At 42.8% G+C, this 144,179-nt stretch overlaps 2 protein-coding genes across 5 annotated transcripts in view; one reads left to right on the top strand and one right to left on the bottom strand.

Moving 5' to 3' along the window:
• LOC131444498 (peroxidasin) overlaps positions 1-28,255 on the top strand; it is a 46,688-nt gene extending 18,433 nt beyond the window's left edge. For both annotated transcript variants that reach the window (XM_058614858.1, XM_058614857.1), the window contains 19 exons: positions 203-274; positions 1,319-1,390; positions 2,396-2,565; positions 4,597-4,714; positions 4,832-5,001; positions 6,263-6,535; positions 7,033-7,308; positions 10,133-10,245; positions 10,585-10,741; positions 11,779-11,887; positions 15,249-15,406; positions 18,802-19,808; positions 19,881-20,377; positions 20,564-20,698; positions 21,039-21,247; positions 23,649-23,760; positions 23,840-23,975; positions 24,686-24,799; positions 25,609-28,255. In XM_058614858.1, the coding sequence (XP_058470841.1) occupies positions 203-274; positions 1,319-1,390; positions 2,396-2,565; positions 4,597-4,714; positions 4,832-5,001; positions 6,263-6,535; positions 7,033-7,308; positions 10,133-10,245; positions 10,585-10,741; positions 11,779-11,887; positions 15,249-15,406; positions 18,802-19,808; positions 19,881-20,377; positions 20,564-20,698; positions 21,039-21,247; positions 23,649-23,760; positions 23,840-23,975; positions 24,686-24,799; positions 25,609-25,752 (4,042 nt within the window). In that variant the 3' untranslated portion in view covers positions 25,753-28,255. The remainder of the gene's footprint in view (positions 1-202; positions 275-1,318; positions 1,391-2,395; positions 2,566-4,596; positions 4,715-4,831; positions 5,002-6,262; positions 6,536-7,032; positions 7,309-10,132; positions 10,246-10,584; positions 10,742-11,778; positions 11,888-15,248; positions 15,407-18,801; positions 19,809-19,880; positions 20,378-20,563; positions 20,699-21,038; positions 21,248-23,648; positions 23,761-23,839; positions 23,976-24,685; positions 24,800-25,608) is intronic.
• A 21,475-nt stretch (positions 28,256-49,730) lies between these two features.
• Positions 49,731-131,488, bottom strand: daam2 (dishevelled associated activator of morphogenesis 2). 3 transcript variants are annotated; one of them, XM_058614733.1, is made up of 26 exons: positions 131,195-131,487; positions 100,063-100,331; positions 92,984-93,073; positions 83,660-83,734; positions 79,771-79,865; positions 72,463-72,796; positions 71,251-71,361; positions 71,000-71,103; positions 70,375-70,441; positions 70,111-70,228; positions 69,864-70,002; positions 67,768-67,826; positions 67,410-67,594; positions 66,994-67,296; positions 66,783-66,890; positions 65,387-65,416; positions 63,459-63,565; positions 62,074-62,158; positions 61,660-61,766; positions 61,151-61,239; positions 59,260-59,428; positions 58,676-58,783; positions 58,120-58,180; positions 57,752-57,883; positions 53,824-53,994; positions 49,731-53,427 (listed from the first exon to the last, which is right to left on the bottom strand). In XM_058614733.1, the coding sequence occupies exons 2-26, from the start codon at positions 100,228-100,230 to the stop codon at positions 53,215-53,217; spliced, it is 3,228 nt and encodes a 1,075-aa protein (XP_058470716.1). In that variant the 5' UTR covers positions 100,231-100,331; positions 131,195-131,487; the 3' UTR covers positions 49,731-53,214. The 3 variants fall into 3 exon arrangements, with proteins under 3 accessions (XP_058470716.1, XP_058470717.1, XP_058470718.1); XM_058614734.1 differs by lacking the exon at positions 131,195-131,487 and adding an exon at positions 110,962-111,254; XM_058614735.1 differs by lacking the exon at positions 65,387-65,416 and having other exon boundaries at positions 131,195-131,488.
• Positions 131,489-144,179: the final 12,691 nt, after the last annotated feature.

The raw sequence follows: 144,179 nt of genomic DNA, 5'->3' as shown, positions 1-144,179 counted from the left end.
GAGATAATGGTTTGACAGTCACATTTCAAACGACTGCGTGTATCAGCGAAGATGAATGCTTTCTGTTTGCATTCATCTGCAGCTTTTTTCTGCACGTTGCAGTAGGTGGTTAGTGCTGTAGAGACAGACAGGTGAACAGGGATCAGTACATCAGTACAGACAGGGAGCCCTGAATCAGTGTCTACACTCTGTTCTTCCTCAGGTATCTGCACTTCAACAACATTGAGTCGCTGGAACCAGAATCATTCACCCATCTCCCAAAACTGGAACGACTGTGAGTGCATTTTCTCTCTTTTAAAATATAAATATTAGTGTGGATGGAAAGTTTGTCCATAAATACAAGAAACAGAATTTTGTGATATGGAAATTAAATTTCGGTAAAACAGCTGCTTGGAAAAAAACGACCATAATAATGTGGTATTAAGGAGATTATGATAGAGTAATAACATGTTATTTTCAAAGCAATACAGATGATAGATCATCATCATCATAAAAATGACATTATACATAATAATACATAATTTATTCTACCCTGTGTTCCACATATGTTCCATTATCAGTACAAAAAGATATTCTATAATAAGTACTATTGAAATAAGCTATTAGAAAATGATTACCATGTTGTTACTGTAATAAACAAACTGCATGTAAAACACTATTTTTGTTGCATGTGTAGATTATTAGTCCTGAAAACTGCAGGCGGATGTCATGTAGTCAGTGTTTGTGAAACGCTCCGTCAGGGTTAAAGGTCACGTTAAATTCCAATTTGTTTGCCCCGGTTATGGGTCAGCGTTCTCCCAGAGTATCCGTGCTCCACAGCCCCCATAGTTAGGCTGAGGAGATGGAAGCAAAGGACACCTGCAACCAGAGAGAGAGAGAGAGAGAGAGAGGGGGGGAAGGAATTCCCAGGTGCTCACTCAGTGTCTCCACGGTCACAGTCAAAGCTCATTTAATCTGTTCATCAGCTTCCTACAGGAAGAGATTGGAATAACAACAACTGCATCAAGAGTTGCACTGATGTATAAATAAAGAGTTAAGGAACTAAAGAAAGAGGAGCCTCAGGGGTCAAAAGGTTAAGCTCTGGGAAAATGATCATATTTCTTGTCCCATTCTGAAAAATAGAATAAAATATCAGTATTTGTTTATAGATGCCAGTCATTATTTTATTTATTTTTTTTCAAATAATTCTGTGCCTCAGAAGACATTTCTAGACTAACATGACCAGAGGCTGTGGGTGTTCTTTGAAAGCAGCTGTGAAGGTTTAGCTTGTGATGCATTTATGGACACTGATAAATCACAGTCTCTCTCTCTCTCTCAGGTTTTTGCACAACAACAGAATTACCCACCTCGTCCCGGGGACCTTCACTCATCTTCAGGCCATGAAGCGATTGTAAGTGGGAAAGCTGCAGAGGAACAGCTGTGTCCGAGTGCACGTCTGCTTTCCTTTTCTGACACCCAATATCAAGAGTGGGATTGTTTGTTGGTTAAATGCCGCGTAACCACGCTGCACTGTTCTCACGCTTCTTTGGCTACATGGTGGTTTCCTTCACTGAGATCGCCGTCCATTCCATGGTCTTGTCAAGTCAGAGTGCAGTGTGACGTTTGATTACATGGAACCTTTAACAAAAGTCTACATTTGGACTCATATGTGAGAATTTGAGGCCAACTTAAACTCTCTCCACCAAACATACAGTACATACACTGCTCCTAGAATAAGATTGAAGATTTCTTAATGTCCATTTATAATACTACCCACTACCTGTGGGGAGAAGGTGTTCAACATCCTCTCTGATTTGGCACGGAAGCTTCTGTAACAGGCCATGGGAAGAGTGATGGATGTTGGTCAAATGCAGAGGAAGAATTTCTCCGCAGGGATTAATAAAGTAATACCAGAAAGAATTAGAAAAGAATGATGATAACAGACTCTGCTCTTATTCTCTCGGAGCATGTAAAAAAACTCTTGTTTTTAAGACACTTTTGTCAACGAGAAATTGAGAAACAGCCTCACCAGATGAAAATCACTGCCAGCTGAATTTTCTGCGAGGCATGTCATGGTTAATGGACACATTGTGGTTGAAGCGAGCGCTGGATCCGTGACCAGAAGACAAGGCCAGGCAGACAGATAGTTTCCCACGACAGGAAGAGAGCGTCTTCCAAAACGGTCCCACTGAGCCCGACTGTTTGGACTGACCTCGCCATGACGGACCAGTTTTAGCTCATTTACTGCCAGAGCACATTTTCTTTTTTAACCCTGCTGCACACACACACACACACACACACAGAGTCCTGCCTTTACAGCTCACACACTGTGCCGTATGCTTCATGTATGCACTCCACGTCTGTTTCTCACTTCTCCGTGTATATTTGTCTGTGCATGTTGTGAATGTGTGTTCAGGCGACTGGATTCCAACGCGTTAAACTGTGACTGTGAGCTGCTGTGGTTGGCCGACCTGCTGAAGCAGTACGCCGAGTCGGGCAATGCCCAGGCCGCTGCAACGTGCGACTACCCGAGCCGCCTGCAGGGCAGATCTGTGGCGACGCTCACTGCAGAGGAGCTCAGCTGTGGTATGGAAAAACACACAGAAACTGTAAATGTACTGTAAAAATATCCATATATCATTATTTTGATATGAAACAAGATATCATCTTAGAGTTTGGATCGCGTTGTATCGTGATATGGTGTCTGTGATGTATTTTCCCAGTTTTACAGGCTGTTGCTGGACTGATATTGAGAGATTTAGTCAAATATTATGATATCCATGGTATTAAATTAAGAAAACCTTTACTGTTTCTTGCACAGGGGAATATCCTGAGATAAAGCCGCTCTATGGCTCAGTGAAAATGTGTTGCTGATGTGGAAGCTTGCATTGAATAGATACAGGTTGAAAAAACATTAGTAATATGTGAAAAAACTGGGCAAACATTATTTAATATATATATATGTGTATATATATATATATATATATGTATGTATGTATATATATATATATACACTTAACCCTGCACACAGCACACATTACAAAAGCACATTTACAGTCAATGAAATAGTCTTTTACAGCATTAGCTCTGCGTGGATAAAGAGACCATGCTGATAATCATTCAGTCATCTGAATGAGTCGGTCATCTTTTCCAGAGGGATGCAGCTGTTCACTCACCACAGTTTTACTGGCAGCAGCTCCGGTTTCCATTTCATTGCCATACGTTCTGGCATTTTAGTTCTACATATGCAATTTCCCCCGTTCTTACACACACACACACAGGTGTCTGAGGTCTGAAGGCACCAGCTGTTTCAGCCTTCACGCATCACCGGCGGTGTTTGGATAAAATGTCGGCCACGACCCTCTGGTTCCTCTGGTATTGTTGGTTCCTCTGGTATCTCTGGTTCCTCTGATATCTCTGGTTCCTCTGGTATCTCTGGTTCCTCTGATATCTCTGGTTCCTCTGGTATCTCTGGTTCCTCTGGTATCTCTGGTTCCTCTGGTTCCTCTGGTATCTCTGCTTCCGCTGGTTCCTCTGGTATCTCTGGTTCCTCTGGTGTGCTGGTTCCTCTGGTATCTCTGGTTCCTCTGGTATCTCTGGTTCCTCTGGTATCTCTGGTTCCTCTGGTTCCTCTGGTATCTCTGGTTCTTCTGGTATCAGACCACCAGCAGCAGCTCAGTGTATCTCTGAGACACTTGTGATGGCTGAACACATGAGATCTTATGAAAGATGAAAAGAATAATTACCACTTATTTTGGTATTAGATCATTTACCTTAATGGAAGAACATTTGGAAAAGGCCTCCTCCACCTTCTTCACCTTGGCTGTGAAAAGGAAGATGATTGAAGTGGTTTCAGATATTTCAGCCAACGTTTTGTGAGAAATCTTCTGTGTAAACTAGAATCCAGTGTCACTCATTCATATAAGATGATCACAGCTTTCTTGTAGGTTAAGAAACACGTGTTTCATGATTGTTAGGTGCTTCGGTTTCCGGTGCACATCTCTATTTATGTCTATACATGTCTTTCTCTCTAATGTGGTGAACGCTGTAGTCTGTTTGGAAGCCGACTGTAACTCTACCACATTCAAACCGCTACAGCTAATTTCACGGCCCCCGACGTGCCCATTCATGCTCCGTGCAACCCCCCCTCCTCTTCGTCCGTCTGCATAGCAAGGCAGCGAGGAAAGAATGTCTGCATTAAAAAAAATATGGTTGAAGCCACAATAAATCCCCCGCCGCCCCACACACACACACACACACACTGAACAGTTGAACAGCTGTCATAACAGCCATCCTCCATAAGACACGGAGACGGATTTCAGTGTTTTCGTCCACAGCACTAATATGCATGTATGTGTAATCCATGTTACGGAGCGCGCTCTCCTGTTAATTCCCGTTTAAAATCGCATGTGATATTCTGATAAAAATGCAGGCATATTTACATAATATCCACTAATATCAGATAACTCCACATTGCTCATTCCAAGTGACGTTATGTGCGTTTATGGGTTAAAATAAAAGAGAAAATGCTCAGGTTTACATGGGAACACTGCTTTTCATGCCAGCACAGTCATCGGTGTGTATAATTATCCATCTCCGTCTGATCTCCTTCTCCAGAGATACCCAGGATCACGTCGGAGCCCCAGGATGTGGACGTTACATCGGGGAACACGGTCTACTTCACCTGCAGGGCTGAAGGCAACCCTAAACCCCAGATCATCTGGCTCAGGAACAAGTACGACACAGTTTAAAGATTGATGGAACAGGCGCCAACAGTCACTTCTGACAGTGAGAGTTTCAGACAAACACTCCGTACTCCGTCTGATCAGTTGCTGTGTTTCTCTCCCGGCAGTAATGCTCTAAACATGCGCGACGACAGTCGTCTGAACCTGCTGGAGGACGGGACGTTGATGATCCAAGACACCAGAGAGACGGACGAGGGAGTGTACCAGTGCATGGCCAAAAACGTGGCCGGGGAGGTCAAGACTTCAGAGGTCACACTGAGATATTTCGGTGCCCCCTGTGAGTGGCTGCGTTTAACCTCTCCATTCATTTCAAGACATCATTACATGATAAAACAGCAGCAATATCAACTGAGATAAAACAACAATGTGAATTAAAAGAAATAACAACGTCCAGACAAATCATTCACATCAAAGACTGAAGTTGCAGACAGGAAGTGACGCTCGGCTCAGGGCCAATAATGTTTATGTTTGTCAGGAAGTCGGAAAGGAAAGAGCAGCAGTCGTGTTGTGTGAGACATTTGCACTTCCATGGGACTAAATCTTTACTTTCATAAGAACAAATGCCTGATTGGAATAAAAATGCTTGATGTAAACAGACGAAAATCAAATCATCTGGTCCGGTCTGTGTTCATGGAAACATTTGATCAGGACTTCCTGCTTTGAGTTAAAAGAATTCTGGATGATGAGGCAGTAAATGAAATGTCCTCCTGGAAACAAGAAACACAAGGATTGTTTAAAGAACAGCATCTAGGTCCATTTTTAAAGCAAAAATTCCTTTACAATAATTGGCAGAAGTGATGCTTTCTTATACTATTTCAGTCAAACAACTCATGTTTATGAGCATATTTATTCTGATTAAATGCTTGATGTATTGTTCCTCTAATCAATTGATGATTTACTCGTAAACACAGAGGTTACCCTCGAAGGTCAAAGGTCAAGAGGGTCAAATAACTGTCATGTCCCACTGAACTGGGAGCAAAGGCCGCTGGCTTTCATGTGAATCCTCCTCTGCCTCTGTCGCTCTTCCTCTCCTCCCTCTGTGCTCCGTGAACACAGCGCTCACACCTCCGTTAGTCATAGTGCAAATAGCTGCCGCCATGGGAGATTAGCACGGCTGTCTCTAGATGACCCAAGGGTCGTCGCTAAGGTGACGGACGGCCCCCGTGACGAGTTTTTATTTTCTCCGAGCAGATGTTGAGCATTTCCTGTCTCTGTGTGACTGTAAACGCCAGAACCCCTCGCTGTGTACACGTCTCCCTCGACTGTAATCACTGACCAAATATGGACAGGACTTGACCTCAGTTTGTGACACACAGAGGAAGTTGTTTTAACAGTAGCCAAAGTGGTGTTTGCATAATCATGTACAAAGACGATCTTCATGCATCAACTGACCTTTTCAAAAGCAAACAGCTGTCGATATTTATATTTATTGAGGGACATCACTAGTTACCTAATCCTGTGAAAGAAAAAGGTTTTCACCTCTGACCTAATCCATTTATCCCTCCTCCTCCTCCTCCTCCTCTTCTTCTTCTCTCCAGCACGGCCAAGTTTTGTGATCCAGCCCCTGAGCACGGAGGTGCTGGTGGGGGAAAGTGTTACTCTGGAGTGCAGCGCCACAGGTCAGCCACAGCCTCGGATCTCCTGGACCAAGGGCGACCGCACGCCTCTGCCCAGCGACGCTCGCATCAACATCACCCCCTCTGGAGGGCTTTATATCCAGCAGGTGGTCCAGGCTGATGCGGGACAGTATACCTGTTTTGCCTCCAATAATATTGATACCATACACGCAACAGCTTTTATCATTGTACAAGGTGGGCATCAGGAGTTAGACTGTCAGTGTATTTCCAGTGCTTTCTCTTCTCAGCTGATACAAACATTTAATTCCTTTAATTCCTAAAGTAACTGCTGGAGTTCAGGGTGTTTTTCCAGCATTAGAATTCACATTTGAAACTTTAAACTTTGTAAAAGAATGACACAAGACACAAGATCTAAACTCCGCTATAGTGAGAATGTTGTGTGGATCTGTTGTGACTTTTTGTGTACATGTAAACACAACTGCAGTTTTAATGAATGTACTTATACTAAATAACAAGGCAACTGGTTTAATGTGTTTTAATTGTCACTGTTGTGATTACCCTCAGATACCACAGTACAACTGCCCTCTTGCATTTGTCATTGTTCCAAACAGATGTTTGTGAACATGTGTGAACATTTTCTGCTGCTTTCTTTCTGTGTGATCAGCTTATTCCCCTCTGCTGTAAGTCATGCAGCCAGAGCTCACTTGTTTATTTGCTTCTTCCTCCCACAGCCGTCCCACAGTTTACAGTCACACCACAGGACCAGTCGGTTCTGGAGGGTCACACGGTGGACTTCCCCTGCGAGGCGAGTGGCCACCCACAGCCGGTGATCGCCTGGACGAGGGGGGGCAGCCCGCTGCCCCTGGACCGGCGTCACGTGGTCCTGTCGTCCGGGACTCTGCGCGTCACCCGGGTAGCGGCCCACGACGAGGGCCAGTACGAGTGTCAGGCGGTCAGCCCTGTGGGGACGGTGCAGACGGCTGTTCAGCTCAGCATCCAGCAGAGAGGTGAGCGTGTAAATATCTGCACACGCTCGTGCTGATCACTGTAAAGTCACATGACTGACAGTTTGCCCAATGAATTAAACATTAGTAACTTGTCATTGTAATTACACATTTCTGTTAATTTTATTAGTTTTTTAGGCCTTATTGTCTCTCAGTGAAGAGTGAAGAGCAGATTTCTGCACAACATACATTCGTCATTCACACACACACACACACACACACACACACTTCTCTGGTTGTGACTCTCCGTGCACTGGAGACAGCTGATCACGAGTCACATGTCAGTCAACCTGCATGTTGCATCCTTGTTGGCTCATTGACTCTGATGAGATTAACTCCTAAATGAAATTTGATGTGGAATGACGACACGTTTATGAGACGATATTATGAGACGATATTATGAGACGATACAGAGGGAGTTCTTTCCGCTGAAGTTTCTCCTGCAAAAGTATTTGGAGTTAAACACTCAGCCTCACAAACACGGCGTGTTTGTGGAGAGCAGGGGAGTGTTAGGTGGTAAAATGTTAATTGGAGGGGAGTGGTGCTGCTGTGCCCCTCGTTCACAGCTCATTTGTCTTTTACGTGTGCGAGTCGGCTATTAAACGGTTACAATGCACGTATACACTGACAGACATGCAGCTGTATGTGTGCAGGTCCGTGCACACGTGTGGATGCTTTACTGTCACTGTGTGTGTGTTATTGTCTGCCTACGATCGTGGGATATAATATTGGATAAGGAGTTAATTTGTGATGGTTAAGATAAAGGGTTTGGGAATGAATTATGTCAACAAGTGTCCTCACAACTATGGAAGGACAATGTGTGTGTGTGTGTGTGTGTGTGTGTGTGTGTGTGTGTGTGCACACAACTAAAATTACAGGCTTGGCTAAGTACAGGAAAGCATGGCAGTCTGTAATCCTGAAATGACACCATGTTTTTCCATGTAGTAATGGCTGTTAACATGACTCAAAGTACATGTTGCATCACGGCCCCACACGGTCGTGGGCTCGCACAGTACGACGGCCGCATGGAGGGCAGATGAAGACGTGAGAAGAGAGTGAAAGTGTGCGTTATCACAACAGGAAGTCATTTACACACATTTCTGCTCGACTGTAATTTGATCTGTTGATGTCGCCCGCGTTGACATACGTGACATACGTGACATACGTGACATGTGTGGTAGCACACGCTGTCTGCAGCTTTGATGCTGCGCTCGGGACGCCGCAGTGAACCCTGGGCTTTAGAAAGTTCAACTTTGATTTAAAGGCACTTCATTAGTGTGAGACTACTATGAAACTGCCTCCCGCTCCACTTCTACTACATCTGGTGGGAGTTTCCCAGGACCAGGTGGCTCACTGATGGCCGCTGCATGGGAAACGCACTGGAATTTAAACAGTGTGTGTGTGTGTGTGTGTGTGGTGTGGGGGGGGCGGGGGCAGGGGCAAACGTCTGCCCACTCCCACCAAATGCCTCAGCTGCATGCACACAAGGACATGCCGTGTGTGTTCATCCTAATGAAGACTCACACTTCACTGAGGATTCAAGACTAATGTAATCCTCGGATTATCTCCTCTGTCCACTAATCGCCCACTTTTAAACTGAAATTTCGATGTTTATGGCTGTGCCTGTCCCGTCTGCATGAACACGGCTGAACATCGCAACACAGCGCACTGCAACTTCATTTCAGATGAATTATTATTACACATCTTATTCTACGTCTTCATTTCTCACAGAGCTGCACAAATATCACACAAAATGTGTTTTTTTTTTAATTAGAGTGAGAATAATGATGTAAAAATGACCAAATAATCACAATGATTCAGCTCTAATGTGCAGCATACTGGGGACAGACAACAGAATCTGACACACCATCGTACCATCCAGTGTTTTGTCTCATGTCATAATGGAAAACTGGCATTAAATCACAGATACAAACGCTCTAGTCACCTCGGTGACCAACAGGAGCACAGCTGTGATGATGGGTTGTTGTTGTTTTTTGTCAAACTGGAAACAGGGGAAGTATTTTCTGCTTAAGAGAGTTTTTGTTTACATTCTTGTCCGGGGAAATCAGTCGCGAGCTCTTCCTTTTCCGCAGATTACAGATTACAAAGGGAATGGTCGCTGAGCAGTGTGTCGTCTGTTGTCTCTCGGCCACAACGTAGCAAGAATTTATGACTCCATATTAAACCTAGTGACCATAATAACAGACAATGATACAGAGTAGTGTGAACCCAGCGTCAGGGGCTGGGCTGAGGCCTTTTAGTTGTGATGGTTAAGGTTTGGGTGAAGGGCTGAGGAATGCATTATGTCAGTGAATGTCCCCCTGCAGGAATAATGAGACCAGCGTGTGTGTGTGTGTGTGTGTGTGTGTGATGCAGTCAGAGTATAGTGAGTGATTGCAGACTTTCTCGGTCTCTGAGCACAAATGAAAGACAGCTGTTTTTTTTCTCTGTGCATCACATCTGCGAGGACGAGTCGCTGCTTAAAAAAAAAAGAAAGAATCATCGTTGGAAAAGTGACATAAATGTTATATTTTGTTTTTCTCTGTGACGTGAAGTTTCAAACACAGTCGTCTCTCTTTGAACTCCACTGTGGCTCTAAGCTGTTTCCCTGTAATAGAGGGAAGAGGAATAGCCACTGCAGTGTAACACAAACACTGTGAGTGTGTGTGTACAAACTCTGAGTATGTGCAGGACCATGATAAGTCTTATAATGTTGCTGCTATGATAGATTGCAAACTTGATTTTTTACATGTACACCACTTGGCGCACTGGTGCGTGATCATTAACATGTGTGTGTGTTTGTGTGTGTATGTTTTAACTCATTCAGTAACGCCTGTTTTCACAAATGCTCCAAGGGACCTGACGGTTGAGTCTGGTCAGGACGTCCAGATCCCCTGCAGCGCTCAGGGCCAGCCGCAGCCTGTCCTCACCTGGAACAAGGTTAGATGCTCCAGCTCCCGTTTGCTCTATAAGGTCACGCGTCACCTCATCACTGCAGAGGTCACGGGGTCACACAAGTGTTGACATTTGGGAACGAGAACAGAGAAGAAGAATGAGGGCAGGGGTCAGGAAATGTGTGTGCGCGCTTACACGATTTCTGTTTTCTTTTACATATTGAAGCAAATAATGAGAATGACCTTTGGTGATTATTATTATGTCTAAGCTGTTCCAGTTGGTCTGACATTATACCTAATCACTGGTAATTTGACCCCCCCCCCCCCCCCCCCCCCCCCCCCATTATCCCATCACTTGTTTTTCCTCCGACCTTCTTTGTCCCAGGATGGAGTGCAGGTGACGGAAAGTGGCAAGTTCCACATCAGCTCTGACGGTTACCTGGAGGTGAAAGACGTGGGCACTGCCGATGGCGGGCGCTACGAGTGTGTCGCTCGCAACCCCATCGGCTACCAGGTGGCTAGCATGGTGCTCACTGTCACAGGTGAGAAAACTGACGTCACCTGCACAGAATATTCTCATCGAATATCATCGTCCATCTGCTCTCACGTTAAAAAAAACAGCTGTCATTTCATATCACGTGGTGTCATTTTTGTCACACATTAAATACATTTGTAAATACATTTGCCTGATGGAAATCGTGGTTAAGGGGAGGAGTCTTATCTCTAGATCAGTGTTTCTCGATGCTGGAGCCGCTGCCACGCATGTTTCTGATGTTTCGCTGCTCCAACACACCGGATTGAAACGTCCAGCCCGTCGCCAATCTCTGCTCTCATTAGAAGCAGGTGTGTTGGAGCGCGGAAACATCCAAAACACGGAGGACAACTGGGTCAGGACCTGGATTGAGAAACACGGCTTTTAACACAGATTATTAAAATACTCACTTTTGAAGCTCTCAACCAATATTAACACACATTTATTGTCAGTACAGTATACATATACATATACATATATATATATATATATATATATATATATATATATATATATATATATAGTCACATTACTGCACAATCAGAGTGAGAAGCCCGGTCCACGTGGGTCAGTAGTTGAGTCCCACTCGGCTGCAGCGCTCTCAGATTGCGATCAGCTCTTCCCTGTGTGAGTTTGCTGTTTCCTGCTGAGGTTCCTCAGGTCCGACTGCAGCCCTCTGCTGCTGAACCATCAGCTGTGTCAGTGTGCGTGATAGTTATTGGACTCTCTTACTCTTCACGTCACCGTTCCACTGTTTTCAGTGGCACACCGAGATGAAGGCGTGTGCCAGAAATGTGTTCACTCCGGCTCCGGGAGGGAAGCTGAATAAGGAACATTAGGCAGGTTCTATATAATCACCAGTGTTCTCGCGGATTCCGAACCTTGTGTGTGTAAACGTATCGAAAATATTGTTCAATTGGCATTTTATTTGAACTTGAATAAACAGAAGCACATCATTTAGAATTCTGTCAGTGATGTTCATGAAAAACATAAAAGGTGATGAAATTGGTTTATTTCTATTAACTCTCCGTCTGTCTGTGTGCACAGTTCCTGCAGTCAGCAGAGAGGGAGACACCTTCGTGAGCACATCCATAGAGCAGGCCATCCGCACCGTGGACAGCGCCATTGAGTCCACGAGGAGACGTCTCTTTGATGGGTAAGATGGGAGAACATCACACTTCAGTGGCAGCTGCTGAGATTTTCAGATCCTCGGTCATGAAAACAGTTTACTGGTGCATCACAACACAATCTGTAAAAATATGGATCACGACAAGAACAAATGTGTGAATAATTATAAAATTTCTGACTATTTTTACAGCCATTTCTGTGAGTTACAGGCTGTAACATCAAATACTATGAGTAGAGTATTATTTTGAATAGATAAACCAGACATTTTCATCTGAAAAATGAATCAAACTTTGATTCTGCGTGCATAGGTAATTTAATACATCTCAAGTAAAAGGTTGGGAATAAAAGAAGCGATTGGAAACAGCAAATGTTTGACATCTGGCTCGTCTTCAGTCTCTTTCACTCATAGCTTCTCCTGCAGTGGTGACTGAGTTTTCTTTCTCCATCTTCTCCTCTGTTCTCAGCCGCTCTTTCTCTCTCGTGCCTCAGTTTCATAAATCTTGTTTGGGGCAGAGAATATCGGTGTATATATGGATGTATTTAATGTTTTATAGCCTCAAAAACCGACCTCAACCGTCAGAAGTAGATCCCTGACCTGAATCCTAAGATAAATATCATGTCATTGTTAAATGTAAAGCCAAATCTTTCAAAGTATGACACAAAGACATAAAAACACGAATCTGGAAACGTTTTCTATACAAAAGTACATGCGGACACAAAATGAACAACAGTAGTTAACTGGAATCACCTCATGGTTATAAACCAGCTTTCTTCTTGAGTTAGTGTGTTAAGTCATATTTTTTATCCTGCTGGACGTTTCTGTGCAGTGCTGTCATAATTCGTGTCGAAATCAAAAATAAAGCCCAGATGCCCGAGTGTTGGTGACAGCCACAGCCCCCAAAGGCATTTAGTTCTCGGGTTCCATCTCAGAAACCCTCATGAGGGAATCCTTCCACATTTACTTGGACTCCAGAATGAACAGCTTAGATTTGGACGGCCAAAGGTCAGGGTTTAGTCTTTCGGGGCTTCCCCGAAGCATCAATTCCTCCTTAAAAACGTCTTAAAATTGTCAGAGGAAGCAAACACAGTTTACATATGACATATTTTTACATATTAATGTCAAATACCACTTACTATTAAGTGTATAATCAGTTTTCACTCAAATTAGGGGTTTTAAATCCAAATATAGAGGTTTGTGTTCACAAGTATGACATGAAACACAGTGGATTGTATCATTTATAGAAACAAGGTGTGTGTTCGGTTCTATTATGATGTAAAAACTCATCACCCGTGTTTATATTCACCCTCTACTGTATAAGCTTTGCACAAAAGGAACTGCAACACAATGAAGACGGTTATGTGCGCCCACTTGTTTCCACGCAGGAGGCTCATGACGGCCACCAGCTCTGTGGAGAAGTCACGTGAACCTCTGGGGACACATGACTTGTCTGTTGCCTCTTAAATGACCGTAAATAAGTTTACAACTGTACAAGTTCTGTGTTGGACATGTGTTTTCGCTGAGTCACTAAATGAAATGCATCTTTCATTAGCAACCGTAACTGAGCAGATGAAAAGGGGGCGGGGCGGGGGGAGGGGAGGGCGGACCAGCCTGCGAGCCCTCGACAACATTATGTCATCGCACCACGATTGCATCCAGATGCACATGCTCATGGCGATGGAATTAAAATACAAATAGCTGGTCTCACATTAACGTGGTGCATGACTCGCATGTTCCAAATGTGACTCAGAGCCTTCGGGGGGGCGGGGCGGGGCGGGGCAGGGCGGGGCAGGGCGGGGGAGAATTCAGAAGAGCTGCTGCTAATGTCGCTCTAAGTTCCAGAGATCGGAATCCTGCGACGAGAGCGTGGCCTCAGGGTGAAGCTCCAGCAGCCGCTGACTCACAGCTGCAGGCTGCAGTAACTGAGCCTGGTTATTATCAGCTCTTCATTATCATTCACCTCCTTTTATTGTTGTGTTAACTCAATCATTGTTTGGGATGATAAAGAAAAGTCCCTGTTTATCCACTGAAGTTTCCATTACACTCTGTCACTGGAATAGATGGACGTGGTTTCAATAGAACTCCCTAAGTGTTTCCATCCTGTCGAGTGATGTGGGTTTGAGTTTGTGTTGTTGTTGGCGCGCACACTCACACACTCGCTTCACAAACACACACACACACACACACACACACACACACACACACACACACACACAGTGGAAGCCTAAATGAAAATGAGGGGATTTCCATCTCGCTTTCACGACAGTGTCAGAATGAAAGGCAGACGTGTTGCTTGGCTGCAGGCGCCGGTGTCACTGACACACGTGTGACACAGAAACAAAGCTACTGTCACTCGTTCCTCTCGTCACAGATCACATGAGCTGCGTCGTTCCAATGTGGTTTGACGCTTTAAAATGTTTATAGTTGATTAATCTGTGGGTTATTGTCTCAGATAATCGGGTCATCATTTGGTCCTTAAACTCTGGATATGATGATGCTCTCAAATGTCTTCTTTTGTCCACAAATGATTCAGTTTGAATGATTTCTTTGTTAAAAGGAGTGAAGAAACCAGGAAATATTCACATTTAACAAGCTAAAAAATCATAAAAAAAAACACTAAAACTCAAACACACAATCACAATCATACCTATAATGAGTTTAATTATAGAATACATATTGTATCTATGTAATAATATCATTAATAACTTTGAAATTAAACAAAAGATGCAAATGAAACGAAAGAAGAGCAATGTGATAAAAGGGATAAAAAAGACGGCATCACATAAAGGCACGTCTATAAAAATGAGTTTTAAGAAGTGTATTATTATTATATATAATATATATATATATATATATATTTCATATACATGCCAGCGTTGTTGCTAACGTGCTCATTATGACATCATCTGAATGGGCCTACAAATGAAGTCTTTAGAACATCTGTGGATCTGTTGAATGCCCTTGTGGTAATTTACCTTTAATTCCACCTCTGTGTGAGTTTAAAAGGCTGTTTTGTTGTTTGTAAAAAGCTGAATCACTGGAGGTGGTGGATTGGAAACACGGACTCCACAGACTGCAGAGACTGTGGAGCAGTGATAGTCCAGTGTAATATGCGTGTGCATGCTCTGGGCTTCTCCTTCTTTGAACTCGCTGACCTGCTGCAGCAGCGGCAGAGACATTCTCTGGGAAGTGTCGGGGAAATCTCTGCCTGCTGTTGCTGCCGTGAAGAATGTGGTTTTCCTTTGTGTTTGTCTTTCTCTCCCACGTATACTGCGTGTATTATTTTTCCCTGTACACCATTTACATTGTCGCTTCTCCTTCATCACTCCCTCTCTCCCTCCTCTCCCTCCTCTCCCTCCTCTCTCTCTCTCTCTCTGCCTCATCCCTCCAGTCAGCCTCGTACCCCGGGGGAGTTGCTGGCTCTTTTCCGGTATCCTCGTGACCCCTACACGGTGGAGCAGGCGCGTGCAGGGGAGATCTTCGAGCAAACTCTCCTGCTCATCCAAAACCACGTCAACCAGGGTCTCACGGTGGACACCAACGGCACGGGTGAGGCTGATGACACTTTCTGTGCTCTCTCTGAAGTGTTTAACTTTTGGCATGATGCCTTTATTTGAGAGCTGACGGGAAACGTGAAGATGAGAGAGCTGAAATCAAACACAAACAGTGGAAGTTTAAATTACACAGTGTGGGATCTAATAATCAGGCTTTAATAAACACAAGCTGGCTCTTTTTTCCTTTTTTTTTTCCATGTCCTGTTGAAGTTTTGTCGATTAACTCCTGATCACCTGGGTGAAAATGTTCCCGTTTTGAATTCAGCACTTTGTATGAATCTGATGGATTGACTGAGAAATGATGCAGCGAAAACAGGCTCGGCCAAGCAATACTATCAGACGTGACTGAGGGAGTATTTGCAGAATTGAACTTTTTGTGGACATTCAAACGCTCATTTCTCACTTTACTAGCACATTTTTACTTTTACCTTCGTCTGATCTGGAAAACCAGAATATTATCATATTTAGAATTGAACACATGTAATAACTCATCATTATAGAAATAATATTTAATTCAGAATGAGGTCAATAGTCACATAATAATGTCGCGTGACCTCTCTGAAGGAAGGTGTTTTATAATGAAAGGCGTCTGATCGGATCTGAATGCTGCATAGATGCTTTGTGTCAGGGCGTGAGCGACCTCCACGGGCCCCTGGGAGTCGGCTCTCAAGTTTACTGCTGTTGCAGTGAAGGGGCGGAGCCTTTGGCACGCCGTCGCTGTTGTTGGTTCTGTATTCATAGCGATGGGAATCACCGCTGGTGATGATTTCATCGTGTTTACTGTGCAGTTTCCGACGTGCATGAAGTGATCAGTACATAGAAGTCTGCCGTCTGAAACACTTACACACACACACACATTTACCTCAGTAAAGGGATAGTTCAGCTATTCTGACCGGAGACTGAAGCAAAGCTAAAGTCCAGAGATAAGATCACGGCACACGGGAGCATTTGATCTGCTGTGATTTTGTTACTGTGTTACTTCAACAGTGAGACAGCAGTAGACAGGAGATTTAGTGGTGTATATACAAACGGTAACACTTTATATTAAGGAACACATTCACCATTAACTAGGTGCTTACTAACATGCATATAAGTAGCATAACAGCCCTTTATTAGTAGTTATTAAGCACATATTAACACCTTAATCAGGATAATTAAACAGGAAATTCATTTATTTTGTAATAGAGTAAGGTTTTAATATGTACTTAATAATGACTAATAAAGGGCTAGTATGCTACTTATATGCATGTTAGTAAGCACCTAGTTAATATAAAGTGTGACCATACAAACGTCATGTTTTTAGTCAGAAAAGAGCGATAAAGCATATTCTTAAGATATCCTAGTCTTTTGTTCACTGGCAACTATTAGTTTCTAGTTACTAGTGTCCATGTCTCACTCCAGTTCCTGGCACAGGTGGTGAGCCAGGAGTGTTCAGTACCTCATAAAACCTTATTTCCAAAAAAAACCCTGAACTTTCAGACAAAACCTGAGATTCACTTTCATGTGAACACACAAAACGATAAACAAAAGGTTCAAAATAAACTGAACGACTCCTATTCCTGAATCAATATTCAATTTATCATTTCCATAATAGCAGCTGACAGATTTAGCCTGGAAACTAAATCAGGATAATAGATTTCTGAGCTCTTTAATGATAAATCTGACGGGAGAATGTGTATTTGCATGGGCTTTAAGACAATGTCAATGATGCTGCTGCAAGAAACATGCAATAAATGTCCTCATATGCAAAAATAATAAGTAAATGTAGATGCTGTTCATTAAAAAAAAGACAAATATGGACCTTTACACTCTTTCACATCATTACAATTAACCGTTGATTTACAGTATATACAGTGAATTCTGTTTTGATAACATTGGTTTTTACAAAAGTCTTGCACATCATACCTCATGTTCATCCTCCCATTTCCTGAACAAAGTCTCATGCAGCCCATAATTTAATTCCCTACCCAATCTGTGAGTTACCGTGTTATTGGCTGCGTGAGCGCTCCATCTGTGTGCCATTTTCTCGTAAACATGGCCCATGGCGTGGAGACGTAATGACAGAGCAGTTGACGAGGAGCTCATAAACAGTTTTATTAGCCCTGTGTCGCAGCACACAACACTAACCTGCAATCACCGTCCAGCACGGGACAAATGTTAGATTTGCACAGATTTTCTCAATTACTCGTGAATGAGATCGGGAGAGCGTGAGTTAATTTGGGTGTTTTTACGCACGAGCATCTGTTTTTGTTTGCAGCCAAATATTTATGGAAAAAACTGGAGCTCCGTATAGTTCCACACGATGTGGTGCATGAACACTTGCTGTAATGGAGGCTTACATTTAACTGCACAGAGGTCGTGTATAGAGTCTGCAGCCGAGCTGCTTTGAGGTTTTTGGGTTTTTTGTCACCATCAAAGTAGATTATATACATTATAGATTGATGCAGGAAACAATAGAAGGAAGGAGTCGCATGTTGTCAAGTCAGGAAAGAAAAAGTGTAGGAGGATGAGAGAGCTCTGTGAAGTAGGAACAAAGAGACGCAGTGTTTTCTTTTCTTGTGCCAACAACAATATGTTCGTTGTTACTCTGGCCCCCAAAAACCAAGTTAACAAAGAGATTTCTGCTCGTCAGCAGGAACAGATCTGCTGTTTTTATTGTGTCCCCTCTTCATCGTGGACGGCAGTGCCACAGTTTCCCTCTAATCTCACACACACACACAGGTTTGCACAGCTATCCTCCCAGTGTCATCCTTTCATTTGGAAGGACTAAACAACATGTTATTCAAACAGCTAATGTCTAACCTTAACTTAACTTAGCCCTAAACTTAACCAGTCTCTCAGCTTAACTTCTGCCTCATTAGGAGGTCTTGGTTTCCATGGTGACCGCTGGTCCTGACAAGTTCAGTTTTTATGCCAGGTCCTTAAGAAGTAACAAATACAAGTACACACACAGGTCTTCCCCTATCCACAATTACTACTGGCCTAATCCTAATCCTAACCTTAAAACATATCTTCACCTAGTCATTTACATTGTGGGGACTTGATTTTTGTCCCCACAAGGAAGACAAGTCCCCGTAATGTGACTGTGTCCCCACAACATCAGTAATCCCCACACACGCACTGGGACTGCACGTATGAGAACGAGTCGGGGCAGGTTGTTAAATTCTGCCGCTCGTGTCTTCAGGACAGGAGGTTCTTTACAGTCAGAGTGAATGAATGCATCTGTAAATCATTTTGATATGTGAATGTTAGTCATGTCAACACAATATCACCACAATCTTACTGGTTACTACTAGAAATAGCTTCTTTATTTCAGATATTTATAAAAAATAAACTTGTTGACAAAGTTCTGCCTTTTAAACTCGTATCCTTTCCTTTGTCGTTCCACAGCGTTTCGCTACAATGACCTGGTGTCGCCCCGGTTCTTGGACGTGATTGCCAATCTGTCGGGCTGCACGGCTCACCGCCGGTTCAACAACTGCTCTGACATTTGCTTCCACCAGAAGTACCGCAGCCACGACGGAACGTGCAACAACCTTCAGCACCCCATGTGGGGCGCCTCCCTCACCGCCTTTGAGCGGCTGCTGAAGTCCGTCTACGATAACGGCTTCAATCTGCCGCGGGGCGCCAACGAGCAGCCGCACAACGGGTACAGGCTGCCGCTGCCGAGGCTCGTGTCCACCACGATGATCGGAACGGAGACCATCACTCCTGACGACCGCTACACTCACATGCTCATGCAGTGGGGCCAGTTCCTCGACCACGACTTGGACTCCACGGTGGCCGCACTCAGCCAGTCGCGGTTCTCCGACGGCCAGCTCTGTGCCCAGGTCTGCACCAACGATCCACCGTGTTTCCCAATCCAGTTCCCACCCAACGACCAAAGGCGGCTGCGGAGCGGCGCCCGCTGCATGTTCTTTGTCCGGTCCAGTCCCGTGTGTGGCAGCGGGATGACATCTCTACTCATGAACAGTGTTTATCCAAGAGAGCAAATCAACCAGCTCACGTCTTTCATCGATGCTTCGAACGTTTACGGCAATTCGCGACACGAATCGGAGGAAATCCGGGACTTGGCGAGCCAAAGAGGTTTGCTGCGGCAGGGAATCATACAGCGCACGGGCAAACCACTGCTGCCGTTCGCCTCTGGACCGCCAACGGAGTGCATGAGGGATGAGAACGAGAGCCCGATTCCATGTTTCCTCGCCGGAGACCACCGAGCAAACGAGCAGCTCGGTTTGACAGCGATGCACACGGTGTGGTTCAGGGAACACAACCGCATAGCCACAGAGCTACTGAGACTAAACCCACACTGGGACGGGGACACCATCTACCATGAGGCGAGGAAGATAGTCGGGGCCCAGATGCAGCACATCACCTACAGTCACTGGTTGCCAAAGGTAAACTCTGAAGTTCTTTTTGCTCGTTCTCTTGTTCTTGAGTTCTTTCTCTGACTTCTGTTGCTCTCCTAGATCCTGGGTGAGGCAGGGATGAAGATGATGGGGACATACACCAGCTACAACCCCAATATTAATGCCGGCATCCTTAACGCTTTCGCCACCGCTGCTTTCCGCTTCGGACACACCCTCATCAACCCGATACTCTATCGGCTGGATGAGGATTTCCAGCCCATTCCCCAAGGCCACATCTCGCTGCACCGCGCGTTCTTCTCCCCGTTCCGCATCGTGAACGAGGGCGGCATCGACCCGTTGCTCCGTGGGCTCTTTGGCGTCGCGGGGAAGATGCGCGTCACCACTCAGCTGCTGAACACGGAGCTGACGGAGAGGTTGTTCTCCATGGCTCACGCTGTGGCTCTGGACCTGGCTGCCATGAATATACAGAGAGGAAGAGATCACGGCATGCCGCCGTACAACGACTACAGGACCTACTGTAACCTGACCTCCGCCCAGACGTTTGAAGATCTGAGGAACGAGATTAAGAATCCCACCGTCAGGGAGAAATTACAGAGGTAATTAAATGCTCAGTCACAAAAATACTGTGATGACTTAATGAACATCTTATCTTTTATTTCTTATCTCTACAAAGTCTTCTCACAAATCTGACATTTTCCTTTGTTGACGAATAATTTGAACGTAGCAGTAACACCTCGGCTGCGCTGCAGTGTAATGTCCCTGACTTGTTTTGTGCGTGGCAGACTCTACGGCTCGCCGCTGAACGTGGATCTGTTCCCCGCCCTCATGGCTGAAGACCTGGTTCCCGGCAGTAGACTGGGGCCCACCCTCATGTGCCTGCTGGTGACCCAGTTCAAACGCCTGCGGGATGGTGACAGGTAGAGTAAGATCATAGTGTGATAAAGTTAGGACTCCTAACCCTCTCCACTTACCCCGCCCTTTTTCCAACAGTTTAGGGAAACTACGGTGGCCTTTGCGTACCAGAAAGGATGTAAACACCCTTTCTGCTGTTTCTCACTTTGTTAGCTCATATATTGGTTTATGTGGGGAGATCCTTTCTCTTTTTTCCATATGGCTGCAGAAACATGGCGGCACAAGGATGTAAAACAAGGATTGTGTCTAAAGTACATATAAAAGGCCTTAATCTAATGCTATCATGTTTTATTTCACAGTGATAAAACACTCCTACAAACAACATAAACCTGTTGTCTTGTTTAGATTCTGGTACGAAAACCCGGGTGTGTTCACTCCTGCCCAGCTGACCCAGCTGAAGCAGGCCTCCCTGACGCGGGTCCTGTGTGACAACGGGGACAACATCACGCGCATCCAGCAGGACGTCTTCAGGGTCGCCGAGCTTCCCCACGGCTACGGCAGCTGTGATGACGTCCCGCTGATTGACCTGCGCATGTGGCAGGACTGCTGTGAAGGTGAGAGGAGGGCGATGCTGTCGTCTTAGCTTCAGATTGCAAAGTCGTTTTAATTGTTTAGTACGGTTTGGTCATAAATGATTTAGTTCTTCTACCAGAGAGCGTTTGTTGCTTGGTTTTTGGATAATGAAACCTTACACTGGGGCAATAATCAGAACGGGACATTAAGTTTCTTTTCGCCTGATGTATGAACTGTTTCCTCGGTGTGTTGTCTTAAAGCCTATGTGGTCTTTTCTGTACGTACCATGCCATGTTTACAGGCGCACGTTTCATTGGATTAGTGTCCGAAATGAGCGTAAATGCCCCAAAGTCCACTGCAGCCCAGGAAGTTGCCCAGACGTCACACTGGTCCAGTGTCTGGGCTTCATGGTGAAATTAAAGCCGTACAGTATCCTCAGCCTCTGATAACATCTTCCTCAAGGCAGCGTGGCCTCATAGTCATCGCAGTTTAGAACAGGACAAGCTCACTCTGATGGATGTGTCACTCAGTGTAGACAAAGAACATCTTTAAAAGGTAACACAGCCTGAAGGCAGAAACAATGAAATGTCAGCAGTCGCCTCCTCTTCCTGAACACGCATGATATTCTGCTCCTGCTAATTGCAGAGGCAAAACATGGTATTTGGAGCTAAATCCTGGATTTTTAGAGCATTCCAGGCGTGGGAGCAGCTGACGAAGCGAAAAAGGAGCTGAATGAAGCGAGGCCCCCTCTGCTGTTATGTTTTATTGTGATTGTTTGCCTTGTATCGTTTACTCAGAGATATGATCAGCTGTGAACGGAGCAAACGGCTTTGATTACGCCGGATTATTTCAGATCAAAAGTGTGGAAACTGAGAGAACATTGACACAGTGGTGAACCTCATTGAGAAAGCTCCAGAATATGAAATATTTATTTTCTGCCCTGCTGTCTGTAGTTACGCATCGACACTGTGAGGTCATGTGCTGCTGCTGCTGCTGCTGCTGCTGCTGCTGCTGCTGCTGCTGCTGCTGCTGCTGCTGCTGACCGCGGTCAAACCGTTTGTGCTGAGTAAAATAATGACATGCACATATGTAAGATCTAAATAAATAAATCAGGATTTATTTTGTTCTTTTTATTTCCTGACGATGATGAAAATGTAGCGAAATCGTTGTCATTCATTGTGTTTTTTAGACAAAAGTATCAAGTTACAGATTAGGATTTGTGCAGCACTACATCTGGAAGATATGCAGTACAGTTGCTGAATATTGGGATTATGATAGGACGTGCAATTAAAAAATAAATATAAAAGTATACAGTATGTGTTTCTGCTTTGGTAACAAAAAATCGAAATCTAAATCTAACGAATATGTGATCGTAGGGATTTTGATTTCAATTATCTGTCAGTTCTTCAAATACTCGAGTCAGTGTCAGAGCTGCAGCCAAACCCAAGAGACACATGTGACATCATTCAGTCAGAGGGAAGAAAATAAACAACAACAAACCCCAGCTTCACAGTGAGCTAAGCTACAAGATGCATTCAAGAAACCTTGTAAATCACATTACTACTGCAAAAATAGTAGTTATGAGAATAATCATTGATTATATTCTGCAGTTTTGTATCTGTTTAATATAATTCCAATAGTCGCATTAACGGATGAAATATTTATGCTCACCCCTAGTTCATTTTCAATAAACTCTCCATTTCAGTTTTCTAAATGAAAATGTAATTTTACAGATAAAGATGCAGCTTTCTTAACCGCAGGGTCTGATCCACTCATCGTGCTCTGCTCTGTCGGTCCTTGAATTCACCTCACTGATGCTCAGTATGTCCCAGATGTCTCTCTGTGTGTGTGTGTGTGTCTGTGTCTCTGTGTGTGTGTCTGTGTCTCTGTGTCAGTCTGTGTGTGTGTCTCACTCTCTTTGATCCGGGCACAGCTGTGGCAGTATGAGAGTGAGTAATACGTTAGACTTCGGCATCTTTGAGCAGCTCTTTGAAGCCGAGGGAAAGCGACATCATCAGTGGTTTCCTGTCTCATGTATACACCACATTTCCTCAAATAACGTCTGAGGCATATATTTACCTCAGGCTCATATTAAAGGCAGACATTATTTGTAATTTTCTCTTTTTGATAAGTCGACCTGGTCATATTTTTTTTGGAAGCTTCCCTTTGAACCTCTTCTGTTTTCCCTGTGAAAGTCACTGCATGAGGCTGTTACTGTACTACAAAGCCCTCCAGCTGCTCCACAGACAGAAACCCTTTCTTTCTTAACTTGTATTGTCAAATATTACAAAATCATTTAAAAGAACAAATGTTGAAGTGTTTTTCCTCGATGCTGCTCGTGTTGTTTGTTGCTGTGATATAATATCTAATATAAGTGAATATAATATAGTCGATCAAACTAACTTATTATATCTTGTGATTGTGTGTTGTGTGATTCACCAGACTGCAGAACCAAGGGTCAGTTCAATGCCCTGTCTTACCACTTCAGAGGACGCAGGTCAGCTGACCAAAGCTACAAGGAGGAGAAACCTGCCGACGGCGTCCAGGAGAACAGGTACGGAGGATCTGTTAGTTTGGTCGTTTGTAAAAGAAACGTCACCTGATTTCATCCCCGCGTGCATTTGTCGTTGCAGCCCGGTGGAGAAAAGCCAACAGCCGAGTCTCGTAAACGTCACCCTGACCTCGAAAAAAAGCACTGAACCCTCAATCAACGAGTTCCAGGATTTTGTCTCCGACATGCAGAAGACCATCACGAGTTTGCGAAAGCAGGTGTGTGACAGTAACAAAGACTTGAATTCTTCTCCCCGTTAATCCGACGTGTCAGAGAATCTGAGTGTGAGTGACGGAACAGATAAAGATAAGTGACGGGAAAATTAGACCAACAATGTGAGCAAATGTCTGAAGCCGATGTTTTAATCACACATCGGTTTATATTTCTTTATTTAAGAAGCTTGAGGCGACGTCCTGTTGAGTCAATCAAGGAAGTGGATTTCATTCAACTTTTTTAACTTTATCAGAATAAAATGTGAGTTCTGTCTGCGGCAGTTTTCGCCTCATAAATCGAGCTCTTTTCTACTTTTACAGTCGAGCATCTTTCAGCCGCTCTCAGTAACTTTATCATGAGTCTAAACATGTCTTATTCCCCCAGGTCGCCTCCTGCACATGTTGCATGCATGAGCGCTCGGTCTGTTCAGGGGAAACTATGCTGCAGGCTGACACACATACATACAGTCATGTTTTCCATTATTGTGACAGCAGTACAGTTAATTCCTCTGGATGGGGCTCAGCAGCGTGTCCTCATTCTCTGGTCAACGGCACACTTTGAAATGTGGAGCGGCTGAAGTATAAAAACGTCTGTGTTTTTCAGAGATTGCTGGGATTAGGGATGAAGAGTCAGTTTTAACTCAGTGGGGAGGGAAAGGAAGCACAGGTGGTGATGTGGATTTCCTCGTGACGCTCGTGTGTTTGTGTCTCTTCAGATTAAAAGACTTGAAGCCCGTCTGAAGAAGACTGACTGCACTGATAGTGAGGGACGCGAGCGGACAGATGGAGAGAAGTGGAAAAAGGACTCCTGCACTCTATGTGAATGCAGGGTACGTTCAACACAGTGTCTCTATGTCTTATACCTCATTTTCCCACGTTTCTCACGACTCTGGTTTGTATCAGTTCAGATCATCATTCATCCACCATCTGTTAGCCGCGCCGCTCACATTAATGTTTGTAACAATCCTTATTTTTAAAACTTGTGCTCGATATCATCAATATCTTTCATTTCATCAGTCAGATTATCTAGATGATTTATTTGTTGGACTCATTTGTTTTTGCGGCACAAACCGTGATGTCATAATTCACACTCGGTAAATCAGCTGGGTTTAAAAATCACTGCTAATTTTCTTGTGAAAGCTGCTTTACAGACCAGGATTATATCTGCCTCAGTCTGTCTTCCTGCTCGTGTTTCACCTCCTCCAGCACCTCCTCCTGGCACCAGTCTGTGTGTGTGTGTGTGTGTGTGTGTGTGTGTGCGTGCACCGACCACTTGTCTGCCTTTTATTCTTTATCTCTGACACTGTTTTCCCGGTGCCAGCTGCTGACACAGGTTATAAAGTCTCCATCAGCGCGTTTGCACTGTAACACACTGTAAGAATGTGGGAAACAAACATCCACGAAACACGACGATATGAAACTTCATCGAAGCATTTTCACGCTCTGTAGGCAGTGATGAGGCAGATCACGGATCCATTTGGTGTCATATAGTGTTTAATGTATAATTCCAGTCAGATTTGACTAACTTTATTTGTTTCAGGGCTTTTTTCTTAATTCCTCATTTTCCTCGCAGCGATCGTGAATATTCCCTCCAGTTGAATTTAATATGGCGACTGACCTTTGACCTGCTTTCTTCCAGGACTCCCAGGTCACCTGCTTTGTGGAGTCTTGTCCACCGCCCGAGTGCCAGCGGCCCGTCAAGTTAAAAGGCGCCTGCTGCCCAGTTTGCCTCGAGCATGCAGATGTTGTCAAGTCACAGGAAGCAAACACCCACCGCAACTAACCCTCAGGACCCCGCCCCCCCCTCAACAAAGTCAAACATTCACACACAGACATCCAGAGAGAGGATGAGACTCTTAAAGGTGTGCCAATCTGCATCCACTAATAGCCTCGATAGACCCAATAGCCTCTGTTTTTGTTTCGTTTCACCACGTATCCTTTGTCTTTGATCAGTGGAGGGGGGGAATGTGTTTGGCGTTGTTCCCCCTGCAGGACCAGCAGCCTGAGGCTCAGATTGAAATCCTCTGGCACCAAACCAGCCGTCACTAAATGGATTTATTTCTGAACCAATTGGTGGATGGATGAATGGGTGGATTGTAGACAAGACAGACAAACCTCTCCTGCTTTGGAGTCCATCGTGGCTCCTGAAGTGTAACAAACAGCCGCTGCGTTTGCTTTTCCTGCAACAAAAGCCAGGGCCGTGTGCCGTCGACTCGCAGGGAAGGGAAGCAGATTACAGGCAGCAGCCATCACAGTGTATGATAAAGAAAAACTTCTCAGGTTAGAGATGCCGAAAACTGGTGCTATCACAACCCCACCTTTGTTGGATTATTGATTTAATCACTAAACACAAACCATGCAACGCGACCTATATATACTCAGTATATGCATTTTAATGATAAATCACAATTGAGAGGATTGTTTTATTCAAACTAAAAGACTTTTTTTTTTATTAATAGAGTTACTTCATCTTTTTATCCACGGTGCTTTATATCATGTTATAAATGTTTTATTTTCCTTCCCTTTTTTGTATAAAACTGCTTACATATGAAGATAATGTGAAGCCCTACAAAAATGTTTGTAATGCAAAAGATGTCTACTGATTCCTGCTCCTCTCTCCACGGACACCTTGTTAGTTGACATGCGTCTCGTCTCCGCCGGCCTGTCCTGAACTTGAGTGAGGTGGAGCCGCGCCGCGCCGCGCCGCGCTCCCCGCTGCAGGACACTCGCTCCAGCTCGTGCACTGTCGTGCTCCTCTCCAACTTTCATTTTGCTTTCAGAAAGCAGCGAAAAGAATATCCTCCTCCTCTTCTTCTTCTTCTTCTTCTTCTTCTTCTTCTTCTTCTTCTTTTTTTTTTATACCGATGTTAATGTTGTGAACTTTTGTCCCAGTATTTTTGCTCAGCCGTCTTAAGCCAAATGTATGACTTAATGACATTAATAGCACACGTCTATCCATGAAACGAAGTATGAATGTTGTAATGAGGTCAGGATTCAGCCTTTGTTACTGCAGACTCTACCACAGCAGTGTTCTCCTCCTCACCTGTGTATTCACAGACCTCACACACACACACACACACAACTGAAGGTTCTGCTCCGCCTTTGTGGACCTGCAGCTCTTTACACCCAGTTCACACAGGGACGCGCTTGCATGAGCGTCCGCTCTCGTCTCAGACCTATCTCGTCAGTTTTGACAGTGTTTGTGTGGAGGTCCTGGACGTCCTGAGGACATAGGCGAGCGGTGCTCGTCCTGCTCATATTTCTTCAGAGCAGGGTGACGTCGTTGAGCAGAGCACGAGTGGTGCGCGCAGGCCTCTCTAACTCTCTGAGCCTCATTCCGCTGTAATAGAAGCCATATGAGAGAGGAAGCGAGGGTAACGGTGGGGGAGGGGCACTGACGACTGGGATATCGTGTCAATCACAGCGACATGTTGCTGTTGTTATTAAAATTGATTCCTGGCAACTGGTCTTCCACGAGTACTGTACACGGACACATGCCGCTCACTGTACCCCCATGCACTGGCTCGCTTCATGTAACAAATCACTTCTTCTTTTTTGTCGATATCCTGTTTTGCTTCCCTCCAATTGTGTGGAAGCGGCCGCAGCTGCAGAGTTCCCCCTCCATTGTTTCCTCGGTGCGGTAACGTCCCGAGCAAACATCTGTCACTAAACAGAAGTCATGCTCTCCGGAATGTTCCGTTCAGGATTCCATATGGAGTGATGGAGCTGGCAGACGCGCCGCTAAATCAATATCATGTCGCGTGTTTGAATACTGGACAGGTTTGTGTGTTTACAGTCTCCGACCGTGTCTTCTCCAGCGAGGCCGCTCACGACGTGTGCTCTGTTTTTAATGTTTTACTGAATCGACTATTTTGATATCATTGGATAAACTCTGTGAATGAACGTGTGCGTGTGTCTCTTTCTGTTTCACTAACAGGATAAAATGCGTTTGGCTGCCGAAGCACTGTGAGCTCTCTTCATTACCAGCCGTGATATCCATATATCTGTTGTATTGGTTCATATTTGGTTTTTCATAGTGGTTCCTTCACGTTTCCTTTTTCCTACGGACTCCCAAGTGTCGATGGAATGCACTGCTCCACAAGACTGAACATGCTTTACCTACACTGTCCCTCAGCCAGTGGTCAATGTGGATATAGTCGTACCTGTCGTGACATTTGTATTGTATTGTACGTTTGCCAAAGAATGGTTTGCACTGTAATGTATGCCTCTCAACAGTAATAATAATAATAATAATAAATAAATAAATAAGCCACATTTGAATTACAGTCATACATGTCGGTGCCTGTTCATTTCCAGCTGCCTAACGGGGCAGAATTTCACTTCTTTTACCGTCAGCAGCTCATTATGGTCTGTCAGGGCTCAGGCATTTGGGAATTTCTGCTTTTGCTTTTCAGAAAACAACCTTTTTGTTCTTAACCGTCCACTGTGTTGCATTTAGGACCGAGTATACCGCTGTTAAGTATTCTATAGTCTGAGATTAAGACTTCAATATGGACCGTGCTTTAACAGCAGCTCGAAAGGGAAGTTTATTACGCCCGCATCAACCCAAAGAAAAGAAAACCAGCTGGTATATGTGAGCAGATGAGTCCTCTGTTTGTTACAATGTGCAGTCTCACCATTAGATGTCACTGAACGTTATTTCTTTGCACTTAGCAGAGAGGGTGTTAATACCTAAGCTTGTGTTTGATTTGAGCTTTTTAACATGACGTCGTTTGTTTTTTGGGTTGGGAACGACGTTTTCCACCAGCTAGTTTGGTTTGGATGATGCTCGTCACTGTATCCCCAACAGTGTTGCATGGATAAATACTGCTAATTTTGTTGATTTCCAGTTTTGAGTCAAAATGTGCTCTCATCCTTTGGAAGTAGTTCAGCAAATTCTTGCAGAGAATCACGACCGAGACAGTGACATTGAAAAGATAATGGTTCAAACATTCATGCACCCAGTGGGAGAATTAGAAACACATTTGGTGACCCTGTGATCTTTTTTTCATCATTAGGTTTAAATGACTCCTGTCTATCTGTCATGAAAAGTCACTGTTTGCAAAATAATAGTTTAGTTTTAGCAAAATTCTGCAAAGTTGGGCAACATTCATTCCTTCGTCATCTGCAGCTTTATCCTCCACAGCTACAGTGAGAGTTTACTCTGCAAACATGCAGAAAAGCATTTGTTTCCGACCTCGTCACAAACCCCACGCTCCTTGTTGCAAACACTGTTTTAAAAAATGCTTTGTCTTCAGGTGGATTTTGATGCGGCACGCTCTTCAGTTCATCCGTGTGCTTATAACGTTAAAATCAAGCCTTCAGTCTTGTTCTGCTTTATTGATTTTCTTCAAGGTTTCGCTCAGAGACGGCGTTCTCTCTGAAGGCGAAGAGGAGACAAACAAAAAGCAGCTGTGAAAGGTCTGGGGAGTGTGTTTGCAGTGTGAGTAATATCAGCCAGTGAATGCAGACAGTTATTCACATGTACTGTCTGCTGCGTCCCACGACCCACACGCTGAGATTTGTGCACTGGATCTCTTGTTTAGATCAACACTTAATGATAAATAAGATCTGCTCCACCTATAGCTGTCTTGATATCATTTCTACTTGTCTTGCGTCCATCATCGTCCCACCCTCGGTCTTCTGTGCTTCTCCCTGTAGAGTCATCTCTGGCAGCTCGGTCAGCGAGTGGATGGAGTCTCTGGAAACAAAACCAGGACCAGGAAATGAGGTTTCCAGTGGCTGCACAGATAAAAACAGCCTTCATCTCTTGGCCAGGCAGGAAAAGACATTATCACCCTGACAACAAGAGACCTACCTTCCTCTGAGTAAGAGAGGTCTATCCCTGGGAGATCCAGACATTAACGCACACACACACACTCATGCGTGCATTTCCTCAGGGTTGTTTCCATATCGGCTGCAGCGTTTCCTTTCCCTTTACCAATGGCCAAGGTTCCAGGCTGTTGTTTGAATTAACTCTCCTGTGTTGACTTTGGAACGAGAGATACATCTGATTCTGTAAGTGAGAAAGGAGATGAAGGCAGACAATAGAAAGTCAAAAATCAGCCCCCCAAATCTCCATCCACTGCTCTGTCCCGTAGACCTCCAGACGTAGTCTACGGGACAGAGGCTGAGAGTTTGGACAGGACAGGTTTTGGACAGGACACTGGCCTGCAGCTGCATAAGCATTACTATTTAGCAACCCTCTCACTTCCCACTCCTCACATACTGGAATTTCATTTAGTCACTTGGCTCTCCGCTCTGCACCTCTCACTCGCCAAGGCTGGGAATTCTTTCCTCTCTTTAATGGAACGTCATTCTCATTTCCAGAGTGTGGCGGATGAAAGAGAGAGAAGTCGTGTCCCGCTGAGGGAAAATGGCTTTCGCACCCTGGGACTCAAAGGACGACAGCGATGGCATGTCACCCCCAGTGGGTGGGAAATGTCAGGAGATGACTTCCTGCTCGTGTTTTTGGCTTCATTACAGTGCAGGTGTTTGCACAGGGACTTACAGAAGGTGTTCAACAGGTTGTAGAGGTGACTCTGCCTTAAGTCTCAAAGGATGTTGGCAAACAAACTCATTTTTGATCTAATTAATGTGGTTTTAAAGTTATTTTTGAAACAAAATCAGGTCAAATATGATTCATGTAGCGTTACAGTGCGTGCCAAATTGCCTCAAGATGGACCACATGATATTCTGAATGCTTTGCATGCACTGCTAAAGCCAAATACAGAGAAATACAGTTATCTGCATTGTATGTTATGTTAAAAAAACCTCAGTAAGTACCTAACAAGACTTAACAAAACCTCTTAAAGTTAAAGCCTTTATTAAGGTGTTAAAAGGATTTAATTGTATGTGTTTTGTACAGTTGTGGAGGTTGAATTTTGCTTATACTGTGCTTTATATTATATATTTTACTATTTTATTTATAGTTAAAAATGTAAAAAAAACCTGTGATTTAAACCCTTGAGAGTTCAGTGATATTGTTCTTGTATTAGAAACTGTAGCCTGAGGGAAAAGGTTTTTACTTTCATCATGAACAAAGTTGTGGACTATTGTATATTCTATGTATTTCAGTCACTCACACAAATAAAAGGTGTACTTTTATACCTGGACTGTATAACTCAACTACTTTAACTGCAATCTATCTCCTCGTATGTTTTCGTCATTTGCAAATGTAGGTAACAGGATGTGAGTGTGAACAGTCACGATGATCTGCTGGACGTGATTGCTTGTGTTGTTTTATTTTTTGATTTCCTCACCCCCTGATGTCATTCTCAGCCTTTGTTTTCACCAACTCCCAACGTTTAAGTTTCACTAATTAGATTTACGGCTGTAACCCAGCCCCAAATAAAGCTCTACATTGACCCCACTCCCCCGTGAGATGACTCTCTCCCCCGTATGAGTCCTTTTCCAGGGTCTGTTAGAATGTCTGAGAAACAGATAGAACAGGTCAACAGGTCGTTAATGTCATCTCACTCAAATATGATAAAGTGAAAATATGTGAGTTGTGTGAGCGTCAGCTGAGACCAACACGCAGATCCTGCAGAGACGTGTTAATAAAAAGCCGAGCTAATCTCTTAGGGAGGTCTGGCTCTGACGGACTGGACGTCTCTGACCGGCTGACTGATGAGTTTGCTGCTTGATTTGCTCGCATTCCTCCTCGGACACCAGCGGGGAACAGTCTGACCCAGTGTGATAATCCCCTCACCACCGAGACCCCTAATCACGTCTCCTCTAGACATGAGACATGCACATTTACACACTCCAACTGTGTGTCTACACCCATGTCTGTATCCTACTCAATGAAAGATAAGCTGGAAAATAAATGAACTAAATAACCAAAACCACTAAGAGAGACTTGGCTGCTTTGGTTTACACAGACAGATCGAGGTGGGGTTTTTCTTTTTAGGGGAAATTCCCCAAACGTGAGATACCTCTGAGGAAGATGAGTCAGCTGCAAACAACCACTGTCAACAGTTTAGGCAAAAGTAAACGTCTGTTGTGCTCCTTGTTCTGCAGGTATCTGTGACTACATTATATTATCATTATTAAAATGGTTACTATTGTCATTTTAACAGTTGGCTGCAGTGTGTAACGTTTGGTTTGTCTTTGTGAACGTTTGTTTTTCACACACATGAATACAAGTAGTCAAAGGAGCACGAGTGAGGGTGCGGTGGACACCGATGGGGTCTTGATGTAAGACAAATGTTGTCTAGATAACCGACACAGAGTCTCGTGAGGACAATCGTCGCATATGAAGCAACGAGAGTTCAAAGTCGGCAGCTTCCACGTGTGTTATGGTCGTATCATAAGCGTTCTGTGAGGTACGATGAGGTCAAGTTTCTCAGACTACAGGATACAGGTGTGGACTCCACTTTGGCTGTTTCCATAAGAGGCAATTTATACTGACGTAAACAAACTCGATAGAAGAAGACCTGAAAGTCAGAGACACAGCGAGAGTCGTGTGGAGCTCAACTGTACATCCACTCCTGCTCTCAATCTCATATCTCCACCTCCTTTCCGCTGGACTCAAAGATGGCTGCACATCTTTAAATCTGGTTCTGCCAAAGTTTTCTTCCTGTTAAAAAGAGTTGTTTTTTTCCTCTTCACTGAAGCCAACTCTTTGCTCATTGTGTGAATTGTGGACTCTCTCACTCTTTCTGTAACCGTGTAAGATCTTGGCCTATTTATGTAAAGTGCCTGAGTCCTGATACCAGCTTCAAACCAGAGGATTCACAGACAGTAACATCTGTGCCGGTCTAACAGTTGATTGTTGTGGTTATTTGGACAAATGAAATCCCAGATAGCAACAGATGATATTTCTAACACCAAACTCATAGAAACAGAAGCCGAACCTAAAACTGTGAACAGTCCTCAGTGGTGTGGCCCTCATGTCCTGACCTGTCCAGGCTGTAACCTGCCTCTCACCCAGTGTCAGCTGAATTTTCAAAGGAACAAACATCATCATCATCATCATCATCAGTGGAGAATGGGAAGCAACAAAGATTCCTGCTCTCAATCCAAACCAAATTCTACATTTTTCCGGCCTGAGGATAACGCATGTACAGTACAAACTGGTGACCCATTGATCTTGCCATTGGTGTCTCATTAAACACTCTTGTCACCATATATTTTACATCATATGGCTGATATTTCTCTCTATATTACTATAGATACTAGTATACATGACTGTTGTGCTTCCATGTCTACTTTGTATTTATTTTGATTATCTTCAAAATCTAATATTTGTATCATTATTATTATCATCATCATCATTATCAGTACTTAGTAGTAGTAGTAGTAGAATCACATAAAGCTGACAGCTGAAAGGAGCACAGTGAGTGACTGCCCTCTAGTGGTCTCACCAAGACATTGCAGAATAATACAGATTATATATAGTAACATTTCACCACACCACCACCACTGAAGGAGTACTCTCATTAATAAACACATTAGAACTGCACTGTATGATTCATTCTCACATAATGATAACTCCTCCTCCTAATCTTTATTGTACCATAAAACACTATATAAAGGTGACGTGGATAGGAAAGTAAAAATGAAGAAAGGACATTTTGAAATTTGTTTTGGTGCATATTGGATTTCATAGAATATCATGTTCAGAATGTTTTCCACTGTTGTTGGATGTATAGTTATAGTTGAATAGTTAGTTTAATTAAAAGTGTTAGTATGTGTTTTTACAGTATATATGTGTGTGTGCTTATAAGCCAGAGCCACTTACTGACCAATACTGTGGCCTATTTTAATATAGTTGTATATCTTTTTACATTTGGATGTATGTGATGTAACTCAGTTCTATGAAAGAACATTAGAGCAATTTGTAAAAATAAATATATACAAATCTCAGAATTCTGACTTCTCAAAAATTTACCAAAAAAAAGTCATAGTATAGAATGTCGTAAAAATGTGAAAAAGTGTGTGAGACTTTTTTGATGATTTTGGATGACATACTATACTATGACGTTTTTGACCGTTTTTGGACGATATACTATACTGTGACTTCTTTGACCGATTTTGGACGACATACTATACTATGACTTTTTGGACTGATTTTGGACGACATACTATACTATGACTTTTTTGACTGATTTTTGACGACATACTATACTATGACGTTTTTGACCGTTTTTGGACGATATACTATACTGTGACTTCTTTGACCGATTTTGGACGACATACTAACCTATGACTTTTTTGACTGATTTTTGACGACATACTATACTATGACTTTTTGGACTGATTTTGGACGACATACTATACTATGACTTTTTTTGACCGATTTTGGACGACATACTAACCTATGACTTTTTGGACTGATTTTGGACGACATACTATACTATGACTTTTTTGACTGATTTTTGACGACATACTATACTATGACGTTTTTGACCGTTTTTGGACGATATACTATACTGTGACTTCTTTGACCGATTTTGGACGACATACTAACCTATGACTTTTTTGACTGATTTTTGACGACATACTATACTATGACTTTTTGGACTGATTTTGGACGACATACTATACTATGACTTTTTTTGACCGATTTTGGACGACATACTATACTATGACTTTTTTGACTGTTTTTGGACGACATACTCTACTATGACTTTTTTGACCGTTTTTGGACGACATGCTATACTATGACTTTTTTGACTGATTTTTGACGACATACTATACTATGACGTTTTTGACCGTTTTTGGACGATATACTATACTGTGACTTCTTTGACCGATTTTGGACGACATACTAACCTATGACTTTTTTTTGACTGATTTTTGACGACATACTATACTATGACTTTTTGGACTGATTTTGGAAGACATACTATGCTATGACTTTTTGGACTGATTTTGGATGACATACTATACTATGACTTTTTTTGACCGATTTTGGACGACATACTATACTATGACTTTTTTGACTGTTTTTGGACGACATACTATGCTATGACTTTTTGGACTGATTTTGGACGACATACTATACTATGACTTTTTTTGACCGATTTTGGACGACATACTATACTATGACGTTTTTGACCAATTTTGAACGACATACTATACTATGACTTTTTTTGACCGATTTTGGACGACATACTATGCTATGACTTTTTGGACTGATTTTGGACGACATACTATACTATGACTTTTTTTGACCGATTTTGGACGACATACTATACTATGACGTTTTTGACCAATTTTGGACGACATACTATACTATGACTTTTTTTGACCGATTTTGGACGACATACTATACTATGACTTTTTTGACCAATTTTGGACGACATACTATACTATGACTTTTTTTGACCGATTTTGGACGACATACTATACTATGACGTTTTTGACCAATTTTGGACGACATACTATACTATGACTTTTTTTGACCGATTTTGGACGACATACTATACTATGACTTTTTTGACCAATTTTGGACGACATACTATACTATGACTTTTTTTGACCGATTTTGGACGACATACTATACTATGACTTTTTTGACTGAATTTTGATGACATACTATACCATGACTTTTTTTTGGTGATTTTGGACGACATACTATACTATGACTTATTTTGGTGATTTTGGACGATATACTATACTATGACTTTTTGACTGAATGTTGATGACATACTATACTATGACTGTTTTGACCAATTTTGGACGACATACTAACCTATGACTTTTTTGACTGATTTTTGACGACATACTATACTATGACTTTTTTGACTGATTTTGGACGACATACTATACTATGACTTTTTTGACTGTTTTTGGACGACATACTATACTATGACGTTTTTGACCGATTTTGGACGACATACTATACTATGACGTTTTTGACTGTTTTTGGACGACATACTATACTATGACTTTTTTTGACCGATTTTGGACGACATACTATACTATGACTTTTTTGACTGTTTTTGGACGACATACTCTACTATGACTTTTTTGACCGTTTTTGGACGACATGCTATACTATGACGTTTTTGACCGATTTTGGACGACATACTATATTATGACTTTTTTGACCGTTTTTGGACGACATACTATACTATGACTTTTTTGACTGATTTTTGACGACATACTATACTACGACTTTTTTGACTGATTTTGGACGACATACTAACCTATGACTTTTTTGACTGATTTTTGACGACATACTAACCTATGACTTTTTTGACTGATTTTTGACGACATACTATACTATGACTTTTTGGACTGATTTTGGACGACATACTATGCTATGACTTTTTGGACTGATTTTGGACGACATACTATACTATGACTTTTTTTGACCGATTTTGGACGACATACTATACTATGACTTTTTTGACTGTTTTTGGACGACATACTATACTATGACGTTTTTGACCGATTTTGGACGACATACTATACTATGACGTTTTTTACCAATTTTGGACGACATACTATACTATGACTTTTTTTGACCGATTTTGGACGACATACTAAACTATGACTTTTTTGACTGAATTTTGATGACATACTATACCATGACTTTTTTTTGGTGATTTTGGACGACATACTATACTATGACTTATTTTGGTGATTTTGGACGATATACTATACTATGACTTTTTTGACCGTTTTTGGACGACATACTACACTATGACTTTTTTGAGTGATTTTGGACAACATACTATACTATGACTTTTTTGACTGAATCTTGATGACATACTATACTATGACTTTTTTGACCAATTTTGGACGACATACTATACTATGACTTTTTGGACTGATTTTTGACGACCTACTATACTACGACTTTTTTGACTGATTTTGGACGACATACTAACCTATGACTTTTTTTGACTGATTTTTGACGACATACTATACTACGACTTTTTTGACTGATTTTTGACGACATACTATACTATGACTTTTTGGACTGATTTTGGACGACATACTAGCCTATGACTTTTTGGACTGATTTTGGACGACATACTATACTATGACTTTTTGGACTGATTTTGGACGACATACTAACCTATGACTTTTTGGACTGATTTTGGACGACATACTATACTATGACTTTTTTGACTGAATTTTGATGACATACTATACTATGACTTTTTTGACTGAATTTTGACGACATACTAACCTATGACTTTTTTAACTGATTTTGGATGACATACTCACCTATGACTTTTTTGACTGATTTTGGACGACATACTATACAATGACTTTTTTTGTTAATTTTGGACGACATACTATACTATGACTTTTTTGGTGATTTTGTACGACATACTATACTATGACGTTTTTGAACGATTTTGGATGACATACTATACTATGACTTTTTTGACTGATTTTGGACGACATACTATACTACAACTTTTTTGACTGATTTTGGACGACATACTATACTATGACTTTTTTGACTGATTTTTGATTACATACTAACCTATGACTTTTTTGACTGATTTTTGACGACATACTAACCTATGACTTTTTTTGTTGATTTTGGACGACATACTATACTATGACTTTTTTGGTGATTTTGTACGACATACTATACTATGACGTTTTTGACCGATTTTGGATGACATGCTATACTATGACTTTTTTGACCGTTTTTGGATGACATGCTATACTATGACTTTTTTGACCGTTTTTGGACGACATACTATACTATGACTTTTTGGACTGATTTTGGATGACATACTATACTATGACTTTTTTGACTGATTTTGGACGACATACTAACCTATGACTTTTTGGACTGATTTTGGACGACATACTATACTATGACTTTTTTTGACCGATTTTGGACGACATAATATACTATGACTTTTTTGAGTGATTTTGGACAACATACTATACTATGACTTTTTTGACTGAATTTTGATGACATACTATACTATGACTTTTTTGACCGATTTTGGACGACATACTATACTATGACTTTTTGGACTGATTTTTGACGACATACTATACTACGACTTTTTTGACTGATTTTGGACGACATACTAACCTATGACTTTTTTGACTGATTTTTGACGACATACTATACTATGACTTTTTGGACTGATTTTGGACTACATACTATACTATGACTTTTTTTGACCGATTTTGGACGACATACTATACTATGACTTTTTTTGGTGATTTTGGACGACATACTATACTATGACTTTTTTGTGTGATTTTGGACAACATACTATACTATGACGTTTTTGACCGATTTTGGACGACATGCTATACTATGACTTTTTTGACCGATTTTGGACGACATACTATACTATGACTTTTTTGACTGATTTTGGACGACATACTAACCTATGACTTTTTGGACTGATTTTGGACGACATACTATACTATGACTTTTTTGACTGAATTTTGATGACATACTAACCTATGACTTTTTTTAACTGATTTTGGATGACATACTAACCTATGACTTTTTGGACTGATTTTGGACGACATACTATACTATGACTTTTTTTGTTAATTTTGGACGACATACTATACTATGACTTTTTTGGTGATTTTGTACGACATACTATACTATGACGTTATTGACCGATTTTGGACGACATACTATACTATGACGTTTTTGACTGATTTTGGACGACATACTATACTATGACTTTTTTGACTGATTTTTGACAACATAATATACTATGACGTTTTTGACCGTTTTTGGACGATATACTATACTGTGACTTCTTTGACCGATTTTGGACGACATACTAACCTATGACTTTTTGGACTGATTTTTGACGACATACTATACTATGACTTTTTGGACTGATTTTGGACGACATACTATACTATGACTTTTTTTGACCGATTTTGGACGACATACTATACTATGACTTTTTTGACTGTTTTTGGACGACATACTCTACTATGACTTTTTTGACCGTTTTTGGACGACATGCTATATTATGACGTTTTTGACCGAGTTTGGACGACATACTATATTATGACTTTTTTGACCGTTTTTGGACGACATACTATACTATGACTTTTTTGACTGATTTTTGACGACATACTATACTACGACTTTTTTGACTGATTTTGGACGACATACTAACCTATGACTTTTTTGACTGATTTTTGACGACATACTAACCTATGACTTTTTGGACTGATTTTGGACAACATACTATACTATGACTTTTTTGACTGATTTTGGCCGATATACTAACCTATGACTTTTTGGACGACATACTATACTTGAAATCCAAAATCGGTCAAAAACGTCATAGTATAGAATGTCGTAAAAATGTGAAAAAGTGTGTGAGACTTTTTTGATGATTTTGGATGACATACTATACTATGACGTTTTTGACCGTTTTTGGACGACATACTAACCTATGACTTTTTGGACTGATTTTGGACGACATACTATACTATGACTTTTTTGACTGATTTTTGACGACATACTATACTATGACGTTTTTGACCGTTTTTGAACGATATACTATACTGTGACTTCTTTGACCGATTTTGGACGACATACTAACCTATGACTTTTTTGACTGATTTTTGACGACATACTATACTATGACTTTTTGGACTGATTTTGGACGACATACTATACTATGACTTTTTTTGACCGATTTTGGACGACATACTATACTATGACTTTTTTGACTGTTTTTGGACGACATACTCTACTATGACTTTTTTGACCGTTTTTGGACGACATGCTATACTCTGACTTTTTTGACTGATTTTTGACGACATACTATACTATGACGTTTTTGACCGTTTTTGGACAATATACTATACTGTGACTTCTTTGACCGATTTTGGACGACATACTAACCTATGACTTTTTTGACTGATTTTTGACGACATACTATACTATGACTTTTTGGACTGATTTTGGACGACATACTATGCTATGACTTTTTGGACTGATTTTGGACGACATACTATACTATGACTTTTTTTGACCGATTTTGGACGACATACTATACTATGACTTTTTGGACTGATTTTGGATGACATACTATACTATGACTTTTTTGACTGATTTTGGACGACATACTAACCTATGACTTTTTGGACTGATTTTGGACGACATACTATACTATGACTTTTTTTGACCGATTTTGGACGACATAATATACTATGACTTTTTTGAGTGATTTTGGACAACATACTATACTATGACTTTTTTGACTGAATTTTGATGACATACTATACTATGACTTTTTTGACCGATTTTGGACGACATACTATACTATGACTTTTTGGACTGATTTTTGACGACATACTATACTACGACTTTTTTGACTGATTTTGGACGACATACTAACCTATGACTTTTTTGACTGATTTTTGACGACATACTATACTATGACTTTTTGGACTGATTTTTGACGACAAACTATACTATGACTTTTTTGTGTGATTTTGGACAACATACTATACTATGACTTTTTTGAGTGATTTTGGACGACATACTATACTATGACTTTTTTGACTGATTTTGGACGACATACTAACCTATGACTTTTTGGACTGATTTTGGACGACATACTATACTATGACTTTTCTGACTGATTTTGGACGACATACTAGCCTATGACTTTTTGGACTGATTTTGGACTACATACTATACTATGACTTTTTTTGACCGATTTTGGACGACATACTATACTATGACTTTTTTGTGTGATTTTGGACAACATACTATACTATGACGTTTTTGACCGATTTTGGACGACATGCTATACTATGACTTTTTTGACCGATTTTGGACGACATACTATACCATGACTTTTTTGACTGATTTTGGACGACATACTAACCTATGACTTTTTGGACTGATTTTGGACGACATACTATACTATGACTTTTTTGACTGAATTTTGATGACATACTAACCTATGACTTTTTTTAACTGATTTTGGATGACATACTAACCTATGACCTTTTGGACTGATTTTGGACGACATACTATTCTATGACTTTTTTTGACCGATTTTGGACGACATACTATACTATGACTTTTTTGACTGTTTTTGGACGACATACTATACTATGACGTTTTTGACCGATTTTGGACGACATACTATACTATGACTTTTTTGACTGAATTTTGATGACATACTAACCTATGACTTTTTTTAACTGATTTTGGATGACATACTAACCTATGACTTTTTGGACTGATTTTGGACGACATACTATACTATGACTTTTTTTGACCGATTTTGGACGACATACTATACTATGACTTTTTTGACTGTTTTTGGACGACATACTTTACTATGACGTTTTTGACCGATTTTGGACGACATACTGTACTATGACGTTTTTGACTGATTTTGGACGACATACTATACTATGACTTTTTTGACTGATTTTTGACAACATACTATACTATGACGTTTTTGACCGTTTTTGGACGATATACTATACTGTGACTTCTTTGACCGATTTTGGACGACATACTAACCTATGACTTTTTGGACTGATTTTTGACGACATACTATACTATGACTTTTTGGACTGATTTTGGACGACATACTATACTATGACTTTTTTTGACCGATTTTGGACGACATACTATACTATGACTTTTTTGACTGTTTTTGGACGACATACTCTACTATGACTTTTTTGACCGTTTTTGGACGACATGCTATATTATGACGTTTTTGACCGAGTTTGGACGACATACTATATTATGACTTTTTTGACCGTTTTTGGACGACATACTATACTATGACTTTTTTGACTGATTTTTGACGACATACTATACTACGACTTTTTTGACTGATTTTGGACGACATACTATACTATGACTTTTTTGACTGATTTTTGACGACATACTAACCTATGACTTTTTGGACTGATTTTGGACAACATACTATACTATGACTTTTTTGACTGATTTTGGCCGATATACTAACCTATGACTTTTTGGACGACATACTATACTTGAAATCCAAAATCGGTCAAAAACGTCATAGTATAGCATGTCGTCCAAAATCGGTCAAAAAAGTCACAGTATAGCATGTCGTCCAAAATCGGTCAAAAAAGTCATAGTATAGCATGTCGTCCATAATCGGTCAAAAAAGTCATAGTATAGCATGTCGTCCAAAATCAGTCAAAAACGTCATAGTATAGCATGTCGTCCAAAATCGGTCAAAAACGTCATAGTATAGCATGTCGTCCAAAATCGGTCAAAAACGTCATAGTATAGCATGACGTCCAAAAAAGTCATAGTATAGCATGTCGTCCAAAATCGGTCAAAAACGTCATAGTATAGCATGTCGTTTAAAATCGGTCAAAAAAGTCATAGTATAGTATGTCGTCTAAAATCGGTCAAAAAAGTCATAGTATAGCATGTCGTCCAGAATCGGTCAAAAACGTCATAGTATAGCATGTCGTCCAAAATCGGTCAAAAACGTCATAGTATAGTATGTCGTCTAAAATCGGTCAAAAACTTCATAGTATAGTATGTCATCCAAAATCGGTCAAAAAAGTCATAGTATAGTATGTCGTCCAAAATCGGTCAAAAAAGTCATAGTATAGTATGTCGTCTAAAATCGGTCAAAAACGTCATAGTATAGCATGTCGTCCAAAATCGGTCAAAAACGTCATAGTATAGTATGTCGTCCAAAATCACTCCAAAAAGTCATAGTATAGTATGTCGTCAAAAATTGGTCAAAAACGTCATAGTATAGTATGTCGTCCAAAATTGGTCAAAAACGTCATAGTATAGTATGTCGTCCAAAATCACTCCAAAAAGTCATAGTATAGTATGTCGTCCAAAATTGGTCAAAAACGTCATAGTATAGTATGTCGTCCAAAATCACTCCAAAAAGTCATAGTATAGCATGTCGTCTAAAATCGGTCAAAAAAGTCATAGTATAGCATGTCGTCCAAAATCGATCAAAAAAGTCATAGTATAGTATGTCGTCTAAAATCGGTCAAAAAACCTCATAGTATAGTATGTCGTCTAAAATCGGTCAAAAAACCTCATAGTATAGTATGTCGTCCAAAATTGTTCAAAAACGTCATAGTATAGCATGTCGTCTAAAATCGGTCAAAAACGTCATTGTATAGCATGTCGTCCAAAATCGGTCAAAAAAGTCATAGTATAGCATGTCGTCCAAAATCGGTCAAAAACGTCATAGTATAGCATGTCGTCCAAAATCTGTCAAAAACGTCATAGTATAGTATGTCGTCCAAAATCGGTCAAAAAAAGTCATAGTATAGTATGTCGTCCAAAATCGGTCAAAAAAAGTCATAGTATAGTATGTCGTCAAAAATCAGTCAAAAAAGTCATAGGTTAGTATGTCGTCCAAAATCAGTCAAAAAAGTCGTAGTATAGCATGTCGTCCAAAATCGGTCAAAAACGTTATAGTATAGCATGTCGTCCAAAATCGGTCAAAAACGTCATAGTATAGCATGACGTCCAAAAAAGTCATAGTATAGCATGTCGTCCAAAATCGGTCAAAAACGTCATAGTATAGTATGTCGTCCAAAATCGGTCAAAAAAGTCATAGTATAGTATGTTGTCCAAAATTGGTCAAAAACGTCATAGTATAGCATGCCATCCAAAATCAGTCAAAAAAGTCATAGTATAGCATGTCCTCCAAAATCGGTCAAAAACGTCATAGTATAGCATGTCGTCCAAAATCGGTCAAAAACGTCATAGTATAGCATGTCGTCCAAAATCGGTCAAAAACGTTATAGTATAGCATGACATCCAAAAAAGTCATAGGATAGCATGTCGTCCAAAATCGGTCAAAAACGTCATAGTATAGCATGTCGTCCAAAATCGGTCAAAAACGTCATAGTATAGTATGTCGTCTAAAATCGGTCAAAAACGTCATAGTATAGTATGTCGTCCAAAATCGGTCAAAAACGTCATAGTATAGTATGTCGTCTAAAATCGGTCAAAAACGTCATAGTATAGCATGTCGTCTAAAATCGGTCAAAAACTTCATAGTATAGTATGTCGTCCAAAATCGGTCAAAAAAGTCATAGTATAGTATGTCGTCCAAAATTGGTCAAAAACGTCATAGTATAGCATGCCGTCCAAAATCAGTCAAAAAAGTCATAGTATAGCATGTCGTCCAAAATCGGTCAAAAAAGTCATAGTATAGTATGTCGTCCAAAATTGGTCAAAAACGTCATAGTATAGCATGTCGTCCAAAATTGGTCAAAAAAGTCATAGTATAGCCTGTCGTCCAGAATCGGTCAAAAACGTCATAGTATAGCATGTCGTCCAAAATCGGTCAAAAACGTCATAGTATAGCATGTCGTCCAAAATCGGTCAAAAACGTCATAGTATAGTATGTCGTCCAAAATCGGTCAAAAACGTCATAGTATAGCATGTCGTCTAAAATCGGTCAAAAACGTCATAGTATAGCATGTCGTCTAAAATCGGTCAAAAACGTCATAGTATAGTATGTCGTCTAAAATCGGTCAAAAACGTCATAGTATAGTCAGTCATCATCATCTACCGCTTTATCCTCCATCAGAGGGTCGCGGGGGGTGCTGTGCCAATCTCAGCTACATCGGGCGATAGGCGGGGTACACCCTGGACAGTTCGCCAGTCCATCGCAGGGCCACACTCATAGTATAGTATGTCGTCTAAAATCGGTCAAAAACGTCATAGTATAGCATGTCGTCCAAAATCGGTCAAAAACGTCATAGTATAGTATGTCGTCCAAAATCGGTCAGAAACGTCATAGTATAGTATGTCGTCTAAAATCGGTCAAAAACGTCATAGTATAGTATGTCGTCCAAAATCACTCCAAAAAGTCATAGTATAGTATGTCGTCAAAAATTGGTCAAAAACGTCATAGTATAGTATGTCGTCCAAAATTGGTCAAAAACGTCATAGTATAGTATGTCGTCCAAAATCACTCCAAAAAGTCATAGTATAGTATATCGTCCAAAATTGGTCAAAAACGTCATAGTATAGTATGTCGTCCAAAATCACTCCAAAAAGTCATAGTTTAGTATGTCGTCAAAAATTGGTCAAAAACGTCAAAGTATAGTATGTCGTCCAAAATCACTCCAAAAAGTCATAGTATAGCATGTCGTCTAAAATCGGTCAAAAAAGTCATAGTATAGCATGTCGTCCAAAATTGTTCAAAAACGTCATAGTATAGCATGTCGTCTAAAATCGGTCAAAAACGTCATAGTATAGCATGTCGTCCAAAATCGGTCAAAAACGTCATAGTATAGCATGTCGTCCAAAATCGGTCAAAAACGTCATAGTATAGCATGTCGTCCAAAATCGGTCAAAAACGTCATAGTATAGTATGTCGTCCAAAATCGGTCAAAAAAAGTCATAGTATAGTATGTCGTCCAAAATCGGTCAAAAAAAGTCATAGTATAGTATGTCGTCAAAAATCAGTCAAAAAAGTCATAGGTTAGTACGTCGTCCAAAATCAGTCAAAAAAGTCGTAGTATAGCATGTCGTCCAAAATCGGTCAAAAACGTCATAGTATAGTATGTCGTCCAAAATCGGTCAAAAAAGTCATAGTATAGTATGTTGTCCAAAATTGGTCAAAAACGTCATAGTATAGCATGCCGTCCAAAATCAGTCAAAAAAGTCATAGTATAGCATGTCGTCCAAAATCGGTCAAAAAAGTCATAGTATAGTATGTCGTCCAAAATTGGTCAAAAACGTCATAGTATAGCATGTCGTCCAAAATCGGTCAAAAACGTCATAGTATAGCATGACGTCCAAAAAAGTCATAGTATAGCATGTCGTCCAAAATCGGTCAAAAACGTCATAGTATAGCATGTCGTTTAAAATCGGTCAAAAAAGTCATAGTATAGTATGTCGTCTAAAATCGGTCAAAAAAGTCATAGTATAGCATGTCGTCTAAAATCGGTCAAAAACGTCATAGTATAGCATTTCGTCCAAAATCGGTCAAAAAAGTCATAGTATAGCATTTCGTCCAAAATCGGTCAAAAACGTCATAGTATAGTATGTCGTCCAAAATCGGTCAAAAACGTAATAGTATAGCATGTCGTCCAGAATCGGTCAAAAACGTCATAGTATAGCATGTCGTCCAAAATCGGTCAAAAACGTCATAGTATAGTATGTCGTCTAAAATCGGTCAAAAACGTCATAGTATAGTGTGTCGTCCAAAATCGGTCAAAAACGTCATAGTATAGTATGTCGTCTAAAATCGGTCAAAAACGTCATAGTATAGCATGTCGTCTAAAATCGGTCAAAAACTTCATAGTATAGTATGTCATCCAAAATCGGTCAAAAAAGTCATAGTATAGTATGTCGTCCAAAATCGGTCAAAAAAGTCATAGTATAGTATGTCGTCTAAAATCGGTCAAAAACGTCATAGTATAGCATGTCGTCCAAAATCGGTCAAAAACGTCATAGTATAGTATGTCGTCAAAAATTGGTCAAAAACGTCAAAGTATAGTATGTCGTCCAAAATCACTCCAAAAAGTCATAGTATAGCATGTCGTCTAAAATCGGTCAAAAAAGTCATAGTATAGCATGTCGTCCAAAATCGGTCAAAAAAGTCATAGTATAGTATGTCGTCTAAAATTGGTCAAAAAACCTCATAGTATAGTATGTCGTCCAAAATTGTTCAAAAACGTCATAGTATAGCATGTCGTCTAAAATCGGTCAAAAACGTCATAGTATAGCATGTCGTCCAAAATCGGTCAAAAAAGTCATAGTATAGCATGTCGTCCAAAATCGGTCAAAAACGTCATAGTATAGCATGTCGTCCAAAATCTGTCAAAAACGTCATAGTATAGTATGTCGTCCAAAATCAGTCAAAAAAGTCATAGGTTAGTATGTCGTCCAAAATCAGTCAAAAAAGTCGTAGTATAGCATGTCGTCCAAAATCGGTCAAAAACGTTATAGTATAGCATGTCGTCCAAAATCGGTCAAAAACGTCATAGTATAGCATGACGTCCAAAAAAGTCATAGTATAGCATGTCGTCCAAAATCGGTCAAAAACGTCATAGTATAGTATGTCGTCCAAAATCGGTCAAAAAAGTCATAGTATAGTATGTTGTCCAAAATTGGTCAAAAACGTCATAGTATAGCATGCCGTCCAAAATCAGTCAAAAAAGTCATAGTATAGCATGTCGTCCAAAATCGGTCAAAAAAGTCATAGTATAGTATGTCGTCCAAAATTGGTCAAAAACGTCATAGTATAGCATGTCGTCCAAAATCGGTCAAAAAAGTCATAGTATAGCATGCCATCCAAAATCGGTCAAAAAAGTCATAGAATAGCATGTCGTCCGAAATTGGTCAAAAACGTCATAGTATAGCATGTCGTCTAAAATCGGTCAAAAACGTCATAGTATAGCATGTCGTCCAAAATCGGTCAAAAAAGTCATAGTATAGCATGTCCTCCAAAATCGGTCAAAAACGTCATAGTATAGCATGTCGTCCAAAATCGGTCAAAAACGTCATAGTATAGCATGTCGTCCAAAATCGGTCAAAAACGTCATAGTATAGCATGACATCCAAAAAAGTCATAGGATAGCATGTCGTCCAAAATCGGTCAAAAACGTCATAGTATAGCATGTCGTCCAAAATCGGTCAAAAACGTCATAGTATAGTATGTCGTCTAAAATCGGTCAAAAACTTCATAGTATAGTATGTCGTCCAAAATCGGTCAAAAACGTCATAGTATAGTATGTCGTCTAAAATCGGTCAAAAACGTCATAGTATAGCATGTCGTCTAAAATCGGTCAAAAACTTCATAGTATAGTATGTCGTCCAAAATCGGTCAAAAAAGTCATAGTATAGTATGTCGTCCAAAATCGGTCAAAAAAGTCATAGTATAGTATGTCGTCCAAAATTGGTCAAAAACGTCATAGTATAGCATGCCGTCCAAAATCAGTCAAAAAAGTCATAGTATAGCATGTCGTCCAAAATCTGTCAAAAACGTCATAGTATAGTATGTCGTCCAAAATCAGTCAAAAAAGTCATAGGTTAGTATGTCGTCCAAAATCAGTCAAAAAAGTCGTAGTATAGCATGTCGTCCAAAATCGGTCAAAAACGTTATAGTATAGCATGTCGTCCAAAATCGGTCAAAAACGTCATAGTATAGCATGACGTCCAAAAAAGTCATAGTATAGCATGTCGTCCAAAATCGGTCAAAAACGTCATAGTATAGTATGTCGTCCAAAATCGGTCAAAAAAGTCATAGTATAGTATGTTGTCCAAAATTGGTCAAAAACGTCATAGTATAGCATGCCGTCCAAAATCAGTCAAAAAAGTCATAGTATAGCATGTCGTCCAAAATCGGTCAAAAAAGTCATAGTATAGTATGTCGTCCAAAATTGGTCAAAAACGTCATAGTATAGCATGTCGTCCAAAATCGGTCAAAAAAGTCATAGTATAGCATGCCATCCAAAATCGGTCAAAAAAGTCATAGAATAGCATGTCGTCCGAAATTGGTCAAAAACGTCATAGTATAGCATGTCGTCTAAAATCGGTCAAAAACGTCATAGTATAGCATGTCGTCCAAAATCGGTCAAAAAAGTCATAGTATAGCATGTCCTCCAAAATCGGTCAAAAACGTCATAGTATAGCATGTCGTCCAAAATCGGTCAAAAACGTCATAGTATAGCATGTCGTCCAAAATCGGTCAAAAACGTCATAGTATAGCATGACATCCAAAAAAGTCATAGGATAGCATGTCGTCCAAAATCGGTCAAAAACGTCATAGTATAGCATGTCGTCCAAAATCGGTCAAAAACGTCATAGTATAGTATGTCGTCTAAAATCGGTCAAAAACTTCATAGTATAGTATGTCGTCCAAAATCGGTCAAAAACGTCATAGTATAGTATGTCGTCTAAAATCGGTCAAAAACGTCATAGTATAGCATGTCGTCTAAAATCGGTCAAAAACTTCATAGTATAGTATGTCGTCCAAAATCGGTCAAAAAAGTCATAGTATAGTATGTCGTCCAAAATCGGTCAAAAAAGTCATAGTATAGTATGTCGTCCAAAATTGGTCAAAAACGTCATAGTATAGCATGCCGTCCAAAATCAGTCAAAAAAGTCATAGTATAGCATGTCGTCCAAAATCGGTCAAAAAAGTCATAGTATAGCATGTCGTCTAAAATCGGTCAAAAACATCATAGTATAGCATGTCGTCCAAAATTGGTCAAAAAAGTCATAGTATAGCATGTCGTCCGAAATCGGTCAAAAACGTCATAGTATAGCATGCCATCCAAAATCGGTCAAAAACATCATAGTATAGCATGTCGTCCAAAATCGGTCAAAAACGTCATAGTATAGCATGTCGTCCAAAATCGGTCAAAAACGTCATAGTATAGCATGTCGTCCAAAATCGGTCAAAAACGTCATAGTATAGTATGTCGTCCAAAATCGGTCAAAAACGTCATAGTATAGTATGTCGTCTAAAATCGGTCAAAAACGTCATAGTATAGTATGTCGTCTAAAATCGGTCAAAAACGTCATAGTATAGCATGTCGTCCAAAATCGGTCAGAAACGTCATAGTATAGTATGACTATTATATATATATATATATATATATATATATATATATAAAACTTTAACTAATCATAGAATGAATTAACTTAATTGAAATTGTCAGTTAAGTTTATAAATTAAATATTAATATATTAATCTAGTTTTCAGAGTACATGCACATGTACTTGTACACTGTAAATCACTCTCTCCTCCTGTAGCAGCACAATAACTGTATGACTGAAACAGGGTTCGTGTCGCGGTCACGAAGAACAGAATCAACGCTCACTTGTCAGGGACAACACTTTATTGTTACCCTACAAAAGACACAGGGTGAGAATAAAAATACAAAAAAACAAATGGAAAAAAACCAAACAAGATTCTCATCCTTATACAAGTCTCAAAATTATCCATCATACGAGGACCACAGTTGAATTATTCATATATTTAATATAACATTTCGTTGTAATGCTTTGTGTACATACAAAATATAGCAAACTAAATAAGGCAAATAAATAGAGGTACAATATACAGAAAAATGGAACATTCCTCAACGTTTTAATATTTCTTTTTTTTTTTTAAATCATATCTCAAACATCAAGAATGATGTACAAAAATCCTTTTTTTTTCCAACTGTACATCTTTCTGAGGAGGATATTTCTTTTCTTTTTTTCCAAACATAAAAATACTGACTCCTCGCCGCTACACGACCTCTAACACTGGGTGCAACGTTATCTCAGGCAGGGACAGATCAGGTGTGATTGATACTGCAAGCAAAAAAGGGTTCAAGTCAACACATTTACAATCACACGTTGTCAGGCATGCACCATCAATGCCAAGTGTCAGCTGACAGGAAATGTGCTGACGGAGACAAACTACCCCCCCTTTATCCCTCTGTAAACACAAACGACAGGTGAGGTTTTCATGCTTGTGTCACCTCTTTGTACATAATTCCTTCTCCTGCAGATTACTCGTGGTCTTTCCCGCTCTTGTGTTGCACCCTCGCTGTTTTCTGAGGCACCTAAAGCCCTCGATGCGGCGCCGTGAATGGAAATGTCCTATAATAAAAGTGCATTGAACAAGCTACTCAATTTCATTCCTCTGGTTTCCATCTTTACAATCCGAAAAAAAAAAATAAAAATCAGCCAATCAATGGCCAAAAATAAACATGTAACACAAACATGAAATAATACTGACAATGATGCGAGGACCCCTGCGTACATGGTCTGCACTACGATACAGGTTAGACTGCTGAAGTCTGCTATAGTAAATGTGATTAACTGGGACGAGACAGAAGCACAGGTTAGAAAACTCAAGAGCTCAAATATACATGAGGGGCAGGAGAAGGAGAAGAAGAAGAAGAAGAAGAAGAAGAAGAAGAAGAAGAGGAAGAAGAAACCGTATGATAAGGACCTCTTTTTTTAAATTCTCTTAAAGTGTCGCAAAGTTTCAGTCTTTTTTTGGTTCATCTCTGAAGTGTGGGGACATGTGAACTAAAGATCCTGGGTCGTCTTTACAATCACGTCAGCTTCTCATGATAACATGCAGTCACACTGAGGAACACTAGAGGGCGTTATTTCGGCTGGAACACAGTGATACAACATACGGCCACAAGATGGCGCCACAGAGTCTAAATCCAAGTGTAAGCCTCAGTCCATGTTCATGTTTTGGAAACACAAAAACAGTCTCAGGCAGATCAATACAAATACATAAGGACTAGATTAGATTAAGTGCAGCGGGAGAGATTTTGGCGAGGAGAACAAACCACCACATGAATCCTCTGTGTCCAAAGTTAAGAATAAACAGTTATTTTACTTTAAATAAACTAAAGCAGCCACTGATGTGCTGACTAATCAAATTTGAATGCAAAAACACAAAGGTTTTGAACATGACACCTCTCTTTCTATCGACACGGTTTGTTGTGATTAGATTACGTCTCACAGATTAAGTCCACGTTTCTTGCACTCTGGACCCGAAGCGCAGTAAACACGAGGACGGAGCGGACTGAGACGGTTACAGAAGAACCAAAAAAAAACCAAGATAATCAGAGCGTTTTCATACGAGCTCAGTGTGTGGTTTGCCCTCGGACTGCTCTCTGGGTTCATCTGTGGAGCATGTTTTCACTTTCAGCTTTCAGAACCCATCGGATTATCATACTTTTAATAACTCAAAACATGAGAGAAGCTGCGCGTAAAGATGGACGTGAGGATACTTTTCATAAGCTGTTGTTTCCGGTCATCGTCTAACACTAAATGTTGCTTCTTCTAAGTGCTTTCGTTGCAGTAACAGACTCAGTACATGTAACTATGGCGACTGACGTACAAACACAGATGATGTAAGGATGAATTTTGGTGAGCGAGCGATCAAACACTGGTTAATTTGTGCCTGACGGTTCAGTCAAGACAGCACATGTTTTTAGCACCAGGTAAATCTAGTCATTAAAAACACAGTCAGAGAAAATCCTGATTTAAGAAGAGTACACACACACACACACACACACACATTCACGTGAAAATCATCTGTGCAGGCAGAGAGAGAGAGAGTTGGTTCCCGTCAGATTAAATTAATTGATGACATTCCTTCATTGTCTTTGTTATAGATTAGGAGTTTAAATACAAAGAGGACACGTGCTGGACGTGTGGGAGAAAAGCTACAGTGCAAACACATACAGGTGTGAAAAGGACCAGCAATTATCTCTTTTTTTTCTTTCTTTTTTTTTTTTTTTTACATAAAGCGCAAAATGTATAGAAATTCACTTCAACAGCAAATGTGAACTCTCAACACCAACACATATGCACCGTGTACAAAAACCCCCAAAACGCCTTGAAAAACAATAAAAAAAAACCTCTACATCTTTGCAATTAGCTCGTCTGCATCTAAATATAAATATATATCCAGGTCTAATTGCAGTATGTTGTTTGTATTAATACATTTACATTTGTTTTCTCGTCACTTTGGCACGGTTTGATGCCAGAGCACAAATCACTGAGGTGTCGGCGAGACGTCACCCGTGTGGCACAGTCTCCGTCTGTCTGTCCTCTGGAGTTGCAGCTCAGGACGTACAGGACGTACATCCAGCCTGGGAATGCTGTGTGCTGAGGAGACCGGGGGGAAGGAACCTTCACACCCCTGCCACTGCTGCCGCCGCCGCCACCATGTGTCCGTCCCCCAACGCTCTCTGGGATTTGACAACGTCCTTCTCTGAAAGTCCATGATTATCCGCTCTGTGGCTGAAGGCGTCTTTTGTGAGGGACACCTGATTGTGGAAGTTATGGCTTACTTCCCCTCCCTTTTCCACCTTCTCTGTCCGTCTCACTTATATCAGCCTCCGTCGTACCTTTCCCGATTCTTTCTCTTGGTCTGGTGTCTATGTACAGTGTGACTGGCCGATCCAAAAACCAGGCAGCAACAGAGACGGGACTGTTGCGTTCTGAGGAACACGAAAGGGTTTTTGAAGAATAACAGAGCGGTGAGGGTCAGAGGGCGTATGGTGACGAGACATGGGATAATGTGTCACAGTGGTTTGTTGCTCCGTTCCATGGATCTCTCTCGTTCCTCCGTCGCCTCAGGAGATCGCACAAACGTCCACGACTAACAGGTTGGAAAAAGAGGAGAGCGTTGCATCCTTGTCCGTTCACATCTGTTCCAGCCACTTTTACATCAGCGTCAGAAAAACGTCACTGTTCAAGGACCTGGACTAAAAGGTGCTAAGAAATCAATCTACGCCACGGCAGAATTTAGATGTTACATGTTCATGTCTCCTTGTGTTCCTCAGCCTAGTAGTTGACCTTGGTGACCGCTCGCTCGCGGCCACCGCCCTCCACCAGCTGGTTCACCGAGCGCTTGCGGTTACGTTTGAACTTGTTCAGGTCCTTGTCGAAGACCTCGCCGGAACGCAGCGCCGAGACCAGGTCGTCAAACTCGCCGCCGACTTCCTCCGCTGCCCCGGTCTTCTTGGCCCGTCTTTCCCGCTCCCTCTGTTCTTTGAGCTGGAAAACGTCAACAGTTTGGTTTGGTTAGTGTCAGTGGACATTTGCCAAGATACAAAGATATTTGTATACAGTATATATGTATATATATATATATATATATATATATATATATATATATATATATATGTATATATATATATATATATATATATTTCCAGATGCTGATTTTCTTTTTTAATTTTCTTTTGTCCTCAGCTTTCACAGCACAAACTTTAGGTTAAGAAATGAACCCTGGTTCTGAGAAAAATATACATCAACATAACATGGATAACAAAAGTGGATGCACAGCTCCCCCTGCTGGACACTGCAGTAACTACGATGCTTTCTATGCTGAGTTTCAGACAGCCACACACTGTGTTTCTCCCACTCAGCATAAACACATGCATATTTTACCATGGCCTCCATCCGCGCCCGCCGCTCCTCCTCATCCTTGCGCCGCTGCATGTTCTCCAGGTCTTGCCGCGCTTCACAGAATGACTGTAAAAAGGTGTCGAAGATCCCAAAGAACTCGTCGGGCTGCATCCTCCCTTCATCCTCCCCAAAGTGCTTCAGACATTTGCCAAACTGTTAAAAAAAAGAAAGAAAAGGTTTCATTATTGTATTTTAATAGGATTTTTCCAAAAATATGACGCATATAAACGTGTGTATGATTGTGATTAGCACACGTGAGCGTACATGTGCACCTTTAATTCATACGCTTGATGTTCCTCCCAAAAAAAAGAGTGGAAACACAAACTTGCACACACACACACACGGAGGGAGAACGGCAGCATCATTTGACCGCCTTATGTTCACCCTGTTCTCTCCAAGCTGTTCAGCGCGCTGTGCCAGGACGATGCCTGCAGTCAAACCTCCTACACAGCAAAGCAACACACACTCAGTGTATTTAAAGTTAAAGAACAACAGAACAACATCAGAAAACCGTGGACACTCGTTCTCCTGCAGGACACACGGTGGCTGCACGGTTCTGCCAAATGTACAGAGCACGGACACAGTGTTTGTTAATTAAGATGAGTCTCAGTACCATTTTACCATGTTATTATGTTACTATTTTACCTTTATGTTTGTTTTTAAATGTGCTCTAGAAATAAAGTTGACTGGACTTGATAATAACGGTCTTCCTGTTTAATGCTTGGCAGTAGAAGTACCACCTGCAGAGGAGCAGGTGTAAATATTTGGTGTAAAATCTAAATATTCACGCTGAGCAGGTGTCACCGTGCGACTATACGACTGTACAACAGCCGTGCAGCACGAGAGCAGCAGCAGCAGCGTCTGCTGTGCTTCACTCTTCACTCTGCTCTATTCTCAGCGACACAAAACTTATCAAATGTTCTCGTTCACATGAGACGACGATACTGTACGTGGTCCTAGTGTTGTGATATAAAGGAGTTGGGGCTCGATCTTTTTCTGAGGACTCGAAAACCATCCTGTCATTATGGGCTGGTCCCCATAGCAACCCCCGCCATCCTCCCTCTCTCGCCTGTAATTATGTGTCTGGTCAAATCGGTTTCCTCTCGTCCCCTCGGGTCTGTGCTAAAGGAGTGAAAACACACACATGCACACACACATGCACACAAACATGCACACACACACACAAACTGAAAAAAGGGGAGCAAGAGGTCACACGGATTTAGCTCATTTTCACACAGACTCACACAAACATACTTTTCATAAATCTACAAATGTATTTCAGTGTTAAGGGAGTTAAATGATATCTAATTAACTCATTATCTAATTAACTCATTAACTCATTATCTAATTAACTCATTAACTCATTATCTAATTAACATCTGTGTAGAAACAGCATTTGTTTTCAGCACAAAGGACGGGCGTGGTTTTCTCATGATCCGTCATCATCAAACACGGTGAGGTCCAAATAAAATAAGCTAATAAGTTTGTCTTTCATTTGTCTGCAACCTTCACCTGTGAGGCTGGAAGTTTAATGACAAAGAGACGCTGTATAAAAGCTGGTGCTTTCATTGCACACAACACAAAACAACTCCTGTCAATGTCAATTAAAATATCAGATACTTAATGAATTTTCCAGTGGAACTCGCGACACGAGGAGCGGATGTGAGCGCGACACTGAACCTCACTAACTGGACGTGTTTAACTACAGACACTCAAATGTTGCCATGTAAAATTATCATCACGGTGATCACTGACTTTATATCAACAAGTGGATAAAGTCAAATCTGACAGGAAGTGACACTTTATTGAACAACCACCAGGGGGTGATAGTGAATAAACATTCTCCTGAGGAGTTAAAGGTCTCAGGTCTTCTTCATTAGAACATCATGTATTTTATAAATCACACGAGTGATTGATGATCAGTCAACAGCAGCTTCCAGGTCTTAAAGTTTCCCATGTTAAAGATTTAACATCTAAATCCTATATTGTTATCATTTTCTTTACATTTCTTAATGTTGGGACTGCCTTTATAAGCAAATCTGTGATTAATAACTGTATCAATAACTTGGAGGATGATATATACATATGAAGAAGCTGTGGTGGATGAACTAACTCCCAGGTTGATTCCTGTGTGCTCTGAGAAACAGATTTATATTAGACATGAGTGATGCGTTTGATTCTTTCATGCTTAATCTACCACTGGCACTCATGATTCCCTCTTTTATCTCCACCACTCGCTCTGAACAGCACATGTGGGACGGTGAAGCACTCCCTGCTCTGTTTTCTGCTGCAGCTGTGTTGCTCTTGGACAAAGAAAAAATAATCTGGTATTCTCTGTGCGACAGTGTTGATGAGATGTTTGTGTGGACGTGTTGTGAAGTATAAATCCAACAAATCTCTCCATGGATCAAAAAAAAAAATTTAAAATCCCCCTCTCACCTCTAGGAAACCTCTGTCCCAATGACCCACATGACCGTGGACAACTGTAATCCTCTGTAATGTACGGAGTAGTGTGTGTGTGGAGGGGGTGCGTGTGTCTTTTACAAACACACACACGGATTGGTTGCCATGGAGCTTGACGAGCCTCGGTGGACCGCCTGCTCTGTGCAGTCATCCTTCTCTCCCTCCTGAAGATGTGAGTGCACGCCCACACTTCCATATTTGTATTCCACTGGAAACCTAACAGAGCGTCAAAGAGCCTCGACAAGCTCAGAGTTTATGCGTCAGACTCCCCACTTAACACACACACACACACGCACACACACACACACACACACACACAGAGACACACACAGACACGGTGTGTGTGTTCAGAGTCTGGGCCGGCGAACACAAGTTCTTTTGTTTTACAGCAGTAACCAGTGGCCTGCTCCTCCCGTGACGTCCTAACTGACCTGTTTTCCCTCCAATTTCTTGACCGACCTCCTCCTTAAACAAACAATTAAGTAAAGAGGAGACTCTACATGGAACCCAGTGGCCCTTCCTCCTGTCGTTCTCTCCCACAGTCTTATTTTGGTTGCAGCAGCAGCAGCGTTAGAGGATAACTGTGACAATGCTTCTATAGCTGCACCACTGGCCCTGTAAACTGAATAACACGTTCACATGCATCTTTTCAACACTCTGGGATTCCCACATTCCCGCTGCTGATGTCTTAAGCGTATATTCTCCCAAACATACATCAGAAGACGAGCCAGCGGGGGTTCAAGAGGCCGTTTGTCCCAGCTGCTCACAGAGGGAGAGCGCCGATTCAAGAGAGTGACTTTAAAGAAGAGGAAACACAAAGAGAATACAGTAATGTGAGGGGGGAAAATCCAAGAGTCATCTTTCAATGCCGCGTTTCCCCAGCGCTGCTGAACTCATCACAGCAGACGAAGAGGGATCGCACAGAGTTTCACAGCTTCTCCCTTCGGTTCTTCGTCAGTGTCTGACGTGTCTGCAGGTTTGGGAACCCGATCCCATTTCTTACTCTTACCCCGACCACTTCTCCAACCTCCTTGGCCCTTCCCACTTGGAACTAACAAGCGGTAGTGACTAAAGTTCCACCCCACCGAAATGGGACACCCCTTCAAAAATGCAGCACATCATCACCTAAGCAGACACGACATGTTTTTGCCAGATATTCCACATGTAAAAACTCCCTGTCAGCAGTTGTTCTACTGCTATAATGGACTACGAGTATTATTAAGCATTAAAGAGCAGCGATGTTGGAAAACATCTCCATGCTTGGGGATTACTGTTGGACCACTTTATGGTATGTACAAGAGACTCTCTGTTGGGGTTGGCATAGCTACACAACATGATGACCAATGTTTGCTTTAGGACAGTAACGCTAGTTTCCTTGGAGACGGTTAATAACCTCCATCCTACCCCGAGAACGGGGACACTACGCGGAGGTGAAGCTGGTGACTACCTTGTCCTTGGCTTCACTCAGCTGGTCCTCCAGTTCAGAGAAGCTGAAGCCAGCCACGGTGATGAAGTCGCTGATCACGGCCACAAACTTGTCCCCGCGTTCCCTCGTCCTGCTCTGCTGGTAGTGCAGCTCCTGGCGATGAAGGCAAAGGAGAAAGAGAAGCACAGCGTCAACATGTGCCGCTGGTGTTTCTGTGAAGTGCGACGTGCGTATGTTCTGCTTGTGTGTGGCAGCGATGACGATGTAACCTAAGAGCAGCATTTAAGACACCTCACCCCGCCGTCCCGCTCTGCCCAACTCCAACACATGATTACAGACCGGAGAAGAACCAAAGGGCGGAAACATGACACAAACACACAACAACTCACCGCCTCCAGAGCCTTCAGTCCACTCCTGATATTGTTCACCTCTTTCTCCAACTCAGCCAAACTAAGAGAACGACAGAGGAAATGTTTGTTATTTTACTTTCTAACATTTTAGGATATTTCTATGTCCACATTTTCATTTTAAATAATGTCAATCTGTGTTTGAGAAGAACATCAGTAAGTTTACACAGTCTCTGTGTACAGTGTTAAGGTTTCTGGCTAATATACAGCACAATTATATTATTATACATGTTTTGTTTTCCCAAGGGAATTGTGCTTGTAACTGGGGGGCTGCCGGTTCAAATCCCTGCTAAGTCAAGGGCTCCCCATTACTCATTGTTAATTGGACCTCCTGAGTTGGCCCCACATCCAGAGTAATCCTAGTGCCGGTACCAAGGGTTGCGTCAAAAAGGGCATTTGGCGTAAAAACCTCTCCTAGAACCTCTGTTTGGATCATTCGCTGTGGCGACCCCTAGTGGGGGGGAAGCCAAAAAGGGGGAAAAAAAGGAGAGAGTAGATCCACACTCTTCCTCCCTCCAGTGACAGACTGTGCACTCACTTGACTTTGGCAGCCTCTGGGACGCTGTAGAGATCCTCCAGGATGTGCAGCGTGTCCGGGTAGTTCTTCTCAAAGATCATGATCAGATAGTGCAACATGGTGATGTTCCTGTCGGGTCAAAGGTTAAACGCGTCAATCAACACAGACTCAGAGAGACGTTACCTCAGTTTAACAAGGTTTGGAATTATTATTTATGTCTCTACATATCTAAGCTGTGTTTTCCTTTTAACAACACGTTGACCACAGAGCACTGGTGGCTAATGAAGGTATTGCAAGTGGGCCTTAAAATTACAGTATATTATTTGTTCTGTGGAAACATTTATGCTTTATTTTAAAAACTTGTGAAGGATAAAGTGGTAGACAATGAATGAGTGAATATAGGGCAGTATGATAATTATTCAGTGTCATTAGGGACAACAATGTTGTGAGTTCTGTGTTATTACTTTGCATTAATGTTGGGTGCTACACAACCTTTGGGGAGCTCTGTGGTTTATGTTTTCAGAACATATGAATGAGTTACAAATTAATTTAGAATCAGAATATTTTATTGATCCCCAAGGGGAAATTCTTGGTACATGGCCCACCTGTCTATGCTGGACTTGGTGTCGGCGATCTTGTTGAGGCTGGAGATCTTGAAGCCGAAGGCATTTCCTCTCTGGCCCTTGTTCATGAAGTTGCCAAAGGCCAGCACCACCTCCAGGATCTGAGTGAGCCGCTTGCTCCGCACCACCTCCCTGGATGCGCTCAGGAGAGCTGAGGAAGAATTGAAGAAAACAAGAGAGAGAGAGAGGGGAAGCAGTTGGAAAAATCATATAGGTTGGTGATGGATACCGAAACCTTTAACTTATAGGAAGAACAATCTGGTCTTTTTCCACCGACTGCCACGGTCTCAGCCCTAATGGAGACACATGCAACTAAAGAACCATCTGTCTGGGGCCCAAAGGTTCTGATCCTGTCTTTCATATTTTAGCACTCCTTCGATGATTGATCAATATTCCCCACAAAAATAGCGCAGCTCAGTGGGGAAACCTATCAAGTTCTTCCATCCCTCCATAAAACAGCAGCGGGAGGGAAATATTCCAAACATAATCCCAAGCTGTCCTTTCCCCCCCCCCTCCCCCGGGAACACACTGGTCTGGCAGAGTGCAGGTGCTTCCCGCTCTCTGCAGAGCAGAGGAAAGCTCAGTGTGAATGTGAAAATCATTAACAGAATGTGTATTGTTATTGTTACAGTGCGTTGTGCTGTAATAAAGCATGGGAACTATTCTCCTGGCTCTGCTGACCCTGTTCTGTTGGACGCAGTCAGGCTTGGCTGCACACCGCACCGTCTTTTCAACATGTTGGGTGGTCCAGGGAAACACACTTTCTTCCAGACATTATGACAACGTAAGACGAATTATAAAAGGAGACGAGAACTCGACAACATTACGGCATTGACGAACAGCGCAGTCGGTCTGGGAACGCTTAAATCTCACAACAAATATTCCGGAGACTTCAATCTAAACTCGCGCTCACTGGATTACGTTGGCACAAGAATGATGATGTGTTTAGTAAAGCCCGGAGAGACATTAATCCCACTGGAGACGTGACTTTCAAGTAGCTGTGGCTGAAACAGCCACTTTGTCAGTACAGGACATGTACACATGTGTCACTGGGAGCCTTTTCCCTGGTGCTTTGAAGTCGGCTACAGTGTTTATGAGCGAGGCTCTCCCCTCGCAACATGGGCCAGCTTTCCAAAACAGCCTCCCTGGTAACCTGGACGCTGGTTTGCAGGGGAAAAAATGAAGCGGGCCAAATATACAGTTGGCGAGCTGCTTTCAAGCATCCACACTCCACACATGCACACTGAGCATACAGACGGGACTTCACAGGGCTTCGGGAAATGCACTGGTCAAAGTGTTCGAAAGGTGACGACACTTTTAGTGTAAGAACCTGGAGTTTGTTTGTTGGTGTGTCGTTCTGTAACTGTGTGTATAATAATACAGTAAAGTGGTATGACCCCCAAAAAGTCTGTTTGTCATAACACAGGAGAGTATTGATCAGAGAATCTAAAGCTGCTTTCAGACACGCACTGAAGTCCAAATTCTCAGGGGAATGACTGTAAGTACACATGTACAGTACAGTACAGTACAGTACAGTGCAGTATAACCTTTCCAAATTCAATTTAAAAGAATTGGTCACAAATGAGCGGCGTCATCTTGTGAAAATGTGGAAAAAAGCACATTTGCTGAGGTGTATCATCGATTATTCATGCACGTGAATATTTCCAGCATCAGGTCAGTCAGTACATTTACGTGACGTTGTTTCATATAGAGTCGTTCCCAGAGGAAGTCAAATCCAGTGCAGTGTGTTTGTGGACTGGAGATCAAATGTATGCAGAAAGACACAAAATGACCCTTGACATTTATTCATGGTCGTGAAAAAAGAAAAAGTTGAATTCATTGTCAGTTTGGAGTTTTCTGTGTGTGTCCATACCTTCAACTTTGGGCTTGGTTTCACCCAGACGCTCTGCAAACTTCTTCTTAAAGAACAGAGCCTGCAGTCTCTGCTGATAGTGGTCAATTCTGTCGAGGAGAACAGAGAAAAAACATTTGTCTCACTGCATCATCTCTCGTCATCTCTCAGCCTATTATCATCTAGTGGAACATTTATTATTAAAAAAACAAACAAAAAAAAGGTTTGTAAGTCATTCCCATGTCATAGAAGAATCAAGGATATTAAAAATAGAAATAACTTAATAATAATCAGTCCAAACGTGATATGATAAGGGAAAGAGAGAGGACAGGGTAATACTTTAGAAAAGAAAATGAAAAAGATTCATTATCTTGCACAAACAGAGAAGATTCTAAGATAAGTTTCAACAGTGCTGTCTGATAAATGATGAATCACCCTGAAGTCAGAGGCCTGTTCTTCAGTCCAGCCTCCATCACTGCTTTATAATCTCAAATAACAATACATGGTATTACTGGACACCTTACTGGTACCTGCTCATTTCAAAGAGGAAGCGATCCGCCCGGGCCATGCGCTCCAACTCGTGTTTGTGCTCCTCCAACAAGTCAATGTCACTTTTCTCTGGGATAAACTTCAGCAGCTGCAAAGACAGGAGGCCAGTTTGAATCTGGATGTTTATGCAGCTGAAATGTGTCGCACTAAACACTTTTCACTCAGAAGTGATTTGTGTAATTACTTTGGGTGTTAGAAATCACCACAGAATCCAAGTCCTCCAAACTTTCCTGATTTCATGTCAAACATAACAACATATCACCTTTTTAAAGAGTTATTGAAACAATACAACATCTACTTTCTTGTCCTATGTTATTTAAATAATACTCAGTGTGTTTACTGACACATGTAGTCACAATAATGCGTGCTGCTTTACATTAAACCCTGGAATTTACCTGCTCCAGCATATCTTTGGCCAGCTCTTCTCTCTCATCCATCTCCATTATCGCCCTGCTAATCTCTTCATTGCTCATTTTTAACCTGCAAATGAAAAGTCAATTGTTAAGTGAAAGTTGTTTTACTTAGATTTTGTGATTAAGTGCCACAAATTCATACTATTAAATAACTGCGAGTGGGCCGGGGAGGGTCCATTGTGAGCACAGATGTTTTTCAATGCATGTGATCGGTGGTAAGTGTGCCAGGTTGTGATCAATAACATCCTCGTCAGTCTGTGCATCAGAGCCTTATTGACTAACTACTGACCCCATTAGGATCCGGTTTGTACCCCAGGGGCATTTTCTATTGATGCAAAAGTGAGTTGAGGGAGCGCGCCACAGTTTTGCCAGACACAAAGATCTCAGAGAGCCTGTTTATTGATCTGCAAAGAAAACAGATCAACAGCTGCTGGGAGACACACAAATGCTGCTTTGTTGAGTGGATCTTAAATGATGACAATTGATTCCAGCACAGATATAATGGGACTCTAATTCCCTCGAGGGGGCAAGGGGGGGATAAAGGGTTTATGTACCTTTATTTCAAAAAGCTCATTGAATTTGGAAACTGCCGTCTGAGACGCATCCCCCTCCTGGACGATGCATTCTGTCTTTCACAAGACACTGACTTCCATTGAGGAGAGATAGATGGTAATTCAATTACGCTGACAGATGTTTCTTTTGTGGCGATCAAAAACACATTTCTTCTCACAGACATAAGGAGCACCTGCCTCCAGCAGCTCCATATCCAGATGCATCTGGTGACCCAAGATTTTACAGCGGCCTGTTCTCAGGACATTTCAGTCAGTCGTATACTCTCATGCAGCCATTCTCACATTTACAATAAAGTAAATCTTTAGTCACATGATCACCCGCATATTACAAGAGATGTTTTCTGTTCCACTGTGATCATGAGGGCTCCACATGTCAGGTAAAAGAAAACTAACACATAATGAGCTTTTATTTATTACTATTTTAAAGATGACTACTTTTAATTTCAACATGTTACAGACTCTGTACTCTTCCCTGACGCATCACAATGACTTATTGTCATTTGCTCTCGTCGTAAAGCACTAATGCACAAAGGAACCAAACGAGAAACAGTAAAACCGTTCCCATGATCCCACGCTGCTCATCTTCAAACTAGATTTTTTGGTTTTGATGAGATGGAAGAGCTCAGTAAAATGTTCAAAAATCTCTTCAAATTAATCTCTCACAGTCCACCTCGAGTATCTTCACGACCCATGAAGGGGCCGTGGGCCACTATTTGGCAACCGCCGCTCGTATAAAAACACATTTTTAACTCTTTGTCTATTGTGGGCATAATGTAGTTATTATTATATCCTTACTTTGAAAGCAGAATGACACAGTTCTGTGCGCGTCTGCCGTCGATGACCGACAGCTCTTTGACCTTCCGCGTGCTGACGTATATGTCGTCCATGGAGCCGGTCTCTTTCTGCAGAAAGATACAAAAACAGCACAATACATCAAGCTGGCACCGCAGCTCTGTTTATGTGCTCGTATAAAACGCAAAGCGTGCTCAATGAAACCCTTTTCTTCTCACATCTGTCACGACATCTCATGACCTCTGTCTGAGCATCTGTGAGCGCTGTGTTCATTTGGAGCAGATTAAGTTCAAAACTTGTAAAAACCAAAGTCAGTAGTTGGAGTTTGATCGTCGTCTTCTCACAGTTAAAACGCTGCAAATCAGCCAAATAGTTCATTTGGCTTCAGGTCAAGTTCTCTGACCTGTTTTTGCACTGAGTGTCACGTGTAATGCATCAATGCTCAAAGGCCATAATGCACGTCTCATTAAAAATGACTGAGGTTGTATGAAAACACATTTTTAAAAAGGTCTTGGACATTTATACAAAAAAGTAAAAATCATGCCCCAGTGAGCAGCAGATCTAAAGAGGAGAGGAGGTTTTTTTTTGGTGAGTCACTGCAGCAAACACAATGCAGGCAGGCCCATAAACCTCTCAGAGGAACAGGAAACACTGCTCAGAACTGGACTCAGGCCAGCCCAGATATTTTGGTAAGCTGCACACAAATGCAGTAAATTATAAATCCACAAGGGGAAAGAACACACGTCTGAGAAAAACGCTCAGAGTTGCATGTTAAACGCGTTCTATTTATGGTCCAAGCTGGATCCCTGCTCGCCAGAAAATGCCGAATTTGAGGTCGCCGGGTATGACGTGTGTAAAACAGATGCGGCTTGTAAAGAAAGTGTCGTTTTTCCATGCCCGTGTTGACCTTCAATGCCTGGCACTGGGTTGCGGGGGCAACTCCCATTCACTGGCGCTGCCATAGCCCACTCTTCCCACACACTCAGCCCAATAATGCCAGCTTGGGTATAGCATGTAAACTGAATTTACGCGGAGACTAGTCCTTTCATCTTTTAGAACAGTCATCAAGTGACGTAACTGAAATGTGGTCAAGTATTTGAACTGGGTTTTCTTTTTTTTTTTCTTTCTTTCTTTCGTGCAAAGCAACCAACACACACACACACAAACACACACACACACACACACACACAAGTGGCTGCATTTAAATTCAGCTTTTTCCTGCTCGGTTCATGATGATTAATTATGACAATTAAGGCAATGAATGATGACCATGGTGATGACGGTAATCAAGATGGAAATGTAGATGATAATGAAGAATAAGGCAATGATGGTGATGAAGATTAATGATGAAGATGTGAGTGCCCAAAACTACAGGCCAGACACTTATGAACCCTCATTCATTCATTCATTTTCTTTTGGGTGTTGGTGGTTTTGTGGGCACATTTTCCCAGCATGCTTTGGATAACCCTGCATTTTAGTTTTTGTTTTTGGGATTATAGATTTATGTTACTTATAGAAGTGATTCCAGCTTCAATCCTTTACACGTGACAAGATAACTGATTTCTATAATAAATAAAAAAAATGAAACAGTTGCATATTCACACATATAGCAGATTGTTTTCATCAAGACTTGGGTCTATAGTTTTAATCAGCTCAACAATCAGTCTCCTTGAAGCTATGTTTTCTGATCCATTATGTTCCCCAACTTGTCTGCTATAGAGAAGGTTGATCTGAGCTGCTTGCAGCTGGAAACCGTGCTAACAAAAGCAGTGAGGTTGACCTAAAACAACCAAATACTGAGCAGAGCAATGTTGAGGAGCTCTGCAGAGCGGGTGGACCTCTGGCTGCACAGAGGAGAAGATGCCAGAACAACAGAGGTATAATGTTCTGAAGCTAACCGTGAAAACAAATAAAAAAGGCCTTTAACTCACCTGTTTGAAGGATTGGTTATTAAGCAGATCCTGCCCGGGCAGTCGGAGAGCGCAGAGAAACACAAAAAAATTGAAAACACATGCAAAGATTAGCACTTGAAGCTGAAAGAGTGGTGGCTATAGAGCAGAGAACAGTAACTATGCACACTACAAGCTGAAGCTGAGAAGCCCTCAGAGAACCCTGTGAGAACAACAATCACCACCTACTGCCCGAGTCATCAAGAGCTCATGAAATCTTCACTAAAAAAGCTCAAATATTTCTGTGATGCAGAGGTAAGAAAGGCACGGTTATATTATTATTATTTTCTCTGCTGATTGCATCTACATCTGCCCTGACATGCAAAAACAAGAATATGAAAAATGAGCGCGGCCCTACAGAGGGCAAACATAAACAAGAGCCTATTTTTGAGAGAGACCTATGACAGGCTTAAACCGTGCCATGTTTCAACACTGCAATATTGTCTGGTTGAATTGAATCCTGCTCCTGCCAAATGGAATCAGGACGTCAAAGCCGGGGAGATCTCTGGGTTTTTTTATGTGGCTACATTCATAAAGATCCAACGTTACCCATTGGCCTGTGCCAATAAAAACCTGCTCTGTATAAATAAATAAATACTCTCAGTAAATCACTGTCAGAAACGGCCTCAAATGACCCATTACTCTTAAATAAAAGCCTGCAAAGAAGAGTTGTGCTTGTTGTTGTCGAGGGGCTTTTTAAACATGGCAGTAAATGCCTAATGCAGGGATTCTTTCACAGAGATTATGTGAAGCTCCTCCTCGCTTCAGACTGTCATTACTAGAAATTAATGAGGGCACTTCAACTCATTTGCGGTCGTAAAATATATCAATTTATGCAACTGCACCCCAATATTATCATATGACAAGTGGTATGCAATTATTGTGCAGCACAGAAAGAGGTTATTGGCTTACAGGCACGCATACTGCTATTATCCTATTAATTAAATAGTGAATCGCCTCTTTATTTGAGCCCTGACTCATGAGCCCATGAAGACCCAGTCAGCTCAGCAGTTCTCACACAAATAATGCTCTGCAGATATAAAGGGCGAAGCTGGAGCTCTGTGGCATCGCTACAGTAAGAGCATTCAGCAGTGAACAGCTCGTCGTGTTCGCCTAGCGCCGGTCCATTAAAGAGTGGCAGCTCAGCATTGTACATTGTTATTACCAAGCTGTAATGTAAAGTGTTAAACACAAATAACTACATAACACACCAAACCTAACACAAACTGTACCGCTCGGTGGAAACAGGCCTTCATAATATGTGTGTTCAGACAGTTACTCACGATAACAACTGAAATTCTGGAGGATTTCTATATGATAATATTCCCCAAAACGATCACACACAGTCATAAGAGAGTATTTGAGACAAAATCCAAACCTGCTGTCTCTGATAGGCTGAAAACATCTTCTCTATGTCCTTGAGGTCAAGAATCTTGAACGCTCTCAGGTCATCGATGTCATTCCAGATGGTTCCATTGATCAGATTCTGGAAAACGGAAGGGAAACGCGAGGGGTTAACATTCAACTGACAAAAACCCAAAAGACAAAAACCTGGAAAAACCTTGCAAAAGAACATTTTGTCTTCTCACCTCTCCTAGTTTAGACCAGTTGAAGGACTTGAGCGGATGAGACGGCTGAGGGATGGACTTGGAACGCAGCGTGTTCGCCGAGTTGAAGGAGGAAGGAATAGGAGGAGGTGGGATTCCAAACATGGGAGGGGCCCCTGGTGGAGGAGGCGGCCCACCGGGCGGCGGCGGAGGTGGCGGAGGAGGCGGGCAGCTGAACGGCAGCGGCGGAGGCGGTGGTGGGAAGCCACCGGTCATGGGGGGCGGAGGTGGAGGCACAGGCCCACCGGGAGGGGGAGGAGGAGGAGGGAAAGACGAGCTGCCGCACTGTGGGACAAGAAATGGACGATAAAAATAAAGTTTTAAAAAAAGAATGGTGGTAAATGATGTCATTAATACTAGTTTGTGCAGTGATTGTGTAAAAAGCAGTGATTGCTCACAGCGATGTCATTGATGCGTGACGACAGGTCGAAGACTTGCTCCCTGGCTGAGCGCAGCTCCACACCCTCGCGCTGCAGCTTGTCCTTCATCTTGTTCAAAGTCTTCATCATGTCCTCCTTCTCCTGCGTCTTGGTTTCACACTCTCGCTCCTTCCTCTCCAGTTTACCGAGCAGCTCTACATGATCTAAACAGGAAGCGACGGCACAGACAGTGTGTTCATATGATGCCGCTTCACATTACAATGAAGTGCAAACCGGAGCATGAGGAAATGCACGTAGAGAGGAGCAGACAATGACTGTAAAACTGATTTAAGAGATAACACGTGCGATGCAGGGAGAGCACAGAAACACAAATCACCTTTCCTGAACTTCTCTGCCTGGTCGCGCCACTGTTTCACCTCATTCTCGTTGACCAACCTGTGGAGCAAGCAGACACAAGTCAGACAGAGACAGACGGACAAGTCAAACACAGCCTTGCAAAAAAGAAGAAGAAAGGGGCCGACTACTGCTCAACCACGTCAATCCTCAACTTCTGAGGAAATGTATTATCATTGGATTGCAAATCTTTCAACAGCTAACAATAACTCTTGTCAGATTTAGAACTATTATTGACCAGGTTGACGCAGAGTGTTGTTTTTAAAGCTGCATGTCTGAAACCAATTTTATGCAGAGTTATGAACTCCGGCGCTGGAGGTTAAACAGGATTATCTAAAGCTGACATTTAGTGATGAGAAATTAGTGATTTTGCAAATGAAGCAGTGGAAAAAAAGACATTATATTCAAGTATATTAAAGAACTGAACTGGATTATTTCAGAGATTAGTTCAGATAAATAAAGACTGGAAAGTGAAAACCTTGAGCATCGAGGGAAGCCGTAGCTAGAGGAGAGAATATAGACATGTTTCAGTGAGTGCTGATGTTCTGCTGCCATTTAAAGGCAAATCATTAGGTCATCTAAGTGCTGCTTTAATTACAGCTCAGGTAATGATCGATGGATCTGGCTCACGATAACAAAAAGACACAATGACTTTATTGTAGTTAAAAAAAACTGTCTTTACAACGCTGTGGAAAAACTGTGATCCGTACAAAAGTGTTCATTTTTGATCAGACACACCTGTGAACACTCTGACCCGCTGTCACGGTAGACACAGATGATGAATGACTTTGTCTCCCAGTTGTTTAAACAGTTGTTTTAAGGCCCCTCCCCCTCCCCATCCACCTCCTCCTCACCCTCTGAGCCACCGCGGCACGAGACTGTACGTTTTCACCCTCTAACCATCGGTGCCTCCGGCACAGAGCCACAGCAGTGAGGGAATCTCAGTTGATGCCGTTTTTCCAGACATAATTTACTCCCAGAGTGTTTATGGAAACACGCAGCTATGCTTTGGGAGTAATGTAAAGCAAGAAGTCGAACCTCAGCGTTTTTGACCTCTGTGATGAATCTCCAATGGACAGTAATGGACATCCGGACTCAGACGAGGCATCCAGTTTCACCGTTTGTGCGCAGCGGAAAGAACTACACTCATGTGTGCTGATTGCTCAGACGATGGAGGCTGAATTAGTGAACAAAGTGGAAGCCAAGTTTTTACCACAACGCTACATATTTTTGGGTGATTTCACCACTGAGACTAAACACATTCACTGTGGATCCAAGAGCTCAGTGCAGAAAGAAGAAAAATGAGCACAGTGGAGGGGAAGGACGAAAGTGAAAGAGAATAATGACAGCACAAGGAAGGAGAAACACAAACCACATGTACTGTAAGGACTAAACACCAGGCTACACTAACCTGCCGCCCCTCAGTATCAATGACCGTTTGGAAACAAATCTCAAACTTTGCCCACAAATGCAATCATTTACTTGAACTGAGTCACTCCTCTTTCTCTGCTACATGACATCACATGACCTGAAATGTCCTTTAAATGTCCAGCGTCCACTTCTATAACCACGTCACCCTGAAAGCCTGGCTTCCTCCAATTCTCCGTGCATCCGCCTTGACCTCACCTTCACTACTTATGATTCATGATCGCTGCAAATATTCAGAAATAATGCAGCCACACCTCCTTAGTCATTCATCTCTCGGTTGGACGTGATGCTGATTGAAGCACATTATCTACAACACTTTCCCAGAAGTGAGAGTGACTTTACAGCTTAAGAGCATGGAGGGAAGCACTGGAAGCACAGTGCACTTAAGAGAGACTTCTTCTGACACCGACATGAATTATAGGGTAAGGTTTGGCCTGAATATCCACTCATAGCACACAAGGGTTATTAGTCCTTACATTTATATGAACTGTAAATGCTTTCATGATAACAAACTGGTCATAACATCACCCGTAACAAGCTCAAGGCCCATTCTGAAGCCTTGAGATTCATTTGATTGGAGAAGTTTACTTTTCTGTGTGGTTTTGTATAAAGTGCATGCCTCGGGTTACGGGATTATAAGATCCCACTCACAGTCGGATGATGTTCTTCACATTGAAGTTATCCAGAGGAGAGATGTCGGGGTCCTCTCCCTTGTCGTCCTGTAGAACGATCTGCTGCAGGATCCTGTCTAAGAGCTGCCAGTGCTGCAGGGTTCCACCTCCACGCTTATCTGGATGCACAGTTACGAGCAGAAACATCGAGGTCTCAAGAATAATGGTGAACATTTTTTTTTTTATTCAGACCTCTGATCCACGAAAACCTGCATGGAGTTACTCACAGGGCAGCTGCAGGCAGTGTTGGAGGATGGAGATGAGGTGGGGGTAGGAATCTGTGTGGCTCAGCTTTTTCTTGATCACTTCAAACATAGAACCTGCACTCTTGGTATCTACATGGGTCTGTTGAGGGGAAAAAATAAGGACTCTTGAATGAAGAAACAAATTAAAAACAAATTAAACCACACAAACAAATCGGTGCAATCTCTGGTTCCATCTTCTGGCAACACACTGGCCTGTTGTGTGAAGATGATGATTAGATTACTCACCGTATCAAATCGTTTTGCGAGCTCTGAGTCATCCTCATTCCGCACCATCTCAAAGAAGTCCAAGTGCCTGAAGAGACAAAGAAGACTCTGATTAAAGAACACACTTCATGTGCATTTAACATGAGTCTCAAAGCCTTCTTTGTGTTTTCATCTCGACAGCTGAAGCTGAAAGATTGTTACTCATGATAAACCATCCAAACATCTGAACAGGTTAACTGTAACTCTTTGTTCATAAGAGAGCTGACTGCCAAGATAAGAGGGACAGATTAAGTACTGACTGACAAATAATACACGAGTAATGGGGGCTACATTGATTTATTAGCGTTATCAAGAACAGAACTTTTTGTGTGGTTATGTGGTTGGTCACAGGATTATCAAGGTTTATTCTCACACTTTTAAATGTGTGAAGCAGACTGCACACTCTCCTCTAATGTCTCATCACACCTGTTTCTCCCTTTTGTTCTCTTGATTGTTTCAGTGGATGTTCCTTATGTTCCCGTTGTCCTTTCAGAGTAAGTTCATTTCACTTCAGTCATCGAATGAAATCTTTTGTCTTGTCGAATGACAATCATCAAAAATGTATATTGATAGAGTATTAAGAGGTGGATGAATGTCTTCTTCTCACCTGTCCAGAGTGGCGTTTTCATGTCCTCGCAGTTTGTCGATGACTGGCTGGATGCCCAACATCAGGAACTCGTACCTTAGATGGAGGCGAAACTCCAGGTTGTCCTGGAAAAGAGTGAACAATTTAGCCAAAGACAAAAGATAGATAGATAGATAGATAGATAGATAGATACTTTATTCATCTCACAGAAAAATTCACATAATCACAAAATATCATTTACAGAGATGTCCCTCTGAGGAAAAGACACTGACCTCCCCAGCTCCAGCGTTCAGCACAGCATTGATGAAGGACATGATGGCTGTTTTCAAGTTGACCTCGTCCCTGTAGCGACCTGTGCTCCGGTCCAGCTCGTTCAGCAGCGTCTACATGATCAACGAAGGACGGGAGAAACAGCACGCAACATGTCAGTGAAGACCTGGTTAGTGAAGTCTCGTAGAATCAGGTGACACGAGGTCACAATCCGTACGTCTCTCACCCTCACACCCCCCGACATACTTCAGCAGCTTAATCACAATTCAAACACTGAATCACTCGGCTCCTGTTGTGTTAACTTAGCCCACGATGGCACGATTTACCACGCACCCTGGGGGACGTGTGAGATGTGGTTTGTTGACTCAGTCCTGCGAGTCACTAAAAATGTTCACATTCCTTGACCTCCATAACTCTGGACGTCCTCACCTGCCTTTAATATGACCCGTGTGTTGACTTAGCCTGAGGCCAACGGTCTGCAGCAGCACGAGTCTCCAACTTATCAACATGACCTCAGCTTGATTTATTTCAGAGTTTGTCTCAAATACCTGTCATGCCTCCTCGTCTGCCCGCTGTCTCGTCCGACAGAGTCTCCCTAATACCTGACTCACTCTGGTCAAAACACATTTAAATTCCTAGCTGAGACCAGTGGAAATGTATTTAATCAGCATTCACTCCCGAGTCAAATGACTCAGCGATGCACGCTGGTTTTTAATCGGCTTTGGCTGCAACTCGTAGGAGTGGGAATACAAGACCCAGGCGAACGTGCTAATTTCTTCTTCTTCTTCTGCATCTTTTCTGGAACAATTGCAAATTCCTGCATCATTTCTGGTGCAAAGAGCTAAAATGCCTCTTCATTAGCATAGCCGCTAGCCATGCATGTTCTTGGCAAACCTAACTTTTTACAGCTTAGGCCAGCACTCTTTTTTTATTTCATTTCATTACCTCCTTAAAATAATTCACTTCCCATTGAGTCTGCACGAGAAACCAAAGATACAAACACAGTAAAGACTGTGGTGTTGCTGTCGTTTCCTTTGTGTTTTTAGTGCATTTATGACATCACATATTACACATGGGTGGAGAAACACCACAGACCAGACCAACCACTGGCAACAGGAATGGTGTTAATTGCCTCTTTTTTTTTTGCTGGTTCACTAGGGTTCAAAACCCATGGGTGGAGTATTGAACAGGACCCGCACTGTAGCTTCTCTCACCTGGAAGCGAGTCCTCTCAGCAGCATATCTCTGGTAGTGTGCCATGGCCTGCAGCACCTTCTTGTGTCCGTCAGGCACCAGGCACACGGCACCGAGGATCTCCAGCACGGCCACCTTGGTCTTGACGTTCTCTGTCCGCAGGCTCTGCGAGATGGTGTTGATGCTCTGCGGGTGGGCGAGCACGTGAGCGCGGCCCTGCGAGTTGTTCATCAAGGCCTTGATGCAGCCGATGACGGAGGTGTGGACGCGGCTCTCTGACGTCTCGTAGTCCATGCTGCGCAGGAAGTTGAGGAGGCAGGTGAGGCCGTCCAGCTCAATGAAGCGTGTGACGAACCTGAGTCGGGGCAAAAGTGGGTGCAGATGAAGTATAACAGCTGGAAAGTAGAGTGTGAAAACTGCATTTAACTAGAGAATTGTTGTAGTTAGTGAAGAGTCTGCAGCACTTTCATTCTGTTATAAGAGAAGTTTGCGTTTATGCTTTTTTTCGATTTGGAAGTTGACATTCTTTCATAAATGTGGCCAGAAACAGACTCCATTATGAACTGGTCACGGTCTTGAAGTGACCCTCATATGAACAAAAGAACAAGACCACATCGTACTATGTTGAGTACAGCATGCTATTGTATGAAAGTAAACAACACCGAGTACAGTTTTATGTGCAAGTCACGGAGCAGTGGAAGTCAACACATGTATATGGACGTGCATTACACTTATATCCATTTGGGGCTTTTTGGAGGCAATTTCTATCTACTTTTTCAATATCATAATTATTGTTATTCACTTTCCATGTAGAATATTCTACAAACCAAGAATGTCATTGCAGTGATAAGTTGTTTATTTCTGCACAAGATAATAACAAACCCTGTCAAACAACTGAAACAAAACAATACTGAACCTACGCATTTCATTTACTGACATTTGCTTTGCTCATGCTACAGCCTGTACACCACAGGTGATAAGATCCATGTCCTATTGTTCACATAATGCATCCTCTAACATCTCACAGTTAAACCCTTCCCGAGTTTAAAGCCCTGACCCGCACTACGAGACGGCAGCAACGCTGCAGACACGTCACTGAACTGTAAGATTTCACACCAAAAAGGTTATCTGGGTTCGAGCCTCATTAGCTGAACTAATTATAAACGAGCGAGTCAAGAACCTCTGTGCCTGAATGACAGGCAGGACATGTAAACACTGAGGGATGTCACGTCTTGTCAACACACTGTGGGCCGTTTTATAAATGACCTTCCCGCTCCCACCAAGATTCCTGAAAGGCCTCATAAATTATTTCAAACAAATGAGGGCTTGTGTCAGGAAAAGAGCCAGAGCGAGAGGAAAAGAAGGATGCACGCAGAAAGCCAAAGGGACAGTGAGGACAGACAGAGACGGTGCAGCAGTTGAGATTTAGACGAGTTCCTCTTTTGCCTGATGTATTTACTCTGATGTGAGAAGTTCATTCGCGGAGACAGACGCGGAAAAGAACATGGTACAAAAATGTAAACCATCAAGTGATTATCCTATATCCTCTTAGTTCACACATGATCCATCTCAGACTTACATGCATGTAAGCACTCACTCACACACACACACACACACACACAGAGAGAGAGTCTTTACCTGGTATGACCAGTAAATCTCTCAGTAATCCACTCCCTCTCACTCCCAGTGGCGCCTGAATGAGATCAAGAAGATCACACTACACGCATGCATGTCTCAAGACAACTGTCCCTGACCAAGTATTTACTTCTCAGAGAACAAAAACAATGAAGTTTCAAACTCCACTTGACAGCATGGTAGCAAAAAAAAAAAAAAACTAATCCAACACATAACATTTGATTTTATTCAGATGTAAAACAGGCACTGGAAACAGATCCAACCGTTAAAAGACTTTCAGTGACAAGAGTTTGGCCGTCGGGATGTCCAGTGATGTCCCGAGATTTACGAGGCCACCTCGGAGAAAGACGGGATTAAGAGTAGATGTGAAATTATGCTACACATCCTCTCCATCCTTGGAGTCTAGAATCAAAGGCGTCGTCAAGATTCAAAGCTCCACTTGTTGGATTTTTCGCTCTGCTGGCCTGTCAAGAGCCTGCCAGAAAAACACACACACACACGAGTGGGCAAGAACTCACCCTATGCATCATAACCCAATGCATGTGCGTGTGTGTGTGTGTAGTTGAAGTGGGAGGACAGATGCATGCAAAGGAGTTCACGCAAACACACGTCTGGCTCTTTAAAACGATATTCAGCAGCGACTAATCATGTGCACGGTTAACAAAACCTTAGAAGCCGACATCCAAAACTCCTCTCCCTCCTCCTCCTCCTCCTTCCACATCTTTCATTTTCTCTCCAGTGAGCACTTGACTCAATGGATCCCATCTCCTCCGACTTTGGAGTCTCCCCTCGTCTTCTCTGACATTCACGCTCGGCCGAGTGGCGTGCCGCCCTCCTCTTTTCTCCTCGCTCTTCTTTTTTTTTGGAACCGCCGCTGCATTCTTGAAAACCCGCTGGGTTTGCGTTCAAGACGGCTATGGTGCTCGACGACTGCTGCGTACGACATGAGCCTGAGCAGAGCTGAACAATACAGAGGCTGAGCCAACCACACACACACACACACATTCAGTTCTTTAGACAGACAAAAGAAAGAAGTGAGGACTGTAACTTGGAAGACTAAACAAAAGTGAGCAAAGAATGACTGTGATGTGTGTTGAGTCGGGGCCAAGGATGATAGAAGGTGATGCTAGGTTTGCTGCAGATTGCAATTTAAAATCGAGACCCAGGGATATTTATTTTTTCACGTTATTAAAAAACTACCAGTGCTTCACGTGATCCATCTTTAAAACATTAATCTTCGGCGATCTAAAAAGAGCAAAACCCCCTCAAGCAGAAGCAGACGATATTCCGAGCGAGCGCGGGGCGAGCGCAGAAAACTAATCCAGATGCTCAAATTGAAGTTCAGAAATCCATTCCAACCAAATGGGCTGTTGAGGTTTTCAGCTTGACAGACAAAACATCCTGGCTTTTTGAACCGAGGATGACCCTGTGTGGCAGACGGGCGGTCAAGAGTTCAGCTTGGCCTCAAAGCCTGACCACACACTTCTAAGTGCACACATAAAATCAAGTGATCGTGCGCTGCTGCTGCTGCTGCTGCTGCTGCTGCTGCTGCTGCTGCTGCCCGACTTTCTTCTGTCGTTCGTAAAATCACCACGTACACACACACACACACACACACACACTGAGGTGCTGCATGAGTCACACACCATCTATCACCCCAGCGCTCACATTTAAATAAAAGGTATTTGATGTGAAGCCCAGTGTTTGACTGGGGTAAAATATGAGCCGAACAAAGGGTAACAAACATAAAACTGACACATTGCTACATATGACCAGACAACAATGAAACCCATGGACACTGTGCACATCTGTGCACATCTGTGCACATCTGTGCAGTGCAGCACAACATAGCAGAGCATTGAGGGAATGACTGGGTTTATTTATTAAAGCCATGTTGATGATTGATTTAATGTGATATTAACATGAAATTAAATAGAAACAGTTTGCGCCGTGCCGGGACTATATCGTGGAAATGTGCCATTAGAGGAATCACCAGTGTTGTGGACACTCTGCTTCACTCCACCTTTTCCCTGCTCTCCATTTGTTTGTTGCCATTAAAACACAAACCCCTCTTTAACTCTCTCTGCCTGCATCTACACACCTGGCCCTCTTTCCCTTTAACTGCTAAAGGAGCAGAGGGTGAGAAATGTGCGCTCTGAGAGAAGCAAAAACACGGCTCCATCCAAGACTCTTTCAAGGTGTGATACTCCACTCCACCATTAATGTTTCTACTAATATGTGAAAACAAATATAAAGTTCTCCCTTTTTTCAAAGTAGAAGCTTTGAGAGATCCAGCAGCTAAATGTTTTGAGGGATAATATTTGCATGTGGTGGTGGCAAATCGTCCAAAGGGTTATTGACACAGGAGGACGACGGCTGCAGTCCGCTCGAGTCAATATTCTTGCTGGAAGAAATTTACAGAAACAATGGTCATGCGAGCCGCTCTGGGAAGCAACGCAATGCTCTGCTGACGTGAGCCTGGGACTGCAGTGCATTCTGGGTCAACACAGCCTCGCTGACCCCCGCAAAAAAAACCTCATTTCCTGTCCTCCTGGAGTCATTACACCACGGAAATGACAGTGATTGAAACACAGGATGTCTTGACTAAAAGCACGGGGACGTAAACATGAGTGAGAGAATGACTCAGCAGATCAACGACCTTCATGTAAATGCATTTAACAGTGAAGTTTAAACCCCAAAACTGTACAGATATGATGTGACTGCACAGCTGTCTCACATGTTTACTAGAACTAAGACTCGGCTGTATGTGAGTAAGCATGCATCCGTAAACATTTAAACTCCATCCGACGGCTGATAAACAAAGCGATAATAGACGGCAGAGAAAATGACATGAGCTGCGAGTTCATGTAGGAAAATAATTCAATTAAATTTCAAAATGACGCCAATTTTATGGGTGTTTATATGTTTTAAATAAGTACACTATACACTAATCTAACTAATACAAATGTAAACGATTCAAAACTATTTCTGGTCAGTGGGAAAGTTCTTCAACAGCAGGGATAAAGATGTCCTGCTGTTGCTGCTCAGAGACAGAGTCAGTGTTTGATACAGTCCAGTCGCTCTGAAATAGTGTTGTCATTTCAGTGTGTGTGTGTGTGTGTGTGTGTGTTGTGCCAAGTCTTCATTCTGCCAGCATTAGATCACTGTTCCTACAGTAGCTGCAGTGCTTCAGACGTTATAAATGCCACCGGAGTGATGTTTGCTCGCAAACAGGAGCATGAGTTTTACTGAAGAAAACACATTGTTGTTTTCTCTATTCCCACGGTTCTCAAACTGTGGAACTGGTGGCACCACCAGTGGAACGCGAGCTTCCTCTGGTGGTACTTGGGAGGAAAATCAGAAATACGGTTCCACTGTAAATACCAGGGTGTGTGATCGGAGAAACAAATAACAATAAATAAGTTAAATGATAATAATTAGAGTCGCCTTATCTCCTAATTTGGCTATGAAGTACAGTATGTGTGAGGAAGAGGAGGATGATGAGCGAGCAGATTATCTTATTGGGAATAAATCTGTGGAAAGTCTGTACCTGTCTTTGCTCGATGACGATGAACTTTGTCTCTTACTGAGCAGATTATTGACTTTGTTTCTTGTCATTTCTTCTGGTCTCTTCAGATCTTTAACCTAAACAAGTTGCTTTGGTTACACTCACATCAAGTTAGGTCATCACGAACTTAAAAGATTGTGGTACGATTGCAGTTTGAATTAGTTTATATTAAACAGAACGACGTGTTGAAGTTGGTTTTTGACAGAACGGAGAACATTTTCAGTGACTTATACTGGGCCTGGGAGTGACCGTGATATCAGTGGGTGTCTTGGTGACAATGTGGCGTCTTGTGCGCTCTGCCTGGCACCCGGCACACTGTGGCCCCGCAGAGCAGACTGAGGGCACAAGGGCACCTCTTCACATCCACACCCAGCTGCCTCTGTGCAACGCCAGAGGGAAGGAGGGTGGGAGGCCGTTTCAGGCAGGCGTCCAAACACAGACATGAATCAAAGCTCAATACGGACAGACACCAACACCATCATGTCTCACACGGGGACAATATGGATACACACAAAGGGACGCCGGAGAGTCCACTTTCAAACACTGCGCGTCCCTTTTGTTGTGTGTGACAGGTGAGGTGTGTTTGTCACAAAGCTGGGACGTGGCGGGACATTAACACGCTGCCCAGACTTTCCCTGGGCACACACAGAGACTGTGGGACACACCTGCTCCACACATCAGTGCCATTGTGCCAAAAAAACATTTGCGTGCTAATGAGCAAAGACTCACAGAGAGCAGTGTGGCTGCAAACGCAGCACTGAACAGCGTTGAAGAGGGAATTATAGCCACCTTTGTTAAGGTAAAATGAGGTCCATAAATAAAAGAGTGAATGAGTGGAAGCACAAGAAAGATGCATCAAGAGTGAAGTGTCTAAAACTGTCCCGGGGTATTTACCACAGCTGATTCCCTTCAACTGCAAACTTCTTATTCCTACCCTGACACTGAACTGCTGTTTGTTTCCTGCGTGTTATTCTTTCACGTAAAAGCAGTTCATGTGAATCCATCCACAGTAGAAAGTTTGTTTTTGGACCATAAAACACTTCATTATCCCAATTCAGTAGCAAAGAGGCCAAAAGAGCAGTTGATACGGACGAATGTGAGCAGGTTTCAAATCAGATTTAATGTTTAATCAGAGCATCCACAGGCTCCCCCCTTCAACGAGTCCCTGGAACGGATCAGTTTTATATTTTATGACCGTTACAGGGATGAGTAATATTTTGAAATGAAACTTAAATCATTAATTTCCTCCGAACATTTTGGAGCACTTTGGCTTCAAAGTTAATCTTGGCTCATCCCACGGTCTTAGGTCAGTTTCACCGGAGTGAAGGCTGGAGCTCTTTCATTCATATCCAATCCCCTCACTGAACCGACAACATTATAAAGATGTTTTATCCACTGATGCTAATTATACCATTTAAAGTGTAGTAGAAGACAATGAATATTAAGTTAAAAGATAAGCTCTTTATAAAGTACTTTTTACAAACTATTCACTATTTTGAAGAACTACATGTAGCTTGTACCTTTCCAGACGTCCATGTTCTTAGACTCTGAGAGTTGTTTCCTTGTTTCCAGCCCCACACATGAGCAGATACAAACATAAATGTGGACTATTCTGAAACACACGTAACCCAGACATGACCCAGACACAAAGTGTCCTGAGTATTTGTCACTCTGCACATTAGTCACTTAATAACTGCCCTTGAGAAAACTCAACACCCCCAGTTTGGCACAGACCACTGCATCACACAACTGGCACAGGCTTGACTGACAGCTGCAAAGGAGCTGATGATGAGGGAAGCGGGGCGGTGTTGTATTCGTTCATGTGTCCTTGAACATTTTCTTTGTGGTAATGACTGAGGCAGAACAGCTGTCGATGGCCATAACAGGGGAAGAGAAATTTGGAGTGCGGATCTAAAAATATCCTTTAATTGCTGGTATTTCAGTTTGAAGTAAGTGGACCCCTTTGTTGGGACAAGAGCCTGCGAAGCCGTACTGTTGCATGTTATATCTGCTGGATTTACTAAGTGTGACATTGATTTAACCAGTCCAAGAGTGGGAATGCATGACTGATGAGCGTCGCACAATGCAGGTCTCTGTACGGTCTGAGGGGAAAAAAAACAACTCACCTCATTGGCTGAGTCCGAAGTGCTGTCTTCAGATCTTCCACCACCTTGTTCCTCATTTCCATTTCCTCCTCGTCAAAGGCAAACAGGGTCTGCATCTGCACAGATTGGGGAATACATATGAAGCTTGCAGTTTTTGTGTGAATGATTGCTCTCCATCACATGGTATCACAGTATCATCAGTGACACGCTGCTTATTGGCATAACTTCTGGATTTTTCACTTTTACTTAAAGTTCCATTGTTTCCACTAGGTCAACTAGGTCAAACTTAAATATAATTTGGCAATAACACCACAGAAACTGAACTGTGTGAACAGTTCTACAACATGTCAAAACAAGTCAGGCAGACAATTAGCTTCAATTAAGCCTTTAACAAATTGGGTAAATAATAAAGAAAACACTTTGACAGTGGTGATGTTAACGCATCATCACTGCTTCCCTCAACGACATCAAAGAGCCACTGTGCTCCAATTAGTCCGGGCCACAGGGCGTCTGTTCAGCCTCTCCAGGCTTTTTCCACAGCAGCACCACTGCCAAGAAGCGCTGAGGTCCAAACAAAGAGAGTGGTTCAGCAAAAGAGAAAGTGGCTCAAAGTGGGTGCCTTTTAATGTACATGAAAGTATGATATTGCTTAAAAGTAAACCCCCTTTTCTCCTACCTCTATCAAAGCCATCATAAATGACATGCATGTCATAGTCGGGTGGAAATATTTACAGTGGGAGCAGCCAGTGTTGGACAAACAGCAGCCGCATGGCAAACTGAATCCACCCCATGTTTGACTACCTTCAACAGCTCCGGTCCGTCCAGCGAGCGAGACTGTTTAATCTAGAAACAGCGCAGTCAAAACATCCATCCAGTCGACTTAGCCTCAAGTCCAGATGGTTCACGGACCGCGTGCCAAGAAGGGAAAAAAGCTCTGGCTGCACTTTGTCTCCGCGAATAAGCTCATACTGTAGTCAATGGGAAGTTGGACACAACAAGTGTTGGGGTGAATGAATGATTCGGTCATGCTGTGAGCCAGTTTACCATGTCAGTTAGTCTGGCCAAATGGCTCCTTCCTACATCTGTTATTTGTAAAATGATTCTAACCTGTGGCCAACATACACATACGGATGCTATTAAAGCCAGTTGGTAAACCAGCACAAGGTACTTCCCTAAATTCTTATTATGGGAAGTGCCCCCCAGAGCCAGACCTGCGCCTCCGAGCTAATTGTCAGTGCGTCGTTTTGCTGAGTGGGCGATGAGTGCAGCTCATCAAAACCTTAATTTGGAACATGTGTATCAATGATGCATCAAGATTTTAAAAAAAAAAAAAAAACACACACACACACTAATTTAAAATAAATAAAGACAAATAATATTATTTTTTTAGAAAAAAAAGTTGGACAGAGCACAAATATTTGATTAAGCAAACAAAATAGGAACTGAAAACTACAGCTAATATCCTGTTGTTCCCATGTGGATTAAAACTAACAACTGTAATTCTGTGGATTTACTTTATGACTGGAAACATGTATTTAACCGTGCAGCTGCAACACATTTCATGTGCAAGTGCAAAAGTGCCGCCGTCTTTTCTGCTAAAGAGCATTTTTAAGTGTGATTGCTTGATCGAGTCCAGCACAGGAACACTGGGTGTGAGCTTTCAGGTCCCGTCACAGGTCAAAGAGAGCCAAAACTACCTTTAGAGAACTTTAACAACTTTTTGTCACTTTGTTTAAATGATGATGTATAAATGAAGATCTGATGAATCTACAGGAAACAACAAATGTAGGGCCACACTTGATGCCTTTGAATACTGACTCCTAAATAAACACTTCCTTGCTAAATAATAAATACATTTGTCCATGTAAAGACAGGCTGCAGGATCTTTTTATTTGATACTTTGAGTCCTGTCACCAGTCCCTGAAAATAAGCTTCTGCTGGGGACCTGGTCTGAAGCAGATCCCTCTAACTGACACTAACTGTCTGAGTTTGACTTTGAAGCACGAGAAGCTGCAAGAAAGATTTTTCGATGCATTTCTTCACATCACTGGTAGAAAAACAAAGCTTCCCGTTGCCTCTGTGTTTGATCTGGTGACAGTTTTAATCCAGGTGGGAGCTCTGCAGCTCGGACACAGCAGGGCTATAGAAACTCTTGTCAGAGTCGAGAGGATGTTTGAGTTATCACTCTGTGGTCAACGAGCAACCCCAGAGAACTGACATGGTTTTATGAATGAACATCAAGACAGTGGTTGCACGGTAATCTCTCTGGGTGGCAAAATGAAAATGAGATCATCCAGTAAATCAGCTCCTGTGGATGGGATCCGTCCCTGGTGAGCTCCTCTGTGAGCCAAGCTATAAAGTCATGGACCAGCATCACATTTTAAAACGCTCTCATGTCCAAAGTCTGTCTGGAGCACAGAGATGGGGAGAATAAAAGGAAATTGGTTGGAGTTATGACGGAAAAAGAGAGATTGTGATTAAGTGGAAGTCACACGAGAGTCCACGCTCAATGAAGGCTGTGAAAAGACATCTTCAAAGAGTTATTTAATCTATTACGGGGTCATAAAATGTCTTCCATTTCTTTCAAAGATATAATTTTGGTCGTTTCAAATGTGAATTAATTTGTTTTGCTCCCCCCCGCCCAGAGCTATTACACCAAACCCACTATATAATATGAGTTCAATTATTTATACAGTCGTTTCTTTTACTGGCACTAGTTTTAAGAAAAATGTAAAGGTCCATATAGCCAACTACACAGTAGACTATAAACCCGTGATTTGCAGAGACCTGTTTTACAGTAGTGAAGTCTAAAAGAAAAAAAAGAAAACCAAAGGCAGAAGCATAACTTTGACAGAGTGTCTGACATCTATTAGCACAGAGGCACCGCTGCAGCCCGAGTGGATTTAAAATTCTTGGCAACTCACAAATCAGCGCTTTCTCTTCACTTCACTTGACTGAAAATACCGTGTGTGCACGCATGTGCCGTTGTAAGAAAATGACAGAAAAAGTGTTGCTCCAGAGCTCAGGTACCAGTGTTAAGTGTAAGGGTAACTACCTCACGTCTCCTCAGTGGAGCCCGTAAACAAAAACAGCTGCAAAAATAGCAGCGCACTCAGTGTGAAATGTTGACACAGACATTATTGGCCAGAAAACCACAGAAAATGGCAATAAACAGATATTAAATGTCATTACATGTTGGCTCTGTGTTTAAGGTGCCCGGTGTAAGTTATGGTTGAAGGCTTTATCTGATTCTGGAAAGGCTATATTATAAGTGGGTAAAAAAAGAAAAACAACAACAGCCACTGGAATGCTCAAGAGTCTGTAGTTGATACATGAGTCTCCTGCCAGACGTGCATGACTGTCTCCACCATTATCTTCCTAAGTCTCTAAATTTCACGATAACATGTCGTCCTTTAGGAACCACTCTAGAAAATGTCATGTTTTACGATCTACAAACATTTGGGAGCCAACTTGTCGTCACATAAGAACTTTGGGGTCAGAGGCCACTGGCACCAAACAGCCAGTGGCTAAATCTACGACCAAATATCATAAATTACATAGGAGCAGTAACTATATCAGTGATACTGTGGAGGACAGTTTTTGGTGTTTACGTTGGCAGCCGCACATGCTAGAAATAATGAATATTGTTATGCTGGCTTTGCTCCTGGACTTTTAACCGTCCCATTCCCACTGACTCAACTACTGAGAGTCTAAATAGGCTGTTTGTCATCACTGTGTGTGAATGCTGGGGTCACAGTGAAGGAATGTGCTCATGCACATCTAACAAGCAGTCAGCAGGGAGACGATAAAAGCCAGCCAAGAGAGAAATCTGAGAAAGACTGAGTGAATGGTGACCTCTCCAGAGTCACAAGCCTGAAGTGCAGACATTCACTCAGCGGAGTGGACTTACAGCAGCCATGGAGTTGATGCGGTCGATGTAATAGTCCGGCCAACTGGTCGCCAATTTGTTGGGGTCCTCTTGCTCCTGTGCATGGAAACAAAGACGGATCGAATCAAACACAGCAGCCACATTCATTCATTCATTCGAGTTCAATTGCACACAGATTGTACATATTAACACTTATTGGTACATATTCTTAATGTATACACCAGGGCTATGAATTGGCAAGAGTTTCTTGGACTAAAAATACTTATTAAGTAGAGTTGAGGGAGAAGGAGGGTCAAACGGCTGAAAGTCTGCTGCCAACTGTGTTGGTTTGAGGCTTAACAACAACAACAACAACACAACACAACTGTCAACAATATTTCCAAATCTACGGAGGCCTCGAGGTGACATATATGGTAAAAAAAAAAATTGTGCACGCGAGATAACTCGTAACGGATTTTTTTTTTTTAAAGCGCGCGCGCTTTATAACTCGCACGCGCGATTTACCATGTCGCACGCGCGAGATAATTAGCCGCACGCAGCCCTGTAGCGTAAACAACCCTCATTTAAGCTAGCGAAACTCCGAAAGGATCTACGCATTTATTTTCCTAAACATTATATCACAACTTGTGACAATACAATTGTTAAGGTCCTTAGGGTAATAACTGTTGATGGTTAGTGTTTATTTTATTTACTTGCGCCAAATTGTCATTTTCGGGGTGTTTATTGATCCGGCGGTTAGCCTAATATGCTACCGGCATACAGTAAACATCCTGTGTTAGCGGAAACAGGCAACGTGCATATCCGGCTATGAAATCGGACGTAGCACCCTTTCAAAATACGATTTCCGGGTCCAAACGCTTCGTTGAATCAAAACACAACAACAGCCGAACATGTGAACAATTAGGATCACCTCTTTCTTCAGTGAGTTGATCTGTAAAATGACAGATATGTTGTTTTGTTTTGTTTTTTAAACTCACATCTGTTCAAACAACGGGAAACTACAGAATCCTGCTCCGTACATATCAATATCACCATGAAATATTGGGATATTTTAGTGTAAAGTTGTTGTCTTGCATCCGACATATCCACTGGAAAACTGTTTTTATAACGGGGAGTAGCAGCGTTCATTCAACAAGCACCACACCAGAGCCACAGTATTAACAATGTGAACACTTTGACATGAGGGCTGTCCTTACAGTGATGAATGATAAGGCTCTGACCTTTCATCAAGAGTCTAAATTGTAAATTTAGCCCACGAAAAGGATATGGCGGAAATACTTCAGATGAATTTTGATATGAATATTTATGCTTCTGATAACACAAGGCCAAATCATGGACGGACTCCAGACACGTGCAATTTTCTGGAGCTCAGGCCTCTTTTCATTTTGATATTATTCCTTTGTTAAAGCGTCTCACATCTATTATGCATGTGGACCGGTTTATTTGACAAACTATTTCCCTTTAATAGATTCATCCTTGGGGTTCTGACCTTAGCTCCATACTTTAATATCCACAGATCTGCCTGTGCATAAGAGTTGGTTGTGGCGTCTGAGAGTGTTTGTTCACTTGTCTGAGATTTTATTACACTGTGAGATACAGAAAAAAGACACAACAGCCTTGAGGAATCAAGTGTCCTCCACATTCAATGTCAAATAGCTGCGTCTGAGATCAGTCTGACCTGCGAAATCCTACAAGGAGAGATGCCACGAGCAAGAAAGACACCCGGGAATACACAGACCACGTCGCTCGCTCACATCTGGTCTTGTTTAGCTCCGAGCACTGGTGGACATTGTTGTTGCTCTCGTTATTGGAAGCACGTCAGCGAGAGTCTGAAAGTCCCAGTGTGCTCCATTCATGCATAATTGGCTTTGTAAGGTAATTCTTTGAAAAGACTTTCAGTGACACTTACATCTTAAAAAATGCCACTTCAAATTCAAAAACTACATTGACTTTTGAAAGCACTTGTCTGTATAGATTTGGTGAGACCACAGGGCCCTGACTGATTTCAGGCTTCAGCTGACGTTGTTTTCTTCTGCGTGTGTCATTTATGGAGTGTGAGAGAGTCGTATCACAGACAACAGAGACAATCCAGATGTCTTACTTTCTACTAAAACCTACATAAAGCTGCAGGAACAGACCGTTCAGAGGATCCATCAACTAACGTTTCTCTGGCTGAGGCCACAATAAAAGGAACATAGAATAAACACACAGAGAAAGGTAAAGGAGAATAAATCTATAATTTGAGACTACGTGTTGTCCATTTATGGGAGGGGGCGGGGCCGGGCGGTGTGTATTCTATCTAATAACTTAAAAACATACAGTGACCACAGGAATTTCATTACTTCATTTAGAACACCTAATGACTACTTGCTGTATAACAGCATCATAACAGTGATTATGTGGCCTCATAGTGTATATTACACATAAAATGACTTTATAAGTCATTATAAAACTATTTATTATCATTAATGCCTATAACTATGACTGTGAAGCATAATAATCATACCATATTATAACGCCCTGCATGATAATGCTTTATCAAAGTCAATATTATAATGTTCCACCAATTTAGATGAGATTGGTCTAAGTTTATGCACAACAAGATCAAACAAGACCAACGTCAAAATCCTCTTGTTACGTCAAGTTTCCCAATGAACGTCACACAATCTTTGACTCTGTGGACGTGAGTTTCAGTCTCAGTCTCAGTCTCAGTGAGCGTTGTTTCTGATCTGCAGCAGCCCATGCCCGCTTTAACAGCAATTCTAAAACAACAACAGCAGCTTGTGTTTTCCACTGTGCTGCTGACACGCTCAGGACGCGATGCCAGACAGATCCTGACGCTGAGATTAACAACTTAACTGCCTCTCTCTCTCTGGCCCTTCAGCCAAATTACAGCCGCCGACACACCCCTCGAAAACATGTCGAGTCCAATGCAGCGTTCGCTCTGGCAGTTTCACGAGCCAACAGCAAAGTACTGTAATTATCATCTCGTTTTTTGGACAAATGAAAAAAAAGTCTGACAACACGAGGTTTGTTCTGGGGGTCCTATATCACGTCGGCCTGCAAACCTTCTGAAAACTCGCCCTTAAGAACAGAATTTCCAGGAGCTGAAGTGTTGATGAGTTAATTCTCGAGTTAAGTTAATCACACATGATGAGCGGTGTTTAAGTCTCCTGATAAGAGGCCAGATTCCGTAGACTGGAGCCTGGATCAAATGAAAAGTCAAGACTCCTGGATGAAAACATTCCTGTCGCGTGTTCCACTGCATCATTGTAAAGTCGAGCACATCGTTCTATTACAGCAATTACACGCCTACACTGCACTGTACATTCCCCCCGTCTGCTGATGTTAAAGATGATTTACAGGAGGACAGGGATCCCCAGCGGTGCATCAGATCTATTTCTTTAACGTGCTCCGCGTTACAAGCATCTGTCCAAGGATATGTTGTTTCTGAGAAGACCCGAATACAGCCAGAGTTCAAGAATATTTTTCCCTGTGTATCTGGGAGGCTGCCATGTCTGTGGGGGCACCTGTTAAAAGAGCAGATGAAATTACATATGTGAGCAGCCCTGCTGTCATGTAGCGAGCCGTCTCAGAGATGTTTAACTTTCTTTAAGGTTTCACCGGCTACAGTTAGTGAACTCAAGATGTCATGTGTGCTTTTAACCCTTAAGAGTCCCTTTAAAAAACTTCCTAATTTGTTCCTAGTGGCAGAAAACGCCACCTTGCCATAAACTGCTGTAAAAACACATTTTTTTCAATTTTAAATTAGTCAATCTTTTAAAGCTACTTCAGCCTGAAATATACATATCAAATATTAATAATATTTTTGAAATATTAACCCTTTAAGGGCCATTTTGTTTTCACAACTCCACTGTTTTTTTATTGAAAAAAAACAAAAAAATTACAATAATTTCCATAAAATACATTTCAAGGGGAATTTGATTATAATTATTATTAGGCCCTGGGATGGGTCACTGATTAGCAGAAACATTGATTATGATGCATTGTTATTTTTTTTTTGCAGTATCAGATATTTTGAAAAACTCTTATTTGTTCTGAACGGCAGAAAATGCCACCTTCCAAAACCTGCTGTAAAAATATCATATATTACTATTTGTTTCCACTTTAAAGCTGAAATTCTCCGTTTGCCACAAAGCTAAGCACGTGATAGTCTTAGAGTGCGTTTTCTACTTGTTTCAAACTTATTTATGAGCAACAATAGGGTTATGTCACAATCCACTGTGCGCTTCAACCCCCACATTTACATCCACATTAACATGTTGTGCAGCTCAGCACATTTTCCAGTCTGCGGGCTTTGGCAGTCGACTCAGACCAATCCCTCTTTCACGTGCAGTTCAACTCTCTTGGTGTAAAACAGGCCCAGCATCTATACGTTGGCGATCAGTGAAAATGTTTCCACGCAGTCTCTGGTTTCTCTGGCGATCCGAGTCGACTCGTCCTTGGACGCGCAAACACTCGCTCTCACTGTTCCTCACTGTTCCTCACTGTCCTCAGAGAGGCCCCCGGGGAGACCCTGGCTGCCGCGTGGGGACGTTCACCAGTCGTTCCAAAATCACGACAGTAAAGGCAGGCAAGCACAATACAGAGAGTTAAATAACCTATACTCAAAGAGCACTTCAAGAACAAAAGGACGCAGAACAGCAGAAGCCTACATTTACAGAGGAAAGAGCCCAGTTACAGGAATTTGTATTTGGCAAGAAATGAAAAAGTCTGCAGAAAAAGAAGAGAGTAGTGAATTCACTGCTCAAATACAACACAGAGGTTCATTTATAGATAGAAACAATGATTATTTTCGTTTTTCTTGTATTGAAATTACTTAACAACTGATTAGATGATTAATTAGATTAATTAAGGATGTAGATTGAGTTCTCTCTTTTCGCACAGATGGGTCTGCCATTTTTAGACTTTAGGTTACTCTAGGATCATTCATTCACTCACTCATTTTGATTAATAATGTACCACACTAAGGCCTTATTGTCAAATCTAAATCATTTATTAACAATATGAATGTAACAATAACCAGTTACTGTTGAAATGCAGGGTTTTTCCTCCACTGAATGAGGTCACATGTCTGATTATATCACTTTTCTTCTGTCAAGTGGAATATAGACTTTTTTTTTGTCTGATTACAGTTGTTTGGACAGAATGTCACTTTTGAGAAGTTGTGATTTTAGATGTTTTCGATAAAACAGATTAATAAGTGGCAAGACTACTGTTGAATTAACCAAATGCACATATCAAATATGTCATACTGTAGAGAAATGTCCAGCTACAGGTCCAACGTGTCAGTCGTCCTTCAAATCATCATTTTCCTCATAATATTGTCCGCTCCAGCTGTCACCGCACTGTGCCAGACTACGCAACGAGGGGGGATCGTCTAACATTCCAACAAGCCAGTCTCTCTGCAGGGAATATTTATCTTTGGAAGCCGGGATATAAAGTCTCACCTAGAGACGCAGGAAATGGACAGGATATTGAATTCTGGGAGATTATGTAATGCCGCGCTATCTCTTACAGGTAGTTTATGTTTATGTTATGCGAGTGTTGACACACGCTCGGGCAGGAACCTTTGCCCCGGGGTCACATTAGTTTAAGTGGTGGGGATAAAACACATGTGGGGCATTTAGACCATCAGCCAGTTCATGTTATGGATTATGTCACATGTGCTTGGATGATTTTGGGCTGCAAAACAAATACAGAGCAGGTTCTCTTTAAGAGAACGTCAGGCCTGTAGATAACGGATCTGTGTTCAGGTTTGTATGACGGCTGATGAAGGGCAGTGATGTGCCATCGTTGGCTGATGTGTGTGTGTGTGTGTGTAAACCTCGTCACGAGCAGTAGTCCTCATGGAGACCAAAACCTGGTCCTAATTTCTGATGACTGCTTATGTTAAGGGCTAAGATGTGAATTGTGGTAAGGTCAAAGTTAGGGTTAACTGCCTGTGCTTAAGGTTAGGGATAAGGCTTTGGTTAGGTTTTCCAAATGAATGGAAGTCAATGAGAGTCCTTAAAAGGACGGCAGTGTGAACCTCTGTGTGTGTGTGCGCGTGTGTGTGTGTGTGTGTGTGTGTGTGTGTGTGTGTGTGTTAGATCAGTGAAGCAGTACAAATGTGAGTCAGGAGACCCTGTTTGTCTCCTGGCACTGAACGATTAGCAGGCGTTATTAGATGTTCCACTGTGTTCTCTACCTGAGGGCTGCATGATGCGAATCATGCTTGCAAAACAAGAACACACACACACACACACACACACACACATGTACATGTATTTACCCACACACATAAAGATTTACTTATGCCATCTTGGTTTTAATAAAGTAATATATATATATATATATAACAAACTGATTCTGACTGACCGCGTTTCTAACAAACAAACTAAAGCAGGTAAACAAAAAGTGACGTTGAAGTTTATTATCTGGGAACAAAGTCTCCCTTTACTTCAGAGCAGGGCTGCAACTAACGATTCTTTTCATAATTGATTCATCTGTGAAATGTTTTCTCATTTAATCACTTAGTTATTTGATCCATAAAATGTCTGGAAATTTTTCATCTTTGTTTTCCAAACTGCAAAAATGATGACGTTCTAAAACGTCCTGTTTTGGCCACAAACCGATATAATAATTCCGTTTTAATGATTTCTTTGTTGTATGGACCAAAGGAACCATAAACTATTGACAATTAAGAAGTTGAGGAGCACACTAATCAATTATCAAAACAGTTGACGAATGATTTAGTAATTGATTATTTTATTCATCATTGCAGCCTGACTTAAACATGTATATCACTTGTTTATGAGGAGGTCAACATTGAGTCAATACTTCAGTTCTTACTCTGGAACTTCAAGCTCTAATGTAAGAAAATAAAGTTATAATCTGTGGATGAGCTGTAACTGGAGCAGCTCTGAGTCGTTATGGAAACAAAGATAAAAGAGTAAAGGTTACACGATATCGTGTGAGATGCTAAACAAACTGTATTTTTAAAGTAAGTGTCGTCACCAGGACTGTGACACTGAGGTGATGTTACATCCCAGTGTTATAAAAGAGGATGATACGAGGCAGTGACCTGTATAAAAGCCCCCGAGGCTGCTGTCGCTGCTGGAGTGAGAGGATTCACCCAAAAGACCGGAAACGTTACAAGTTGTTTGAGCTTTGAGAAAAGAGACAAGTGATAAACTGCACTGGTAAATTCTCCTAAAGAGAAACACACACACACACACCTCAGAATGAGTGTGTTGTTTGTTTCACAACCGAGCTTTGTAAAATCAAAGTCTCCTAACGGGGAAACAAAGACAAAAAGCTAGTCAGTGAATATCAAAGAGTCCACACCGTGTGTAAAAATAGCATCACTTATAACAATAGTCCATTTTGGTGACAATAAGCCTTTGCATGGAGCCAAGTGTTATCTAAACACCTATGAGATCTTAGATTAGAACATCTGAACATGTGAAAACGACGGGTCAGACTGAGAATGAGGGCGTTTAAAAGGTGTTTTATGAGCCGTCATACTTATACACGGGTTTCACTAGACTGTGGTAGAAGGAAATTGGCAGTGGTTCTGTGGTTTGCGGTAAATGCGTTGGCACGTTTGTTAAGCAGGTGAACACAAAGTGAGTTTGTTTCCTCGCCGTGGCGTCAGCGACGCCCTCCAAGGGTTATCTAACCATAACAACCCGGGCAGCGGCTCCGGCTGCAGGACACAAGGGAGCCAGTGTTTGTCGCCGTCAGGAGCGGCTGAAGGAAACTCTGCGGTCGCGCAGTCACTCTCGACAACGCGGTGCAGAGTACAGCGCGTGCCGATCACCTGCTCGTGCACATATCGCGAAGTACACGGCTGTTTGTGTCTGTGAGGATTTCTGTGTTCCTGTCTGCATACATACAGATTATAATCCCACACAGTTGTTGTTTATTCCTTACTCTCTATTACATTTATCCTTGAATGAGGGGGTTTTTCCTCAGGCTTTCCACCCTGCACTAATACTCCAGTTTTGCTTTCCACTTCCTGGCCGAGGCACATGGCTTTACCTCAGTCTTAGAGGAAATGATTTCTGACTATGAAATGGGGAAGGAACAAAAAAAACAAAAAACTATATCCTCCCATTGAACCCAGTTTAGGCTTTCTGCCTTTGACTGCAGCACAAAGCCTTCTCATAAACGTCTGCCGTTGCTTTTCAGAGATATTTAATAAGTGATATTGGAGAATGACTGAGCTCAGGCCTTTAATGTGGCTTCATATTTGCAAACGTGCAACAATTTAATCTTCTTCCAAACTCTGAGAGAGATTCAAGGGGCTGAGCGTATTCCAAGTCCTATGGTTATCATAGTGTATTAAAAGAACGACTACATATTTCCCCCCTTCTATTATTTTTACTCATATTTCATTTCATTATGAGCTGTGGTGGAGCTCCAGCTTCCATCCTCGCCTTGACATCCCTCTAAACACACCACAGCTCCTTTTTTCCTGGTAACTCAACACTGGCCTCAATACAAGAGCAAAACTTTTACACATGCAGGTGCGCGCACACACACGCACACACACGCACACACACACACACACGCAGACACACACACGTGCATGAAGTTTACTCCTTTCTGAAAAAAGCTTGTCAGAGCACATCACATCAGCTCCGCCGAGGCTGCGTGCCTGAGGGTTACAGTATCTGCTCATCCTGCTTTCAAAACAATACCTTTAGCCAATAAACAACTTAGCAAAGAGACACAAGGGAGAGTTTATGACTATTTACTCAATTTGATACTGGATGAGGGAAAGGGGGCGGGGGGAGAGGGGGGAGAGGGGGGAGATGGAGGGGGTGGATTCCCATTTTCTCGGAGCACAATGTCATTTCCTGCTGGATATTTGACCACAAAGACCACAGTTCCTGTGGAGCGCCACGCCAAAGGGTACGAGCGAGAGCGATGTTTTGGCAAACGGCGCGGGGTGAAAGAGAGGCCTAACCAGAATGTTCTAGTCCTCCTGTGGTATGATGACAATTCTTTAGCAGCGTGAGGAAATTGCTTTCTCCAACGTGGGGAGGGAGGTTTGGAAATTGAGGGCCTTGGAAACCAAAAACAGGAGCTAAGGGTACATTTGTGTACTCTGAAGTTTGCATGTATGTGGTGTGTGTGTGTGTGTGTGTGTGTGTGTGTGTGTACTTAAGCTCTGACGTTTGGGTACAGGCAGAAACTATGGCTGACATACAGTATAACAATAATAATAATAATAGTAATAATAGTAATAATTATTATAATAATAATAATAACAACAATAATAATAGTAATAATAATAATAATAATAATAATAAATGACAGCAGACGTCCACTCACCTTCTTCTTGCTGCAATAGATTTGCCATTTCTTCTCATCAGGCAGAGCGAACATGGCCTCCCTGTTCTTATCCGTCAGGTCTAGTTCATCCTACAATGATAAGAGAGGTTGTTTATGAACACAGCGTTCATTTTCAAACCAATTTATTAAATAAACAACACAATAAAGAAACACATTAGCAACAAGGACTATGAAAAAAAAGGTGTTTTTGAGAATGAAATGACCCGGGACGACTGTGGTGGTCGTGACGTTTCCGCGGTGCCATTCGGCCTCCGCAGACTGCAGAACAGTGTTTTCATATTCACCCCGCTGCTCTTCTCAATTGCTCAGCTTTGTACACGGAGCCTCCTGCACCTTTTGAAATGCATATGAACCCAGGAAATGAGTCTCTGTCTGCCGGGGAGTAAAAGAAAAGTCTTGGAAAAGAGAAGAGCTGGATAATTCACAGTGGAAGAAAGAGAAATGTGTTGATGGAGAACGAGGGGAGGCGTCGAATCAAGCAGAGAAAAGAAGCTATGTGCTTCTGGAAGTGGATCTGCACAAAAAAGATGGAGCAGAGGTTGAGATGCTACAGCGCCAGGGCTTTGAGTACAAGCTCACACTAATCTTAACATAATGGTTTTGCTACCATGACGTCAGGCAGAAGTGCTGGGCCCCCGGGGCCCCCCCAGAGCGTGATGGCCCCTGAAAGCCATCCACTAGATTCCCAGGATTTGTTTTCAACCATTGAGCCGGACAGGGCGGACAAATGTGGCCCACATTCCAAGTACCCGACACTATGAAGAATGACATCATCTCTCACACAAGCCATTCAGCAGCAGCTTTACAGAGGTCTGGAAGAAAGAGACAGAAATCCAGAGGGTGTGAACTTCAAGGGTGTTAACGCTGACAAAAAAGCCATTAAAGCCTTCGAGTCTTTGACTGAACGGCGTTTCATCTTTAATCAGTATTTATGACAGTCAGTCGCAGTCAGAGCTGACCATCGTGGGTGACATCACTTCTGTGCCGTCTTCACAAACATCAACACACCAACTATCAGCACTTCAGTCCAAAAACAGAGACCTAGAATCTGGTTTCTGGCCGGGCGCCTGGTCTCCAGGTCAAAGCCCTTCCTCCTAAGCTGCTGCTGCTGTTTGGAGGAGCTGATACTCGGAGATTGAGACTCTTGGATTTGAACCAGATGGCCACTGAGCCCAGAAGCTGATCTCTATGCTTCATGCTCTCGCTCTCACTCTCAATTTAAGGTATTTTATGATGGGGGAGTTATGTGAGAAGGCAATATACGTCAGCAATGAAATTAGGATTTAGGATTTAGTGCTTTTTTTTTGAGGTTGTTTTTCTTAGTAAAGAATTCAAATTAGAGTTATACGAGGCTTGAAGTTGGATGAATAGGTAGAAAGGGAACAGTGCAGAGGAGAAGCAGCATGGACGACATGGACCACTTTGCATTAGACACAGGGTAAAGGAAAAAGAGGAGATGGAGTTTAGGATGAGGACGTGGTGGTGGGTGGAGGAATGTTCCCGTCCCGTCGGCCAGAGGAAGTTTCACTTTCCATGTTATGCAACATCTCAACGTTTCTATTCCACCTTCACCTTCACTCCACCCTTCAACTTCAAAATAAGCTCCGATACCACGTCGGCATCACGTGGCCTCTCCTCATGACCGTAGTAACACCCTCTCCTCAAGCTTCCAAAACTAAACATAACAAAACCACTTTGCTGTGTGAAACCTGCTCTTGAAGTGCCCTCATCGTCCGTCGCCAGCATGCTCACATAAACCAAAGCTAATATTGTTCCACCTGCTGCTCAACTGGAGGAAAAACACACACCTAAAGCCTCCGAACGGCCTTTTTTAATATTCCCCCACCGAAGCCCTGCTTATTGAAGAACCATACACAGTTAAAAACAGTGTTGTGAGTGTTTGGCCGTCATGTCCGCTGCACACTGACTGACACACTCAACTCTCCTCTTCCTCACGACTCGTGGACTCCACAGATGTGCTGAGGCGACAGAAAAGACGCGAGACATGAGCTCATGAAGCGAGTCGGTGTGATCGACCCCGTTTCATCTACGGCAAACACAGGGAATGAACGCCTGTATCTCATGTCAAGTGTCGGTGTTAACAATGACACACACACACACACACACACACACACACACACACAAGACAGGACAGGACAGGAAGGCAGAGGAAAGACAGGCAAGATGGCAGGAAGTCATACGCAGCCTCCAGGGAACCAACAGGAAACTGTAGCAGCCATTATTAACCCCAGCCAGATTTAGTGACTTTGCACGTGTGTGTGTGTGTGTACTTGTATTTGTCACCTCTTGAGGCAGAACCTCATTTCCAAGTAACTGGTTACAAATTGTCATTAAGTTACTGTTAGGATAAGGCTTTAACTGGTTATAGTTAAGATTAGAGATGATGCTTTTTTTAGGCTAGTCAAAAAAAGTCAAAGCAGGGTTTTATGTAATTATTAGAAATGCCAGACGAAGGCGAAGGCGAAGGCAGAGGCAGGAGCAGGAGCGAGGGGAAAAAGAGAGCGGGTGCATCCCAGAGTGAACACTGTAGGAAACTCACTAGCAACGGTGCAGAGGGTGGAGAACATTTCCATTCCCTCTTGTTATGCAACACATTTTTGATCCGCGTCCGGCTCGAGAGTCACACAGGAGGGAACATTAGGACAAGATTTATGCTTTAGAGAGACCGAGAGTTTTCCTGGAAACACAAGTTGAGGTTTGAAATGAAAAAGGGATAAATTTAACTCTGCGGCTCTGAGAACATCATTTACATGCAATAAGTAACAGTGACGGGGAGGAGGTAGTTACGCGTTTGAAGTCGATACTGTGAAAACGTCGTGGCGGTTACACAGATGCAGCGTCTGGACACTGGTCAGCTGGACCGCTGCCCAGAGTCAATGGATTAAAACTGTCCCAAATTATGAGACAGAGACAGACAAAGAACGAGGCTCCCACACACACACACACAGATGAAGCAGGTGGAAAACAGGGCAGAGAGAATCTGATGTCTGACAGCACTGTATCTGACCTACTAGCCATGATTCAATTGTGCAAATGAAGCGACATATGTTCATAATATTCTTTCTCCTCTCAGTCCGCTGCAGATACAAGTCTTCGTCCATCTGTACACAAACAGATGCTGAGTCAGGACAGCTGTGTGTTTAACAGCATCATTATTTACCTTGTGTTTTCTGCGGTGCTTCAGTAGCACGGCTCAGTTGTGTTCAATGTGTGCGACAAACACGTGTGCGTCCATATGTCGCTCAGCTGAGACTTGTAAACACTGCTCTCGGAGGCAGATGTTACGGTTGAAGACTGAACTTATGCAGCGAGCTGCCACCGGGGACAGACACGCCCATGTACACAAGTGACTGAGCTGAACTCATTTTCAACGACTCACACATGAGATTTAATGATGAGACGTTATTAGCGGGTAATTGCCGTGACAAACATAATACAGCTGTCACCGGCCTTGAAGCGACACCAAACTTCACACACACACACAGTATAGAGCGTACACATTTCAACTGTGCGTGCAAAACACTGGCGGAAACAAAGTGTTGCACTCGGCTCCAAACAACAGAACACAGAGCTGCAGCGACATTTGCCATCAGGAAATTCTGCGGCCTTATGCAAATGTGCAGTTTAATTGATGCGATCCATTGGCCCCTCTGATGTGGTGTTTGTTCACTGTGTCTAAATCAGCCAGGATTGCTTCCAGGTTCATTTCCATGGCTTCGTCTGGTTCGTTACAGGCACGGGAGGCTTTCATATGGTTCCTGGCAGACTTGGAGCCGTGTTTATTCTTCAGACTTTCTCCAGGAGACGTTGTTGTGCGTTTGGCAGTGTTTACACTGGGCAACCGATAATAGATTGCACATATTGCTTTTCCTGTAATGTTAGTTCAGTGCTCGACACAGGCACTAAGTCATTTCTTATGCACTCCTGTATTCTGATGCATGTACAGAAAACAGTAGAAGCTGTGCGATACAGAAATATCTGTTAGATTTAAAGCCTCAGGTGACTCTCTCACTGCTTCTCAGTACAGCTGCGTCTGGTGTTCATGTCTGTGGCGACACTGACTGAGCACCTGAAGAGTGAGGACGTTCTGATGTTACTGCCAAACTCCCAGAAGAACCCAGGAGAAGCTTTCTCACAATCCTCACAATCCTCATAGTCCTGACCTACAGACAGCCTCAGTGTGTGTGTTTTTGTATCTGTTAGCTCTTTAGCCCCTTTTCTGTTCTAAACACTGACTTTGTCAGGACCAGTAGACTTCATGGGGACCAAAACCCAGTTCTAATAGGACATTGGTATGGCAGAAGCTCAGTGAATGTCCATCTTCACTTTCAGCAGCTTGATTTTGAGCTGTAGGTGATTAACTGCTGAAAAACAGATTCAATACTCTGGTCGTTCTGTTTCAGGTCTTTGGTTAAGAGTGACGCTGGCAGTGTTTTGGTGACAGAGTTTACACACTGGACTTTTAAAGTGTAAACATCTGAGAACGACCTCAGTGAGTTCATGGCAGGTGAAGGAAAGACACCAGAAGTCGCAGTCATTCTTCAAAAGGCTAAAGGAGTAACAATTTTATCATTTTATCATTTTCTGTGCTCCATCATCTGCCAAATACGTGTAAGACGCAGATGCATCATATCACATATTCCATCTGATATTCCAAGTAACAGCAGGCAGCAGAGAGACGAGTTACTGCTCAGGATTTTCAGTCCAGCACTTTTTCAGAGGGAATTTCTGGGACAACGCAGCCCTAAGAACAAACAGCGTAAGCCCAGTGTTTACTGTGGAAGACCCCATTATGGATGTGAAGACACGTGGAGGTGGTTTACTCCTCTGTCTGGCCGAGATGTGTCGCTCCATTGAGTCTCCTTCTCCTGCTCTGGAAAGCTCTTTCATAACAATAATCCCCCATCTCCCCTTTTCCATGGAAACACACTATGTTGTGTTATTTTCTATTTTTCTGAATTTCCTCCCCAGTGGTTGAAGTCCTTGCCTCCCCACATTCGCTCTCTGCTGGCATCACAGGCAACGTGTTCAGACTAAGTGACTGCTCAAGGTCCGACTGTACAGCTATTTGGACGACTGGTCAAATGTGTCAGCGTGTCAGCAACACGATCACCAAAACAGATGTGGAGGACGGATGGTTTGGCCAGATGACCCATCGCCGTGTGCGCTGATCGTCCAATCACAGCAGATATGAATCAAACTGTCACAGGCTGAGTGATCGTCTCACTGGAACCTGGTCAAACTCTCCATGTACTGGACTTTTGAGACCCATGTTGATTGATGCTATGAATTTTCCTAGAAAGATCGAATTTTAACATCACCACATTATTATTAGATACTCTTGATATATAAAGAATAATATACAAGTAGTTTGTTGTTGTGGAGATGGTTGACTTCACTTTCACCTGTCCATAGTAGCCACATTTTGAATATGTTTATATTATAATGCACATTATCATAAATCAATGGCGCCAAACTTTGAAGCGTTCCATCAAAGACAATCTGAACAACAGCCAAACGCAAACATTACTCCTTAAAACAAAATATGGAAGCTTATGAACACCACTGTTAGTTAGAGCACTCCAACAACCCTCCACAGAAATCTATTCACAACATGTGGAAGGGCCCAGATCCAAGGAGTAAATGCCAAATCCTCTTTCCCTCCAAGGCCAAATATCGGGGATGTGTCGTCCTGCTCTGCTTCTGAGCAAGTTTCATCGCATGCTCAGATATTTACCCCAAAATAAGCTGTGGGTCATTCATTCCTCTCAACCGTGAGGACTGCTGTAATTTGACTAAGCACTCCCACATGAAAAGACTGTTTCTGTTTTATACCAGCAATACAAGACTTGGTTTTCTCTCTCCACGTCCAGTCCTCGTCCATGTGAGCTTATCTCAGGCCACAAAGTGCATTAAGTGTGTCAAAAATAACTAAATTGTAGTTATTAAACAGCTGAAAGAGCGTTCTATAATTCCACTGCTTGAGGCAATCAATGTTTGATTGCTACAAACCTACCTTTTAATTGTCTATAATCACGCTAATAGATATCCTGCACTGATCTAAGGGCTGCGATTAGTCATTTTAGGGTCAATTGGCTGGAAAAAGGGGGAAAGGGATCATTTGGAAAACATCTGCCTTGATAACACTAAATCATTTCCAGTCATACACGACATTTCACTTAATCTCTCAATTTGATTTGGACAGTTGGAAGAGTGATGTCCTGCTGACGGTGACTTCTAGCAGACTCAGCGGCGACAGCTGAGCACATTAGTGAGCGAGGGACAAAGACAAGGAGAAAGTCTACAGGTAAGAGAAACAGGCTTAGACCCTGAGAGCGAGAAAGACCAAGAAACAGGCCCCGAGTAAACAAGACAGAAACAGCAAAGCGCTGTTGTCTTCCAGCAGAGCCCGGGCCAGCTTGCATGGCAGCTGAAACCCACAGAAGACCTCTCCTCCTGACAGCTGCGCTCTGATCCCTCTTCATACCGTGGATGCGCGCCAACGCAGCCATGCCAGTTTGGCACGGGTACAGACCGACAACCTTTGCTCACAAGTGTGATCTGTGCAGGAGATGGAACTGCGGGAAACGGCTGGGCTGCATGACGAGGGAAAGACGAGCCTCTGGATTTGATGACTGGAGTGTTAGTGGTGGTTTTGATGATTGGCCTCACGCACTCATCAAAACACCTACACAAGCCATTCACTTCCTATTCCTGTCCTCAGTCCGGTGTGGTAGGGCAAATTAGAACCATGCAAAGGGAAAGAATTGAGCTGCTCAGCAATAGTGAGACAGAAAATGAAGCAAAACTAAGAGCTATTGTTATGAGCCAACGTCATGTCATTTTCATGCATCTCTAAATGTAATTTGACCCATTCAGAGAGCTTTGCTGCACATCTGCATGTTAAAAAACAGCAAAGATTGATTTTTCCTGGAGGAAACACAACAACTGAAGGGCTCATGAGACCAAATCTCAATAACAAGACACCTCATAGTTACAACTTAAGCTTCCACGACTACGTCTTGAAATGTACTCACCACTAGTTCAGAGAACCGCGCATGCAGCTCCTCAGCGTGTGGCATGGGGGCGCTGAACTCGAGCAGCTGCAGTGGTTCGCTGTCCTTCAAGTTGATCTCTGGGGGTTCGCTGCTGCCAAAGCAGCACAGGAGGCCCAGGCCCGGCCGCGTCCTCTTCCTGGGAGGCATGGTGGCTGTGGTGACACAGGTGACAGTGGTGATGCTGGACCAGGAAGGCCAGGGAGGGGGAGTGGAGGAGGAGAGCGAGGCTGCTATCTAGGGGGCATGATCTGGAACAGAGAGGAGAAAGAGAATGGTTAAACTCTGGGAACGCAAGATGGCATTCTTATTAAGAAAGACTATAAATGACTGTTGTAGATAATGTAGACAATTAGTGAATGAGAATTCCATGCACAGCACTAACTGAGACACTAACTATCCACACACTTTGTCTGGTCAATGATTCCTGAAGAGGAAGCAAAGCTACTAATGTTTCCATCAGTCCTGGATCATTGGCCACTTCTTCATCCACACCTGTGCAACTGCCCTTTAATGCAAATATGTAATCAGCCAACCAGAGAAAAGCAACTCTATGCATTCAGGCATGTAGCGGTCGTCAGGATGACCTGCTAAAGTTCACACTGAGCATCCGAGTGAGGAAGAAAGGTGATTTTGAGAGACTTCAGTATTTCAGAAACTGCTGCACAACCGTCTCACAGGTTTATCAGGTGAGAAATGCCTTTTTTAAAGGGCAACAGTGGCTCGAATAACGAATTATTATGCAGAAGACTATCTTTGATTTCACTGCTAGTGAAGTCGTGAACATCAGAAGACCACGACGTGCACTTTATTAGGTACATATAACAGCTACATACAGTCCAGTAAGTGGCCAGTGGATGTTATTACATGAGCAGAACTGTTGCAACAGTAGATTTCATAATCTGCATTTCCTTCGCTGGGTTCATGTAAACATGTTCCAGGGTGCAGATGTTCAGCGGGGGCCACCATCATATCCTCATCTTGACATCAGATGCTCTTGTGCTCTGACAAAGAAACCTCTTGTCTGTGAGGTACAATGGTGCCTCTGCAGTGTGTGTGTGTGTGGGTCTGAGGGCTGCCGCTGCAGTGTATATGTATATGTATGTGTGTGTGTGTGTGTGTGTGTGTGTGTGTGTGTGTGTGCACGGACACCACGACAGGAGCAGAGGACTGAATGGGTCAAGACGCTACAGAGGATTTCCTCAGTGTGACGGAAAGGATACGGGTGGTCTACGCTGTATGAATAACACGCTCTTTACACCATTTTGTGTGCAGACAGTAAACGCACACACACACACACACACACACACACACACACACACACACACACACACAATGGCTCTACAGTTGGTAAAGGTCGTCATTATGAACACACTTCACGTCTTTCATGTCAGAACCACAGACGTGCATTTCCAGCAGAAATCTCTACGCAATAAATACATTAATGTGAATTACAATTCAAATGTTTTAAGAACAATGAAAAAGAAAATCTACCAAATGATGATGCCTTTGTTGAAATGTGGTCATAATCAAACAAACATGGCTTTAAAAACTGTGAATGTTTATGATTTCACTTTCCACATGACGCCACAATCCACCGCTCCATGACTGAGCACAGCCCTCCGCTCAGTGTACCACTTCTCACTACGGCGTCTAAAAATAGCCTGATGTTGAATTCTTTATGAATGTGCTGGGCTCTCTGCAGAAGCTTAAAAAGAGAAAACACCACATTTCCATTTTGCCCTTTTCATCTCTTGCACGTTTGGGTTTTTTTTTCCGCTTCCTTGAATCTGCCATCGTTCTCAGGGAGGGAGCAGCAGAGGAGGGAGCAGCAGAGGAGGGAGCAGCAGAGGAGGGAGCAGCAGAGGAGGTTGTGTAAAAGGAAAAGCAAGACTTCTCCTGGTGCGTTTGAACGAGGAAACGAATTTTCTGACAAGCGTCGTATCTTGAATTATTCTGTTTATTCACCTTCAAATGTGGCGACCGTTTCATGGGCATTGCATCAGTGTGCTGAATGTCAACTCAATTATAGCTAGTGCAAGCCGTGTGTGTGTGTGTGTGTGTGTGCGTGGCAGTGACCTGATACTTCATCAGCATGTGTCTAAATGGCCAAGCTGATAATCCTTCACGGATCTCCAACAGCCATGGATGAACCTTCTTTGAGGCTCCAGAGCAAAACAGAACTTCTGGACTTCAAGTCCTGTACATATAGGTCACAGTGTGGCTCCAGTTGGCTACTTCTGACCTAAACTTAGTTTTAAATGCAAATTTCAAATTCAGAATTAGGACTGTACATGTGGTCCAGCCCTCTTGGATTAGAATAACTGAGTTAGGAAAGCCAGGATATACATACAAGAACATTCATTTTAGTGACATCTAATGGTGAGACGTCAGTAAACTACCGCGGCTTATTCTAAGGATATTATAAAGAGACTATACACTTCCTTATACACTAGGCTGTTATATTTAAGAGTAGTATATTACATTTCCGTCAATAATGTACTTCATAGACACATGAGAATCACTCTGGAAAAACACATCACACTTACTTCACGGAGGTAAATTGTGGAGATTCTGACATCGATGTATTTACACTTGAAAAAGGGCTCATGCACTGATTTTATTACTAAACGATAAAGAGCGAGCTGGTGCCAAATCTGTACAGTGGCGAGTTTGTTATCTTGCTGTCGACAGCTGGTGAAGCATAATGGAAGAGGCCCCTCTGCAGGAATTTTTTTAAAAGCCATTCAACAGAAAACACAACGTAAACCTCCTATGTAGTGTCTGTGTGTGTGTGTGTGTGTGTGTGTGTGTGTCTGTGTCTGTGTGTGTGTGCATTTCTATCTTCACTCTCCCACTGAGCCCCACGTGCAGCCAGTTCTCACTCAACACCAGTTCTGCTGGCCTGCTTCTAGTCAATGTCCATGGAAAGTGGGCCAAAGAATCCAAATACTACTCACACTGGGCACACAGTGAAATACAGCACAATGAATAATCAGGGAAATTAAAGACAGCGGTAACATAATGGACTGTGCACATGTGCGACCGTCTCTTATCTCTCATCATTTTATCCCTGACACTCCGACTCACTCATGTCTCCATTAGTGCTCTTTCAGGGCTGATGGAGACACGATCCTCCCATCAGCCCCCACTGACAGTAACATCTGTCATCGCTGCCACTTCTCATAGAACTCCTGTCATAATTATTTCACATTTTTCTACACGTTCTCTTCTTTCAGTCTTTACACTCAAGGTCCCACAGCCAGGAAATATGAGCACATTTTATATAACGAGAGAGAAGCAGATACAAATAAACGACACTAAATGAAATGTAACTTAAATAATATTATATTATAATGTCAAAATCTGTGAAATACAGTAACACTGGAGCTTATATAGAATTCTACGAATCAAATGGCTAAAAATACACTTTTTTAACGTTGACAACAGATTTGCATTCGCTCCAGGATGCGATTCCACGCCACCATGAAGTCGCTCGTGTGTCTGTCGAGTCAATCACACATTAATACCTCAGCGACCATTGTTACACACAAGAAGATCAAGTCGTCTGACCTCTGCATTAATGAGACAGCTTTAAATGTGCTGGCATCACACTTTTTTGTCCCTGTGATTATTCTGACTTGGAAACATGAGCACACACACGCACACACACACACACACACACATTGTGAGTGCAAAGCCACAGAGTCACATGTTCACACGCTTCCAAAATCAGACACACCCACTCTCAGATGTACCCACATGCAGCATTTTTTCATACTCACACACCAAGAGCCCTCAAGCAGACAGAGGAGCCTGCTGGCTGCTCTGTGTTCTGAAGGGTGTGGAGAGCAGCCGAGCACAGAGAGAGGGAGAGAGGGAGAGAGGGAGAGAGAGAGGGAGAGAACAGAGATGAGAAGAAGGCGAGGGAGGGAGGCAGGGATAAAAGGAGATAGTGCTGCCACTTCGTATTCAGCCCACAACCTCATCGCCTCATCCCCAGCGCCTGGAAGTAGGTCAGTAGAGGAGGGGGAGGCAGTGAGGAGGGGAAGACTGCTGCGTGTGTGTGTGTGTGTGTGTGTGTGTGTGTGTGTATATATATACATACACACACAGGCAAGAGAAAAATAGAATAGAGGAATAACATAGCAATGTGCGGATCAGTCTCTCAAACATCTGTGCGTGCAATTTCAATGCTCCCTTTGACATCTGCCACACACACAATATGCTTTTAGTACCAAACACAGTGGAAATGGATCTCCCGTTCTCTCACCACCCCCCCCCATCACTCCTTAATAAAACACTAAAATACAACAAATCCACAAAACTCTGCATCTTTCACTGTCACTTTTATATCTTATATATATATATATCTTTCTCCTCAAACCACTGTGCAACTTGTGCATCAAATGCACCTTAAAACCCCCTCCATATACTAGGAACACATGACAGAAAGTGGAAAAACAGATCAGATAATAACAAATAGAATAGATGTAAGAAGCGCTGCACAGGTTGTGGAGGAAGGCACAGACACTCAGGGAGCAGCGTTACACTGACACAGGCAGGAACAGGCAGATGCCAGAGTGCAGATTTAGTGACTGGCATTGTTTTGACAAACTCTTGGCACACAACTGTCGGAGTCAACAACAGGGTGTCAGAAAGTATCATTTTAAGATTCTTAAGGTTTGGTAACGGTTGAATCCAGAAGAATAGTGCACTATAATAACATGAGAGCGAGGAAAGAAAAGGAACTATTTAAATATGCATGGATCCTCGATGTTGTATAACATCGTAGAACAAACTAGGTTTAGAAGATTTATCAACTCACCTTGCTGTAATAAAGAAGACTTCAAATATATCAAATATTATTTCCCTCGTCTATTAATACGCATTTTTCTCACACACAACAGTCACAATAAAAGACCATGAAGGCAGAAGGCAGGGCTGAGAGAGAGACCAGGAGCAGATGTATAAATGGGGGATACAGATGCCAGCAGTAGATAAAAAAATCACAACTTAAGCATAAAATCCAAAATTTAATTTGAAAAAGAGCTCGTGCTTCAACTGTAAAATTTCTTATTGGAGCGCTGAACCAAAAATCCAATGTAATGTTGCCAACTTTAAGACTGAGCCGGCACCAAAACGTCTTAATTGTGTTGTTTTGGCACAAATCCCCAGGTCGTCACAGTCGGGCATCAGTATGTACAGATCAGATGTTTCCTTTGACGTGGAAGTGAACAACTCACGCTCATGTATTCGACATGAAGTTGCTATTCAACCCCGTCACTGGACACAGTGGAGCCTCGCCACCCTTTGGATATTGTTGCCCCAGACGTGCCCTCTCCAACATGACCTACCCTCCCTTTCTACTGTCTGCCTGCCAATGCAATGACTAATGGGCCTAACCCTTCAATCCTTTTTCCTCCCTGCAAGGCCACTGGCTCCGAGCCAAATCACCTGGGACACTGAAAACCCACTCTCTCATGAATGTCACAGGATCTGTGGGCCACCCACGGTCATGCATCGGGTCTGGGGAGGCCATGTGCACGTCATACATCTTACCCAGAACACACTGTGGCTCTAATCACGTACATTAGAGCCAAACACAGGCACTCAGACATGCAAATTCACATTATCGCTTTGCTCCCACTTAGTTACAATGACCACCAGGAGAGATTAGTTTACAAGATTTATCACACAGTCGTGCGTCGTCTGAAAAAAACATGACTAAGAGACCGGGCCCATCCATAATGAAATTCACTTAGACGTGTATACATGATAAATGCTCACGTGCAACAGAAACACACATTTCAGAGCCGGTGCACACGAGCATTCCTAAGGTAAGACATCACCAATCTATTCTCCGTGGTCAGCAGGGAGTTACTGACGAATGACCAGAGCTGACAGAGAAGGAGCCGCCGTTATTTCATGCTACATTTGCATGCGCTGCATTCCTGCACATATTCTGCTCAAGATTTCATGAGAGACCGCCCCCCTTCCAACATGGCCAAGTGGCTTTCTTGTGCAGACCTGGACCACGGGCCACAGGCTCTGGATTGGACAGTCCCACTGGGGCATGAAAGAGTGCAGGATAATACGGGGAGGGATTGTTTTTCCAGTCTGCACAATGTTGAATATACGACCCCAACAATGAGGACCATGTGCTCTTCAAGGGGACAGTTATTTTTAGCAATGACAACACTTCAATATCCATGGCCTCGTTTATGAAGAAGGCAAACGAATTAATGAAGCATCGTTTTCTGCAGAAATGTATCACAAAGTAAATGTCAGTTATGAGTGGATAATAATAAACAAGCAGTTATCAAATGTATGGATGCTTGGCTCCATCAGCGGACACCCGGTGAGTTTAAAGCAGTTACTGATAAGGGCTCCGTCTGTGCTCTTAAACTTAAGTGCATCTTCCAGGAAATGAGTGAAAAGAGCCCAGAATCAGACAATCAGAAACCCACCCTTCCCCTTCTACCATTCCATCAACCAACCCTCCCGCGTTCCTTCGCTTATGGTCTCCCACATACAGAGATGACACATCCATAAACCTGTTTAACAATGACCATGCATTAATAATTGTGACCTGATCAAAGTAAATGTTGGTGTAAAAGAACGAGATACCACAGATTCATTTCCTGCTTGAACCAAAAGTTGAAGTGACCGCAATCACAAAGGTCTCGTCTAACAACAAGGAAGAAATTCTGCAGATTCTTTTTTTATTGTCTAAGTCGACTGGAGGGCAACTAGATTTGGTTGAAGATAATTGAAACTCAAACTCCACTCTTGTCTCTGGGCAACATGAGATTTAAAATATGTCAACTCATTTGGCAATGACTTGAGTGTAATGTACATTCATGAGCTGCAGCTTTAGTTCCATGTTCCGTCCTACAGTATACATAGGAAGAAATGAGTAAGTACCTCCATTCACAACGACAATTATTATTAATTACCTTAATAGCTTTTGTTTAATACTGTTGCTTAAATATTCCCAGACTGTCTCCGAGGCAAATGCAATCACATTTGGACGTAGAGACTTTTTTCTCTTGTTTACAAACATCTCCCCTCGGACAGCTAAATATAAGAGGAGTGTTATCATATGCAGGAATTCTAGGTTTGCACTGTGGTTCCTGTCTTCTATTGTTTCTTTCCTTCATTGTAGACCCAATTGCTATAAACTGGTAATTTAAGATGTGCCGCTCAAACTGTCCAAGACGTCGAGTCCACGCTGTGTGAATTCTTGTTAATCAACTTTTGTTTGAACAACTTTAAGGAGACAGACGTCTACCAACATGGCAGCCGCTCAGAATTACATCAAAACCTTTAAATGTCAATTCTTTCACAGCCAACATTTGAGAATTCTCAGAAATGGTATATGCTCATAGCTTGATTCAAAACAAACATATAAGCACTATTGGTTTTAATGGGCCCATGAGGCACAGAAACCCACCTCACCCATAAAGGGGAAATGCCTCGACTAAACCACTGGAAAAAGAGAAGGGGGGGAGGTGTTTCCAATCCTCCGGGGATGTCATTAATAGCCATTTCATTTAGTCTGATTTATTACTAAAAGCCACTTCCTGATGTGAGGAACATTCATAATGGCACAGGCCATATGAATTAATAGGGGGGTTGTTACAACTGTGCTTTCTGAGTTTTTGGCTTTGATCAAACAGATGCACAGAAGTGCAAGCACCACCGTACCCATCCATGCACAGCCACAGTTTGAAGTTTTATAGTTTATAAACATGTTAAACCTCTCCGTCCAAGCCACGAACCACAGACACAAGCTGCACGAAACAAAGGTCCAAACGAGAACCCACGTCGAGGCAGACGCGAGGTTCCCGAGTTACACTTTGGATGCTTGATGGGGTAAAAAAAAAAAGAAAGAAAACCTCTCTCCTAATGATTTCTTTTGTATATGCATTTCAGTTAAACCTTCTTTTCTCTCTCAAGGCTTCAGCATGTGTGGTAGAGAACTCAAATAGCTTCTCCACATGTTGCTTAAGGAGAGTCCAACAGTTGCTGCATGGGACCTCAATAATAAAGATGTTAATATTGGCTCAGGAAGGGGAGTCTAACATCGGACTGACCCACTTTCTCACTGGCCAACAGGCACATCTCCCCGAGTCACATCTCTGCTCATCAACTCCACCAGATCACTGGGATAACGACGCTATTAATACAGGGAACGAGAAGAAAGTCAGCCATGCCACATTCCACAGGCCCCACGCTTTCCCACATGCAAACAGGGGTCAGGATGAAATCCAATACTTGGCATCCCTTTCCCTCGAATCCCAAAGCGCTACCCTTCCTTATCAAATCTTTTTCTTATTGCATATCGGAGGGTTGCAGCAGAGTCACAAGCCCCCAGTCTAACTAAAGACATGTTATTATACGGGTGGAAAAAACGTTTGGCATGAGCACAAGCTCCGCGATGGATACAGTGACTCTAAAGAGGGAAGTGATGCTGGACTTCCCCGGAGACTCAACGTTCTTCACACACTTTGAAGCGTGTTTTCTTGGATAGCAGGACTTGTTTCCATTAGCACAGTGCACCAAATATAAGTAACACCGATCTTCTGGGTGTTGAAAGAGTTCAAATGTAACTAAACCACTGGCTCGCCAACAAGTTTCCATAGATACCGGCGCTAATAACAACAGCGCTGCTTTTGCTCAGCAGTTCTCAGCAGATGCATTTGTCAGTTGGCTTCTGTTTGGGTTTTCATGCTTTGCACCTATGACATTAATAGACATTGATGGGCATATTTAAATATGCCCATCAATGTCTGCAACTGGCCTGCAATGCTTCATATTGTGCATTGTTAAGCTATTAATCTTGCCTGGCTGAGGGTCAACAGCTGTAGCCGTAGAGGACAAAGTGCTTCTGGGTAATGTCTGGAATGGTCTTCTGGGACCGTTATAGCGACTCAGATAGGGGCAGCCCTGTGACGTGACCATGGCCTGCAGTAATGCAGCACTGAACTGTAGCACTGTAACAGATACGCTTACACATCATAAGCCCGGGAAGTGTGTCACCGGCACACATACAATAGTGCTTTTTGACATCAGCTCAGTGTGGGGACTTCCAGGGAAGCAGTGAGAGGAACAGCAGCCTCTCTTCATAGAGTTTGGTCCCTCCCCCCTTCGGTCTCTGTAACTAATACACTGCAAATACTACATGACAATAATCCCATTAAAATGATCAGATAGTTGAATTTAAGCAGCTTTAAAGATCTCATCTCCTTTTCCCTCTCTGTCCTCATTCTAACGAGGACGCGTTTGAGCCGCCCGTCAGCATCGGAGCTGATGAAGCGATGAAGGGCTGACCGCCGCTCCCCAACTCTCCCTCGCTCTCCCTCGCTCTCCCTCTAATCCTGAGAGAGCAGTTCATGCATCCGTAACGCCCGATAAAATATGAAAAGCCCTGAGAGCGCTGGTGGCAGCAGAGGGTGTGGATTTGAATGTGTGAGTCCACAACTTTGGTTAATGCCCTCGCAGCACACTGAATCTTTTATCAGTGTCACTGTGCTTGACCCCAGGTGCACGTGAATGCTGGAGGGTAAGCCTTGAATGTGCTGGAAATGGATACTATCTTGTTCACAATGCAAGAAGACATCAAAGGGAATACATGGCCTTATATGACTGCACCACTTTCACAAACACTGGGGAATCTGTGTGGAATATTTTCCATCCATAAACCGCCAGACTCCGGCAAAGCCCTGGTAAAGCACCTGTAACCAATTTCACAGGTGCTAATCTGGACGGGTGGAGCTTGAACCTTCAACAATTCCCTCTCAACACACGCAGCGGATTTACAATTCACATGACAGACTCTCAGCCAGCAGAGGCAAGGCTTCCACACAGGAAAGGAGGCTTCATGATTTCTGCAATTGAGGAAGCCAAGCAGATAAGGGCAGGCTGTTTATGTTGGTCCGAGCTGCCGCTGAGTATCGGCTTCCTTTGAAGGAAATGTGGAAGGTCTGCTATTTCAAAAAGTAAGAAAAGGTGATAATAAATATCCCGAGCAAATGGAGGCTGCATTTAGGACCAAGTCTGCCTCTGCAGTGCCATATTAAGTTGAGTCGTTGCCGAGAGGAAATGTACAGCATATATGGAATGTCTGGCTGCCAGGCCACAACTTACACCAGCAGGCCGACTGTGTGATTGATGAACGTGTGTGATCAGCCCATACAGGAAAGCAGATATCCCTGTACCCATGACGTGACTCTGTACCATCCCTCCGTCCAATTCCTGAAATGCCAAACATTTCCTTAACGTCTACTCCGTGACATCATGGGGTGTTTTAGGGTTTAAACCAAAGTTGGACATCATCACCTCATCTATTTCAAGCCAAACCCAGATCAATCCTTGAGTTTATGCATTTTCCAAAGAAAATGAGAGGCCAAAAAAAAAACCGAGTCCAAAACTAGCACCGATATGCAAAAATGCCCCGCTCATATAATGCACTGGCACACTCCAGGGTAAAGCAAAACACCGTCAACACTTCTGAAGACGCTGCCAAAACATAAATATGCTGCTGTTTATGACCTACAGTATAAAGCCACTGTAGTGGGAGTAAAACACTGCCCCTCACTCCAATTACAACAACACAAAAATGTGGTAAGTTTATCATCTTGGTGGGATTAGTATCCCCCTCCTCCAGCCTCGCTGCTCAGCTTTCTACAGATCCTGAGGACTTTCTATTTATTGGATTGGCTACAGTCGCCTGTTTTTCCCTGCTTGGATGCGGTGTGGTGCATGAGCGAGTCGGGTTTACGCTTCAACATCTGTAGCCTGTTGTGTGAAGCGATCTCCAACTAGGTGAGCGGCACTCGAGTGTATCAGTATCAAGATCAAGTATCTCCTACTTACCCACTTCAAACGGGCTGCCCCAACAGATGGACTGTCCCTGTGTAACGTCACAGGCAAATGGAAACGACAGAGTCTCAGACTCAGTAAAGTAAGTTTAGGAGGAAAGTACAACGCATTCCTACATCCTCTGGCTCCAAAATGCTCATTTGGCCATTTGAGATGTGTGTTTTATGGACAGACTCCATGAAACACAAGTGTGACGATGTTTCCCGGCTGTGGCTGCAGCGTTTTGTCTTCCCTCTCTGAGCTGAAAGAGCTGAGGCTCTTGGTTTCAGCTGACTGTGCTGGGATCTGAGCTGTTGACACTGTCCCCTCTCTCCCTCTCTCTCTCCCTCTCAGTCTCTCTCACCCCTCCCTCTCTTGCTCTCTCTCTCTCTCTCTCTCTCTCTCATGTTCTGTGTTTGGATCACTCGCCTCCGCTCCCCTTTCAGGATTCCAGCTCCAGTGTTTGACAGCATCCACACAGATACCAACGAGAAGGTGATGGATTATCTGTGAACGTACACATGCATGTACAGTTATGCATGTGCGTCCGCCTGCTGTTTGAGACAGAGGAACGGGTCGAGATGAAAGGAAGTGACCCGGAGTGCCCTGTGCCTCCCGGCTCAGCCTGCAATCCCAGCTCCACCCAGTGCATTCCCTCGCTGGGCAGACAAATTAAAAACGACGTGTGGATGGGGGAACATCACACACAACGCCCAAAGGAAACCCCTTTTCCTGACATGTCTGCTCATCGCCAACACGCATTAAAAAGCACATACGCCCATTCAAGAGCGCACACACACACACACAGAAACATGCCCGTGGATTCTCCACTAGGAAATATCCCTGTGACATTCACAGGAAAAGGATTTCCCAGAGGTCCAATCAGTTTTCACTGAGAAGACGGTGAGACGGTGCAGTGCTTGATTGTTCAAAGTCCTGCTGGTAAAGTCAACGTCATGCAATCAGCTGAATTAACTTAATATACATGTGTGGCGTGTGTTTACGTAAGGTAGGACTGGGAAATTAAATTATCACCAAAAAGGGATTATGATGACATGATCACTGCAACCTCCAAACCCAAAGTTAACTGATAAAGCAAAATTCCTTATAATGCAAATTCCTTACTTGACCCTGCGTGACCCAACACTTTCAAGACAAGGGTCAAATGTGATCCGTCTCCAGACTCTTTGTCTGATCAATGCTGGGTTATTGATTCCTGACGTCCTTGTGTAACGCGTTTATGCTGGAGATAAAAAAAGCTGCTGACTTTAATCTGGAGGACAATACAAAAGCACTTTAGGTATAATGTGTTTTATTGACAGGGTTTCATTACTGTTGTGAGGCAGCATCTTAACAGTTCTGATTAGCACATGACCTCATGTTTGAGGGTTGTTTTTTAATGTTAGGTGTTTTCAACAAATATTCTTGTGTTAGGTTCTGGGGTTTGTTTGTAGCCTTGTTATGTTGCTAGGATACAGAATGTCACCGAGTGTGTTTATAAAGACTCTGAAAGTTAATCAGCCGTGTGAGTGCTTGAATAGTCGTTTTCGACCTGCATGACTTCCTGAAGGCTGCATTAACGTGTGGTGCTGCCACAGAGGAAATGCACTAATGAAGAGTGAAAACGAGTCGTTCGCATCTCAAGATATGGACGGAATAAAAGAGAAAAAGGATTATGTGTTTAACAGATGACGGGCTCAAAAAGACTGAAGTAGGAAACACGTGGTCGGTCTGAGAGAATAATTGGTGATGAGAGGTTAATCAACTCAGAAACAGTTGCTTGTGGTGGCTGCTGGGAAAGGAAGTCAAATCAACGCTTGACCCAATAAATATTGTGAAAAGCATGCAGCCAAACGCTCTTACATTGTTACATGGTTATGGGAGGGTGACAAAAATGCAGTTCAAACCCATTCACTGTGACTGCTGTTATAGCCATTGTTAACATTTTTGCACTCAGAAAACGTGACGGGTCGCTTGAGGCGTATTTCCTTCACTTTTTTTTAGTCTGAAAGTAAAGTATGTGAATAAAATGTTTTTTTTTATTCACATTAAAGTTTTTCTAAATAATATAATGGTCTAAAATCATGTTGCAATGCATTTTCTCCAACTACCAAATCTAGACGATATTCTCAGTTGGTTGAAATAACACTTGGTAAGCAAACAAAACACAGTCACACACCTCATCTCCTTATTATCGTCTTCAAACTCAAACTCGATAATAAATGAAAGAAAAGAACATTTTCTTTCATCATGTAACTTTAAAGTCTCAAGCTTAAACTCTGTTGACCTGGTAACAAGTTAAGAGCCGAGTGTGGACGAGTCAGAGGAGCGTCGCCTCCTAACTGCAGTCAAAGCTGATGCATTAGGTGTAAAACTTTGTTATTCTTCACCTGCTCAGTCTTTTACAATAATCATCTAGAAACCACCTCATCTGTAGGAGAGCACCTGACTGTTTCACATCCATCATCAGTCCAGGCAGGAGACAGCAATTATGGAGACTGGAGACACACCAGGCTATTCCAAACACAATGGCTGATGCAGCACCAGAGCCAGCAGGTACAAAACAAGCTTAATGAACAACATGCACTCGTTTTGCATACACTGGTATTTTTATGGACGTCCTGCTCCATTAAAAGTACCACATTCATATAAAAACAAAACTCTGTGTCTCATAGCCTATAAAGGAGGAACCAAAACCACCATCCATGCTTGGTAACACTGGTATAAATACTCACACACACAAACTGGATCCATTAATATGCCAAACAGTGGAGAAAAGGCGGAGTCACAATACGATTTGACATCATTCTCTGGGGACAGAAGACAGATGACACCGAGACACGGGCGGTAATGCTTGGGCACATTCCTGAGCGAACCCTGGGGATGCATCCATTAGGGCGGCTTTTAGAGAGAACCACCTTATCTCCTCACTGCCTCCCTCTTTCTTTTCCTGTGCAGCATCACAGAGAGGTTTGCATCCCTTCAAACTGGCTCTGGCTCCCTCTCTGGGGATATATGCCCATGCACGAAACCCGGGAGGAATCCTTGAGAATGGGCTACACTCATGCTCTAAAGTTACCTCTGTATTTTCCATCACTGCCTGATAAATCACAGACTGACACAAGACTGAGTGCTTGCTATAAACATAATGCGTCCTTAAATCAAGAGTGGGAAAAAGAATTGGCTCATCTGTCGTCCGCGAGGTTTGTTTTTACTCGTCTTGGACAACATGCAGTTTAGGGGGAAAAAAGCAAGTCGGAGGTTAGACGCTCATGTGCAACTCGACATTGTCACTGTGTTCATGCCAAGCAGATGACCGCACATCATGGCCTCTCCAGACTTGGTTTTGGTGAACTGCCCCATGGGTAAGTCCTTTTTCACGTCACAGTAAATCATACAGATGGCAGATGTCATGACGGTAAACTGGCTGCAGAGTATGAAGAGTGAGGCTGACAGTGCAGGTAGGGGGTGCTTTCCGTTTTCACACAGTTGGGCACACATGAAATGACATGTAGCTCCAGACTGCCTCGCAGGCACTTGTCACTCAGCCGGGCGAAGCTTGCTGAGCAGCTCTTCAAACCCTCCCTTATCCACTGAGAAGGGGATTAAAGAGTCCATTGAGGCATTTTTCTTCAAAAACAAAGATTTATCCCCACAGTAACAAGTGCAGGAACAATCACAGCGTGGTTTACACACGCTAGAATTAGTCAAGGGGAGCTGAGAAAAAGGAACTTGGCACTTGTTGCGAGAGTGGGACAAAAGTTGAATGAAAAACTGGACTAAAAAGAACTGGGTCACCCAAGGTGGTCTCCATCGAGCCCATGAACTATGCATTGTCCTTCAGACATCTCATATATGGAGGCAGTCGACATGATAACTGACAAAGAAGAAGGTGGAGGAGCTGTAAAGACGCTTTAAAGGTCCAGATATTGGCATCTGAAGCCGTCTCCAGTGTTGTGACTAAAATGAAGTGGTCCTCCTTCAAACCAGCAGCTGCCAGAGCTAACATGGCAAACAGTCATGTTTTACGACATGTTGTTCCATACTGTATTATTTAGGGTTTCTTTTGAGCAGGGAGCTCTCATTTAAGTTTGTTTTGTTTAAGCAAGGAATTCCTTGTGACAGCACTTTGCACACAACCATTCCTTTCACGCCCGCACAGAGATAAATTGCCAGTGAGAAAAACACTGCCACTGCACAAAGGCTGAACGCTTGACAGCATCAACATGAGCGCACACTTTAATACATGCTCTAATTGTATGTTAGCTATAAATCATGATAGCGGGGGAATGCTATACTATCCATTTTTCAAAAGCATGCAGGAAAAAAAAAAACCCACATAACTGAAAGACAGTAAGGCCATAAACCATGAATCTAGTTTTTGTCACTGTGCTGTTATGGTGACATTCTTTCCTATCTCGGTGATTTACCATTTCCTTTATGCATTCTTACTTTCTGCTTCCATTTGTCTCCATCACCATCCCTCTGTCTTCTCCTCTGTTTTCAGTCTTAACTCTGAGTAAACAAGAGTTTTAACAGGATTACCCGTCATTTGAGCTGAGCACTGAGTGTTTTTGGGTGTGTTGTAAAAGTATTAGGCATCTAAAAGGCTCTTTTGTCCAAGCGGCAGACTGGACAGGGTCAGAGGTCACCCATTTGACTGCTCCCACAGTACCTCTGCTGTCTGCCTGAAAATGTGCCAACTAAATGCTGTCATTTTTGGACAATAGTGCAGCTTTCTGCTGACTGACTCATGACAGCTTCATCATTTTAACCAATGATGCAATGGCCCCGATCTTTGGCTATGAAGGCCATCACTATTAGACTTTGAATAATTTATTCTCATGTTGAAATACAGTGCTGCTCTGCTCTGCCATGACACCTTCAGATCTTTAAAATGGGAAATGCAAAGACGAGTAAGGGGCAAATGATAAAAGACATGGTCCAATTCAAAAGCAAGGTTTACATCTTCCAGTTGTTGTTATACTGACGACATGGGGAGTGTAACTTCAGCTGTGTCCGACTGACATTACAATTTATCACCGCTTCCATCCCATCATTCCAAAGAACCTCCGCAAGAGCAGTGATCCTCTCAGACCTGATGTTTCAGAGCTAAATACAGACCAAAGATTCACCGACTGAACTTCTCCAGGTGTAATGATGCGTCTTCTTCAAAATCTATTCCAATAGATGTAAATCAAGTTTTTACATCCCTCAAAAGCATTGCACATGGCCATGCATGCACACTCACACACACATGGCCATGGCTTTCTTAGTGTCTCCATGGAAACATCTGGGAGTCATCTGTTGTGCAAAAGGAGGCCCCCTGTGAACAGGTGTGTGTCTGCATCCTTGGCCTTTTGGCCCCTTTCTTGACCCATGACCTTTCGTCATGGGTGGGGAACTCTTTGAACCCGGTGGCCTCGGTGGACAGAGACAGTGCTGAGTCTGAAGAGCCAAGGTCATGTTACTCTAGACTGAGGGTAGCAGTGATCAGCGTGTGTTTGTTGTTCACCACAGCAGGAAATTGCAGGTTGGAGCTTCAAACTCACACACTTCTCAACTTCTGATTTTCTAATGCCCATGGCCAAAGAGGTATGAGCTACATAAACAAAGCACAGTTGTCATTTTGAATTAGTGAGACGCTGTGACAGCAACGGCAACAACTGACCAAATCTTTCAAGCCACCGTGACACACGCACAAAATCCTCACTTGCAAGATTTTATCACAAACCAGAGGAAGTGGGTTAGCTAAAAATAGCCCTCCAATTTTGTTCTTAAACCGTTTGGACTGGCTCGACCATAATGGGTCCAACGAACACAGTCAAAGCCACTATTTATTGTGAGCGACATGGCTGAAAATAAATCCCAAACTGCCTTCTTTTTTACCACTTTGATCTCACTCCCCCTCTCTCTCTATTCCGTGGTAGATGTAATGATTGGAATGATGAGCTGCTTGGGTGTTGAACTGTACTGCACTGGAACCATTTCATGAGCTCTCCAGAGATGACAGAAAAATAACAAACACTTCCTGTTTATTTCAATAGTGGGTCAGAACACTCTGTCCTGAGCCACCGCTCATTCCAAACTACCAACACGTCTGTGTGGTAAGAAGCACGCATCATTCCCAATATCAGAAAGGGGAGAAGAGCTAATATCATATTGACACCCAAGTAACAGCCAGACATTGAGCATCACTCAAGCACACAAAGAATTATTTGGTGGGAAGAATCAGACGTCCAATTACACCGCTTTACTCTCCCCTAATTTTAATAGCTACATACCACATCCTGCTCCCCAGCTGAGACGGGGCTCCCTAAAAGTTATTCTGCAGTGAACCGTCACATGGATTATGCTCTTATCCACTGGGTCAACATGTTTCCTGAGTGGCTTCAGAGGAACACACCGATCAAGAGGCAGAGCTTCAGGGCTGAGTCAGGACTACATCACTGCTCTGCCCATGTCTACAGGAAGCCGCGAGCTCAGACCAAGCGAGACCGATAAGAACCCAGTCTTAATTGTCACTTCATTCTTTCCCGTCAATGTCACAGGGCACAAAAAAACTAAATCACAGAGGCAGAGGAAACTGTCCATGTCTACCATCTGTTGGATGAACAATTACACAAGAATACTATTACATAAGAAAAGACAATACCTTAGACATAGTAGACATTAAAAACACATTATTATAACCGATGGCCGACCTTTGAAAATAAGGTGTTTTTAAAGTGAAGCTCTAGCGTGCTGTGAGGTTTAGGTGTGTTTTAGGTGTGTTAATATGCCAAAGCGTGAGTGAAAGGCATACATGTACCCGCACACGCTGTGTGAGAGGCAGCTATAGCATCACGCTGTGTGGAGGGGATGCTGGGGCAACAGGGGCGCAGGGGAGCGTTGCTGAGGCAGCCATTGTGCACCGATTACCCACACGAGAGGTAAATGATGGTGTTGATTAAAGCCAGCTGAGCCCAGGGCAGGCTCCTGGAGCGGCAGCCACACGTGCCACTGAAATCCATCTGGCTTCTTTATGACACACACACACACACACACACACACACACACACACCGACAAGACGGTCCCACACACTTGGACAGACATGGACACAGGCACACCTGAAAAGCTTCTGAAATCCAGCTCACAAACGGGGCTCTGCGCTTAGCGACGGATGTTTGAGCAAATATCTCATCAGCCAATCACATAGAAGCAGAGATTCACTGCATTCAGACTTGGAGAAATGATAAAGACGATCTGAGAAACTGCTGATCTGCTGAGATGTTCATACATAACATCTCTAGAGTAACAGAGGAGTCTGAAATAGATCCATATTTTCTGTCCTGACGTCAGAGGAGACTGGATCAAAAACGACAGAAAGGCACCAATAACTCACACAACTCTTGTTACGATCATAACGATCACTTATTACGACGACTATCACTCAACACACAACACATCAAACCTTGAAGCAGATGAACGACAGCAGCAGTGGCTGCAGGCCGGCTGATTACTCAAAAAAGTGTCATACCATGTTTGTATGGTTTCAATTTCAGTAGAAAATAAACACGGTCTGTAAACACGTTAGAAACTTGTCAAATACGTTAATATGTGCTCTTGGAAACGTGTTAGACAACACTCTTCAAACTTCAGACCACAGACCTCAAGGCCTTCGAGGAGAAACAAAGTGTCTTCGTTCATCTGCTCCACGTTTGTATTGGATGTCAAATAAGATAGTTCAACCTCTACTGAACTCAGTGAGCCCTGTATCCTCAAGGACAGTCTAACTGCAGTCATGTGTAGCATCCAAAACTACAGACATTATTCAGTTACTATATACAGTATTTAATTTAATGTGGTGCAGATGTTTCCTTACTCATTCTTAAAAAAATGCTTAGCACTACATGAACGTGTGTGCAGGTAATGGGCAAAGAACAGTCTTCCCTCAGTGAGCAGCTGCTGAGTTTGTGAATCTTAAATAGGATAAAAACCTGCTCAGAAAATGTCAAAAAAACAAACAAACTTTGACCTCAGTCGTACAAATCTGGTTTAATCACATCTGCTCCGGCGGTGCACACAATCAACACACATTGTTCTGATTACACGCTATTTAAGTTAAACGGTCAGGTCGGGCCTCGAAATTGTTGTCCCATTGCTTGCTGCAACAAATATGTGGGTCAGCATTTTTTTCCCCTGCAGCTTTTCCTCTCCCTGCATCTTAGTTTCCTTCCTAGAACAATGAGTCTGACTTTTTTTTCACCTCCCGAGACAGGAGAGACTTTAGTGAGATCTGGCATTATTATGACCACGACGGTCACTGTGGTGCACAGAGACTGCCGCCCTGCAAGATGCATGGCAAGATATGAGAGAACTCACTGACCCTCGGTTCACAGCATTCATCCCATTCACTTCAACACCGCCCACAGCAACCACATCAATATACATGAGCATCGATTGAAGGAAGAAGGGAGCAGATCAATGAAAGAACAGCAACTTCATGATGTCAACAGCCTCGTCTTTGAGGGACAATATTCTCTGGGGAAATCAAAGTGGCTTCCTCAGCTTTGGCCTACTGTTCCACTTTCACAGGACACACCTGTGAGAGGTGTCACCCAGTGTTCATCGGAACTCTAATACCACTGCTAAAAATAAACAACAGTAACTGCCCTGACAATTGATATACTACTTCTGAGTGGAAGAGAAATCGAATGAAAAGAAAGAAGGGGAAGATAAGTCCGGGAAATGTACTGCACACTACTGACCAGTAGCCAAAAGCAGGAGACAGATTTATGACCAGCATCTGTTTTAATACTTTGTCAAACTGTGTTCTAAGTGAGTTTGCATTGTATGTGTTTTTTCAAATGTATGCAGGACTCAAATGAATCGCAGCAGGGATTCTTTCCTCCACTCAGTTTCATGAGCCAGGACAGCAGAGCCCTTTCCTCTTCCTCAGGCTCTTGGAAGGAATGTCAGGAAGGCAAGGTTAAGACGGGTAAGGGTGTGTGTGTGTGTGTGTGTGTGTGTGACCATTTTCATTCACACGTGCTATACTTCAGTGTGTGTGCATGTCGTGTGAGGTCCAAAGGTCTGACACCAAAAAGAAAGAAGGCTTAGTATAATACTGTAAGTAGGGATGTTCACTGATTTCTGCAATGCATCATACGCTGATGTTTCCATCGCACCACTGCTCCTTATTTCAGCGTCTTTCTTGTTTGCATTCAGCCACTAATTGCAAAAAAAGTGCAGATTGCTCATAACTCAACAATTTCGTTTCTCACTGGCTAAAAAGGTGGAAAACGGAGCCGAGAGAAAGTTCATGTGGTTCCTGCTCCACTGCTGAGGGACACGGACGCAACATCCAAAGAGTGCGAGATAAAGAATGTGCTAGATTTCCTGCCTTCATGGCACAGAGCTCCCCGAGCATTGCCCAGTTTATGTGCTGCGGACTGTCGCCAAGACAACCTGGCAGCAAATCATGGTGCAGCACAAGAGAGGTGGAGATCCAAGAAAGAGAGAGACAGGGAGGAGGACGTGAAGCACAGAAGAAAGCCTGGAGCAATTTGTGAAAAAAATGAAAAATAAATTAGGCAAAATGAATCATACAAGATCCTTTGAAATAATCATGCTTTCATCTTTAAATTTTGGAGCTCCATCACACTTTCTCTGCACTGCAGATTGCTCTGAGTGCCTCAGCAGTGGTTAAGCTCAAGTTTAATTGACTTAACAGGAGCGCTTATACACCTACTCAACTCCTTTGGAAAATCTCATTTAATTATCATTGACTAATTGGATTCGAGTCATTATTCCCAGAATATTTTCATCAAGGCTTTCAAGTTTAAGTTGCAGCTCAATTTTCTTCACTATTAACCAAACCCACTTCTTCTAGTTGATCTCTGTGCCATTGTAATAGCACCAATTACTTATGGATTTTGTTTGTCAGTGCAGCAGCGTGGAGGGTGGTCATGAGTGCATGGGTACGTTTGCATCAGTTATGCGACTCCAGTCTTTCTAAAGCCTCTAATCCACCTCCCACTGCTACCATCGATCCCAGTAGATGTGGCCACAGGCATGGCTTTACCCTGGGAGTGTAACTGCCACGGTGTTGCCCCTTTCCCCTAATGATCACAGTATCTTTCAGCCTCCTCAGGCTACATGGCACAGCTAAATCATCTGGACAATGTGCCAGCAGGGGGTAATGAACTGTGATGATGGAATGAGACTCCACTTTAAAAAGCCATTTTCAAGATGGAATGCTGTCGGAAGAAATATTACAGGCTCTGATACTGCGTGGAAATGAACAGTGCAAGCAAACTGTTGAAGAGAAGGAGACTGCCAATTTCTGCATTCTGCATTTGCCAGACGGAGTCAGATGGATTTGACATTTACACACCAATCAGTGGTTCATGGGTTTTCTCTCTCTCTCCATTTCTGCTTTGCTGAGAGGGTGAACCTATCAACACGTGTGTCTCTGTATCCCTGTGACAAGAAGGCACCCATAACCTTTAACTGTACGTCAGGAATGGTCACAGAAACCACAGCAAACAGCACAAAAGCACATAACTACTTAACCATACTAGCAAATAACTTCAAGTATGGAGTAAAACTCTAAATGACTTGGTGAATAAGTCTAATGAGTGATTGGAAAGGACTTCTATCACATGCCATCTGGAAAAGTGAGTGATTATACAGTGCTTAAAATAAAAAAGGAAGCTGAACCCCGCTTGATTTTTCCAACCCACAATATCAAAGTTGCACGTTTTGCCGCGACATATAAACACAAACAACCACCGCACACACAATGCACACATATACAGACACTGCCCAAACAGAACCTGCTCTGTATGGTTGCTAGGGAATGATGGGGTCATCCGAGTTTCCCCTGCTGGCTCCTGTGATTTGTTTACCCCCACACTTCCTGAATGCTGATGGCAGATAGTCTCCTGGTTTATACACGTGGAAGACGAAGAAGAAAAACAGCACTGTGCTACGAGAGGCTACTGTACAGTGCAAAGGAAAATGAGGAGGAGGAGGAGGATCTGGAGGGGGGTCAATATTTTAGTAACCAGGGAAACGGCACTAAGGGAGTCACCTGGTGTCCACATGTGATATATACCACAGGAGAGGGATGGGGCGTATGTCAAAGGAGGTCAACGACTGTTTTAACAGGCTTCCTCGCCAAAGAAAAGCTAAGATCTACATGAGAACCTGTGTTTTACATCAGTATTGATCAGGGGAAGCACACAAAGAGAGTTTCTTCTTCTTCTTCTTTGACAACCATAAACAATCTAAAAATACCAAAGAGCAGGTCAAGAGTCACTGTTAAAGACAAATGTAGCAAAGACAAAAGTAGAGCGAGAGGAATGTGGCTCCGATAATGCTCACAGATGATGGAGAGCAACTGCAGACGCTAAATCTGGGAAAGGGGACACAGTTTGTAATGCAGTACAAATAAACGCCTTGCCTTTCAACAGTGCATTTGAAGTTCACTGCCGGTGCAGACCTGTGCGAGATCAATCTCCCTCTCTGGAGGGATAAAAGCAAAAGGCCCCACTTCACCAAGCCTCTCCAGAGACAGGCCCCTATTCATACGGCCACTGAATGCTTCAGTTGTTGCCAACCTGTCACTTGGTGAAAAGGAGTTTTTGAAAAGAAGTGACCAGGGAAGAAGGATGTATGGCTCAGGTACAACGGTCAGATGTGTTTATCTGTTACGTTGCCATTTGTCATCACTCCTGATTCTCTCAGTTCCAACAGAATGTTGCAGTTCGGTCAGATGATTCATTAAAGGTCTGCAGAGGACAGTAAAAGTGCCAGTCACAGCCTTCTATTCTACTTACGAGCTTTAAACTGCACCATGAAGTCATGACACGATTGCAAAGAAATGCATGAGAAGCTACAGAGGCGGCCATATTTTGTTATCCAAAAAGTCTTGGCAAGAGTTATGATGGTGTTGAGCCCACAAAGTTTAATAGCCTTTAAAACAAAGCAAGATCACTCCTGAAATCCAGTCTGATATTGCATGTATACACAACCTTTAATGTCAAGTCATTTATGATCAAAAAGGCTTCCAGAAACCACACAGGTGATGAGAGGACGAAGATAGATTGATGGATTATAGATGAAAACCTGGTCACTTAAATATTTTTGACCCCTCCATGCACGGACAAAATTGCAACGTCTCATCAACATACAGCCAATAATCCAGTATGACCAGTAAAGGTTGTTTATATTACAAATATTAACAAAAGAGCATGACATCACTTCTCTGTGAAAGCTCCTTTGGCAGCGGTTAAAGCTCAGAGTCGTCTTGGGCAAGTGTACAAACTCTGTGCACCTCCATTCAAGCAGTTTAGCCCATTCTTCCAGGCAGATCCTCTCAAGTGCAGAGTCTGTGAGCTGCTATCCAGTGTCGTTTTGGCTGAGGGTCATCGTTGTATAGCCTCAGGTTACATGCATTCTGGATCAGGCTGTGTTCACTCTGCTCCGTCTCCCTGTCCCTGACAATCAGAAGCTCCCTCACAGCTTCATTCTCTAAACACCAGAGCTCTGCCAGAGTTCTGCCAAAGAGAGCACAGGTCTGCTTTGGTTTTTTTGATCATCGGCTCCGAGCAGGTCGTCATATGCCTTGTTCTCAAGGTGTTGTTAGTCTTGGTGTACGAGCCCAGTTGGCATTTGTAATGCATTACTGCCTTCTTCTCTTTCATTCGTCTCTTCTTCTCTTTCCAAATATCCCTCCAATTTGTTCTTTGACAATTTTCCATCTAATCGATCAACCATAATGGCTTGATTGATGAAGGCTGTTGAGATGGTCCTTCTTTTTGGCATGTTCTCCAATTTCTGCAGACAACTGTTGAAGCTCTCTGTCCTGGGGACCGTCCACACGACAGTAAGTCGTATAAAGTTTTTTTTTATTGTATCTGCATTTCATTTACACTGAAACAGCGTTTTGGGAGATTAGATTAGGAAAACAGTAGTGAAAACAATGATGTCATAATCCCATCTCTCTCTTGCATTGCTGTTGCCTATGTTCATTGTTCATTTCATCTTCCTCTTCTTGGGATCGTTTGGTCTATTTACTTTACGATAACCAATTTTCTTTCCATTGCCCCGCTGGCTTTCTTCATTGTGTCTCCGTTTCTGTGATTGCATACATAGTCATTTATACTTTAGCTTTATGTAATAAATTGTAGCGCACATGCCGGATGTGCATGCTCAAGCAGCACTACAGCGCCACACATAGGCCTGGAGTGTGTATTACAGTGTTTAAAGTCATTTGGGGGGTTTCATATAGATGAAGACACTCTTTCAGTATATTCAGCTTTGAAGAAAAATCAAGATCCATGTCTTCATATCACCTGTATTGATGTTGGAGTGTTTGCCACAGGTCAATGTACTGTAATTATTAACGATCTTCCTATTCCTTTTTTACAAAAGATCAACTGTGTGACAAGAGGATTGGGACGCAAACACAGGGCAGAGGGATTTTGCTACCACTAGGGGTTGCTGGCAGGAAAGGGGCCCCAGAACAGTGGTGGGGCTCAGCCTCTGAGAGCCTGGAGGACCCCAAGGGAAAAGTCAGTCCAGAGAGCGGGGGACTCTCACGGACAGCTGAGAAACTTTCCCACAATCAAACACACAAACAGAGCTGCACAGGGCAGCAGAAAAAGACCCCTTTCCACCAAGGAGATGGAGGGAGGGAAAGAGGAAGAAGATCTGATGTTACAATAACAGACCCAAAGAAGTAAATGCTATGCCATATCTTAAGTGAATGCACTCTATTGACAAACAGTGCTCTTCCATGTTTAACCCAGGAGTAACCTTCAGTAAACTTTTAGAAACCACCACCAAATCATTTGGCCAGACCCACACAGTTCACTGGTAAATGACCTCATTAAGGTAATCTGTTTTCAGCACAATCCACCACTACAAATACCATCTGCTACGCATTAAACAGGGTGTCAGGCCACTGAGGACATCTGGATTGTTAGCGTCGAGGAGTTTAGTGTCATTTACAAAAGATTTAATCCAAAAAATGCAAGATAAAAACTCAAGAGCTGACAATCGGAGCCAAACGATTTGTCATTCGTTTGACTTGGCCATAAGACTGCAGACACTGCATGCCACTCAACACCTACCCCAAAAGGTCAAGATAATTCAATCTAAAGCACTGACGAGCTCTTTGTAAACAAAATCTATTTCTTAGATGAACAGCTGGGCCGTTGAATAAGGTCAGGGTTCAAAGATCACCACAGTTAATGATACGTGGAGTGTATTTGCAAGACAAATATTGGTCTGATTAAGAACTACATCTACTTTTTTTACACTAAAAACCAGAACTTCATACTCTAGCACCCTCCAACCTTTGAGGATACTCTTGGTTGGTCCAAAAGCAGGACCCCAAGTCCTCAATCACATATCTTACTGTCTGTGACCTAAACCAAACTCACAGTCTTTTGCAATGTGACTGACGTCCCTCTATTGGAAATCTAAAGGTTACATCCTGAGAAAATGTGGCATGCGAGCCTCCTTTCGAGTGGGTCGGCAAAAGTCTTCAAACTTCCTTTTATAGAAGTAACCCCCTGAGCTGGATATCATTGCCATTATAAATAAGAAGCTGGAATGCAGAAGGGGAAAAAAATAAACATCCAAGCTGCTCCTTTATCTACACCCAGCTGTGCAGTTCAGAGGCCAATCCTCGCAGATGATGTCACACTGGCATTGTTTTACTGTTAAAATAGTGTTTTTCTTGCAGATACACATTCATTCAAAGAAAAGCAAGTAAACGCAGCCCTCAAATTAAAGTCACGTAACTTTCACTAAAAATGCTTTTAAAAAGCTAGATCAAAATGAGTGATTTTAAAGTGAGCTGGCCCAATGAGAACACAGGCATCACTAGGAAATGTTCTACCTACACTGATGCACGTAGGTGGTAATTTGAGGTCCCAAAGTAATAGTCACATTGGTCAGTCATGTCCAGTGGAACAGGCCACATGGTCAAACCGGAACATCTACAAGTTTTTTCAAGCATGCGTATACGAGTGGACCTCAAGGTTTATTTATGGTCTGAGGAGTACCAAGGAGCAGCCAGGGCCAAAAGAGGAGCATCTCCAGGCTCAGCTTTCCAACAGCAAGCTAGAGGGAAAGTGAATGTGAAGTGCGGAGGTGAGAGGAAACCTGCAGCTGAGCGAATACAGGGGACTGACGCACTGGAGATTTGATAAATGCTTCCACATGTGCTCCATGTCCCAAGTGAAAGAGCTGCTTTGTGCTCAGTGAGGTAGCACATGCACAGGTCCACCCCACTCCCCCTCTTCCCTTCCATCTACTGTCAAAACCAAACTTGCCTTTTTTTCTTTTTTTTTTGCCGGTAGCTCATGGTAACACTGGCCAAGAGAACAGGGCAGGAGTAAGGGACTCGGGTGCCCAAACCTCAGCCCTCCATCTTGCAGCCTATTTTGACGCGAGCTAATTGCCTGTGACTACATGGAGACACGGAACCAAAACAATTACTGTATTGTATTAGACGTCTGGGTGATGGAGGAGGGAGGAGGGAGGAGGGGGACACGTTTGGAAACAAGAGAGCGGTATCGGGAGCGAGCTGTTGGGATGTGAAGACATGTTATGATACTCAACCACTTACTTACCCACCAGCGGTACAATCGTGGAAAATAACTCCTCAAGATATTAGAGAGGTAATGTTACGCAAACATCTATTCCCCGTATGTTTAGCCCCGATATTATTGAAGACTCAGATATCAGACTTCATGCATAGTTAACTCAGAAATACCACCTTTACTGCGGCTGGAAGCCCTCCCCTCCACCACAGAATCACAACAATGCACGGTGAGGCGGAGTCAAAAATTGCCTTTTAATAAGAACCAGTGATGGAAACGACGAATCAGGTTGTCAAGGCACAGAGCTACTGTTTCCCCCACAACACAACAATGGCAGGAGTTCCCAATTATTGCACGGCACTAACACAACTTTGCCTTTCTATTCCATAATGAAGGGTCTGGGGTGTGTATGAGGGTTTAATGAACCACATGTGCTGTCTGACATCTGGAGCGAGGATGTGACTGTGTGAGTGAGTGACAACAGGAACAAAGGGGATGGTAGAAGAAGTGTCTTGTACATTATCATCATGTGTTTGATGCTTGTGACTGATGGAACATGCCTCTTGCCACGAGAACGCTTGTATTTTATTCACACGATCCACCAGGAACCGCTTCCACATCAGGTGACCTGGAACTATTGTGTCTGAAAGCATCCGGTGCACGTCCCGAGCACAAAAGCCGATGTGACAGCTCTGCACACATGTTGCTCAAACCACACAATTCTATGAAGAACACAGAAGGTGTGATGCAAGAGCGATACGATCGTCATGTGACTGCGACGAAACGCCAACACGAGTGCATTCAGATTATATCAAAGACGTCTTCGCAGCTGGGTAAAGTTCAGGCTGATGTGATGCAAATGGTTTCGAGCACACCCGGGCATTCCTGCCACGCTGCAGTTCCTCTCCAACAGGACTTATTCATGGCAGAGAACAACCTCACTTCTGTATGGAACAAACAGACCAGAACCCTTTGCAATCACCCATCAGCAATCAGCCATCCTGTACACAAGCCCTAGTCCTGCAGAAGCTGATCTCAGGCCACGACTGCTCTAGAATCCCTCATCCAAGGTGTGTTACTAAGATCTGAATGCATTTATCTACCTTTGCATTCAACATCCAAAACCCTCCCACTCTTTGTCTAGTTCTCCAAAAAGCAATACTTAAGTTATTAAGTATGAATCTGATTCATTGTCTACGTGATGTGCAGGCATTGGACACACACCAAAAAAAAGATCCAAACTCTGCGTGTGTTCTATTTTTAAACCCTTCATTTCAGAGAGTTGGCGCTGCACGTGGTGGTAAAAGAAGGTTGCCCCCAACCCCCCCTCTCTCCTGCAACAACAAATCTGTACACCACTCCACTTTCCCTGATTTTTGACATCAATAAATGGAAGTGACAGTAAAGTGTGGGGTGACTGAGATGAGCATGAGCGACAGGGTGGGTTGGTGGGGGGGTTTTAACAGATGCAACAGTGTGTCTGGGGCAGGATTATACCCTCACACAGCTAATTACTCCCAGACGCCTTCACCCTGTGCCAGAAACTCAGCACAGATACAGTAAGCCAGCGTGCTGCCTGCAGATCCACCGCACGAAGGGAAGAGTGGTCTGCAGCAGAGACTGTCTGTCTGTCTGTCTGTGCTGTGTGTCTGTCTGTCTGTCTGTCTGTCTGTGTGTGTGTGTGTGTGTGCTGTGTGGCCACTCTCTGCATGTTAGTGATGGGTTAAGAGAAGAAAGACAAATGAAGAAGAGCCAAGAGCTGGCAGAACTAAGCACGTTTTATTATGAGAAAGCCATTGGATTGGAATGTTATTGGGCGAAGTTTGATGGAAGTGCTACACACAGATGATGTGAGGATCATTTTTTTAGTCTATTGTTATATGAACGGGTCGCATACTTATTTATGTCTAAATCACAGAACCAGTGGTTTGGTTTAGGGCTCGCTCCATACCGATACCAATATCACAGCTTTGAGTATATACAATACCATTATCAGGGTAATACAGTCTTTTAACAGGATTACACTAATCTGCTTTTCTTTTTTTTATCTTAAAATAAGTCCACATGATCACTGTTCTCAAGATGTTGGTAATGTACAGTATCCAACGTACAGTCGTCTCTCTTTGCAGCCTGTGCTTAGAGAACCATTTATGTGATATTAAGGTTTTAAAATCGTATTAATTTAACCAATATCACCAAAGTTACGCTGCTTCTATGCATCAACACGCGCGACATGCACTCCCTCCCTGCAGCAGGCACAGACCTCCGGCCCACCTGAGGTCCTGCCCACCACACCAGAGGCGAACGCCAACAAAAACATCAGGCCTTGTTGGAAGTCATTAAAACTCTATGTTAGTGGCTGGTGAGGAACAATGGCCCCCGTCTTTGCCCCGCTGGCAGCGCTCTGAAAAAGTCTCAGACTCAGACACAGCAGAACCATGTGTGGCCCGCTCTGCTACCTGGTCGCACACACGCAGCCACCCTGAGCCGAGCGAGGCTTCCAGTCACGCTTCCACCCACAGGCAGACGACCAAGCGTTCTGCACCTTCCGCCCAGTCAGCAGGGGCCCAGCCAAAAGCAGAACACCTCAGCCCAGTGGCCTTGTTACTCTTGGACCCCAGAGTTATTTTTCTTCCCTCTGAACACACACACACACACGCAGACAGGTAGCTGGACAAGGATTATGCAGCATAATCAAAAGAGGGGGACCTTAAAATACCCCGGCCAAATTGCCGGAGCAGCTGCTCTGGTCAGACTTGAGAGTAAACAGGCAAATATCCCCTGTTTTATATTTATGATTTTACATGGCTGAGTCTGTGAAAAGGCTTAAAGCGCATTAACGGCTCACTGGACTGCAGCTCTGCTATAGTGGAAGGCTTTTCAATGAATCCATGCGATGTCTTCCATGAACACACGTCAGGTGGTTCAGTGGGTAAAGTATGTGCTTTTACACTTTGATAATAAATTCCTCTCAGCAGCCTTACATGGACAAATCCTGCGAGCCACTTACTCCCGGAGGATTAGCATGATTAAAATGTTGTTTCTGTTCCAATCCTTTCACCCATAATCATTGGTGTTAGGTTTTTCTTTGCTCCTATTTCTCTGAACTGGAGCCAAACAGTTAAGGATCACTGTGGCTTTACTTGATGCTTCCAAGCAGCACAATCTTGATCCAGAAGGAGAAAATGTAGTGGATGCAAAGTGCTCCTTAGGCAACGCTGGTGAGGAGGAGGAGGAGGAGGAGGAAGAGGGAAGGATTCTGTGCTTAGCGTGGTGCTGTGCTCGTAAAGACTCAACAACTGGCCAAGAGGACCCAACGCTGCATCCCTGCCAGATGTTCAGTAAATAGTGGTTGATGCCTTCCCGTCTTATAAACAGACTCAGCAGCAGCAGCAGCAGCAGCAGCGTGGGTTTTAAGAGCCACGGATGCCCTGAAGAGTACAAGCATTTACCTCAATGCTCCTGATTAAAAATACAGAACGATGTGTTTTATGAGGAAGAAAAACAACCGGGGAACTGACGTGGGAGCTCGAGTCGTTGCAGAGCAGATCCTTTTTTCTGGGATACGAGCAGACACTGGTTTTGTGTTACAGACGTGCTGGTGTCTCAGTGAGAGGCACGACATGCAACGTCGTTCCAGCCAAATTTAGCTCACGAGAACAGAAATACATCTGCCCACATGGCATGTACTGATTCTACTGAGGAGTAGTAGTTGTTTGGTCCAGTCAAGAAAAATGACAATGACCTTAGATGTTTTCTCCACAATCCCAACAAACTGACAGAGAAACCATTTTTCTATTGTTTCCTTGTCAGAGGAGCAAAAAAAGGGAAAATTAATCACTTAAACTACTCATAAATTGACTGTTTGCAGACAACTAACTCCACTTGTCCCGTATATTCCCAATTATGAACATCTTAAATCTCCATTTTATTTTTCTTCAAACTAAATCAAAATATTTGACCAGAGAAAACAGAAAGTCTGTGACTACATCTGAGGAGAAAACTTTACTGTAAAACTGCAATGACTTTGTTTTTCCTTTTTTGTCCCACTGTGGGTAAAGCAGCCACTGTAATGATGACGGAACAGCGCCCTCTTTGGACGGACACACGCACTGACGTCTCTCTCCTGCGCCCAGAAACACACACACACACACACACACACACACAGCGCAGCTCCACAGCAGAGGTCAGATCGTGCGTGAAAACTAAACAAAATCCATCATCATCATCATCATCATCAAACACGCAGGTGTATTATCCGCGTGTCTTCAAATCCCACACGGACGCGCGATGGATGCGCAAAACCGCGCATAAATGACCCATTGCGCATATAATGGCGGTCAATAACACGTTCAATTTGATGCTTAAAGAGCAGAATTAACACATGTTTGTGTTTCTCTTCCATTCACGAGCATTTTACAGACTGTCAGGCTTCAGCTCACGTGCAGGATATTAACTGACATGCAAACAGCACGCGCACATCACGTTCTCCTCTTAAATGTGACAGCACACGTCCACGCGTTATCATCATCATCATCATCATCAACATACAGTCCAGTGTTACAATGACTCCCCTCTGCATCCACGGTCAAAGCTGGGGAGGAAACACGGGTGAGCACCATCACTTCACAGGCTGTGGACTTACCTCCAGGCTTCGTGACGCAGAAACAGTCAGTGCGCGGTGGAGAAGGACAACGATTATAATCCCGGGTCGCAGTCAGGAGGCGAACGAGCACACGGCGTGAGTGCGTGTGTGTGTGGATAAAGACGGAGAGTGTGTGTGTGTGTGTGTGAGAGAGAGAGCGAGAGAGATGGCCCGTGTTGGCTGAACGAGGCTGTTCATTCAGCTGAGTGATAGTGGAGTGAAGGAGCTGACAAGTCAGTCACAACAGCAGCACCACGCCTCCTCCACTCTTAAAGCTACCGCACTCTGTCACTGCGCGCGCGTGTGTGTGAGAGAGACAATAATCATCACTGTGGCGTCATGGACCTGTGATGACCTTTGATATTAATCTTTATTAAAGGAAACCATTGAGTTTGATATAAAGGCCACTGTTGACTTTAGTTCCTTTGAGTTTAACATAGCTTTGATAGTATATTGTTAGACAGACTAGCGCACAGGTGCCAAACTGGCGGCCCACGGGCCATATGTGGCCCCCCAGTCACTTAATATCATGTTATATACTGAAGACATGGCCCGCCGCGACCTCCTCACAATGTAATACTAATATACATGAAATAGACATGTTTTTATGGTGAAGTGTGCATCGTTCTATTTCAATACAAAGACTTTTACTTTGAAATTTTCCACTGAATGAATAACGTTTTTCGGAGCAAAAACAAAACAAAAACTGTTTAAAAATAATTTGTTGGCTTCCCTGTCACTAACTGCCATTTTCATCATGCTTAGTATTTGTCACAGGTGATTCAGATGTGAGTCAGAGTCAACAAAGCTGTTTGCCCAGCACTCTCTCCCTGACGTGGCCTCTCTCACTTGTTGCATGTGTTTTGAATACTTAGCTTTGACAAGAAAGCAGGCGGGAGAGGCTGAGATGTTTAGATCTTATTTTTAAATTCAGAAGCAACTATGGGTCTTCCCACTTCCTGTTCATGTGCGGCACTTCCAGAATTCATTTTCTCCCCTAATCTGTGAACGGACCGAACACTCGTAACGATTGATAACTAATTCCACACCAGTGTAATATTCCAGAGCCTCATACGACGTGTGATGATATTTTTTGGACGGATGAATGAATGAAATAATGAATAATTCAAAGTTGGCAGTATAACGCCGTTTTAATAACACAACTTTATCAACAAATCAGACCACTAACAACACTTAATCTTAAACATAATTAGCTGTGGTTTCATAGTCTAGACACTTCTCTGGTACAGGACACTGTACAGACTCAGGGAAGTCATATCAACTTATGACTGCACTGGTTTCCTACAAGCGATGTTATCTGTCATAGATGTTGTCATGCCTGCTGCTGAAAGCTACACAACTCCTGACAGGAAATGCCAAACAGGAAGTCTCTCACACAAATAATGGCATACTTAAGCAGTGTTTCCATCATGGTAAAGCTCGGTGCGGGTTTGGAGCGGTAAAGCCCTCGGTCAGGCTCTGGTTTCAACTGAGAGCAGTGTTTTGACTTGGTAGGCGGGGCTGTACGGTGCGTCAGCGGCAACGTCAGCGAGATAAATAGCGTGACGAGCAACGTCATCAAATGGAAACAAAACAGACAACAACACAACGGACAACAACTGAGCAGTTGTTGCTTGTATGAGAATAGTTTGTCACCGTTGCTTTTCTGTCGCCCAATCAGCTGACTGTCGTGAGTGTAGCTCCACCCATACCGTACCATTACTTCGGTTGCACAAGGGAAAGGTACTGAAAAAATAGAGTTATATATAATAATTATATAAATTATAATAAAGTTTTCTCAAACATAAAAAGAAGGTCCCGTTGACCCAGCTGCTGATCATTTAATCCTCTGAAGTATGAAGAAACTGTACGACCGGCCGTGTTTTGATCTCCCCACAGAACCAGTAATCCTTCATTAATTGCAAATTCTGGGCATCCACTTTGACCTGGGCTCAAACACGAGCGTCAATACCGATCACGTGTTTCGAGACAGAAACAAGCCCTTGCTGTGATGTGTGTGAGATAATTCCTTTGCCAAAGGTCAGTAAACAGGACTGAGAGTTACACAAGTGACCTGAGATCAACTCTTAAAATCACAATCCCTTATTTGTCTCCAGGAGATGCAGAATCATCACTGCTGGCTGATGTTTGTCAGTTTCTCAGGTTAGTATGTCACAAAAACACATGTTCAGAGCGGAACACTGTCACACCGGGACAAGGACTTGGACCCAATCGCACGACTCGGGAGACAAAGTGAAAAATAAACAAAAATAAACATAAAAACACTCCTAACAAAAATCAGCTAAAGCTAAGAAACAAAAACCTGATGAGACAGCGGCATGGAGCAAACACTGACAAAGGCACAGGAGTTTACACTGGTTCTCCGGTTCACAAGACAAGACCAACTGGCAACAGACAACAGCAGATGCAGACCATAATATACACTCGGTAATGGGGAACAGGTGGAAACAATGAGGGCGGGGCAGACAATCAGACTGGCAGGAAAACACAGGGGGAAATTTCAAAATAAAACAGTAACCACAAGACAACAACCAAACACCACCAGCTTTCCAACGACAACGTTTTTGTTGTTGACGTAAATGAAATAAATCAAGAACGAAGAAGAGAATAAATACTGATAATAACCTGTGGAGCAGGTCTACAAACATAATCTCCTGCTATAATTTGAATAGACGGACACTGGAGTCAAACATTCTTCCCATATTTTTTTTCACCTGGGAGTAATTCATTGTTTGCTTAACCTCAGTTTCTTCCTTATTATTATAATTTTACACTTAAATATGAGTCCAAAAGTACAATCCCTTTAAATAAGGCAAAAGGTTCACGAGATATGGGAATATTCAATTCCTGGAAGTAAAGGAAATGCTGTTTTTTTTTCCTCCGTTTAAGTGAAAGCACATTTCCAAAAGCACAGAGAGCGCCCTCGCATGTTGACAGAGATGCAGAAACATCGCCGCTGTACCTGCATGGTTTGGCATTCCTTCAATACCTTCATGCCGTTTGACCAAAGCAGATTCCATCGCTCGTCAACATAACACGTTTATCCCTCTCATACAAAACAGTGTGGTGAGTGTCACCATCCGTCCTCAACATTTCAGGATAATGCGACTTTTACAGCCTAAAATACTGTGTGTGTCTCTCAGGAGGAGACGCTGTGATGCTGTTCAGTAGCGTGGCGTCCTGCCTGTCAAAGCCAAGATGATATTATCCAGTTGAACCCAATGATTCAGACCCTGGGAGAAAACCAAGGAGGAGGAGGAGGAGGAGGAGGAGGAGGAGGAGGAGGAGGAGGCCACGATTAATCTTCTCAATTTGGCAAAACCGAGGGGAGGTCAAATTTGTAATCCTGAGCAGATAGTATATCATAGGGGAGTTAGATTTTTGTCCAATGATGATACTCAGGCAGTAACTTTAACCTGAGTCTTTCAGCCTGACCACCAAAGCTCACTCACACACAAAATAAATGGCACACATTTAACTCTACATGGCACCAGGAGGAGCTTGAGAATTATCTTAATCATCCTGTTGTTTGGAGGGGGGAAAAAAGCCAGGGACAAATAGTACAACAAACGCAGTAAACCTCAGTAATCAGTGTCTTCAGCCGTGTGACCACAAATGAAGTGTTTTTCCAGAGAAGCCATTAAAGTGAGGATATCAGAGAGGGAAACAGTCACATGCACATTTCTCTAAAAGTTTCTCAGAGAGTGAGACTGCCGACGTGTCCACGCAGACAAAGCACGCGCACCTCAAACAATTTCAATCATTTGAAACCATATAGCCTTCATCTCTCCCACTCAGGCCTGACACAGAGATCTGGTTACAGGGGGGGGGTCAGCTTGTTTGTTACACAGTCTCGCTTTGACAGGACTGCAGATGTGAAAAGGTCCATTCAACACCTTGGGATCTCAGGGGCGACTGGGAGGAGAGGAGCGCCGCTAACTGAATGTGCACATGTCCGTTTCGTATGCACATCCACAGAGAACAGCGCGGCACAGCGACTTTACTCACTCCCTCCCTGCTGCTTCTCATCTGACCCGTGACAGCTGAGCGATGCCCAGTAGCTGCAGAGCGCAGCATCCATGTCGGAAACATGGGACCACGTTTGGTTTCAAATATTCAAACCATTGTCACACTCACACAGTGCTGATCAAACCTATCACACATCTCTGTGTTACTCTTTCTCTTTCAGTGTAGCGGTGTTTATTTTTTGTGTTGCTTGGCAACATACAGTACCCACACAGCACAGCACAGAGTCACGAGAGGCAGACAATGCGAGTACAGTGAGGGAGCTTCATATCGTTGAAAATACCAACAAGTGCCCACAAAACCTTCCAGAAGTACATCACAGCATCAGCACCAACACCATTGAGTATGGTGATGTTTTAAGATGCAGGTTTGCTCGTCAGGAATAAAAAAGCCTCGGTGGCCTTGACCTGAGGAGGCGCACTTACCTCAAATTGCCTGCGTAACAAGGCAGCTGAATAAACGACTCATACAGTCAATGCAAATGGTGAAAATGACTCCTGTGAGTGTGAGTGATGATGATGATGATGATGATGATGATGGAAAATACGAGGGAGCTGCAGTAAAGGGGGGGGGAACGACATCATGCATGCCAAATGACAAATGTGTGTGTGGAGCAGAATATTCTCCTGTATGTTTGTTCACCTTTGTTTGTCTGATCTGGGTTTAACTCAAACAATATAATGATAATAATAATAATACGAGTAGAAGATAGTGACATGTTTAATGATGTGTTGGCCAACAAATACAGACGCTGTAGTCACGACCTTATTCCGCCGTTCTATTTACTCCAGAATGAGTCATTTGTGACTGCCTATCAGACCGGATCAGCTGGTTTTGTTCTGAAAGAATAAATAAAGAAATAAATTCAAGTCTCAAGAAGAATTAAGAACTCTCAAGTGCAGGTATATAAAGATTCAGATGTTATGAATCTATATGATGCTTGGATTGGATTACATCAGATTAGATTAGATTACATGCAAAAAAATTCATCAGTGGGTTAACCCTATAATCAAAACAGTATTGTGTACATTGATCCTGCATGAAGTCGTGTTTGATTGAAGGGATTCATCATTTATATAAAACCTATGGTCTGATATTGATCTACTGTATTATGCAACACAGTGCTATATATACATATATTGGCTTGTTTTGGTTCACTATAGAAAACACTGACCTGTGTATTTTACAGAAGCTTTATGTTCACAACAGTTGACCTGACTTTGCTGTCAAACACCGTCTATTGTGCTCTAAACTGCACGCTCGGCTTCTTTTTGTCTGTACACCGCTGACAAACACACACACACGGCACATTTTTTAACCTTTTTCTTACTGAAAGTGCGGCTCCATTACTTCACCCCAAACCAAACTGGCGCCTCACTTCCACCCTGCTCTCTCTGTGGATTCTCTCTGATGAGATACAGTACAAAAGCTGCCAGTGCTAAAAGACTCAGTAGCTCAGTTCTATTCCTGCCTGGTGTGATGCAGTCAGTCATTCTTTCATTCCTTTCATTTCCTGCGTAGCTGTCATCAAAGTCTCATTGCATTTGTCTCTAACAGCAAACTCTAATATCTCCTCTGTGTGTGTGTGTGTGTGCGTGTGCGAGTGAGCTTGGAAAGCCAGTACGTGGACATTGGTGCTGACAGACACGATCCCCGACTACATCGACTCTGTACAGTGGAAATGGAATTTCATAAGCAGCATCCACACACACACACACATTTGCAAAGCACAGAGGTGGAAAGTAATTGAGTATGTTTTTAGGTGTACTTGTACTTTTTAAAATGTGTTATTTTACCTTTACTTAAGTACTTTACTTTACATTTTAAATCACATCTGTTACTGAGTAAAAAAAATATGATGAGGACAGGTGAATGGTAAGGACAGGTGAATTGGCACAAATTAAGGTCCCTGAGTGAGTGAGAAAGTGAAAGCATTTGTGACCTTTGACCCTTTGACTGATACATCATGTGTTTACATATCTTATTTTGTCAGTACTTTAATTTGTAAAGTTTTGCCTTTAATTAAAAACAATTCCTGTGAGATTTGTGACCCCTTCGTGACACAAGAAAGAACCTTACATTTTATTTTAAGTCAGTTTTAAACAAGCTAAATAGTGGTATTTTTACTTGAGTAGAATATTTCAGTGCTCTTTCCACCTCTGCGTAGCATTCGTAACGTGGACCCTTAACGTATGTCCTAGCCCCTTACACGAACCTTAACCATCACAACTAAATGCCTAACACCAAGACTTTACCCCCAAAAAGCCCCTTTGAGGACCTCGCTTTCCCAAAATGTCCTCACAAAGATACCCATACAAGAACACACACACACATCCTCATCTCCACAGTATGGCCTAATTAACAGTGACATATTTCAGGTAATCAATAAACAAACAAACCCAGAGCTGCTGAGTGACAGAGTGAATCTGTAGATGTGGGGTCACACAGTTTGCATTCAGAGCGTCACGTAACAGACAGAAATACCTCTGAATCTGCGCGGTGAATAATTCAGGAACACTTTATGGTTTTTGCACATGATTCGATCTGACTTTTTCTTCTTCTTCTTCTTTTTAAATCAGAGATTTCTTTTGGCTAATGTGACGTGAGCTCAGATTGGCTGTGTGGTGTGACACATCACGGGGTTGGCCGGGGGTATAAACGGTGACATAACACAGCGTATTGTGTGATAAATTGCATGGGACAGCAGAAGCCCCGACGCTGAATGGAACTTCAAAGGCAGTGGAGCTCGGCACCGCGAGGTATTCTATTGTAACGCCACCTACGCTGCAGAGGAGAGGAATTTGGATGCGAGGATCCTCCACAGCAGCAGGAATCTTGTGAACCTGCAGGGAATCTCGTGTCCAATTCCCACTCAGCTCATCACAGTTGGCCAGGGAGCATTTCTGCTACTCTTACATAACACTGTATGTGTTCTAAACCATCACCTGCACTTGGCTCGTGTTGGGAAGTGAAAGTTGGACAGAGAGTTCCTGGCTGCGGTCGGCCATTGCTCGGAAAAAGTGGAGAAAATGGATTTACTGTACGAGTTGTGCCAGCATTTCCAGTGCCTTACAGTTATGCTCTTTCAACCTCGTCTCTCCTTTCAGATCCCGTTTTTTTCCTACTTTCAAAATTCCACTCCTCAGTAAGATGACTTAAGTCTCTGCTGTGCACACACACACACTCACAGTTTCTTGCCTCTGCTATCTGCCTGACAGTTAAGAAGCGATGTGGGCTCTCTCAAACCCAAGTTTGTTCTATTTATACTGCAGTGAGAGCGGTTAGCCCTGCATCCAGAGCTCCAGGCCTCAGAGGGCGGGGCCTAATCCACCTACTTTCTGCACGGCTGAGCAGCGCCAGGCCAGCAGGACCTGCCCTCTGTCCAAACTCCTGACCACAGCAGCTGGGCTGCAGTGATGGAGAAGATGGAATGAATGGGCAAGAGGGAGGAGTGGAGTAGGGAGGGGAGACGGAGGCGCACACACACACACACACACACACACACAAGAAGCATGTCATTTCAAAGTGTATGAAGAGCTCGGTGACAAACAGCAAAACCTGAAGCCTTTCCCATGAGCACTAGCTGAGAACCATCCTTCCCAAAGGATATTTCTAGAAATATGTACACAGATGTCTGTGGAGTTGAGGAAGGAGAAAATAATGAGTGTTTAGTGGTTATTTACACAGATGCCTGAGGTCAAGATGAATTCCGACGGTCTGAAGTAAGAGACAAGAAAGATTCCCTGAGCTGCAATTAATGAAAATTGTTGACATAATGTGCGGCATGCAAGGATGACCTAAAAATAAAAAGGTTTGTATCACAACTTCCAGCCAAAAGGATTTTGTTATAAATGCCAAGAATAGTTTTAGAAATACTTGTGGTTGTATTTATCAAGCTGTAATCAGGAGGATATTAGATTATCGTATCTTTCAGACGAGGATAAGTGCAAGATAATCCTTGTGTGAGTTAGTCATTACAAAATAAAGATATTGGATGGAACTGGATGTTATTTTTATTTTTTTCGAGGTGTTCTGCGAGGAGGACAAATCATGTTCTTGGCAGATTTGACTATGAGATGTTCTGAAAAATGAAATAGGCAGGAATCTTTTCTGCCAGCGCTGGATGTTATTTTACGTACTGGAAAGAGAACATTCTGCCTGCAGACAAACAAAGCTCATACTTCACCTTTCCTCATACTGAAACTGAAGAAACTGAAGAAACTGAAGGATCTGAAAAAAGTCTAAATGCCACCGAGTCACGGCTTCTTGCTCGTCCCTAAATTCATCCTAAAATATTGCTGGTGCTTGAGTCTTGAGATTCATATACAGTATTTGAGGAATGCAGACTGAAGTTTGATCTACGCTTGGGCCTAGCAAGCATAACAAAGGGCAGAAGCCTCAGAGAATAACATATAACCAAAGCTCCAAAGAATGCCCTTGGAAACAGCCACTGACCAGAAAACTGCGCTCCGTAGAGGACGACAGGAGAGCTGCTGAAACCCCAGATTTAAATAGCATGGGCTCCAGCACTGGTTTATTCTGACTCAGGCCATAAATTGAAGATAGAATGTATTTACTCTTTATATTTACACTGAAAGAGATATTACATTTTCCCTTATGTGAATTACAGTCATTTCACAGGATAGACAAACAAGGCTAAAATGTGTCCTTTAACCTCAAAGACATTTTTGTCCAGTAAAGCTGCACTAATCGATATTTTTAAACTTTACCGCTCAGCTTCACCCCGACCGCTCTCGTTTATCTCATCTCCAGCTGCAGCAGCAGTCAGTGACAAGCCCCATAAACATGTGCACTTCCAGACCAACTGCTGAAGAGAGAATGTCTTTTCTTCACATTCCTTTTTCTAAACATTTGATCACACAGTATCCAGTCAGACTTTATGTAGATGAGCCCCTGACCCTAACCCTATGCTAAATCTGTATTTCCTTCCCTCACTATAAAGCAAATGTTTGAAAACAGTGGTGACATTGTCAAAAATCTCAACGTTACACGTATGTTTCAATGAAGGAGGCCGAGCAACTATAATAGTCATTCAATATAACCCGCTATTGCAGTGATGCCATCTTAGACTCAACACTGGATGTATCCAGATATACACAATATTGATAGTTTTTCAGTATTGATATTTCGCCAGTTTAAGTCAATGTGTGTGTTTGATGTACGTGTGATGACATCCGGTGGCAAAGCAAACACCGCAGTGAGCAGCTCGTCTCTAATCGACCCCGTGGTTAAAGAAGCATCTCGGCTCTTACCGCTAAACCTCTGCGGCCAGAGTGAGACAAGACACAAACACATGCACCCTATAGAATGTATTCACCCTCGACCACTAATCCTCTGCCTCTTAACTGACGCATCATCTTCTTCTAGTCTGTAATAATGCCCAAGCCAAATCTAAACCACTCTTTTTGAAGGGAATTGCCAAGATGCTCTCATACAGGCATGATTAGCCAGGAGCTGTGGAGCATCCACCGTACACCGGCTCTGTGGAACGGGGGGGTGTGCTCACAAATAATGTTCATTTTTTTAGTTCATGCCCACGCACAATAAACACAAATAAACACACAGTTAAACACAGGTACTCCCACAAACTGCTTTAAGGAAGTAAAGATTAAACATTACTGATGAGGCTTTATGTTCAGTTCTTCACGAGTGACTGCTGACAGCATAAATGACATGTAGTTCAAGATTATCTGGAACAACGTCCTCCTCTTTCTCTCAGGGCCATGACCGTATCGTCTTCAGCGTGTCACTCTTTGGCACAGCGCGTCACGTTTGATCCTGGTGTAATAAGACATTGAAGTCCATTTTTGTAGACAAAACAAGAAAAGGTCTGCGAGGAACGTGCTGCGTACACGCCCTGCCCGCCTGAGATCCTCTGACACCGAGCACACCTTTTTGATGAAGTGCCAGGCCATTGCTTGGAGACAAAGGTGTCGAATGCTGGCAAAGATGACTGAAAAAACAGGTTTCTTCTTCTCCTCCTTTGGCAGTGGGACACAGGTTGCATTTGCCTTGTTGACTCTACAAGTTTTGAAATGTACTTGGGTGAAGCAACCTGTTGAAATCTGTATCAGTCTTTGCTGTACGTATGTATTAGTGTGAGTGCACATGTCACTGACTGTAATTATCCACCATGACAAATGACAATTCCCCTGTGACACTTCCACTATTTCTTTCATGTTAATTTGATCTTAGAGTTATGGGGGAAATTGTTGAGCAGAGCCTGAGAAATGACTTTGAATTCATGCAAAAACAAAGTAGAAGATAAAGTTGAATGAAAAAGTGCTTGTCACTTACTTGTTGAAGGTGAATATGTATCCATATATAAAGTGGATTTCCATGTGTTGGACTCAGTGCAGTTGCTTGCTTCATCTGGGGGGTGAAACCACAGTCATGCCAGTTAAAGCATGAAGACACACGGACCAAAACAGCAGGTCTGCATTTAAAAAGGTTCACAGCTCCTCAACAAGCCCAGTCCAGCCCCTGGTTGCTGTTTACTAAATACACTTTTCTGTCAAGGGAACAGACTTAACAACACTGCATAATTGTTTTGTTGTAAGTGGATGTGGTTGCTCAAAGACGCTCATGAGAGCGAGCATCATTTCATACTGATATGTACTTAAATGTACGCAGACAAACAGGGTTTCAATTTCAATTACACACAGATAATGTCATGACCTATTGTCTTGATCACATCAGAAATATTTCATATGAATTCCTGTAGTCGGCTCCAGTGTCTTCACATGAAATAAATACTTGAGTTGGAGCGTGTGTGTTTCATACCACGGGGCTCGATGCCGCTGTAATACGTCGACAACCATACGATACAATGCAAATGTAATGACAGCACTCGGTCTTTATGGACTTCCTGTGCGATCCATAGACACTATGAAGATCGCCTGGAGTATCAGTTGTTTAGAAACACGCCCCAAAGTCATTAATGTGACATTTACAGTGGCAGCAGTAAAACTGAAATGGCACAGAGAGATGTTGTTTTTTGCACCACCTTTGCTCTTGGCTACAAAGTGCTGCCAGTCGCAGCTTGAACAGTCAGCAAAGAAAACACGAACAAACACCGCTTACCACTCTCTAATTTAGCCAAACAGCCCGCATTATATTTGCAAAATCTGCAATTCTTTCAACATGTCACGCCACTAAATTAAAATGAATTCTGTTGAGACAGCTTCTGCAGTTGTTGTCGATTCATGCCGCGTTGCCCAATCTATTCCAACAATATGGCTGCTGCAGAGAGCACATCACGCCACCTGACACGCACGTAAAAAGAGTCTTTGAAGTCGTCTGACTGCTGCAGGCTTCCACGGAAACAGCTTATGTTCAGCCATGCATGACTGGGAGTTTCTGACTGACGGCTGCTTGAACCGAGCGATTGGTAGCGCGGTGCATGGCATTCATGTCGGCATCAGTCATGAAGTTCTGAGTTTTTCTCTCACAGAGGACTTTGGCCCATTGCATAACACAAAATATCCAAAATACGCGGTCTAACCTGCAGGAATGCAGCTACACTTTGCGCCATTTGGACCTCATTAGAAACACATCCTTTCCAAACCCTCACACCATCCTTTCGACCAGTAAGCTTTGAGGAATACCAGAAGTACTCATTTTTAATGACATACATTTGTCTCAACAAATTCAAATTCATGTCACCGAGTAATACTGTAGTGTCACCCACACTCTTCTATAAAGCCATTTAGTCTTGAATTCAAACCAGACCTGCCTCTTAAGGCAGCATGCACACAAAACACACACAACACACACACACACGTACAACTCTGCAGACGTAACCAGTCATTTCTATGGCACCATGGAACACACTGGAACAAACATGATACGTTCTCCTGAAGGCCACCGTGAAACCCGGCGGCTTTCCTGGTTGGCTGGCTGTGCTGCTGGGGGGTGTCGGCCTCCCGGTATAGGCTATATTTGGGGGGGGGGGGCATCCAGGGATAAGGTGAAATACCAGAAACAGTGTGACAGCCACATACTGAAATTGGAGACAGGGTCAATGCCAACAACCTCCACCTCACCCTAGGCCTGCAAAACACAACCCATATGGTTCTGTGTACATCAGCTGATAAGTGATTTTGTTTCCCTTATGCAATTGAATGACATGTTGAGATGAGATACGACTTTACTTCTTTGTAAAAATCATCCATCCTCATACTGTAATCAAATAGTATATATACAGATCACATGGTGCAACAGGATTGTCTCTGTGAGAAAGTCTGTACCTAAATGCAAACTGGTACTTTAACTGTGCCCTCCTCCTAACCCCACATCATCATATCATCACGAAACCTCTTCTCTGTCATTTCTCATCTCAACACACTAGTGTCTCTCATCTTCCATTTAAGAGAGTTAGAGTTTTGGCTCGTTGTTGTGGACCAAAGAATGACTTTTACTCACTGTCATTATATTAAGTTCACATTCAAACGTCATACATCACATCTATTGTGTACAGGTTTTTAATAATTCATGTCTGTTTCCAAATCAGACAATTAGTTGCGCCTATTTGCATTATGAGTAATTGCAAGTGGCCTGATGTGCTGGGAGTGTCGAAAATAAGCCTCTGTCAATACATGAGTCACTGAACCTCATGTGACCTTTTGTCTTCAATATACAAAACAACTGCATCGAGCAGAATAATAATAATAATCTGAAACCTCACAGTAAATCCCTGTTTTAATTGCACAAACACACAAACACACACATGCACTGGGTTTGCACAAACACATTTGGACAGCCTGACCAAAACATTACCCCTAAACCACTTTATGACTTTACCGTAAAACAACCAAGTTCACATCTTAGCTCCAACCTTAACGAGATACTCAGAAAGTAGGGTACCTGATTAGGACCAGGCTTTTGTTCCCATGTGGACTGAACAGGGTTTATACCA

Source organism: Solea solea, chromosome 18, assembly GCF_958295425.1.
Source record: "Solea solea chromosome 18, fSolSol10.1, whole genome shotgun sequence".
Taxonomy (NCBI): Eukaryota; Metazoa; Chordata; class Actinopteri; order Pleuronectiformes; family Soleidae; genus Solea; species Solea solea.
This window is presented reverse-complemented; position numbering and strand designations above follow the sequence as displayed.

What these genes read in the sequence shown, in the direction of transcription:
- daam2 (XM_058614733.1), bottom strand. Translation starts at nt 100,230, where the DNA reads ATGCCTCCCAGGAAGAGGACGCGGCCGGGCCTGGGCCTCCTGTGCTGC. An exon ending in GAAAACGCCACTCTGGACAG is followed by an intron (nt 70,442 to 70,999) that starts GTGAGAAGAAGA and finishes TTGTCTCTTCAG; the next exon opens with GCACTTGGACTTCTTTGAGA. An exon ending in TGTGTCATTCTGCTTTCAAA is followed by an intron (nt 62,159 to 63,458) that starts GTAAGGATATAA and finishes TTTCATTTGCAG; the next exon opens with GTTAAAAATGAGCAATGAAG.